Source organism: Bos indicus x Bos taurus, chromosome 17 (genome assembly GCF_003369695.1).
Source record: "Bos indicus x Bos taurus breed Angus x Brahman F1 hybrid chromosome 17, Bos_hybrid_MaternalHap_v2.0, whole genome shotgun sequence".
NCBI classification, from domain to species: domain Eukaryota; kingdom Metazoa; phylum Chordata; class Mammalia; order Artiodactyla; family Bovidae; genus Bos; species Bos indicus x Bos taurus.
Window position 1 is genome coordinate 1,440,553 of NC_040092.1, and position 138,659 is coordinate 1,579,211.

At 56.3% G+C, this 138,659-nt stretch overlaps 3 protein-coding genes across 8 annotated transcripts; 2 read left to right on the plus strand and 1 right to left on the minus strand.

Annotated features, from left to right (window-relative positions):
- The first annotated feature begins 209 nt into the window (after window positions 1-209).
- SPECC1L (sperm antigen with calponin homology and coiled-coil domains 1 like) lies at window positions 210-86,790 on the plus strand. Of its 6 annotated transcripts, XM_027566150.1 has the most exons (17): window positions 221-369; window positions 23,231-23,420; window positions 27,179-27,332; window positions 30,729-30,764; window positions 30,846-32,365; window positions 33,323-33,530; window positions 44,438-44,511; window positions 45,691-45,866; window positions 48,456-48,619; window positions 49,827-49,918; window positions 51,363-51,453; window positions 58,142-58,225; window positions 60,313-60,469; window positions 62,739-62,841; window positions 82,045-82,161; window positions 84,072-84,131; window positions 85,177-86,790. In XM_027566150.1, the coding sequence occupies exons 2-17, from the start codon at window positions 23,268-23,270 to the stop codon at window positions 85,264-85,266; spliced, it is 3,279 nt and encodes a 1,092-aa protein (XP_027421951.1). In that variant the 5' UTR covers window positions 221-369; window positions 23,231-23,267; the 3' UTR covers window positions 85,267-86,790. The 6 variants fall into 6 exon arrangements, 5 of the variants coding, with proteins under 5 accessions (XP_027421947.1, XP_027421951.1, XP_027421948.1 ...); XM_027566146.1 differs by having other exon boundaries at window positions 210-369; window positions 30,729-32,365; XM_027566147.1 differs by lacking the exon at window positions 221-369 and adding an exon at window positions 766-1,413 and having other exon boundaries at window positions 30,729-32,365.
- Window positions 86,791-90,703: 3,913 nt separating this feature from the next.
- LOC113875150 (translation initiation factor IF-2-like) lies at window positions 90,704-95,630 on the minus strand. The gene is made up of 8 exons (XM_027513551.1): window positions 95,519-95,630; window positions 94,766-94,929; window positions 94,076-94,114; window positions 93,633-93,725; window positions 93,218-93,395; window positions 91,613-91,885; window positions 91,182-91,394; window positions 90,704-91,107 (listed from the first exon to the last, which is right to left on the minus strand). Exons 1-8 carry the CDS (start codon window positions 95,628-95,630, stop codon window positions 90,704-90,706), a joined length of 1,476 nt encoding a protein of 491 aa, XP_027369352.1.
- Window positions 90,962-106,141, plus strand: ADORA2A (adenosine A2a receptor). The gene is given in 6 exon segments (XM_027566152.1): window positions 90,962-91,160; window positions 91,533-91,718; window positions 91,822-91,990; window positions 98,043-98,268; window positions 98,270-98,610; window positions 104,553-106,141. Coding segments are annotated over 3 exon segments (1,269 nt in total). The 5' UTR covers window positions 90,962-91,160; window positions 91,533-91,718; window positions 91,822-91,990; window positions 98,043-98,220; the 3' UTR covers window positions 105,433-106,141.
- Window positions 106,142-138,659: the final 32,518 nt, after the last annotated feature.

Sequence of the window (138,659 nt, forward strand, 5' to 3'; positions counted from 1 at the left end):
CGGGAAGCCTTACGCATGCGCACTGCTGCCCGAGGCCAGTCGGACGGTACGGCGCCTGCGCGATTCCGGGCCGGGGGGCGGGGGGGACGCGAACTGGGCCGCGCGGCCGGCGCCTGCGCAGCGGTGCTTATGGGCGGGACTTGCGCTGCGCCTGCGCAGTCCTCGGCGGCCGTGGGGGGACGGACAAGAGGCGGGCCCGGGGGCGGGGGCGCCGTGAGGGAGGCTGGGCCGGGCCGGGCGGACGGCGCCGCGGGGTTGGCTGCCGCCCTGAGGCCGGACTCAACGGATTCGGGCCGCGCCACCGGGCGAGCTCGCCGCCCGGCCCCAGCCCGCGGAGCCAGCGAGCGAGCGAGGCGGCGGCGGCGCGCGGTAAGAGCCTGCTCCGGGCCCCCTCGGCGCGAGCGACGGCCAGCGCGCCTCTTCTCCGCGCCGCCCGCGCGGCCCGGCCCCGGCGGCCCCGCGGACCCCGGCGGCCCGCGCCTGCGCCGTCCCCTCCCGGGCCCCCCGGCCCGGCGCGCGCCTGCGCCGGCCGCTCCCCGGCCCCCGAGCCGCCCGCGAGGCCGCCGCGGCCGGCAGCCTCGCCCCCCGACCCCGGCCGCCCGGGGCCAGGCCGGCTCCGCGCGCGCGCCCGCCGCCGCCCTCCCCTCGCGCCCCAGGAGCGGCCGGGGCCACCGCTCCACAGCCCGCGGCCAGCAGTGCTCTGGCCCCCCAGCCCCCGGCTGGCTCCCTGGCCCGGGCCTCTTGCGGGCTCCGTTTCCGTCGGCCGCGCGCCTCCCCACCTGCGCCCCGCTCTGTGCTGGCAGGGTCAGCCGGGCGGGCGGAGGGTCCTTAATTCTCCAAACCCGGTTCATTGCCTCCGGTTGAACGTGAATACTCTTGTTGCCGAGGACATCTTTGCATTTCCCGCAATCCGGTCATTGTATGGCTTCAGTGGTTAACGCTTAAGGCATCGGAGTTGGTCTCTGGGCAGCTCCCCTGGAGATAGATGACTTGGGAAAAAGAAATCAGTGACCACATAGTTTCGGCCTGCTTAACAAAACCGAGGAAGAATCCCTGTGATCAGTCAAACGCAAGAGAATCTGGGTTTACTGATGCCCTTGGTAATTCTCCGGCAAGCACGCGAGGACCCGAGGGAAATGACCATAAATTCGTCCTCCTGTATCGATTATGAGGGAAATGTCTTTTTTTTTTTTTTTAAGGCATCTCCAGACATTGACAATGTTTCGTAAATTTGCAAGAGATGCAAGAAACTACAGATAATGTTTTGCTATCACCCCGGAGCTGCATCTTGAGATGAAATCAGAGCCTGGGGGCTTGGTAGATACAGCAGACATCAGTACCTATGGATAGCTTATCAAATAAAGACATCGGTGAAGGGTGTAGGCTGTGAGGAGAAGTGGGGTATTGGCCTGGGTAAGATTTTTTTTCCTATAAAGAGATAGCTGGTCCGCTAATTTTTTTTCCTCTCCTTTTCTCCTTTGATGGCACTCCAAGCAGTCTTTAAAGACTCAACTTGAGACAGCTGGAGGATGCTCTTTGCTCAATTGCCTGTGCGCATTCTTGGTATGTAGGGATTTTCTTGACGTTCATTTTTAGTAAGACAGTGAACATTGTGCCGTGGTAAAGCCTTACGCCGCGCACCTAGGCAGCAGTCCAGATACCTGAGTGTCCAGTTCAGCATCGTAGTGAGTGGAAGGTGATTACAGTAGTTGTGGCTGAGGTGAGGCCTGTATCAGAATTTCTGTTTTAAACAGCTTCTGGGGGTGCGTATCTGCCTTGCGTCGTCTTGAGACGGGGTTTCTGTGAGGCACAGGCTCTCTATAGCTGACTCGACCCAGCGCATCTTGTATTTCAGATCACGTGTGCGCGCTCAGTCACGGCTGACTCTTCACGACCCAGTGGACTGTAGCCCGCCAGGCTCCTCTGTCCGTGGAATTTTCCGGGCAAGAATACTGGCACGGGTTGCCATTTCCTACTCCAGGGGATCTTCCCGACCCAGGGATAGAACCCCTGTCGCCTACATAGGCAAGAGGATTCTTGACCACGAGCGCCGCCTGGGAAGCCCGTATTTCAGATGACTCAGGTGGTAATACTGCTTTGGTTCAAAGTAATTATCAGGGTTGGGTTTCGTAATGCATTCAGACTTGGTGTATAACCATACACATTCAAATCACATGGCTCACTTATGCGTGGTTATTATGCAGTAGAGGAAAAGCAGCAAGGCGTTAGGCGAGGTAAACGCTCTTTGTGGCTTCGGGCAAGTCAGCTTTCTGGGCGCCATTTCCCCACGTGTAAAGGTGGCATTTGGAAATGGAGATGGAAGGGCTCTGCTTGAGGAGTCGGCTTTAATGTTCAGTGGCTCCTTGGCTACTTAGTCCTCTCCAGCCAGAGGTAGAACTGGGCCTTCTCACCAGTTCCATGACACTGTGGTCCTTAAAGGTTGGAGAGGTGGGGTTGGAAAGCTGTGGTGAACAGACCGTGGTCAGGCCATGAAACGAAGTGTTGAGTGGGCTTCAGTGTGTTAAAGAACAAGGACAGTATAGAGAGTTCTTTGTAAAACTAAATTTATTCAGTTAAAAGGCTGTTCTTTCTAAAAATGCCATTTTCTGGATGTTAAAGCATCTTTTATGGCATGATGGGGATAGTAAATGGTGGTGTATGGGATTGTAAATGGCAACTACCAGGTTCGTTTCCTTATCACAATAAGATTTTTTTAGAAAAAAAGAGAACCTAGAATCTATTGTTTTGCTATTGCAGTAAGGGAGTTTAGGAAAAAGTTCCTGGGGCTTTTGCTGCTAAGAAGATTACTTTTGAAGAGTAAATGTGAGTTTACTTTGTGGTTTGTCACAATCCACAGGCAGGTAAGAAGGCTCTGTTACGTATTAACGATACTTCTATTCTGATCACCCTTTCTACCAGATATAAAATGTCAGGATATTCGTGGGTGTGTGTGTGTGAGCCCAGGCAGGGGAATTCCTCTCGGTGGTTGGAATTGTTCTATTGAGTAGACTGGCTGCTGAGGTAAAGAACCCCTGTGGGGATTCGCAGTCAGCTGGGAAGTCTTTCAGTACGGTGGCCCGTCTTTGGCTGTGAAGCACCGTGACCATCAAGAAGTCAGGCTGTGCTGCCGGGAGACATGGCCGGCGCCATCCGTTTTAGAGTGCGTGTGTAACTGATGGCCTTTGTGTCCAAGAAATCTTAAGCATTTTTAAAGATTTAAAACTCTTAACAGATTTAGAGTTATCGTAAATTTTTTTTGTACATATAAAACTGCAATGTATAATGTGTATCAGACATGCATTTTTAAGGTGTCTCAAAATATTATAATCTCTAATTCCTGAAATACTCATTTTCTCCTTGGAGGACGGACTGCTCTCACTTACCTCTGAGTGCTCCAGTTTCGGAGGAGAACGCGGTAACTCTGTAACGGACATTTGTCCACAGAAAAGAGGGCAGATGTGTTTTTCCTGACCTTTCCTCACGTCCTCATTGTCCTGGCTTTATTTTTTTGGTTAAATCCTGAGGTTTGCTCCTGCCTGTCTTTCTAAAATGTTAATCTGCTGAGTTACTGCCCCGCCCCAGCACAATTTAAAACCCTTCAATGCCGCCCGCCCCGCCCGTACTCACACATCTCCTGCTGGAACGCTCTTCTTTCACCTCGTCCTGCAAACTGTCTCCCGCAGGCCCGTCCAGCCCCCTCGCCGTAGGGTTTGGCCCCTGGTGCCTGACGCAGAGCAGGGTGCAGAGACCCTCGGGCCCGGCCCCTCCAGAGGTCCACTGGCCTTGCCAGCCCTGCGACACCTCCCAGCCACGCACGCCAACTTGCGGAGTCCATTTAATTGTGTCTTAGCGTCTCCTTCAAATCTGGCTTCTTGGTAGAGGAGACTCGGTAATGTCTGTTTTATCAATAGAAATGAGGCGGGCATCATCTTTACTTGTTGCATATTGTCTCTTTTCCCCTCCTTGCGAACCTTCTGCCTTGTGATTTTTAAAAATCTGATGTTACTGAATGGTAAAATTTTAAGAAATGAAGATGTCAAATTCCAAGTTTGTCTTTTGTGCATATAGCCCAGGGAAAACAGGAATGTTAAAGGGGAAAAAGTACTTTGTCTCTTAAAACAAAACCAAAACCCATATTGCACTACTTTTCAAAAGAACTGAGTTTATACCAAAGAAGAGAGAGATCCTGATTAAGTTTAGAAAACAGGCAGAGAAACTGGCAACAGGGTTAAAATTTGTCAAGAAATACTTGTTAAAAGTGAAAGTTGTCCCTTTCTTCCTCTCTCCCTTCTCATGTTCTTGGAGAAAGTCCCAACTCAGCCATTTTCCCGGGACACCTTGTCCCCCAGGAAGTCTTGAGGCAGTTTGTTAAAGCTGCTTTTTCCACAGCAGTCACAACTGGACTCCTTTCTCCCATGAGGGACCCTTTTCCTGCCACGTAGGAGACACCAGTGTCCCGAGTCCCACTCCTTTCTTTCCCTTGAAGCGTCTCCCGGTCACAGCTGTTGTGCTCACCAGGCCCAAGAGTTCTTGAGCAGGAGGATACAGAGTTTTCTCCTTGCATACTTTTTTGGAAAACGGAAAACAAAACCTTGATGGGTTTGTCTCAGTCTTTCCCTGGCCTCACAGCTCGCCAGATCTTAGTTCCCCAACCACAGATTAAACCTGGGCCCCCAGCAATAAAAGCACCAAGCCCCAGCCACTGGACGCTGGGCAGTCCCGTGGTTCAGGTCAGTCTTCAATCTTCCGTCCCGGCTTCTAGTGCTTCTCTCTTCCTGGGGTCGGCGTTTTCTGCAGACCCCATCACGCCATTGCACTTGCTCAGCTGTGCTTCACCTCTCCTGTTACACATTATCTGCTGGGTTTTTCAAGCCTGGTTCCTTCATTTATATTGTTTTTTTTGGCCGTGCTGCGAGGTTTGCAGGCTTAGGTCCCCAGCCGAGGGTGGAACCTGCACCCCCTGGATTGGAAGCTCAGAGTCATAACCGCTGGACCACCAGGGCAGTGCCTGGTTTATTCCGCTTTTGGCTGTTACGGATGATGCTGCTGTGAACCTCCATGTACAGGGTTCTGTGTGGACAGATGTATTCTCTTGTCTCAGATGTGTGCCTAGGAGTGGGATCGCTGGGTCACATCGCAGCAACGTTAAGCCTTTAGCGTCATCACCAACTGTTCTCCACAGCTGCTCCATTTTACAGCCCCTCCAGGCCATGTCACGTTCTGAGTTCTCCACTTCCTAATCATTGTATGGGTATTCAGGGGGTACTTTTAAAAACATGGGACCTTTTTGGTCCTTCTGCTTTTTGTTTTTCTCACTCACTTGATACTTCTGGAAATTCTATTAAATTAGCTCGTACCAGTCTGACTCATTATGATGAATAGCTTCATAGTCTTGATAATATTCCATAGTGTAAATATACTGTGTATTCATTCAGTTCAGCAGATAGTAAGAGACTGCTATGTATCAGGCACCGATTTAGACTCGGAGGCGATGAAACATGATGCTCTGTGCTCTTAGAGTTTACTTTCTAGTAGGGGTGGGGGTGAGACCTCAAGAAATAAACAGGTAGCATAGCCTAGGGTTTCACCAGGGCAGTCTGAGTCTGTGGCAGCTTTCTGAGGAGCACCTATGAGCTACCAAGGCTAAACGGCCCTAAATGTTGTTGCAGGTTACTTTAAGGAGAAGGTAGAAACATTTTAGTAAAATAAAAAATAGGAGAAAATAAATAAAAGATCTAACTGGTTAATGTGGCTGAAGAGTTCTGGGCGATCCACTGATCTGTGGTCGGGTGGTCAGGGCAGGAGTCCTTGGTGAGCAAGTTAGCACGTTTATGAATTGCATCCAAGTCCTCGTACTCCAGTGCTTTGGCCGCCTGATGTGAAGAGCTGACTCACTGGAAAAGACCCTGATGCGGCAAAGATTGAAGGCAGGAGAAGGGGACGACAGAGGATGAGATGGCTGGATGGCATCACTGACTCGATGGACGTGAGTCTGAGTGAACTCCGGGAGTTGGTGATGGACAGGGAGGCCTGGCGGGCTGCAGTCCATGGGGTTGCAAAGAGTCGGACACGACTGAGTGACTGGACTGAGCCTCTTACCCTGGTGCCGAGTAATAGACGCCCCTCCGCGGGGGCCAGGTGAAGGGCGTGGGGGTGCTTTCTGAAGGGCGCCGCTGAGAGGACTTCGGGGGACGTGGCAGAATTTCGCACCCCAGTCTTGTTTTCTTCCTGAACTTTCTGTACTTACTATGTGGCCCTTTGAATTATTGAGGTTGTCCCTCCAGTAAAGCCTAAATTACTCGTGGTGAAGCCTAGGGAAAACAGTTTGGATCATCTGAAATGGTTAGGCCTGGAGGGCATTCCCTCCAGCGAGGGCAGCTTTGTATTGATATGCAGCCTAGCTGGGCCTGCGCTGATCTTTCTGTGTTGGCCCTGGGGGTCAGGCAGGTAAAATAAATGTTTGGTTCTGATTTTGGTTTTTTATTTGACTTTGAAATGAAGTTAGAAATGCACACCTTCGTGTTACCCATCCAGGTGACAGGCCAGCTCCATCATCAGGGGATGCTGGTCATCATGAATAATCAGAATGTCACTCTAATGAGTAAAATATTATCCTGCAGAAGTTTTGGGGGGCAGTTCGGTTACTAATGAGCCTCGTATTTTGAAAAAGCAACAAAACAAAACACGCCTGCAGGCTTGTGTTGCAGTAATGTTCCCGAAGGTCTGGTGTAATGTCATATAATGTACTATATATAAATGCCAGCCTGGTGCTGCCTCGCTGCGCAGGGTCTCCCTCTCCTCCTCCCCTGGTTCTGCTTCTGGCCCTCCTTCCCACCCCCAGCACACATGTGCTTACTGGGGTTGGGTTCTAGCACTTTATTTACAAAACTAGTTTAATTCATAAGATTTATGAGGTTTAGGTTATTAGTAGGTGGAATCTAGTGAGCCTCCATGGCAGCGTGGTTGAAAACCACACATCCCACCTGTACCGTTTGTTATAGGGTCCTCTCACAACACGTTGTAAAGTAGTTAGCACGACTGTTACTTTCCTTATTTTGTAAATGAGGAGACGAGGTTAAGAATGCAGAGTTCACCAGGGGCCACGCTCGGCTTTGAGCCCAGGTTTCCCGTGTTCTTTCCACTGTGATCTGCTTTTCAGCTGGAATGCTCTGCCCTGCGGTTGAAGGAGCCGCAGCGCCCTCCCGCCTGGAGCACAGAAGGTGGGGCTGGGCATTGTTCCTCTTGAGGTTGAACTGTTTGAAGAGCCTTCACGTGGAAAGAGCACTGGATTGATTTTGTGCTGCTTTGGCAGGTCCCCTAGTAAATGGCAGTCACTGTCGCACTGACGTTCGGCTCCACATGTGAGAACCTGCCGGAGAACTGAAGGGGCCCCTGGTGACGAAGGCTGGCGGGCGGGGCTGGCCGCGGTGCCCCCGGCCTCGCAGGCCCACCCTGCTTCCCCTCCTCTCCCGAGTCTCGCCTCTCCTCCCTGCAGCCCCTCAGAGCCAAGCTCTGCGTACGGGACTGTCATCTGACAGTTACTGGTGACTTTGGTTCATTTTTCTCACGTATGCAGTCCGTCTTCACTCCTTCCATGTTTTAAATACAGTGACAGATATTAATTTGGAATTTGTCATTTTTTTCTCCAATGCTGTTTCTGTAGGGATTTTTTTTTTTAAGCTGGAAATAAAAATTGAAGGCGGGGGATTTATTGCATGAGAGTCTCTGCTGAACGGCTAACAAAGGGTTTCCTTTCTCCCCCAGGGTTTATTATCCTCAGAGCTAACCCCTCAAGGCCGCTGTGCTGTTCCAGTCCTCGCCGCACGTGGCTGCCCATTGCGTGGGCGCTCTGTCTGTCCGGCCAAGGCGTCCCGCAGGTGTGGAGAGGGTGGTCAGCCGCGGCCGCGTCTGCATCGAGGCCACAGTGTGGCTTCAGAGAAGGGCTCCCCGTCCCTGAACTGCCTTGCAGATGAAGCTTCAGAGTGTGGTGAGGTCAGGGAGAGGCCTGCCCCCCTCTAGCCGCTGGTTGCTTTGTGCACAGCAGTTACTGTTTCGTCTGCCGTGCTGTCGGGAGCCTGGAGCTTAGACGTGTTCGCCCTGCTGCGTCTCAGGAGGGAACCGGGGCGTTCCAGGTGACTGGGGCTGGAAGGGGTGACGGGCAACTGCCCTGAAAAGGAGATTCCCTCAGGAAACAGGCCAGTGGGAAAGTGAGGCCGGCAGACTCCCCTGCGAAAAGTTCCCTGCGATGCTCGTGAAAGCCGGTGACGTTCCCCCACTGTTCCTGGGGCCCCGAGAGCTGCATCGCGGTGCCTGTCCGAGGGTCTTGCCGACCCAGCCTAGTGCGGGAAGCCCCCGTTCACCTGGTGTCTGCTGCTGACCTCCCGGCCCGGCCCCGCGCGAGTGGGAGCCTTTGCTGAGTGGAGGGCCCGGCCGTGCGGTTGGCGTAGGGGCCTCGCTGATTGTTAGCTGCCTCGGAATCTGTTGCTGGGTAACTTTCACTCACTACTGCTCTTCCTGCTTTCCTGGACCTTGTGAAGTTTGGAAACGGCTGTTTGGAAAGAGGAAGTAAGAAGTCAGGATGAGGGAATTCGCCTCTGTGGGGCAGGGAGGAAGTGTGTGCAGCTCACCCTGTGGTGGGACTCCGGGCCTCCACCCAGAGGTGTGAGAACTGACTCCTGGACGTGAGTAGCGTGTCCAGAGTCGTGCGGCTACTGTGTGGTGGAGCTGGCACTTGGACCCAGGTTCCGCCTGAATGACCCACGTCCTCTCCTCTAGTGCACGGTCTCCCTTGTGTTTTGGAGTCCTTAGGAGGGATGATTGTTTTTTAAAGCTGAAATAGTTAAATTACTCATTTACAGTAAATCAGGTTAGATAGGCAAGGTTCTCAGAGATAGGATTTGGTCCTTGGGGGAAATGTTTTGAATTTAAGAAATAGTTTTGGAGGGATAGAATCCGAAGACCCTCCCACCAACTTGATTTTGGGGTGAGCTGCTGTGCCCTTTGTAGGGATGTCTCTTGTCCCTGATATCTGTTACTAGTAGCCCAGAGTCTGCTAAGTCAGGTAATGTTGTTTTCAAGTTTTACTTGTTAAGAATTAGAATGAAGTACTAGGAAGAAAGATTGATCTCACGTGTTCTGTTTTCTTGACACACAATTGGTTGTGTCGTACTGAATTTCTGATGCGTGATTGAGTTTGGAGTTCGGGTGTGAGATTGTTACTCACGCAGTAAAGACAAATGGTGTGACCCTCAGTTGGCAGCAGCGGCCGGTGTGCTTGGGTACACGGTGCGGCTCAGCGTCTCACACGGAAGCATGCGCCGTGACATTTGGATCTCAGAAGGAAGTGCTTGCCTCGGCCTTCCTCTGTCCCTCCTGCATCCTCATCCTGCCGCTGATAAGCGCCCAGCAGAGTCCTTTACTTGGTTGCAGGACGTGGTGAGGGGCCGTGCCCTGTGTCACAGGGGTCTGGAGAGCGCTTCCAGGATTTCCCCTGACACGCAGGTCCCTCCAGCGGCGGATTGGGCCCCTCCGGTCCTGGCTTCGATTCCGCCTCTCGGATATTTGGCTCCCCCTCTCTGTGTGGTCCTTAGAAGATGCGCATGGCACTGGCCCTGCCTCCTCGCCCCGGGTGTGGGGCCCGGAGAGGCCTGCCCGTGCCGCCCTCGTGTTCACCGTGCGGGAAGGCGCGCCTTCCTGCCGTCCGCCTTCCTGCCGTCCGGGGCCTCTGAGCCACGCCTGTCCTGAGACTGCTTCCAAGGTGGGGGGCTCTCACCCGGCAGACCCTGGACTTGGGGATGATGGGCCAGCGGGGAGCGCTGTGTGAAGCGGGCGCCGGGCGCAGCGCTGGGCCAGCTTTCGAGGCTTGGAGGGGCCCCGGCGCACGGCCTCGGACTCTGGGTCCGGAGCTCTGTGGAGGACTGGCTGACTGCGCCTGCCTCCCTGCTGCCGAGCCTGTGCCCAGCTCCGGTTGCCAGGTGAGCTCCTGGACGCCAGCTGCACTTACGTTGCGGGTGAAGAGCGAATACTTTCAGGTCCAGGTGCGTTGCAAAGGTTGCGGGGCAGCGTACAGTGAGGCCTGCTGTGGTCCCAGTGCCGGGGGACGGGGCTGGGCAGGGGCGCAGCGTGGCCGAGGCGGGCTCCGGCCTGAGGTGTGCAGGGGAGTGGGCACGCCCTGAGGGGCTGTCCCGCCTGAGAGGCGGGTGGTGTGGAGTGCTGGGGCGGAGACAGGGGCTCCAGGCTGTGCTGCCCTCCTGGCGTAGACGCCGGAAGAGGGCTGCAGAAGGGGTGGGCACGGAGACAAGGGTTGTGTTGGCTACCGCCTGCCTTGGGGGCTGGTACTCGTCTCCACTGGGGTTCAGCGTCTCACCACGGCCGCGCCTGAGACTGAGGAGGGCGGCCCGTCGTGGGGAGCCTGGTCGACACTGCTCATGCCCTGCCCTCGGCGGCCATCCGCGGGAGGCTCAGGTCTGCTCGCCTCCGATGAGAGTAAGGAGGTGACCTGCTGTGCGTGGAATCCTGGGCAAAGCACCCCGCAGGCAGTGGACCCTCAGGGTTTAGTCCCCCGCCTTCCCTCTCACCGGTGTGCTGTCGGGGCACCGGACCGTAGTGGCTTTTCACCGTCCGTCTGGGGCCGTGGGTCTGCCCGGCAGCCAGCGAGGAGACCGCAGGAGGCACAGGTCAGCGCGAGCCCCTGTGAGCCCCTGCAGCTCCGAGCCGCCTCCGAGCCGTTGTCCTTTCCCAGAAAACGTGGTTGGAAATCAGGGGTGTAACTGGCCCGTGTCATAACTATTCCCTGTTCTTCCAGCCAGTTCTGTTGGGTTGGCTTTCTCAGCTCAACAGGATGTCTGTGTAGACGAGGCCCTATCTATGGTCTGCTGCACAGAGACGAGCATCTTCCTTCCCTCCTGGGTTTAAACCAGGCTTTTCGTGCCAAAGTCAGCCTTGACGCTGTTGATTTTTGGAGTGAGGAGTGTCCTTGAATTGTAGGATGTTCAGCAGCACCCCAGCTGTGACACCAACAATGTCTCCTGACAGTGCCGAGTGTCCCCTGGAGGCCGGAACCGCCCACGTGGTGACCACTGCCTGATCCTCCATGGACAGAGGAAAAAGTGATCCTTTCGGTTTTTCATGAGTTTTCATTTTATCTAATCAGCAAAACACTACTGAAAAAAGATTTCATTTTTATTAAACTGAACTCAAGTTCTAATCTATTTTAATTTGGAAAGACTTTCTTTGTGCTATTGGTAAAACATTTCTCAAATCTGAAATTTTTAGCTTTTATTTTTTTAAGGGATTTATTATATTGTTGCTGCCCCTGCTGCTAAGTCACTTCAGTTGTGTCCAACTCTGTGCGACCTGGTAGATGGCAGCCCACCAGGCTCCCCCATCCCTGGGATTCCCCAGGCAAGAACACTGGAGTGGGCTGCCATTTCCTTCTCCAATGCATGAAAGTGAAAAGTGAAAGTGAAGTTGCTGAGTCGTGTCCGACTCTTTGCGACCCCATGAACTGCAGCCCATCAGGTCCTCCATCCACGGGATTTTCCAGGCAAGAGTACTATTGTTACATTTGAATAATTAGCGAATTACAAAAAATGTTTCTTTCTGTATTTCAGAGTTAAAAATGTTCAAATATATCGAATTGGTATTTTTAATTAAAAGTATGGCCGACAGTTAATTTTGTGAATACAGTATTGTGTAGTTTTGTAACTGCCTGCCAAAAATCTGAGCATAAAGCCATGGTTTGAAAGGGTCATGAATAAACATTTTCTTTTTGTAAATATTCAAAAACCTTGGCTGAGCAGGGAAAGGAGGCTCAAATTTTCTTGCATTCTGAGAGTTTGAACTTTGGGAACTGATTTGTTTTGGACTGAATCTGGAGAAGTCATTTGTGTACTACAGCCAGAAACTCTTCTGGGCTGTCTTTTTCCAGCCTTGTCACTTATCTGGAATGTTAAGCATTGGCAGTAGTTAAGCGGTCTTTTAGCAGCTTATATTAAAAAGAAGGCCTCCAGGATGGATCTGAAGCGGGCTTTGTGTAAGATTAGGGTTTGTTTGTTTGTTGATTTTGTTGTTCTTTGCAAAGCAGTAAGAAGACTTACAGTTCTCCGTTTGAAAAGATGCAGGGAGCTTCTAGTTGTTTCCACGTGTTCCCTTGTGTTAAGCCCTGCAGAACAACAGAAGCGCCGAGTGCGTGTAAGTGGCTTTTTCTGTGACCAGAGCGGAGAGAGGCGGACTCGCACTTGTTGTGGTTTTTGTTGCTGGTGGTTGGTGCCTTTCTCCTAGTGTCTGGTCAGGAGTTGGAGTTTAGTGGCGAGCCCAGACTCAGGGCAGGCTGCTTACGTGCCGCTCCGGCCTCAGTCTCCTCTTCTCCAGGCACGTAGGGTGGCTCTAACCAACTGTGCTGGTCTGGGCAGCACAGCCCTCCCCCGGCAGCCTGCTCTGGGCTTAAACAGCAACACCAGGAAAGTGTCTCAGCCGCCTCATTACTGTCTGCCTCTCTGCCCCTCACAAAGCTGCATTTTTGAAATGTTCTTCATCCTTGTCTCCTACCCAACCTTTTATTCCATCCCAGTGACATCTGACTTCTCTCCAGCCGTCCCCGCGGAGCGCTGTTGGCCCTGCTTGCCATTGCCCCCTTCTGGTCGACTTCAGCGTCCACTCGGGCACGTGGTCCTGTGGATTTGCCCCCCAGACCCCTCGCCGCCAGCGTGGCCAGGCAGAGAGGAGGTGGCTCTGAGGGGCTGGAAGCGGGAGAGGGGCTGCTTTTTCCTTTCCCTTCCTCTGTGGCCAGGAGAGCGTTTGAAGGGGAGCGCACACTTGGGGTTAGTGGTGGAGGTGGAGGAGAGGCCCGCCGGAAGGCCGCCTTTCCGCGGGGCCGGAGTCTGCGTCACTGGTTTCTGGAAGCAGGGAGAACGCCTCCTAAATGTGCGCATTAGTCGATGGGCCACACCCTAATTTTAGGCAGGCAGTAACATCTGTGTTAACATGAGAGAATTTCATTTTCTCTACCCTTCCCCTTCCCTCTGCCCACTGCCACTCATGGTTTGTTCTCTGTGAGTCTTTTAAATGTTTATTTTTATTATAACATGGGGTTGCAAAGAGTCCGACACGACTGAAGCGACTGAGCAGCAGCAATATTACCTTTAAAACTGTGGATCGTGATACTAGACATCTGTGGTTTGTGTCATGTTCGAGCTAAATCGCTTCAGTCGTGTCCCACTCTTTGTGACCCCATGGACTGTAGCCTGCCAGGCTCCTCTGTCCATGGGATTCTCCAGGCAAGAATACTGGAGTGGGTTGCCATTTCCTTCTCCAGAGGATCTTCCTGACCCAGGGATCAAACCCACCTCTCTTAGGTCTCCTGCGTTGGCAGGCGGGTGCTTTACGACCGGCGCCAACTGGGAAGCCACGCTTACGTAACAGTAAGTGGCGGCTTTTGCTCCTGTTAGAAATGGACTTGAAGGAACTTCCCTGGTGGCTCAGTGGATCAAAACACACCCACCAGGGCAGGGCACATGGGTCTGATCCCTGGTCTGAGGAGATGCCACGTGCCGTGGGACAGCTAAGCCTGTACGACATGCCTGCCCTTTAAAGCCTGAGCTGCAGCACTGCGGAGCCTGTGACTCTGACTCCCGAAGCCTTGCAGTCGCACCCACTGCCTACCAGGGAAGGCCTTCCGAGTCTGTCTGTTTTTTTTTTAATGTACGTCTTTAAATGTACTTTCTGGTTGTGTGTTAGAATTCACAGAAAGATTTAAAAAATGTGTATGTTGAGGAATTCAGAATAGAAAGTCTGTTGCATTATGATTTACTTAATCAAAACATTTCTAATTGAAGTTCTTTTCAACATTTTGTTTGATTTTGTAGTACTCATGATTTTATCAATTGGTTATTTGTTTTGATATATTTAGCAACATTTGCTCACAGGCTTCAATTTAGTTTGCTAAATTTCCATTTTCCCTTCACAGTGATTCCTTCTTAGTGTTTTAACTCTCTTTTCTTTAATTTAAAATTTTAATATTCTTAAATTTTGAATGTGGAGTTTGTGAAGAGAGAGAGAGAGAGATTTAGATTGCTTGGATTGAAACCTTTTTTGAATTTTAGTGGAGTGTTATCAATATATAACATAAAAACACCGTAGCTAATACCAAACACCATAATTTAAACACCAAAGCAGTTTCCTTTTTTTTTTTAATGGTTCTGATCCTGGTTCTGAGGGTATGAATTATGAGATAGAACGTTTGAATTTCTTTGCTCCTAATCCGTCCTCCTGGCCTTCCCAACAAGGCCAGCAGAGTCAGCGTGACTTCTGCGGGCTGTGCGGGCGGGCCTGGGGCCCCAGTGCGTCTCCTGCTCACCCTTCCAGGGAGCCCCCACCACGCACCGGCAGTGCCTCTGGTGTGTGGTTTTCAGTGGGAAGGAACCGGAGGCAAGTGCTGTGTGTTGACATCTCCGTGCCGCAGTGTATAATTTAATGCAGTAGTGAGTAAAAATACTCGTTAGTCATTCCTGATGAAGGGTTTCTCTGACAGAGCGTCCTTTGAGTTGCTGCTTTTGTTTTAACAAGGCATTAGTCATACTTGGGGCATGCAGTGTGTTGTTATAAATCATGCCAGCTCACACTTGTGCCATCCTTGCTGTGGGCCACCCTGCTGAGCACCGGGGCTTCATTATTTCATTTAATCCTCCCCAAATCCTTATCAGGTGGGTAGTATTATTACCATCCCATTTTATAGATGAGGAAACAGATTTCAGAGAGCCTGACTTACCTGCTTCAGGATACAGATTTGATCAGATACCGCAGGTGGGGCAGTCTCCCAGTGGTGGTGGCTTGGTCACTAAGGCATGTCCGACTCTTGCGAGCCCATGGACTGTAGCCCTCCAGGCAGGAATACTGGAGTGCGTTGCCATTTCCTTCTCCAAGGGGTCTTCCCGACCCAGGGATCGAACCCACATCTCCTGTGTCCTGTATTGCAGGCAGATTCTTTACCAACTGCACCATTAGGAAAATCTCCCAATACTGTTTTTTTTTAATAACACAGTGGATTTAATTAATGATCTTTTTTAGGGACTCCCTGGTGGTTCAGTGGTCAGGACTCCATGCTCCTGCTGCTGGGAGCGTGGGTTCTATCCCTGGTCGGGGAACTAGGAAGCTGCGAGCCTCGAAGTGTGTCCTAAATAAATAAATCAATAGAAACTATCAATTAAGTAACAAATCCATTTTTCTTTACTGAGCCGTGCGGCATGTGAGATCTTAGTTCGCCCAACCAAGGACCAGCCAGGCCCCCTGCAGTGAAAGTACAGGGTCTTAACCACTGGACCACAGGGAGGGCCCCACGGGTCCATTTAAATAGTTGTAAATACCAGTGCCCTGAGTGTAACGGGAGAGTGGTTCTATTCGGAGGGGCCTAGGCGGAGCACAGAGGCCTTCAAAGGAAGAAGTGGTGAGGGGTCGGGATCCTGGTGCGGCTCCCCGCGGGAGGCCGGCTGGCCCTGTGGTCACCACGCGGGCTCCGTGGGCGCCGTGCCGGGCCTGGCGGAGCTTCTCGCCAGGGATGGCCTCAGAGCTCCCTCGTGGTTCCCAGGACAGTCCTCTCAGGGAGGAGCCTTCCTGGTGCAGGGAAACGACGGCTAAGGTGAATCTTCCGGTCCTTTCGGCATTATTTCTGAAACATGGTTAGTGTGTTTTCTATGGGTGGATGGTTGGGGAGGGTGGAGTTTCTGAATCACTGAGAAAAATTGCCGTCCCCAATCCTGGGTTCTTGCTACACTTTTCTGACCTTTGAGCCCTGGTGAATAACTTCCTGAACAAGGATGGTGGGATTTTTGTTCTCTTCCTTGGTCTGCACATGTTGTTTTGTATAGTAACTCTGTAAATTGGGTTTTATCAACTCTCCTTTCTGGGAAAGGAAGCAGCCCGAGTGGGAGCCCCGCCAGCGCTGTCTGCTGTCCTGAGGCCAGAGGTGGGGGTGTAAGATCTGCGATTCAGCCCGAGCCCTCATCACTGTTTTGTTCTCTACCTGTGACATTGTCATCAGGTGCGAGAATTGCATTAAATTAGAAGGATTTTGGAGTCAGGAGGTAACCGTCGAGATTCCTTAAAATTCAGCCTCCTTTTATTTTAGGTGAGGATCCTGATTGGACAAATTACTTAGATTGAAAACAGCACTTTTTACAGGGAGAGCTAGTGGGTTTCAAGTCAAAGTCAGAATTTCAGAACGTCCCAAAGGCTGGACCTGCAGCTGAATTTGACCAAATGATAGTTTTGACAGATACAAGTGTAGGGCTTTCTCAGAATGTGAATGGCGCAGCGGTGAAAGGAGAGTGGTGGAGTGTTTGCTGTCCGGTTTCTTCAGCGTGTCTGTGTGTTTGGAGAGATTCATACTAAAGTGTTATCATTGGGGAGAAAGGAAAGCAACTCAGCAGGACTGTGTGTGAGAGGACCTTGTAGTGTTGGTGAGGGCGAGGGCCCGCGTCTGGAAAGGGGAGGTGGAAGCAGGCGGGCTCTGCTTGCAGACTGGGTCCTCCAGCGTCTGGGAGGCGGGGTTGCGGCCCTCAGGTCCGGGTGAGCCTGGGCCTAGGGCGCTTCTGAGCGTGGATCTCGCTCTGGGGGCAGCGAGGCCCTTCCAGCCCCTCTCCCCGAGCGCCTCGGTGCGGCCTTCGGCCTGCCCTGCGCGGCCCCAGGTTTCTCTGTGGGAAGGACCCCAGTCAGGGCGGCGCCGCCTTCAGCCCTCTTCTCTGTTCGGAGCAGACGCAGGTCTGCGGGGGCCTGTGCGGGCGCCGCCTCTGCCCTGCGCCTCCGTCCCTGCTCCCGCCTCAGCCTGCACATGTACAGACCTCGGGTTTCAGTGGGATTTGTAAAGGGTGGCACCTGTTCACTTAGGCACCTCATTCTTCCTCCGGACTGTGAGCCCCTGAAAATTAGGTGCAAGTGAAGTCGTGTCCGCCTCTTTGCGACCTCATGGGCTGTAGCCCGCCAGGCTCCTCCGTCCGTGGGATTTCCCAGGCCAGAATACTGGAGTGAGTTGCCATTTCTTTCTCCAGGAGATCTTCCTGACCCAGGGATTGAACCCGGGTCTCCCACATTGTAGACAGACGCTTTACTGCCCGAGCCACCAGGGAAAAGTAGGTATTTGTGTCGTAATCGGCTTAGGGCGTCCATGCATTTATTTGTGCCTTGCTGCACTTGCTTCCTCTGGTGACCCAAGGCGAGAGCAGATGAGTCCAGGAGGGCCTGGGAATGAGGAGCAGAAGCCCAGGCTCTGACTGTCCTCCCCTCCCCCACGGTGTGACTGGTGACGGAACAGCATCACCTGTCTCCCCTCCTGCCCCCCAGGGAGACGGCGTCTGCCCTGCTTGTCCAGTCATCAAATGACCGCAAGACCCCTGTCCCACTCCCTGTGCCCTGGGTGTAAAAGTCAACTAAGGACCCCTGTTCAGTCGGTTCTCCCTTGAGCTGGCCCGCTGTTTTAACAGCATCTCCCTCTCTAATAAACTTTATTCCCTCTCATTGTGTCTCATATCTGGAAATTCTTTTCCAAACTGCACCTGGACCACGACACTTAGCAGAGAACTGGTGTTTGGCTCGTCTTGGAACAAAATACATGTTCAGTGCCTGTTGAGGAAGCAGTGCCTTGCCTCCTGACTTAGTGGTCAGCACCCTCCGCTTCCTGGCGGCGGGGGTGGGGGGGGGGAGGTGGGGGGGGGACATGCTGCTTGTGGGTTTCCTGTAAGTGGCCTCCAGGATACTCTGCATTTTTAAGAGCCGTGGTTTGACTTGTAAGCAGTGTTTGGTCTGCCGCTTGTGGGAGGTGGGGTGGCCCTTTGTTTTCCTTCGGGGATTCCTGGTACCTGAAGAGGGCACGCCCACTTCCTGTGTGTCTGGGGATGTGTAATTAGCTTTAGGCCGGACTCCTGGAGCGGTCAGTCCTGTCTGGGGACATCCTGGTGAGAGGTCTGGCCACCCAGGCTGAGCGCGGGCGCTCCTATAAATGGGAGCAGTTGTATCTCTGCCCTTGGCCTAGCAAAGAGTTCTTTTAAATGAAACAGTCGCAGGCCTCTGCACACGAGCAGGATCGTGGCACAGGTGTTCACATTCACAGCTGTAACATAACACATACTGATTTGGACCTGGTGCTAAGTTTTCTACGATCTCTCCGAAAGGTAGCTTTTATATTAAATAACGTAGTAATTAATCACACCTTCAAAATGAAAAAGATGGGTCAAGAGTACCAGTACTGACCCCTGGGACAAGTAGAAAAGTCTAGAAGGGGAGACTGAGGATGTAGTTTCAGGTTGTTGAAGTGAAGTCGCTCAGTCGTGTCCGACTCTCTGGGACCCCGTGGACTGTAGCCCACCAGGCTCCTCCGTCCATAGGATTTTCCAGGCAAGAGTACTGGAGTGGGGTGCCATTTCCTTCTCCAGGGGATCTTCTCAACCCAGGGATCGACTGCCAACCACTGTAGGCAGACACTTAACCATCTGAGCCACCAGGGGATCCTTGCCCTTAATAGGGGTCATTTTAGAAAATTGTAGCCGTTTTTTTTTTTTTTTTTTACTGACCTGTCTCAGCAGTTGGTGGACACTGTTGACATTTTACGGGTGGGGGCCCTGGAATTCTAGATGCAATGAGGTGACAGTTCCGGGTATAAAAAGTCTTCCTGAAACCTGAGAAACTCGGGAATATCTTGCTAAATTATTTATGTGGATAGAAACAAACTTATGACTGAGTCTAGAATCTTATTGCACCAAGAAAGTTTTTTTAAAGTATATTTTTTTGATATACGTGGAATTTTCCAAGATTGCAATTACTGTAGACACTGAGGGGAAATTGTTCTGTTCTCAGCTTTTTGAAGTATGTTAGGGTTCTCCGGAGAGAGAGATGGAGAAGGAAATGGCAACCCACTCCAACATTTTTGCTTGGAGAATCCCATGGACTGTAGCCTGTCAGGCTCCTCCGTCCATGCGGTCGCAAGAGCTGGACACAACTTGGCGACTAAAGCACCACCACCACTGGAGAGAGAGCCGGTGGGGCAGAAGCAGGCTTGGTAAAAGGGCTTGGCTTCCGCAGCGATGGGGGCTGAGTCGTCCCGAGGCCTGCAGTTGGCAGGCCGGGCCCCCCTGCCCAGAGAGTTGGTAGCAGAAAACACCAACGTCCCACCTCAAGCCAGCGAGGAAGAGTTCCATCAGACTGCAGCCTTTTTCTATGCACGTCTTCACTACGTTGGGTCAGGCCCACCGACACTAAGGAGAACAGCAAGCTTCACCCACCCAGTGAATTCAATTATTGATCTCACTCAGAAATGCCCTTACACGCAGAATACTGCTCGACAGAATGTCTGGGTGCCCCGCGGCCTAGGTGGACAGATGAGCCCAATCCCACGAGTGTGGCTTCCCCTCTCGGAGCTGACACTCGAGCGCGTGCGCGGGGACAGCGTGCGCGCGAGCCGCGGGACCCCGGGGGCGAGGCGGGGCCTTGGCGCCCGCGTGGGGTTCCGCTCAGAGCCGTGGGTGGCCGACTGTTGAGTTCCTAGTTGCTCTTGCCGGAGCAGCTTCGTGTCGAGACTCACGTGCGCGTCACTGTGAATCATCCTCACGTTGTCGGCGCGTCGTGTGGACGTTTTTAGGAAGAACGTGTGTGATGAATAGGCTGTCTCTGGATTTCGTCTCAGCAGTAACGGTGTGCTTACGTATCTGTTGGAGAGGGGACCCGGGTCCGGCGGTGAGAGCCGCTGGCCCGAGAGCGTGCCCGGACCCCACGTGGCCCGCGCCCGGGCGGTCTGTCTGCGCCTCGGCTCCGAGGGCCGCTGCCGTGCTCTTCTCTCAGGCGCCTGCGCACCGCAGTCCCCCCTTTACCTTGCCGGGCTCTGCACAGCACTGGGGCCTGCCTTCCAGAGGTTCTGGTTTGCGGCCGTCGGTTTCCCTGAAGAGAAGCACTATTCAGAAGCAATTCACGTGCCACACAGCTCACCCACTAAAATGTAAGATGTGGGAATTATCTGGCGATTCAGCGTTTAGAGCTGCATGCTTTCACTGCCGAGGCCGAGGTCAAACCCTGAGCTGGGGAACTGAGATCCCGGAAGCCTCACAGTGCGGTCAAAAACAAGATGTAAATTCAGTGGTTTTTAGTATATTCACAGGGTTACCACCGTCACAAGGCGAGTTTAGAATGTTTCATCCCGAAGAGAAACCTATAACCCATGAGCGGTTAGTGCTCTTGTCTCCTTCCCCTAGGCAGCCTCTGTGCAGCTTTCTGCCTCTGGGTTGGATTTTTCTGGAAAATTTGTGTAAGTGGGGGTCACAGAGCACATGTTCATTTGGATCTGGTCTTTTATCCGGTACAGTGTTCAAGGCTCATCGTGTTGTGCCAGTTATGAAAGAGAGAGAGAGAGTGTGTGTGTGTGTGTGCGTGTGCTCGCGCGCTCAGTCGCATGGGACTCTGCGGCCCCGTGGGCCGAGGCCCACCTGGCTCCTCTGTCCATGGCATTCCTCAGGCAAGAGGACTAGAGTGGGTTGCTGTTTCCTACTCCAGGGGATCTTCCTGACCCAGGGATCAAACCCACCTCTCCAGGTGGATTCTTTACCACTGAGCCGCCTGGGAAGCCCTTACATTCTGTTGCTGCTGCTGCTAAGTCGCTTCAGTCGTGTCCGACTCTGTGCAACCCCATAGACAGCAGCTCACCAGGCTCCCCTGTCCCTGGGATTCTGCAGACAAGAATACTGGAGTGGGTTGCCATTGCCTTCTCCAATGTGTGAAAGTGAAGTCGCTCAGTGGTGTCCGCCTCTTGGTGACCCCGTGGACTGGAGCCCACCAGGCTCCTCCGTCCATGGGGTTTCCAGGCAACAGTACTGGAGTGGGGTGCCACTGCCCAATTAATGGACATTTCAAATTGAAACAAAAAGTTATTTCGTATGTAGAAAGCATGTAAACACAGAACTAGATGATAATGTATATTCCGTAAGTAACAAATACATGCTAATAAGTAGAAACTTATTTAAATGCTAGCAAAGAATTCTGTCGTGGTTTAATTGGTCATTTTTGAGGGTTTTAAAAACCTTTTTTTTTTTTTTTTACCATCATGCATACTATTCCCATGGACATTTGTACATAAGTTTTTTGTGTGGACACATGTTTTCATTTCTCTTGGGTATGTATACGTATTTGAACCCAGGACTGTGCTGGATAATTTGGAAAGCGTGATCCCCGTGGAGACCCAGCAGTAGAATTGCTGGGCCTGTGTTTACCACTTGAGGAACTGCCAGGCAGTGCGTCTCTGCCAGCAGCCTGTGAGGGCTCCGGTCACGCCACGGCCTCGCCAGCGTTTGTCAGCGGCTGTCTGCTCGCTCGTAGCCACCCTCGGAGTGGGGAGCGGCTGCTCACTTGGCTGTACCTCTGGGCAGAGGCAGTGACAGTCGCACTGGGCGGATTTCAGGTGCCCAGGAGCCACCCGTGGGCAGCACAGGTGGGCACAGGGCAGCTTCATTGTTGCAGTAAGTTCCCTTGGGTTGTGCAGACCAAGGAAAAGTTTAGGGACTGGGAGTGGGGCTGAGTGGTGTGGGAAGGAGGGCTGCCCTGGAATTTGGAGCAGAGACACTTCGGGGAACCATTGACAAGACAAGAGACTTAGAAAAGAGAAGGGGATACAAAAGAAAGGTGACAGGCTGAAGGAAAGGTTCTTAGGATCTTGATTTTTATACACAATCGACTTAGTGACAGGTCCAACCCAGCTCTCTGCTGGTACAGGTAGGAGTCGCTGGTCGGCAGGGTCAGCATAGCCGTGTTGTGTGTGTCCTGGGAGGCGTCTGTGTCCTGGGAGGCGTCTGTCTGGGTTACTTTCAGTGCCCTCCGGGGGCCTGGAGGGAGCCTGGAGCGAGCAGCTGCTGGGTCTGAAGTCTAGGGAGCGTCGGCCTTGGGCCGAGTGCTCATGGGGTGCGGAAGAAGAAGGCCTCAAGCTTGGGAGCAGGCAGACGGTGATCTGATCACCGAATACGGCGTTTTCTGGAAGGAATAACTGAGAAGTCGGGGGGAGGCCAGAGAGGAGCCTGAGGTCTCGCTGTGCTTCCCTTGTGGGGTGTGGTGGCGATCACAGCGTTCTCTTTGCTCTGAGGCCTTACCGCGGAGAGGTGGAGCGGAGCCCCTCTTCTGTCTCACTGTTCCTGCCACCAGACCAGTTGGTACAGTTTGTGTCAGGTCGGGCAAGATGACTCTGGAGCATTTGAGCATAGTCTGGGGGAAGTGGTCGTTGAGGCTGTTGGAAGGGAGCTTTTCTCTTCCAAAAGGTCATTCTGTAACTTTCCTTTATTTCTAAGTGTGTAGAAACCTTCCTGAAACAGACCAGCCTCTTTTTTGTGCTCGACGGCACCGAGTGTAGAGGCCCTTCTGTTCACAGCAGACTTGCACTTCTGTTACCTGTGTGACTCTTTTCCCAGGCCCGGCCAGCGTGTCTCCCCAGACACGATCTTGCTACAGAGACTGCGTTCCAGCTCTGCTGATAGAGGTGTGCTGGGCGGCTGTCTGGCCACGGCTCTGCTGCTCTCTGTTCCTCCAGGTCCTCTGAGCTGTGAAACCCAGTCTGTTCCAATCAGGTGGGAGGTTTCCTGTCACGGTTCTCACAGGTGTACAGAACGCCTTACTTTCTGAACGAAGCGTCAAGTCTTACGTTCTGATGGGGCATTTTGGAGCTTCCTCTTGATAAAAGAGAGATGCTGGGAAACACTTAGGTCCTGATGCTGGAGTTTCTGGGCTGATGCTGGGAAACATTTAGGTCCTGGCGCTGCAGTTTCTGGGCTGATGCTGGGAAACACTTAGATCCTGGCGCTGGAGTTTCTGGGCTGTTCTGCTGGTCTCTGTGCAATGTCATGACACGTATTTGAACCCAGGACTGTGCTGGATAATTTGGAAAGCGTGATCCCCGTGGAGACCTGTAAAGCGGCTCGTGCTCACTGCCAGGACGGTTACTGCTTCTCTGCGCGTGCGTTGTGTTGGCCGCTTCCGTTAGAGGTCTGGGGTCGTCTTTGTACTGAGAGAACCGGAATGCAAAGAGTAACTTCCAATCAGTAGTGTTCAAGAAGGAAGTGCATTCTGATTAACCAGTCTACGAATTTTTCCTCATTTTCTGTAACGACATCTAGCTTTCAGACATTTTTATTTCATGGTAAGATCCTTCGAAAACAAATTTCTAAAGCGCTTTCTTGCAGTTTTGTTCTCGGGATAATGCCGTTTCTCTCCACAGATTTGCCTGTAAATGCATCGCGAAGAGGCAGCCCAGAATGAAGAAAGCAAGCAGGAGTGTCGGCTCAGCGCCTAAGGTGTCGGGGACAAGCAGAGTGCAGGCAGCGGACAAAGCCAGGCCCGAGAGCAGCTCCTCAGCCTCTGCGGGCAGCAGGCCCGTGAAGCCTGGGGCCGCAGCAGCGTTGTCGAAGGTATTCGTGTGACGTGTTTGCGCGCACGGCGGGTGTAGGAGGAGCGTGTCTCCCTGTGTTGGGCCCGTCTACCAGCAATGCGGGGTGGCAGCTCACTTGTGAGCAGAGCGCTGTGCCTCCGGGGCAGGGCCCCTTCCGGGAGCCCCTGGAGCGTGGCGTGGAGGCGAGTCATTTGCAGGAAGAGCTCAAGTACTGAGAAACAGTCGGCTGTCTGGGAGAGCAGGAGCGTGGACTGCGCCCTTTCCAGCAGGGAGACGCTGCTGCTGCCTGAGGAGGCTGATGGGGCGCGCACGCGTGCAAGGTCTGGCCGGACGGCCAGTGCGACGTTCCCAAACCTCCGCACGGGTTCTTCTTCCCACCCCACCCTTTATTACACTGCCCCGAAGACTGTGCTGATTAGTATTAATCCCTCATAGAACTGGGTGGTATTGGGGTAGTTAGAGCGTGACTCGTGTTCTCTTTACACCCCTTTGTTTGGAGGCTGGTTTGCTCCCTGTCGGTCACGGGAAGTGAGGTGTTCGAGCCCCGGCTTTGGGGACAGGCCTGCCAGGCTGGCTGTGTGTGCCCTCGGGCTGCAGTCAGATTGCAGCGGCGCGCAGGGCCGGGCCTTTGTGAGCAATGGCAGCAGGGCTTCTACGGCTCATGCCAGGAAGCGTCCTCGGCCCGCGGTTCATCCTGACAGTGCCGGCCTCCCCACGGTGCTCTCGGTGTCTGTGGGAGGCTGCTCCGGGCCTTTTTCTGCTGGTCCGGTGTTTGGTTCGGTGGGCAGAGGGCCCCACGGTCTTCCTCCAGACTTTCTCAGGCCAGAATTCATCCTGCCTGTTCTCTGCTTGCTTGTTTTGGGGTGGAGACTTTGCCTCTGCGGAGAACTTGGAGCACGTTGCTGCTTGTCTGATGGGGAGAAGCCAAGCAGTGCCTGAAACACAGGCTGTCCAGAAGCCTCTGTCCACTCAGGGCTTCACGGACTGTGACCTAACTATTTTAAGGAGTGCCTCGCAGGGCGCCTCGCGGGAACAGCTGATGAGGGACTTCCTCGTATGCGTGGAAAGATCTAGCAGGATCTAGATCTAGTTTTTCTACCCCAAGGTTGTCGAACCTGAAGACAGACTTATTCCAGGGGCTGGGAGATGCCCCCGGGTTTCTCCTCGCTGGGGCCCTGCTGAGTGGCTGGGTGTCACCCTGTGACCCTGGGGTGATACCCGGAGTTGACCTCTGCCCTGCTTCCTCAGTCTGAATCAGCACACTGAGCCATTTCCTCTGCGACAGAGCTGCCTCTCCTATAGGAGAACCGGGGTTTTCTGCCGGCCGCTCAGTTGCTGGGCTGTCTTTTCAGCGGAGCGCCTGTGTAGCCGGGGCTGGAGGAGCAGGTTGAAGCTTTGGCTTGGGACGTGCACACGGCCAGCCGGGTTGCCTCTTCCTCGCTGGCAGGCAGCGTCTGTGCGGTTCATTCTGGAGTGCGCCCTGAGCGTGTCAGGTCTCGAGAGGCATGGGCCCCGTGGATAGCGCCTGGTCTTGAGCAGTGAGTCCTTCTCCACCGTCGGGCGGAGAGAGCCGTGTTCTCGCTGTGTGCCTGTGTCTGTGGCCTGGGCTCCGCTCAGCTGGCTGACTTCTGAGTGGCTTTGTGTGTGTGCGCCCTGGGGAGGGGCATGCAAGAGGCGATGCTGTTTGGGTACGCGTTCCCTTTACTGCAGCAAGTGCTTTCACTTAAGAAGAAAAAAGGGTTGTTGAATAGAAGTTGGGGTGAAAAGGTAAGAAGGAAAGAAGAAAGTAGTGAAAATGGAAAAATTGGAAAAAGCAGAAGGGCTTGGAGAGCCCACAGCCCTAAGCGTTTCTTTGTCTTTCTTCCACGTGTCCCTGTGCTGCTTCAGTAGGTGCCCACTTCCCACGACCCGGATTCATTCCTGTCACTGATGAGCTTAGATGATTAACCCCAAGAATGAGGTGTTCGACTTGTAATCACTTAGGTGCTGTGTGCACACACCCGCTCCCGTGGACACCCACGGGATGTGTCGCTGCCCAGCACTCGTGACCCATGTGCCACTGTTCCTGCAGTCGTGGGCTGTGGAGATGTGCCTTTTTCTTCCTTAAGAAATAACGTCTTACGTTTTTCCGCCCTGGGCCTTCACTGCTGTGTCCAGGCTTGCACTAGCTGCAGTGGTGGGCGCCCTCTCGAGTTGCGGTGCGCAGGCTTCTCTCTGGGAGTGTGGGCTCTGGGCCCCCAGGCTCCAGCGGCCGCAGCGCGGCTTCCGCAGGCTCGGGCTGCAGGCTCCCAAGGGCACGGCCTGCAGAGGTTGCGACACGAGGGCTCCAGCTCCTTCGTGGCCGGGGCTCTTCCCAGACCAGAGATGGAGCCCGTGCCCCCGCGTTGGCAGGCAGACCCTCGTCCACTGCAGTACCAGGGAAGTCCCGTTTCTTCCTTTTGTTTTTTGGCTGCAAACAAGGATTGAACGCAGCTCCAGCATGGGAAGTGCCGGTTCCTAACCACTGGGCCGCCAGGAAGCCCCTGAGTGTACGCGTCTCTGCTTCTTATTTCAGTGTTGTTTGTGGCTAGGCCTAGTAAGATGCGGGGGAGGGCCACTTCACCTTAGTGGGCAAAACTTTTGGATCTTTATTTATTCAAAAAATGATTTCAGTTATTTTTGGCTATGGTGGATCTTCGATACGGTTTGGGCTCTCTGGTTGCGGTGCGTGAGCCTCCTGCTGTGGTGGCTCCTCTTGTTGCAGAGCGTGGGCTCCAGCACCGGGCTTCAGAAGCTGTGGCACGTGGGCTCAGCAGTGTGGGTCCCGGGCTCCAGAGCACGGACTTAGTTACTCCAAGCCATGTGAGATCTTCCCAGATCAGGGATCAAAGCCCCATTTCCTACGTTGGCAGGTGGATTCTTTACCACTGAGCCACCGGGGAAGCCCTGGTCCTTTGATTTAAAAGCACGTTTTTGTGTTTTTTCCTCCCATAGATCTTTAACTCCTCTGTGTTCTCTCTCATTTCTAGGAGAAGTAAAATCAGATTTCTTCACTTTTTTTTCTTAAGTAATAATTTTATGCCCAACCCAGTTATCTAGAGTACTTGTTTCCTTTTTAAAAAGCTCACATGTTTTTCAGTCATCTTCATAAAGCATAAGTAAATCAAATGGTCTTTCTCAAGTAGAATGATCATTTAACCCTCAGTGTGACCATAAAGTCTCTAGTTTTTTATTTGTATGTTATGTGGGCTTTTTAAAAAATCGCCTTCTTTCAATTTTGGCTTAGGCTACCAAAAAAAAAGGTAGATAAACGTTAAAAAAATAAACTTCAGAGAAACTTCTATTAGATGTTGGCTCCATCACTGGATCACTTCAGAGCAGTGGGGGTTCTTCCTCACTCTTAATGCTGCTTCTCGAGAAGCTGCCAGCTGGCGCGCGTGCTGGCTCCGCTGCTCCTGCTTGGTGAGTCACAGCCGAGATGAGGGGTAGCAAGTAGGGTGTCCTCACTTCTTCTCACCCCTCACTGAATCTGGCACGTGGGGGCATACGGTGGGCTCCCATGACATCTTTGAGTCCATTGTGATCTTCATATTTTTAGAAAGAAGTTGCCGCTGTCTGTGAGCCAGCGAGGAGGTTCCGTTTCTGCAGCACCAAGGCATGCGCTGCCTGGTAGCTGCCGGGAGGTCTTTGCAGAGGCCCTGGACTCAGCCTGAAAGTCAAGGACTCTGGTTAGGGTCAGAATGTTATTTAATCTCGCTTTATCTAACCAGCTTGTTTTTAATCTTTTGTTGCTTCTAGACCAAGAGCAGTGATGACCTTTTAGCTGGGATGGCTGGAGGGGTGACCGTGACCAATGGTGTCAAAGGCAAGAAGAACGCCTGCTCCTCGGCCGCGCCAGCCGCGCCCGCGCCTGCCGTGAGCGCCACGGAGAACAGGCCCAGGACCGGCACAGGTGTGCGCGCGGCGGGCCCTGCGGGCGGGGCGGCGGGGTGCCGGGGTGCCATTCGGTCCTGGGGAGTGTCTGGCCTGGGCACGGCTGTCTGGTACTTCATCTCCACATGCTCATCACCCTGTCACTTGAGGGCCGCTCTCGGCACCCTGATGCCCACCCTCAGCTCCAGGCGTCACCCACACACACCTGATCGTCTCTGAAGGATAGCTGCGTGTTTAAAAATATATTCACAATGCCATTACCAGGCCTTGAAATAATCACTTCTCGTATCATTATTCAGTAAATATTTAAATTTCCAGCTGTCTTATAAGTGTTACATACATACACTTACTTATTTGTCTGGCTTAGGATTTACCAGGATTCACTTAAGGTCCACATACAGTAATTGCTGGTGTCTCTTAAGTCTTCGTTTTTAAATCTGTGAGCTCACCCCGCCCCTTTTTCCCTCGCAATTTAGCGTTTGTAGAAACTGGTTGTTTGACCTGTAGAGTTTCTGGATTTTATTTCCTCCTTTTTGGCCATGTCATGCGGCTTGCAAGATCCTAGTTCGCTCACGAGGGATTGCACCCAGGCCCCAGCGTGAAGGCACGGAGTCCTGACCACGGGGCCTCCAGCGAGCTCCCTCTAGCGAGCTGGATTTTGGTATCGCGCTCCTGTGATGCCCGTGGCCGTGTTCCTGCGTTCTCTCTGCTCACTGTCAGTGCCCCTGGATTTAGAGCCTTGATGGGGCAGATTTAGGGTCCTCCCCTCCTCTCGCCCGCTCCTTCATGCAGGACTGCCATCTGTCCATCTGCCCATGGTGTCTGGCTGTCTCCCGCTGCCTGACGTCAGCAGCCTCTGATAGTCAGTGCCTAGATCCATTCATTCCAGTCCTGCCTTTCTTTCTTCCTTCATTAGCAGCAGTTGTTTTTTTTTTAAGGTCTCGTTCTGTAATCCAGAGAGTAACGCTTTCATATGTGGCTTCTTACACCGAAAGAAAAAAACTTGGAAACTTCCAGTAGTCTTAAGATACTGTGCTTGTAGTAAGTGTGTGAAAGAAGATCGGCAGAAACTAGAGCAGGCCCTCCCTTGCTCTCGTCATTCAGGTTCTTGTCCCCTCTTTGTGTACTGGACTTCCTCCTCGGCTGGCGTGCCAGCTGTGCCCCCGCCTTGACCCCGTGTGGCCTCTTCCTTCCGCCCAGACCCCGGCCCACGCCGACTGCAGCGCCGCGGTCAGCAGGAGGGAGCGTGGACGTCCTTGGCTCAGTGACAGGTGTCACTCCATCTTCTCCTCACCGCAGCCCTGGAGGTCAAGGCCACCCTCAGAGGTGTCATTTAGAGGCTCTCAGCTCAGCGTTGTGAGAGCCCCACGCAGAAGCTGCAGTGCCCCGCCCAGGCCGTGCACCCATTTGCTCAGCGAATGCTTCCTGGGCGCCCGTTCTGTGCCAGGCCTCAGAGCTGGTGATGGAGCACCCTGGACTGTAGGTCTCTGCCCTGGAGCCCGGGTCGTCACCACATCTAACTCTCTGGCTTGTAGGAGGTCGAGTACTCTGAGCCCTCGTACCCCTCCCTCCCTGGCCTTCAGGGTTTCCCTGTGTGCAGACGCCCGCTTCCCTGCTGGCCTGCCTCCCGCCCTCGCGGGCTGCCTTCGGTGGTCACCTCCCCAGGCCTTTTGCCCTGTCTTTCCCCTTCCCAGCCTCCGTTTGCAGTCACTCCTCTGCCTTTGAAATCTAGTGCAGATTCGTAATCCCGTCTCTGTTCTTGCAGAGAGCGGGCTCTTGTCCGAGAGTGTAGCCTCCCTCCGCTTCACTGCTCTGTCTGCCCACGCTCCTCCTGCTGCTCTTCGTCCTCCTCCTGCTTCACGAGGCGCCCTCTAGCTTACTCTCCGCCACAGTGCTCCCCTGGGTTTCTTTCCTGCTCGGGAAGATTCACTGAACATTGCCTCTGTGACTCCCTGGATTTGCTGGCGCTCAGGGCCTGTGGAAGCCTCCTTCTCCTGCCCCATCTGCCACGTGGCCTTCCTTTTCCTTCCTGCGTGTGACGCCACGTCTAGCACCTCGTCCCTGTCTGCCGAGGCCTCCAGCACCCCCTGCCTGCGCTCCCCGAGCCGCGGCAGAAGCAGGGGCTTCCCACAGCGTCCCCCGTCAGGCAGAGCTTTCGCCCTCCACCCCCTGGTTAGCCTGGTGCTGACACGTGAAGAACCAGTTGGCTCGTTAAGAATAGTTATTGATCAGGTCTAGAACTTATTTTTCAAAGTAAAAACGAGTCTGATGATTTCTTTAAGTGTTTGTGGATGAGCACGGTCTTCTTACGTTAATTAAACACGTCATGTCAGTTGTTCGCACAGGTTTGCCTTTAGCAGTTGGTGACACTGGCTTGTTGCATGAAAGTGTCGCCAGGCCTTAGCGGCGATGCTGCGTCATTTTCTAACACCGATAAAGGCCGAGCGGGTCCTGGTAAGTTGCAGGTTCTGCCGCACGGCCTGCCTGCGTTTGAGTCTTGGCTCATCCATGTATTACCTGTGGGACACTGGCAGATGGCGTATCATCTCTTCTTGGGTTTCTTCATCTGTAGAACAGGATGACGGTAATGAAGCCGGTGTAAATTACCGTGTGTGAGCTGCTAATGCGTGTGTGTAGTGAGGATACGTGCACGCTGCCTGTTTGAATAATTCCTGTTACTGGTGCTGTTGGCGCGACACTTCCAAGTGGTGCAGCGGCAAAGAAGCTGTCTGCCAGAAACGCAGCTTCCAGCCCTGGGTCGGGAAGACCCCCCGAAGAAGGGGAAGTGGCGGCCCCTCCAGTGTGCCTGCCTGGACAGTTCCGCGGGCAGCGGAGCCGGCTGGCCTGCCACCCGTAGGGTCACCGGGGCCGGCCGTGACCGAGCGACGGCTCGCGCACGTGACGCTCCGTGACGTGAGCGTGTCTGCGCTTTTTGTGATCACAGCTCTTGTGTTTGTTGCGGGCAGCTTAGGGTTTTGTTTGTCCAGAGGCTGCCCCTCCCTCTGGTTGCCCGTGGTCTTCCTCCCTTCCTGCTTCTGCAGGTGGTGTGCTGTGTGGCTGGCTGTCCCTCAGAGCACCTTCCTGCAGCCTTCCCGGACGCTGGGCTCCGGCCGCCTGTGGAAACCCACGGCTTGGGATTCAAGTCCACGTGTACTGAGATGCGACTCACAGCCCTTAAAACTGTCCCTTCACAGCATGAAGCCCGGTGTGAAACGTCTTTTTTCATTGATAAATAAAGGGTGATTGATCTTCCTGTTTGGAGGGAGCTGAACTTGACAGTAACCAGACTCTCAGGCAGGGCCAGCGTGACAGTCCCTGTGCAAATCCTTAGATCATTCCTCGTCCCCTTGGGGCATAGCTCTGTGCCTGTCTCTTGCTAATGTTCTGCCTTAAACTCTCTGTCTTAATCATGTAGGCACGAGTTCTTCAACCAAGCGGAGCACTTGCACAGGTAATAAAGAGCCCAGTTCTACTAGAGAAAGATTGCGTGAGCGCACCCGACTAAACCAGAGCAAAAAACTACCTTCTGCAGGTCAGGGGGCTAATGACGTGGCGTCGGCCAAACGCTCCCGCAGTCGCACGGCTGCGGAATGCGACGTCCGCATGAGCAAGTCCAAGTCGGACAATCAGATCAGTGACAAAGCTGCTCTGGAGGCCAGAGTGAAGGATCTTCTCACCTTGGCCAAAACCAAGGACGTGGAGATTTTACATCTGCGGAGCGAGCTCCGGGACATGCGTGCTCAGCTGGGTATCAGCGAGGACCCCCTCACCGAGGGCGCCGAGACGTCCGAGGAGAAGGAAGCCAGCACCGTGCACCAGCCAACCGACGTGGAGTCCACCTTGCTGCAGCTGCAGGAGCAGAACGCCGCCATCCGCGAAGAGCTCAACCAGCTGAAGAACGAGAACCGGATGCTGAAGGACCGGCTGAACGCGCTGGGCTTCTCCCTGGAGCAGAGGCTGGACCATTCCGAAAAGCTGTTTGGCTATCAGTCCCTGAGCCCAGAGATCACCCCTGGTAACCAGAGCGACGGCGGCGGGACGCTGACCTCCTCGGTGGAGGGCTCGGCCCCTGGCTCAGTGGAGGATCTGCTGAGCCAGGATGAAAACACGCTCATGGACCATCAGCACAGCAACTCCCTGGACAACCTGGACAGTGAGTGCAGTGAGGTGTACCAGCCCCTCACGTCCAGCGACGACGCCCTGGACGCGCCCTCGTCCTCGGAGTCAGAAGGCCTTCCGAGCGTAGAGCGCTCTCGCAAGGGCAGCAGCGGGAATGCCAGCGAAGTGTCTGTCGCGTGCCTGACGGAGCGGATACACCAGATGGAGGAGAACCAGCACAGCACGAGCGAGGAGCTGCAGGCCACTCTGCAGGAGCTGGCTGACCTGCAGCAGATCACCCAGGAGCTGAACAGCGAGAATGAGCGGCTCGGCGACGAGAAGGTGATTCTCATGGAGTCCCTGTGTCAGCAGAGCGACAAGCTGGAGCACTTCAGCCGGCAGATTGAGTATTTCCGCTCCCTCCTGGACGAGCATCACATTTCCTATGTCATCGACGAAGACGTGAAAAGCGGGCGCTACATGGAGCTGGAGCAGCGCTACATGGACCTCGCTGAGAACAGCCGCTTTGAACGGGAGCAGCTCCTTGGCGTCCAGCAGCACCTAAGCAACACCCTGAAGATGGCCGAGCAGGACAACAAGGAGGCCCAGGAGCTGATCGGGGCGCTCAAGGAGCGCAGCCACCACATGGAGCGGGCCGTCGAGTCCGAGCAGAAGGGCAAGGCGGCCTTGGCCGCCACCCTGGAGGAGCTCAGAGCCACCCTGGCCAGTGACCAGATCGAGATGAATCGCCTGAAGGCCCAGCTGGAGAACGAGAAGCAGAAAGTGGCGGAGCTGTACTCTATCCATAACTCTGGAGACAAGTCTGACATTCAGGACCTCCTGGAGAGCGTCAGGCTGGACAAGGAGAAAGCAGAGACTCTGGCCAGTAGCCTGCAGGAAGACCTGGCCCACACCCGGAATGATGCCAACCGGCTGCAGGACGCCATCGCAAAGGTACCGTTTCAGTAGATAGAGGGCTCTGGAGCCGCGTGGAGTGGCTGTGGCACATGGCACGCTTCCCGAGAGCCGGCAGCCGGGTGGCGTGCCACTAGCTCCTCCTAAGGGGATCTTTTTCTGAGCTGCTTGTCTTGGGCAGGAGTGAAAAGTGTTCTTGTAACGACGTCACTTCCACTCTCACTTCTCCACTGTGGTCCTGCCTGTGAAAGGCTAAAGCTGGGGTCACGCCTGACGGAAGTTGTCCCCAGTTCTGGGGGTGCCCGGGGAGCGTGTCACGCAGTGTCACAGCACCCTCGCGGCTGTATTGACACAAGGAAAATGGAGAGCCAGAATTGCGGTCTGTGGGGCCAGCAGCGTCTGCCTCCTCTTCTGTGGTGTGGTTTTTCAAGTAGAGATCTAGGAGTTTGGGTTAAGCTGCTGTGCAATTTGGATGAGAATCTGTTCTTAATATGTAAATCTTAATTTTTTAAGGGATGACTTTCAGAGATACAGTTTAGGAGATATATTTGTTGGCGCGTACATGTTGGGGGCCCCCGTGAACTAATAGTTTGACAGTGTTTGAGGATTTTTGGTTTCTGTTTTTAATTTGATACTGAAACCGTCAGAAAGCAGACATCATTTTTGTGGGAAAGCATGTTAATTGTTGATGAGATGCATGCCTTCAGTCCAAACTTTGGAGAAGGGGAGACTTCCAAAACCTCTTCGTAAGTACTGTAGCGAGATTCAGTACTCGTGCTGTGATGTCATCGTGAGGTCAGTGGTGTGGCAGCGCGCCGTGCTGAGGCGTGTTGTGTGATGTCCGAGGCGCTGGACGCCCACAGTGGTCACACGGCCCTCCTCACTCTCGCAGAGCAGTGCCCACTTCGCGCCCAGCCCAGGCGGCCTGTGCGTCCGTCCTGGGACTTAGCTCAGAACGGCGCTCCCTTCCTGACCTGCACCATCGGTTTCACGCAGGTGGAAGACGAGTACCGAGCCTTCCAAGGGGAAGCTAAGAAGCAGATAGAGGACCTGAACGTGGCCGTAGAGAAGCTACGCTCAGAGCTGGAAGAAAGAGACACAGAGAGGAGTGACATGAAGGAAACGATCTTTGAGCTTGAGGATGAAGTGGAGCAGCACCGGGCAGTGAAGCTGCACGACAACCTCATCATCTCGGACTTGGAGAGTAAGTGACGCCCCCAACCCGTGGGACCGTGCACGCTCGGGACAGATGGGGCGGGTGGCTCTGCCTGGGCAGGGTGCTGGGGCAGCCGCGCTGTGGCCGGGCAGGCACGTGTGGGCTGGGGCCTCATGGCACCGCCCGTCTCCCGGCCGCTGTTTTGCTCCTGAAGGACTGTTACACAGAAGCATCTCTTTAAAACTGCATAACTGTGAAAAGTCATTTCAGTGAGACGTTAGTGGGGCTGTTACCTTTCTAGATCTCAGGAAAAGCCGTTTATCACCAGCGTCTAGTGGTTGCAAGTGTAGGGAGACCAAAGCTACTGATCTTTAGGCCTACAGCACAGGTTTTTGTTTATCTGTTTAATTTTCCTCCTCTCCATGAAGATTTTACGGTCAGGTAGATTTGGAATTCGGATTTTGAGTTGCTCTGTTTGCTTTTTTAAAAGATTTTTTAAAACTATTTTGTAGTTATTTCAGACTTATAAAAAAAGTTGCAAAAATAGTACAAGCATTTCTGTGTGAAAATTTGATGAGGAATGGAAGTTCGCATGATCCTCTCACAGACTGTGTGCTCTGTTGGAAGCGAGGAAAAAGATACACGGTGGAGCACTTGGGCAGCACTGTGACAGGCACGCGGCTGTGCCTGGGCCGCGTTCTGGCTGAGCTGCGACTCATCTAGTCACAGAGACACGTGTAGGCAAAAGGTGAGGAACGTCGTGCTGGCAGGACTGAGTGGTGTTTCCCCGAAGACGCCGGCGTCGTGAAGCGCCGAGGCCGAGCGGGAGTCCCAGGCTGCAGCAGTGGGGAGGGCCAGCCCCTGCCCCCTTGCCTGCCGGCCCCGGGCTGCCCTCAGGCTGTGCGGACGGGCGTCGGCACAAACGCATGAGGTGGACAGCCCGGGGTCTGAGTGCTGGTAGGGACCACACACCGCATCGTGCCGGGGTGAGGGGCGTGGCTCGTGTCCCTAAGGAAGGATGAATGCAGGCGGACGGGCAGGGAGCGGAGGCAGCAGAAGCCGGAACACGGCGCTCTGTTAGGTGGGCAGGGCTGAGTAAGAGGCGCGTGGGAGCCAGGTCCTGGTCCTTGTGTCACATCCTGTGTCTTTTGTAACTTTCAAGCTATTTCCAAATGATAGGTTTTAAAAGTTCTTCTGTACTGTTTACCTGGACTCCTTGAATATCAGCAAATTTTAAGTAGAAATGGCTGCTAAGGATGGCCTGGTGGGGATGCGGAGGATGGAGGTAACCTTTCTGGATGCCTTGGTGGTTTTCCAGTCGCCCATTCGTGTCTGACTCTTTGTGACCCCATGGACTGCAGCATGCCAGGCTTCCTTGCCCTTCACCATCTCCCAGAGTTTGCCAAAACTCATGTCCATTGAGTCCGTGATGCCATCCAACTGTCTCATCCTCTGTCGCCCCCTTCTCCTCCTGCCCTCAAACTTTCCCAGCATCAGGGTCTTTTCCAGTAAGTTGGCTCTTCACATCAGGTGGCCAAAATATTGGCGCTTCAGCTTCAGTCCTGCCAGTGACTATGCAGGGTTGATTTCCTTTAGAATTCACTGGTGTGATCGCCTCGCTGTCCAAGCAACTCTCAAGAGTCTTCTCCAGCACCACAGTTCAAAGCCTTAATTCTTTCGCGTTCAGCCTTCCTCGTGGTCCGACTCTCACATGCATAGACGACTACTGGAAAAGCCACAGCTGTGACTGGATGGGCATTCGTGGGCAAAGCGCCGTCTCTGGTTTTAATGCGCTGTCTGGCTTTTCATCCAAGGAGCAAGCATCTTTTAATTTCATGGCTGCAGTCACCGCCCACAGTAGTTTTGGAGCCCAAGAAAATAAAGTGTCATAAGTCTGTCATGGTTTCATTTTTTTCTCCATCTATTTACCATGACGTGATGGGACCAGATGCTATGATCTTAGTTTTTTTGAATGTTGAGTTCTAAGTCAGCTTTTTCGTTCTCCTCTTTCACCTTCATCAAAAGCCTCTTTAGTCCTTCTTCACTTTCTGCCATAAGGGTGGTGTCATCTGCATGTCTGAATTTATTGGAATTTCTCCCAGCAATCTTGATTCCAGCTTGTGATTCATCCAACCTGGCATTTCACATGATGTATTCTGCGTAGAACTTAAATAAGCAGGGTGACGATACGCAGTCTTCACGACATACTCCTTTCCCAATTTTGAACCGGTCTGTTGTTCCATGTCCGGTTCTAACTGTTGCTTCTTGACCTGCATACAGGTTTCTCAGGAGGCAGGTAAGGTGGTCTGGAATTCCCATCTCTTTAAGAATTTTCCACAGTGTGTTGTGATCCACAGTCAAAAGCTTTAGTGTAGTCAAGGAAGCAGAAGTAGATGTTTATCTGTGATCCAACGGATGTTAGCAGTTTGATCTCTGGTTCCTCTCGTGTGTCTGTACATCTTGTAAATCCAGCTTGTACATCTGAAAGTTCTTGGTTCAAGTACTAATGAAGACTAGCTCGAAGGATTTTGAGCATTACCTTGCTAGCATGTGAAATGAGCTCAACTGTGTGGCAGTTTGAACATTCTTTGGCCTTTCTTTGGGATTGGAATGAAAATGGACCTTTTCCAGCCTTGGCTAGAGCTGTTGAAATGTCGGGTCATGCTTCTTTGCGGACCGACAGGCAGACGCAACGTGGGGCTGGAGCACCTGTGCCCGCGGGTGCGGGGTTGGAGGGGGTTGATCTACTCCCAGGAGAGGGGGGTTGTTTGCATCAGCCCTCAAGGTGTCTGGTGGCGATTCTGAGCTCTGGCTGGTTGACCTGGCATTTGTAGGATGACCTCAGGGCTATTCAGACTATTCCAGAGTGTGAGGGTACTGGAGTGGCTTGTGGGACTGCATTCCTGAGGGACGTAGTGATGCACTTTTTCATCTAAAGTTTTAGAAAACTTTTAGTTTAACATTTATGTCCAGTTTTTTTTTCATTGTCTGAACTGAGAGAGTTAACTGCATTTACTTCCTAAATACAGATGGTTCTAAAGTTTCAGATTAACTTGGGAGTTCAGTGTCTTCTTTTAGTACAGATAATAGCCTTTTGCCTTGCAAACCTTTTGCTTTGAATGTGGAAAGAGTGACACCTTGTGGTAATTGGGGTGATAGCTAGAAAAATGTTAGAGGTTTCCAGGGACAAAATTTTCCATATCAATGCCAAAATAAACATTACATAAACAGGGTATGGATTTTAAGTATAAAATGGCTGAAAATCCTTAATAAAATCTTTTTGGCCATGTAGTTTCTCTCCCCAATTTTAAAATAATTTTTTATTTTGTATTTGGGTATTGCCAATTATGGAAACAGTAACAGGCTTTATTTTCTTGGGCTCCAAAATCACTGCAGATGGTGACTGCAGCCATGAAATTAAAAGACCCTTGCTTCTTGGGAGGAAAGGTATGACCAACGTGGACAGCATATTAAAAAGCAGAGACATTACTTTGCTGACAGAGGTCCATCTAGTCAAGGCTGTGATTTTTTTCCAGTGGTCATTTATGGATGTGAGAGTTGGACCATAAAGAAAGCTGAGTGCTGAAGAATTGATGCTTTTGAACTGTGGTGTTGGAGAGGACTCTTGAGAATCCCTTGGACTGCAAGGAGATCCAACCAGTGAATCCTAAAGGAAATCAACCCTGAATAGTCACTGGAAGGACTGATGCTGAAACTAAAGCTCCAGGACTTTGGCCACCTGATTCGAAGAACTGACTCATTGGAAAAGACCCTGATGCTGAGAAAGATTGAAGGCAGGAGGAGAAGGGGACGACAGAGGATGAGACGGTTGGATGGCATCACTGACTCGATGGGCATGAGTTCGAGCAAGCTCCGGGAGTTGGTAATGGACAGGAAGCCTGGTGTGCTGCAGTCCATGGGGTCGCAAAGAGTGGGTCATGACTAAGCAACTGAAGTGAACTGATAGCTGATTAATGGGCTTCCCTGATGGCTCAGCTGGTAAAGAATCCGCCTTCAATGCAGGAGACACAGGTTCAATCCCTGGGACAGGAAGATCCAGTGGAATAGGGAATGGCAACCTGCTTCAGTATTCTCGCCTGGGAAATCCCACGGGCGGAAGAGCCTGGTGGGCTGCAGTCCACGGTGTCTCAGGGAGGTGAACACGACTGAGTGCGAGCACAGAGACAACGGCTGATCAACAACATTCTGAGGGTCCCAGGCGGACAGCAGGGGACTTGGCCACACGCATGCATGTGTTTCTTCCTGGCCGCGCAGACTGCCACGCTACGTGAGCAGAGCTCCCTGCACCGCACAGGAGGTCCTTGTTGGTTATCCGTTTTAAGTACAGCAGTGTGTACCTGTCCAGTTTTTTGAAGTAAAAGTTGAAATAGGCAGCCGTACCTGGAGAGCTGGGTGTCCGTTGGCAGCTGCTGCCTGGGTGTGGCGGTCAGTGGCATTTCGCAGCGTTTGCCTTCTGAGTGTGTCTTTAGCTGGACCGGTTGGCAGTGAGCTGTGGACACTGACCTCCGGAAGGTGTCAGCACATCTCCTGTAACCACAGTGCAGGGTCACGGTTAGCAAAGCTAGGCGTGAGCTCTTAGCATCATCGAACACCCCACGTGCAGATTTTCCTAGCTGACCCTAGAATTCCTTTATAATTGTTTGATAGGATCCAGGATCCAGACACGTTTCATGTAATTTCTGTTATAGCTACATAATCTGATAGGAGTTAGTTTTTTCCTCAAGAATTCTAGCCTTTAGGATGCATGCTAAGTCAGCACTTGATTTAGGGGCGTCCAGGAAAGGGAATGCTGCTAACTGGGAGATGAGGGGTTTTTCCTGTGGAATGAAAGCATCCCCATGGTCAGTGTTAGAGCCTGTTTAATCACCCCCCTCCAAAGAAATCCTGCACCCATTAGGAGTCGCTGATCATTCACCCCAGCGTGGTTCTGACTTTGGTATTAATAGACAAGATTTCAAAACAGCTTTTGTGAATGTACTCAGGACATGGAGGAAAGCGTACTCGTCATGATGAACAAATAGCAAATCTCCAGAGGTAAAAACTGTTAAAAAGGAACCTAGTAGGTATTCTGGAACTGAAACATTAAGACAGCAAATACAGAAAGTTACTGAGTCATTTAAACTGCAAATCAGAGATGTGGAGGAGCCACTGACCTTGAACGTCAATCTGTAGACATTATCCAGGGTCTGCATGGTCCCCCGGAGAGCTTGGCGCCGGCGCCGTGTAGACCTGGAGGGCGTGCCGGCCTGGCCTGCCTGCGGTGTCCTGGCCGCACTGGGACGTCACATCTGAGCCGGGAAGGTCTGAGTAGCAGCTCTCCCAGTAAATACTCTTTAAGACTTCCAGCTCAGGATGATGGCACCTCTTTTCCCTCCCACAGTCCTAGGGACACGGCGGGAGAGACATTATAAAAATACTCTGAACAGTAGAGCAAAGAGAAAACGGGAAGGGTCCTGTTCGTAGGCCAAGAGTTCTAAGCAGTCTCTGGAAGACTTCGTGTATCTATAAAGCCGATGGAGTTGGCCGTGGGCATCAGCGGGAATAGAGAGGTCTGCGGCCTAGAGAGCTTTGCACCTCTCAGTAGTGACGTCCCCACCATGCCCTGGGGCTGAGGGCACCATCCTCCCTGTGGGGTCTGAGGCCGAGGGATCAGGCGCTGGGGGTCCTTACACGCCCTGCTCTGCTGCTGGCCCGACGCTGCCCCTGGGCTCGTCTCTGTCTAAGGAAGGTGGGACTCTGGGCCCGGGGGCCCCCAGCACCACACCCTCCGTACTGTGCCAGGATAACTGCCGGCTGCTGTGTTGTCTTGAAAAGGAGACCACACAGAGGGCAGGGCAGCTCGGCCCCGCAGTGAAATGGGCGCGCGCCTGTCACCTCCGCAGAAACCGCCTTTTCCCTCTTGTTCATCCAGAGTGTGTCCCCCCACCCCCAGCAGAGGCTCCTGTCGTCAGCAGAGCCTTCTTTAGCCAGTGGTCCGTCCAGAAGCGTGCAGGAGTCTCTGATGCGAATCATTCTTTGTAAGTAAGAGAGACCAGCCAGGACTTACTAGACGTTTTAATACCTTCTTGTTGCTTTGTCAAGTCCGACTCTTTGCGACCCCATAGACTGTAGCCCGCCAGGCTCCTCCATCCACGGGATTTCCCAGCAAGAGTGCTCGAGCAGGTTGCCATTTGCTTCTCCAGGGGATCTTCCCGATCCAGGGATCGAACCTCTGTTTCCTGCATTGACAGGCAGATTCTTTACTGCTGAGCCACCAGGAAAGCACCTTTTAGCATCTTAGAAGAGCTTAGAGGAGAATAGCAGAAAGAAACAGCTCAACACAGCCTCCAAAATAAAGCTGCTAACGTGCCGAGCGAAACACAGCTGACTGGTATCAAGAACAGTGGTGCCAGCCAGACCTCAGGTCCAGCTTGGCCGCGACCTCACCTCCCACTCGCTGTCTGCGTCGCCCTGAGCCCTGCACACTTGCAGCTGCGTTCTGCCCTCTGCAGTTCCTGAGGTTCAGGCCAGCCTAGGGCCTGGCATCCTGATACATGGAAGTTGATGACCGTGGTGATCATGGGCGGCTCGAGACGAGAGAACGGGCAGGAGCAAGAGGAGGAAAGCTGTGTCCTGCTGTGATGAGACGACCTGGAAGGCACGGTGCTGGGGAGCCTTCGTGGAGAAGACTCATGTTGACTGTGTATGATTAAAACTTTCAGTGAAGTATCAGAATTATTAATAAATGGCATTGGGAGAAGTATTTGTAACATATATCAAATATGTAGAGAGGTTCAGTAAGACTAGACTAACCCGTTAGCTAAATGATGCGTGTGAATAAGTAAGTCCGAAAAAGATACAGGAAGATGCTTGACTTCTGAAAAAGGCAGTGAAACAAGAAGAGATGGGGGTTTGAGGAATTTAAGAGCTAACATGTAAGGGAGGAGCAAAGGGTCCCTTCTGGAGCACTGATCAGAATTCTTATGAGGATAACAGTGCCACAGCAACCTGCTTGCAGAAACCTGCTCTTCAGAGAACCCTTAAGGCTTGCAGCTGTACACACAGATGTGGATGCTCCCGAGTTGCAGGTCACCAGAGACCAGGAAACGACCTATATTTTCAACAGTCGAGGTCCAGTTAGAAGCCCGTGGGCTCGGTGCGTCCCTGCCTCGCTGCTCTTTCACCAGCCGGGGTGGGCACGCCCGGTTGGCGTGCGCAGGCCAGAGAAGCGTGTGCGTGAAAGAAAGCACGCGCCAGAGGATGAGCCGGGGGTGTTACCTGCGATGAAGACCACGGCGGTTTCACTACAGCTTCACACTCGGACTGTAGCCAGCCGTAGTGGCGTTCCTGAAGAAACACCGATCTCAGTGTATCCCATCCCGCGGAGTCTGTAACTTGGTGACTCCTCAGAAAGAATTCTGTACTCTAGAGCGAGTGGTCGGCCTGTCCCTGCTGAGTTTCAGGTGGTCCTTCAGTGCCTGTCCTCTCTCTGGGGATGAGTCCTCAGGTAACGCCTGAGACCCGGAGGCGCTCGTGGTGCTTATGAGACATGGTGGAGCCGTGCTGACTCTTTGGATGAGTCCTCAGGTAACGCCTGAGACCCGGAGGTGCTCGTGGTGCTTATGAGACATGCTGGAGCCGTGCTGACTCTTTGTTAATGGGAGGTTGCTGAGGCGAATCACAATATTTCCAGTTGATGGAGTATGATTGTGGCCATCAGAACTCTGCTGCGGGTCCATATTTATTGGTAAAAGTGTCCAGTATCTACTGACTAGTGGGAGAGCTTATAAAGCAGTAGAAATAGTATAATTTTTTTTTCTTGTAAACGTGTATTACTTTTAGAATCAAGGGGTAAAAGTTATAGCCACATTTTGGGGGGAGGGATAAAAATGAGTAAAATAAAAAGCAGTAGGGACTTCCCTGGCAGCCCGCTGGATTAAACCTGCACCCTTCAAGGCAGGGGACGCGGGTTCAGCCCCTGGGTGGGGGGTTAGAATCCTACATGCTGTGAGGCGTGGCCACACGTAGAAAACGAAGACAAAAGTAGTGAATGGTTTATTCTAAACTCACGCATATCCTCCTCCTGCATCGGGGCTCTGTTTTGGGGGTACAGCTGTGGCCTGGTGGCTGGCTGCCCGCCGCCCCGCCCACCCTGAGGGGTGCAGCTTTAGCTGACAGGTTCCCAGGTCCTTCCTGCCTCTGAAAACTGCCGGGCCGTTGGCAACACCAGCCAGGTACAGGGCCGGCTGAGCACTGGGCATCTTCTGTCATCGGAGGGCAGGGGAGCTTGCGGGGACTTTGCTCCCTTCACACCACAGGGGTCGTGGGGGGTCCCATAGCGAGGCTGCTGACCACAGCGCCCGCAGGGGGACGGGCCCGTGGCCGGAAGTGGCGCAGAGGCCCAGCTGATGGTTCTGGTTTGTCGTCGACGGTGGGAAGGTTGTGAACCCCACTGTTAGATGGGCAGGCTGGTGCCCGGGATTGCTCAGAGCAAGGTGGGCTCAGTGGCAGCGACAGAAGAGGGACGCGCCGATTCCCAGAGCAGAAGCGGCGCTGCGGTTAACCTTGGAGAGGGAGGGCGGCGCTTCTGCTCTTTGAGAGACGGTGGTGCTGCGTGCGAGATGAGGCAGTAGATGGCAGCGTCTCTCCCACTCAGGCTGTGAGGCGGGAGCTGTGTCAAGGCCCGGGTGACCGAGGCCCACGCTGCCCCGTGTGACAGGCCGCTGCCCAGCCTCCTCACCGCGCGGCTGGGCCGCCGGCGCCCGTGTTTCCAGGGAGGAAAGCTGGTTGTCACTTTTCCTGCTTCTGTGAAGCGTAAATAATAGAGTTCCCTGGAGACTCCTGAAGTCCTTTATTCCGCCTGAATATGTCCACTGGCCGTCAGCGCCCTTCTGTTTAAGTGGGGACGCGACCGCAGCGGACTCGCGGTGCTGAGGGTAAGGGGTGTCCTCTGAGAGCCGCAGTCCCGTGAGTCCTGTGGCCATGAACGTCGAGGCTGCTAGAGGAGAGGGTGAGAGCAGAAGAAGGGCGCCTGGGGTCTTACGGTGAGCCTGAGACGGCCACGCGGCTTACGTGTCGCCTGAGGGTCAGGGCAGTAAGACCGGCAGTCGCGCGCCTCGTGTGTGTCCCCTTACACAACAGGCCGCCTGCCGCCAGCAGGGACGGAAAGCAGTGTTCAGCAGAGGAGAGATACACACTTTTGTTTTGCTTGTTTTAACTGTAAAACATCTTTTGCGCATAAGTGTAGTATAAAGGATAGGTGTGTGACCTCTAGTGTTTTTCACGCTAGACATGTTACAGCGTCTGTCCTTGTTCCTTGCCCGTCTCTGCTGATAACCACCAAGACCCCGATTTCATCCACACGTAGGTCAGACAGAGCCCAGTTCCCTCTGGTTCCAGAGTCATCCTCGCCTGGGTTGCTGGACTTGCCCGCTCGCCTGTGTCCCCCCTTTGCCCTGACCAAACGGGATGGCCCGTGTGGCCCCTAAGTTCCAGGTGAAGTGAGGTCCGAAGCAGCTGTGTAGAGCCAGACTGTTAAAATTTAATCCTTTGCAATGAAAACACCCTCTTTTCTGTCTCTGAAAGGGTAGGAACTGCGCCCATTTTTCCTTTCCTTATATCTCAGGCACCTTGTGCAAAAATTTAACACAAAAGCAGGTACTTATGGGCAGTTTCTTGAATTACTGAGTGAAAGTAATTAACTTTTTATTTTATAAAAAGCTGACTTTTTGGAATAGTAGACAATGATGTCCCTGTGCCTGCCTGGCCCTGGGCCTTGGCGTGCCTGCGTGCTCCTCTGCAGCCCTGCTCTGTCCTCTCTGGGCCGTGGCGTGCCTGCATGCTCCTCTGCAGCCCTGCTCTGTCCCGCGTGGCCCTGGGCCGTGGCATGCCTGCGTGCTCCTCTGTAGCCCTGCTCTGTCCCGCGTGGCCCTGGGCCGTGGCGTGCCTGTGCGCTCCTCTGCAGCCCTGCTCTGTCCTGCCTGGCCCTGGGCCTTGGCGTGCCTGCGTGCTCCTCTGCAGCCCTGCTCTGTCCTCTCTGGGCCGTGGCGTGCCTGCATGCTCCTCTGCGGCCCTGCTCTGTCCTCTCTGGGCCTTGGCGTGCCTGCGCGCTCCTCTGCGGCCCTGCTCTGTCCCACGTGGCCCTGGGCCGTGGCGTGCCTGCATGCTCCTCTGCGGCCCTGCTCTGTCCTCTCTGGGCCTTGGCGTGCCTGCGCGCTCCTCTGCGGCCCTGCTCTGTCCCACGTGGCCCTGGGCCGTGGCGTGCCTGCGTGCTCCTCTGCGGCCCTGCTCTGTCCCGCCTGGCCCTGGGCCGTGGTGCGCCTGCGCGCTCTTCTGCTCTGTCCAGAGCGGCCTTTGCACGTTCGCGGCGCTCGTCAGGTGCTCACGGTGCAGGACGCTGTTTGAGGGAAATTCACGTTATGCAGGAAATAATTTGAGGAGTATTGGTTTACTTAATCCTTTGTGAAAAGACTTTTCTATAGAATTAAATAGCAGGTCCCCAAGTTATTAAATAATTAGGTTTGTAAAAACTTTAGTAAAGTCATGACTTTTCTGGAATTTGTTCCAGTGTGCAGTTAGGTTACAGTTGTGAAAACGGGTTAATAACCCTTTTGATTACAGCCCCCGTTTTAATTGCAGTCAGCGTTGTTTTGATTGGTTCTGAGCCAACAGCGTGTGCGTTTCCAACAATTGATTTAACTTAGCTTTTTGTTTCAGAATTAAGACGCTGCGGAAGGAAGTCATCCAGAAGTCGCAGTTTAAATTTGATTTTTTCCTTACAGAGTCATGCTGGTTTATACTTGGATTGGAATTCCTTTTCAAGTTTTGTACTAAAAATAGAATGTCTTTGGGTAGGATGACTTTTTGAATAGCATATTTAAGTACCCCGTCCCTTTCTATTTTTCCTTTTAAACGTGGTTTAAGAATAAAGAGTTAAACTTTTGTGGTCTTTTCAGATACGGTTAAAAAACTCCAGGACCAAAAACATGACATGGAAAGAGAAATCAAGACCCTGCACAGGCGACTGCGGGTAGGAACGCGCGCACGCCGTCCCGTCAGGAAGCGCGGCGCCCCAAAAGCTGCGCCCGCCACCTGCGCGCAGCCACGGAGGGGCCGTGACCCAGAGCCGCCGGGCTGCGGGCAGGGCGGGGCGCCCCTCAGAGAGGGGCTGGCGCCGGGTTTGACGAGCGGCGCTTGGGGAGCAGGGGTTATATCCCGGGAAGAAACGTCATGAGCCCTTGATGAGGAAGGGTCCCAAGCTAAGCTGCCTTCTGTGGGCTTTCTGTCTTCTGTGGATGTGATCTGTCTGCGGCGGCAGTGACGCTCTGACGCAGAGGGCGGGGGAAGCTGGTCTCGAGGTTTGGGTTGACCCTGCGGTGCGGAAGACCTGGGTTCAATTCCTGGGTCGGGAAGTTCCCCTGGAGAAGGGAATGGCAACCCACTCCAGTGCTCTTGCCTGGAGAAGCCCACGGACAGAGGAGCCTGGCGGGCCACACGAGTCCGACGTGACTTGGTGCCTTCTTTCTTTCTTTCTCTCCGTTGCTCGGGCTGTGAGGGGTGCTGGGCGCTGCCCCTGGGGTTGGCGGCTGTGGCTCCGGGGGCGCCTGCGTCCTCCCCGCCGTGGGAGGCCACCCAGCGGACAGTCCTGAGCTCCTCCTCCTGTGTGTTTTGTCTGCTGAGATTAAATTTAGTGTTTTCCTTCTGCTTCCTCTTCCTTCTGATTTTTTTTTTCCTGTTGGTTTTTGATGTCAGGATGTATATAGATTTTCACTGTAAGATCTTCCAGTGTAGTTTACAGACCATGTATCTACCTGCTTGAGCTCTTCACAGGCATATTTTGGATGATATGTTTATTTTCACAAGACTAACTTTGAAGCTTGCCACAGGGAAGGGCGGCCTGACCTGATCATGCTTACTGAGCAGTCCATGTGCTTGCTCCCTCAGGAAGCAGGTCAGCTGGCCGCTTTTACTCACCAGGAACACCGCTCACTAAAAGTAGTTATGTAACCTGTTAGAAATAGGTAACAGCAGTTCTCTGGGATTTAAAACCTGTTAGAAATAGGTAACAGCAGTTCTCTGGGATTTAAAGGAAATCAGTCATCACTTGAGACGGTGCATTACAGCAGTCTAATCATAAGCACATTTTATTGTTTTAAAGTACGTCTTCATTGCTGTCTTTTGGAAATAAAAACGTAGTTTTTTAACGCAGGAGGAATCAGCAGAATGGCGGCAGTTCCAGGCTGATCTGCAGACCGCGGTGGTCATCGCTAATGACATCAAGTCTGAAGCCCAAGAGGAGATTGGTGACCTGAAGCGCCGCTTACATGAAGCTCAAGAGAAAAACGAGAAGCTCACGAAAGAATTGGAGGAAATAAAGTCACGCAAGTAAGAGTCGGGAAGCCAGCTGTGCCCCTCAGTTTCCACAGGGAGCTCATGAGTCCTGGTTCTGTGATGCGGCTTTTCGGGGAGACTGTGTCCTGAAGCTGCTGTGACTGAGTGTGGCTCCAGTGGCCGTGACCCAAGTCCGGGCTTGTTCCCGGGCTCCCAGGAGCCCGTCAGTCTTTGAGTATCCACGTGAGGTAGCACGGGGTCCATGGCCTTCCCGAGCTGTCGTCAGCGTCCACGGTCCCCGACTCTGGAGGGGCTGGAGTGGCCACCGCACCTGGTCCATTGCGGTTCCCGCCTGTCCTCTGCCCCCGTCCCAGCCCCTCGCTCTTCCCTGGGCTGTCGTCGTCACGGAGGGTGCAGACCCTGGAGACAGACAGACTCGGCCCCGTGCAGCTCTGCTGCTGCTGGTCTTGGGGGTCTCGGTCAGACCTCAGTTTGCCCGTCTCTGCAGTGGACACAGTGCTGCTTCCGTCACAGAGTTGTGGGGCTGAAATGAGATGCCCGGATGCCGCTCACGGCCATGGCCGGTGTCCGTCAGCGGGTGTCTCAGAGACTCGAGTGAAGAACACAGGCCGATTTCTCTCTGCTGCTCACTTGAAGAGTGTCTTGTGCTCATAACCCTGGAGTTTCTCCCATTTAACATAGACATCTTTGGAATCCTGTGAAAAGTCTTAGATGATGCACCCCAAGTTCCTAGGGAGACTGTCTGTGAGGGGAGAGACTGGTTTTTGAGGGTTTTTTTTTTAATTAAGTATAAGTGAAGTGAAGTGAAAGTTGCTGAGTCATTTCCGACTCTTTGCGACCCCATGAACTATACAGTCCTTGGAATTCCCCAAGCCAGAATATTGGAGTGGGTAACCTTTCCCTTTTCCAGGGGGTCTTCCCAACCCAGGAATCCAACTGAGGTCTCCTGCATTGCAGGAGGATTCTTTATCAGCTGATTCACCAGGGAATCCCCAAGTATCTCTCTCTAAGTATCAGAGTTGGAGGTTATTATTAATAATGTGATTGTTCATTACGTTGAACAATTCTTAAATAGCCGTAGGGAAAAAATTTAGATATTTAACAGGCCAACTTGAAAAAGCTGTGGACTTTCATCGTTGCCCAGGTCCAGCGGATGGCCTGGTGGAAAGTCACGGTGAACTGTCTTTCTTTGGCGTCTTTGTTAAGCAGAACATGCAGTGAGTGGGGCGGTCCCTGCTGCTTCACTCGTACACACCCTTCCTCCTCGAGGCTCGGGCTTTGTATAGGAGCGCGGACGCGCGGCGTGCCCCCCGCACTGTGCTGCCTCTTGCCGTCGAGGAGGAGACGGGCGTGAGTGCTGCGGGACCCGGGCCGTGGCTCCCGGCTGTGCTGCGTCCCAGCCACTCGCATCTGCACAGTGCGGTTTCCCTTCCAGTCCTTGGTGCGACAGCGAGTTACCCCATCGCGCGTCTCCGTCCTTGAGGTCCAGGTGCGAGCCGTGTTGCCACGCACCGGTGTTGGGGGGGCTGGCGGAGAGCCCCGCGTGTCTTCATGGCGGGAAAATGCTTACTTGAGAATGACTGACTCGAGCGGTTGGTATTCAGACTCTGGTGCTTGGTGGGTATTTCTTGAAAATGATTAAAGGAGCCGGTCACTTCAAGGAAACAGCTGACAGTGTGTGGCACCAGTGATGAGACGTGGGCTTCTAAGTAAATGTGAGGATTTTGGGAAACTCGTATCTGCCACTGCAAGCTCAGCAGCTCCCCATAACAGGTTTCCCCATGAGATCACTAGTGATACTAACAAGAGACTTTAAAGATAAATCGTTTACTGACAGGCATCAGCGTTTGGGGAATACGTGTAACTCTGTGAGCTGTTATTTCTGTATGACCAGTGCAGTATCACTAAAATACTTTTCCCTTTTCCAACTACGTACCCACGAGGCTGCTTTTTTTTTCTCATATCGCAGTAGACTGAATACAGGAAGAATGAGAGTCCGGCCGTCGTCTCAGCCGAGGCCTTGAGGAGGTGCAGGAATGTGGGGACCCTGCTCTTCTTCTGTTTGTGCTGTTAAGTGATAAGCTGTGTCGGTCTTTGTGACCCGTGGACTGTAGCCCCCAGGCTCCTCAAGTACTGGAATGGTTGCTGTTTCCTCCTCCAAAGGATCTTTCGGACCCGGGGTCTCTTGCATCTCCTGCATTGCATGCAGATTCTTACTCCTGAGCCACCGGGGAAGCCTGAACGGCACATTGGATAGAGCCAGACTTGCCCTCCTGGGGCAGGACAGGCCTTCCCAGCAGCCCAGACGCCAGCCCCCCTGTTCTGAGTGAGGGTCTTCAGCCAGGCCACCTCCCCTCTCACTGCTGATTGATTACCAGCATCCTCACCTACACTTAACACAGATGGGAATGGAAACCGATGGTTACTTAATCTAGTTAGAATAAGCTGATGTAAAAATTTTAATATCAAATCTAATAAGATTATCAGACCAGATGATTTACTCAGCTCAAGTGATACGATTGTTTTTTAGCTTATACTTTCTAATGCTTCTCAGCTGGGAAAGGGAAATGTGTGTTTTCCAGAGCATGTTCAGAAATGCCCTGACTCGGATGTTGTTTTCAGGCAGGAGGAGGAGCGTGGCCGGGTGTATAACTACATGAATGCTGTGGAGAGAGACCTGGCGGCCCTGAGGCAGGGCATGGGGCTGAGCAGAAGGTCCTCCACGTCCTCGGAGCCGACGCCCACCGTGAAGACCCTCATCAAGTCCTTCGACAGCGCATCTCAAGGTAGCTAACGTGCCGTGCCGGCGATGGCACACTCACGCACAGGTGCTCTCTGGGCTGGCTGGCGTGCCGCACCGTCCTGCTCTGAGTCTCATCGCACTCCAGGCAATGTCAGGGCGTCAGCCTTCCTGCAAGGAGAGTTTTAACAGGAGGTTTGGGGTCTGTTCGGCCACAGAGATCTCAGAGTTAGGCTCGGGCTGACCCCACGTGGGGGTCAGCTGTCTCCTCTGAGCCGGGCAGCCTCCAGGTGTGGACTTGGGGCCTGCTCGTCCTCCGAGCCCCTCGGGCGCGTGTGCTCAGGTGCTGCCTGACCCCGACACCCGGCATCTCCAGATGTCGTCTCTCGTCCAGAAGCAGACCTGGCCCCTCAGCTGCCGTCTCTCCCTGTGAAGGCAGCGCCATGCCGCCCAGTTACCAGGCCAGGAGTTTCGGAGCCTCCCCCCTGCTCACCCGGCGTCAGTCCGTCATCAAGCCCTCTTACCCAGCCCCTCGCACACACCTGCTCTGCCCTCTCGTCTCTGGGAGCGCAGTTGGCGGCTAGCTCAGGCCACCATCCACTGCCGTTCGGTGGCCCCTTTTTTTTTGTAATACAGATTTTTTCCTGTTTTTGGCCACACGGCACACAGGATCTTAGTTCCCCAACTAGACACTGAACCTGGGTTCCGGCAGTGGAAGCACAGAGCCCTAGCCGCCGGCCCCAGGGGCTTCCGGAAGCCTCCTTCTGAGCAGTTCATTCCAGAGAGGGAGGTTGACATGCGAGCGGCTATTATACACTGTGCGTCAAATGCACCGCCTGTGGAAATCCACGTGAGGGGACGTGCTGAGCCCCACAGGGGCGGGGAGGAAAGCTGCTTTGAGCCCAGCTCCCCTTCATGTAACATGCCCGGAACGTCCACCACATGCCCCCTCTCACCTGATGCAGCCACAGAGGCTCTGCTGAGGTTTTTCATGTGGAGTCCTCGGTTTGTGGAGTACTCAACCATGTAATTAAACAGCAAGAGTGATGTGACCGGCACAGCCGGGCCTGGAAGTCAGCACCGCTTGTCTAGGGAGCAGACTGTCCCCCTGGCGGCAGGGCTGCTGGGGCTGAGGCGGTGGGGCGGCAGCTGTTCCCGGGGAGCCCTCGTGCTGGCTGGGCGGCGCTCCTGGGGGGTGTTTGAAGCTTCCGCCCCGTCATGGCCTCGCTCACTGTGCGTTTGCTGTCTTCCAGTGCCCAGCCCTGCCGCGGCAGCGATGCCCCGGACGCCTCTGAGCCCAAGCCCTATGAAGACGCCCCCTGCGGCCGCCGTCTCCCCCATGCAGGTGCGTGCCTGTGGCTTTGTGTTTGCGCCTGCGTAGGAAGTGCCACGCTCTCCGTTTGGAAGGAGGGCAGCAGAAGCGCCGTGTTCTATCTGTAGGGAGCTTTTTCTTGCCCTCTATTCATCAGGTTTTTTAAAGGCGTGAAGGTATAAACGAAAGCAAGTAAAGGCACTGAGACGTGATAGGCGTCAAATCCGGTGGGCTTGCTCTAAGTGGCTGTCGGCTGAGGCCTAACGCTCATGATGTCAGCTTGTAAACTTCTGTGAAGATAAGTTAAAAAATCTCATCTCCCCACCTTGGAAAACAAACCAGTAATTATTAATTGAAGCCCCAATCAGTAGCATTTCAGCACTTGTATAATGTCCCAGCACACGCTCCTCAAGCCTGATTGTGCACGAAGGTCGTGTGGAGTTTTACACACGTAGACCCCAGGCCTCCTCCCACTGAACAGGCGTCCGGGAATGGGGCCCGAGATGAGCAGTGGTGGTTCTTCAGGCCTCGCTGAGGCCGTGAGGGGTCCAGGCTGGGTGGCCCTGCGCCGCAGGCAGCTGGGAGGCCGGACCAGGGGTTGGAGGCCGTTCTGTTCTCCAGACGTCGTTGGACAGGTGGCGTGGGGCTGAGATCTGTGGTTGGGACACGGGCTGAGCCCTGCTGCGGGCCAGGCTGCTCTCCGTGGCGACCAGGGAGGAGGCACCCACACGGAGCAGGGAGGCTGCCTCTGGGGAGGCCAGGAGGGAGCACGAGGGCTGGGGTGGGGTCGCCCAGGGCCGAGAGCCGCGTGGACAGGCCGCAGCCCGCAGGGCTCCCCCAGGCCCCGGCCGAGGGCGTCCACACGCGCGGCACAGGGTGGGCCCAGCCGGCCGGGTTGGGGCCGCTCTGCAGGGAAGAGCAGCTCCCGGGGCTCCTCAGGGTTTGCGCGGGGCAGGGTTTGTCTGCCTCTGCTCCTCTGCCCACTGTGGGAAGTCCTCTCTGAATCCTTGGAGTGTTCATTAGGGCCCTCAAGGGCCGCACCATGAAGTGGAGCTAAACAGCCCTGCCCTAAACGACCTTAGAAGCAAAGGGCCAAGGAGATCCCTCAGTCACGGGGCAGCGGGCTCTGAGCTGCCCCGCAATCCTGGCCGCCTCTGCCCCGCTCGCGTGTCGTCTGCCCCTCCCGGGGGGGCTGGGCTCAGTGACTCGCTTCTGATGAGCAGAGTGAGGCAGGGTGATAAGCAGGGAGAGGACCCGGTCCTGTCTGGGGGACTCCTCTCTCTGTCTTCTCCGTGGTCCTGTGGAAATGGATGGTTTCATGCGGTTTGTGTGGAAACTTGAAAGACTTTGAATATCCCAGGCCTCTGGGAGGGGGCTGGTGGGGGAGGAAGCAAGTTTGGGGGGCGTCCCCTCCGTGATGCCAGCACTTGAGTGACCACGACAGGGCCGTCTGACACCCTTTGTCCTGTGGTTTCAGAGACATTCCATCAGTGGACCCATCTCCACGTCCAAACCCCTGACAGCCCTCTCAGATAAGAGACCAAACTACGGGGAGATCCCTGTGCAAGGTACGGCTCGCGCACTGCGCTTCACTTCTGTTGTTGACTTTCATCTGACTCTCTTCATTTGCTCTTGGCGCTGTTTCTGCCACCCTGTTATACGTCTGTGTCACGGGTTTACTAAGAACGTGCCCTGGTTACAGACCGGGGAGTAGTTACTAGCGGACGTTGGAATGCGACGCTCCTGGTGTCACCGTGGGCAGCAGCAGTCCGCTCACTGCCAGGCCCTGTTCTCAGCGCTCCGTGGGGCGTGTGCCGTTAGCCCCTCTCTATAAGTACGGACAATGAGGCTTCAAGCAGCTGAATGTCTCAGGAACACAGGTTCACGTAGCCACTGAGCGGTGGAGCCGGGCAGCCTGGCTCCAGAGCCCGCTCCCCTGGCCCCTATGCTCCAGGGCACTTGTGAGAGAGGGGACTGAGAGCCGGGCCCCGGGCAGTGCCGTCAGCACGGGCTCTTCGTGGCGCCCGCGTCGGGGGTCGGGTCCCTCTCCTCCCCGCTGCCTCCGTCGGGTGGGGCTAAAGTGCTGTGGGGGCGTGCGGGGCGGGGCAGCCGTGGAGACACTTGGCAGGCCCCGCCGGCCCCCGACCTCCTGGGCCCGCACAGCTGTGGGGCGGGGGCAGTGGGGCCCAGGGCAGGCTGCTGCCGCCTCCACTTCACCCACCGGGGGGACCCGGGGTCTCCCCTCCACCTGGAAGGGCCTCCTGCCCAGGGAAGGCACATGGCGGTTTAAAGGGCCCCCTCCTGGCCCTGCGGGGGGGTCCGGGATCGTGCGTGTGCTCACAGGTCCCGGGCTGACTCTTGATGCTGCTTCCTGGTGAGAGTCGGGGTCACGGGCACACCTCACTCAGGGCCTCCTCTTCCCCCAGGCTCACGGACCTGCGGTCAGCCTCGCCCCTCCCCGTCCCTGAGCAGCCGTGCTCCACGTGGCGGTGGCTGCGGGCGCACCCGGTCGTGCTGAGCGCCGCCCCGGACACTGCCTGGTTCCTTCACGCTGATTCCGTGTGTGCCCGGCTCCCCGCTCGGCCCTTCTCCGGGGCCCGTGCGGGGTGCTTAGGGCCCCGCTCCTGTGTGTGGTCACTGTGTAACTGCGTCCTAGGGGCCTTCTCCGGGGCCCGTGCAGGGTGCTTAGGGCCCCTCTCCTGTGTGTGGTCGCTCTGTAACTGCGTCCGAGGGGCCTTCTCCAGGGCCTGTGAGGGGTGCTTAGGGCCCCTCTCCTGTGTGTGGTCACTCTGTAACTGCGTCCGAGGGCCCTTCTCCAGGGCCCGTGCGGGGTGCTTAGGGCCCCTCTCCTGTGTGTGGTCACTCTGTAACTGCGTCCGAGGGGCCTTCTCCAGGGCCTGTGAGGGGTGCTTAGGGCCCCTCTCCTGTGTGTGGTCACTCTGTAACTGCGTCCGAGGGCCCTTCTCCAGGGCCCGTGCGGGGTGCTTAGGGCCCCTCTCCTGTGTGTGGTCACTCTGTAACTGCGTCCGAGGGCCCTTCTCCGGGGCCCGTGCGGGGTGCTTAGGGCCCCTCTCCTGTGTGTGGTCACTCTGTAACTGCGTCCGAGGGCCCTTCTCCAGGGCCTGTGAGGGGTGCTTAGGGCCCCTCTCCTGTGTGTGGTCACTCTGTAACTGCGTCCGAGGGCCCTTCTCCAGGGCCCGTGCGGGGTGCTTAGGGCCCCTCTCCTGTGTGTGGTCACTCTGTAACTGCGTCCGAGGGCCCTTCTCCGGGGCCCGTGCGGGGTGCTTAGGGCCCCTCTCCTGTGTGTGGTCACTCTGTAACTGCGTCCGAGGGGCCTTCTCCAGGGCCTGTGAGGGGTGCTTAGGGCCCCGCTCCTGTGTGTGGTCGTTCTGTAAGTGCGTCCGAGGGGCCTGTCCCCTTCAAGGCTGCTATACCGACTCACCTTGATCGGCTCACAGCAGCACGAGGTTTCTGGGGAAGCCGTGCTGGCACCAGCAGTGTTTATCAAACCTACCTGTTGATGCACTTTACCCGAATCCCTCGATAGAATGTGGACCCCTGGGCCTCACGTCAGGTGTGTGGCGTGGAAAGGGAAGGGGCATGGACACTCTTCACGAGCACCGCCAGTGGCTCTTAGGAACGGACCAGCTTGGGGAACTGGGCAGAGATTGCCGTTGAGTGTCCCTGTGACCCTGGTTCTGTTGGTGGAAAATGGGAGTATCAGGTCTGTGGGCTATTGAGACACAGACTAGTGTGGTGAGTGTCTCGGGGCTTTTTCTGGCCGCCTCTGTTTGTCTCCTGGTAACGGTCGGGTGATGATGCCACCGCGCACGGGGGTCTGCGGTCCCGCTGCGAGAGCCGCCTCACCCTCCACGTCTGCCTGCTCTGACGCCTTTACTGGGCTTGCTTGAAACTGCAAATACAGAGAGCAGGAAACGCCTCTGGGTGACTTCTTACCGGAGAATTTGTTGATAGTGTAGCCTTTTATCTTAAACACTCGGTAGGGAAAGCAACCACTTACAAAACCAAGAGCCAGCAGCTGAGTCTCGGTCCTCAGAAGCCATCGTGGCCCTCCAGGCCGCCTGAGCGGGAGGCCCGAGCGCCGCTGCGCCGCGTCCCCTGTCCCGGCGTGGCCCAGGCGGCACAGTCTGCACTTACAGGGTGAAGAGCCCAGAAACTCGGAGGCGCTGCCTCCGTCTCCTGCGCGATAGTGGGTAGTTTGCTGGTTTCTCCAGTGAGTGTGTTATAAAAGATGTAGCTTTTTTGGTCTTTTCTTCGTCATGCTTGTATGTCAGACACAGGAAGGTGTTTCAGACCAGAGACCTTGGTGTAAGTAGACTTCTGTTGGTACGGTTGGCAGTTGAATTCGGTGGTCTGGGTCGTAACAGCTGGGCCTTCGTAGACCGCGTGTGAGCTCGTGTTTGTAGCCTGAGCAGGCACGTGGGTCCAGGTAATTGGGAGGGTCTTTACTGCCCCCTCGCACAGTGATCTTTAAGGCCCATGGTCAGGCGGAGACCTTGGTTGGTCCTGCAGATGGTGGGGGAGCTTGGGTTGCCCAGGGTCAGCGTGGCCTGAGGGTCGTGTTGGTGTCATCAGATCAGACGTCCAAGAAAGCGGACCGGTCCACAGATAGTCACCTTCTGCAAGGAGACGTGCTGTGATCGTCCCACTGAGTTGTGTTATTTGTGGACAGAGATGTAAACCTTTTAAAAAATTCAGTATTTTGGAAAAACTGATTTATGATAAAGGGTACGTGTGACAAGTGTCATATGAAGTTCAGAGGTTTCTCTAGAAAGAAAGCCAAGTCTCTTAAGTCAGAAGGAAGAGAACCTTTTATTGAAAAGTTTCCCAGCAGTTTGCCTTCTTCAGAGGGTGGACCCAAGCCCGATTCTGGGGCGAGCGGGGAGCTTCCCAGGAGAGGCTGAGAGAGAAACCGTGCCCTGCTGTGTTTGCAGCCTAGCGTGCGTCCGTTCACTTCTGAAGGTGCTTCTTGCTGTCCGTCTTGATAAACCAGGCTGTCCAGGTGCTCATGTTTTCTCCAGCGTATTGTCAGAAAAGTGGAAAGAAGTCACGTATTTCTGTTTTGTCACGGGTGTTTCTTTTCTTTCGGCCCTGCCCTGCGGCATGCAGGATCTTAGTTCCTGGGTCAGGAATCTAATGGGTGTTCTTGGGGGAAGCACAGAGTCCTGCCCTTGGACCTCCAGGGAAGCCCTCGGCTCCCTGCTGCCTGTAAGTTTGATGAGGGAAGCAGGGACAGCTGCCAGTCTCAGGCGGGAGGACTGAGGAGGGGGCCCGTGTGCCTGTGCGTCGAGGGTGGGCGGGGGTCTCTGTGCGGCTTTCTCCCTCCGCCTGGGCCCCAGCTCACCCCTCGGGCGTCACTAGAGCGCTCCTGCGGCTGCTGCGTGGCCGGCCCCACGGTTCCTGCCGCCTCTTCACCTCGCACATGCACCGCTTCCCGGCTCCACCCTCCTCAGCACGCTTGCACCTCTCCCTGTCCCCAGCGTCTGCAGTGGCTCCGACCCCGGCCACCGTGGCCTCCTGCCACCAGGTCGTCCCCCTCTCGTCCGCTGGGTGCTGACAGAGCTGGGTGTGTTCACCGCTGTCCCCAGAACGCGCTGACTGCCGGCTCCGGCGGCCTTGGGCATCTCCCCAGCTTTCAGTGCGGCGTGTGCCCCTCGCTTCCCTCCCACAGCCCTCTTCCTCGCGCATCTGCGCACGGGGACCCTCCTCTCTCTCACCTGCTTGTCCACGTGGTCAGCAGTGTGCGAGTCTGCTCCTGAGGAGCCTTGAGCCCGTTTATGTCTCCCCTGACACGGCCCGCGTCCAGGCAGCCTGCTGTCTGCCCTATAGTCCGCTCACACCCGCCCCCCACACCCCACCCTCCGGGACGGAAGGGTGTCCGCCTGGGACAGTCCCCGGCGCCCCGCCCCAGGGGTGGGGCTGCGCTCCTCAGCCCTGCCCTCCCAGCACTGCCGGTCCTGGCGTTTCCTGGGCATTTCCTGGCGTCTGCTGAGCACTGAGGAAGCCCCTCTCCTTTGCCTGCGTAAAGGCTGTCAGTCACTCTCGTGCTCGCTGCAGCGTCTCTCCCCGGGGAGGCCTCTCCAGACCCTTCGGGCAGCTCTCGGCCCGGGGCTGCTGCTTCCCTGTGTCCCTCACGTGGGTTAAAGACAAGAGGGTTTCTGAGAACAGACCTGGTCACCGCAGTGTCTGCTGTCTCCTGCCTGCCGCCTCTGCCGTGACGTGCTGGCTTGCCTTTCAAAGGGGCGTGCTAGCAGTTCACGTGTGGCTCTGACCCACACGGCAGAGCGGAGGGTGTGTGCGTGTCGGGGGTGCAGCCGCCCCCCTGGCCCTCGGGAAGGTGCCTCCTCAGAAGGGAGGTGTCAGCCTGCGCTGAGCTGAGACGACGTGGGTCCTTGGACGTGCGTGAGCCGGCTGCGGCGGGCGGGTGGGCTTCAGTGCGCTGCGCTGTCGCGTGCCCGGTGGCCCTCGCCCTGCACCCGTGTGTTTCTGTCACCTGGTCTCACTGTCGTCTCCCGGGCCATGAAGCCTCTGGGACAGGACCCGTCTTGTGTCTGTGAAGTGGGCACTTGGGCTCCGTCTAAAATGTCGACTCCGGTTTCCTGCGGCTTCCGCGTTCCCCCAGCTCTGCTGAGTCCGTCTGCGTGCACGATGGGTGCTTCTGTGAGGGCACGCGCAGCCGCTCGGGGCTCAGGGTGCGTCGGTTCAGCACGAGGAAGGGGTGGTGGCTCTGGGCTGGGTGGACCTGTCTTCACGGGGCGTGAGTCCAGCTGCCCTGCCTCCCCTCCAGGGCGCTGTGTGGGCGTGGCCTCACGTACGTGCCTTACACACTCGGGAAGTACGTGTCAGAGTGAGAGACGCGCTGTCCTGGAGAGACAGCTGACATCCTCCTGATGGCTGAGAGCGAGTGTGTTTTAAGCGGGCAGTGCGCACGGGGCTGTCTGTGTCGGTCGCTCTCTCCTTTCCCATCCGAGGGTGTTGCTCTCAGAAGAGGTGAGCAGTCTTCGCTGGCCCCACCTGACACGTGTCCTGGGCACATGCAGCACGTCCGGCCCTCCTGTGCCAGTCCTCCCGGCCTGACTGCAGTGGCGCCGGGCACAGAGGCGAGCTGGCCTGGGTCTGGGGCGCCCACTGTGGGAAACAGGTGCCAGGGAGGGGGTGTTGGAGCTAGGCCCCAGGGTGGTGAGATGGCTGGGCCAGGGGGCAGGGGAGCTGCTGCCCCAGGGCTGGGGACTCCAGAGTCCCGCGACCTGGCCTGGTGTGGCAGAGCGGGGGACAGGCGGCGGTGGGGGGACTGCTTCTCTCCTCCCTGGGGGTCCTTGCTGCCCCCAGACTGAAGTTCACACAGTGGCCAGGGAGGCTGTCGTCCGTCCCCCACGGCCGTCTCTGCTCTCCACCAGCCCCGAGGTTCGGCGGCTGGGACTGTGGCCCCGACCTTTGCGGTGTGTCCTGGGCTGAGTGCTGCTCCCCAGCCTGTTCTCCAGCAGCACAACCGGCCGGACAGGGTCTCGTCAGGACGCTGCTGAAGGCTTCCGGTCGCCCCACGTTGTGGTGGGTGGGCTCTCCCTCTGGCTGATGACCCTGAATCGTTCTGTACTCCCGTGTCTGTCCTGACCCGCCTCTGGCTGCGGGCTGTGTGCCCCCGACATGCAGACACGCGCTGTGGGCTCCCAGAAGGTGTGGGCTTAGCGCCTCCAGGCCCTGGTGCGGCAGAGCGTCCTGACTCCTGGATGAATTGCACCAGACGGAAGTAGCTCCCGGTGGTTTGGAAGCGTTCGCACTTATGTCTCATCCCTGGACATACAAGTGAATGAAGTGGCCCTTGTCGGCTGGAGGTGTTTGTGTCAGGCAGTTTGTTTGGGAGCCGTCGAGGGGCCTGGGCCGGGAGGAGGGACCAGCCTCTGGGGCGAGAGGAAAGCGTCCTGCTCCCTGTGCCCCTGAAGTCCGGGGTCAGGGGCGAGAGGAAAGCGTCCTTCTCTCTGTGCCCCTGAAGTCCGGGGTCAGGGGCGAGAGGAAAGCGTCCTGCTCCCTGTGCCCCTGAAGTCCGGGGTCAGGGGCGAGAGGAAAGCGTCCTGCTCCCTGTGCCCCTGAAGTCCGGGGTCAGGGGCGAGAGGAAAGCGTCCTTCTCCCTGTGCCCCTGAAGTCCGGGGTCAGGGGCGAGAGGAAAGCGTCCTGCTCCCTGTGCCCCTGAAGTCCGGGGTCAGGTCTCCTCACTGTGGCACTTCCCACCCTGTGCAGAGCATCTGCTGAGAACGTCTTCGACCAGCCGACCTGCTTCTCTGCCGAGAGTGCCTGCCATGGAGAGCGCAAAGACCCTCTCAGGTACTGCCCTTCATCTGAGCCGGCCTTTAGAGGTGCGTCTGGAAGGTCCGCTGATGGAGCTGAGTTCCTTCTCTTTAGGCTCCTTTAACCTTACCTGCCTCTCTGCCTCTTTAATTGATCATTTTTCACTCTGAATTTCCCCATTGTATCTTAGAGATTTCATAGAAATCATATTTCATGGCCCTGATTTCAAAAATAAAAAGAGCTAGATAGTTCCATTCACATAACAAATGTGGGATCTTCCCAAGCCAGTGATCAAACCCAGGTCTCCCGCATTGCAGGCAGATTCTTTACCAGCTGAGCCACCAGGGAAGCCCAAGAATACTGGCATGGGGAGCCTATTCCTACTCCGGAGGATCTTCCCCCCCCAGGGAATGAACCGGGGTCTCCTGCATTGCAGGCAGATTCTTCACCAGCTGAGCTGTCAGAGAAGCCTGTAGTCACGGACAGTCGGGATATTTACCGCAGGATGTGTTGTGACTGTTCTGGAGGTTGTTTCTGAGCACAGCAGAAATGCCCTGCAGCCGGAGCCTGCAGTGTGGCGGGCCGGGTTACCGTGGTGTGTCTGGTGGGCACACGCTGGTTTCCTTGAGCTGACATTCCAGTTTGTGAGCATCCTTGTTAATTTCCCTTTGTGGCTTTTTTAATCCTCAGTATCTCAATGAGAAGTTGGACCAGCAAAGGAGAGGTTTTTTAACCTGCCTCCTGTGGGCACCGTCCCACTTGGATGTGAGTTTCAGTTGGTACAGTTTTTGGACACCTTAGCTGAGTGGAAAGTGCAAGCAAAACCTCTCCTGCAAAGCCAGGGTCCAGAGCGTTTTCCTGTAACAGATTCTTCCCATTCTTCCTTAGTCTACATCTTGTGATTTATATAAAATTACGAAGGCTTCTCATCTAGTCCTAGCACAGCGCTTGAAAGAAACTGCAGGTTTATACAGAGATTTGACAGTGGAAGAAAAAGGCAGAATGATTATAAAACTGTGTTGGACGCGCAAGCGCTTCCTTCTCCTAAGACCTTGTCATCAGAGAAAGCGTGTCTCCTCAGGCCTTGGAGCACGTGACTGTGCGGATGCAGAGCTGCAGGCCCTCCACCGCCAGGAGGTGCCAGCCGGCCGGCTGGGGAGGTGACTGGTGCCCGCAGGGCTGGCACCGCCGCGCTCCCACTCCAGCGCCTCTGAGGAGGCCCGTCTGGGACCAGGGCCTGGCCTCGTGCCTCGCGGCTCTCGTGCTCAGCCCAGCGCTGTGAGCACCCGCTGGTCCCCTGCGCCTCGTGGACAGAAAGCTGCCTCCCCTGTGGCCCCACTGTCGGGCTGCTCCACCTCCGGTTCTCAGGGCTTTGTGAGTCCAACCCGGCGCGCGCCTGGCTCTGTCGGACTCTTCAAGTAGGACTTTCCTGACACTTCTCAGTAGTTGACATCTTTTGCTTTTCAGTCTCATTGATTCCTGTTTTTGTAAAATTTGGCTTGACCGCAAATCACGCGTGGCCCCTGTCTTTCCTTTCTGTCTCCTCAGCTTTTGGCCAAGTTCAGGAGGGTTTTGTTGATTGCAGTTGAGAGCAAGTGTTACTTTGGTCTTGGTCGTGTTTGTGATTGAACCAGGTTTGGTGGGACTCACTCTGGGCCAGGTGTGTGCTAGAGTGTGGGCTGGGCTTCTGTGCATACTTCAACAGCTGTACCTTTTTTACAGTGTTTTTCAAGTGAAAAAATAAGATCCATTCACGTTATCAATCAGATAAAGACCCTTTCCCGTTATCAGTCAGATAGAGACAACATCGGTTCTTCTCCTGTGTGGGAGTGTCTGGCCTCCCCTTGTGGCTCAGAAGGTAAAGACTCAGCCTGCAATGTGGGTGAGACCCGATCTGGTCCTGGATCAGGAACATCCCCTGGAGAAGGGAATGGCAGCCTGCTCCAGTATTCTTGCCTGGAGAATGCCATGGACAGAGGAGCCTGGCGGGCTGCAGTCCCTGGGGTCACAGCAGGACACGACTGAGCGAGGAACACACACAGGGTGGTCTCTGCTCTGTGGAGGACCTGCTGAACGAGATGTCTCAAGAGCTCAGTTTAAACTGCTTCTGCTCTAACCTGTAGTGTCCAGACGAAGCAGCGAGGAGATGAAGCGCGACGTGTCTGCTCCCGAGGGCACGTCGCCCGCCGCGCTCATGGCCATGGGGGCCACCTCGCCGCAGCTGTCGCTCTCCTCCTCGCCCACGGCCTCCGTGACCCCCACCGCCCGGAGCCGCATCAGGTAGAGGGTGCTTCCTGCGGGGGCACTGCCCTCGGGCCATCCCGGGCCTTTTGAGAGTGAATGATCGGGTTGTGAAAGTTTCGAGCCCTGGTGTGTGTTCTCTCTTTGTGAGTTAAGTGTTTTCTGATCCACTCTGCTATGCCCAGAGTGGAGAAAGATGATAAAAAGTACAAAAATAAAACAAAGTTATAGAGATAATTATTTCCCCCAAGCAGCGGGTGTTTTTATTCTTGTTTTTGTGGGGTTTTCTCTTTTTTCCCAGTTTTGCTTTTTTAAAGTAGCAAACAGCTGAGTACAAAAGTGACTTTGGTGACACTGGAACTCCAGCTGTGTGTGGAGCGCAGGGTGGGGAGGAGGGCGGGCGCTGGCAGGCCCCGAGCCTCAGTGAGCGCGCGGGCCGGACTCCTCCTGGTTGTTGACCTACAGGTCTGAATAAGAGTGGACTCTTTGGGCTCTCAAACTCAGATTATGCTCTCAGGTTTAACGCCCTTCCTCTCGGCGACCAACCTCTTAGAAGAGCGGCCCCGGGCGCAGTGAGCAGCGGGGGCACCCGCCTCTCTGGCCGAGCGAGGGGAGCACTGTCCACGTGGGCTGTGTCTCGTGCCCCAGGCGGGGGCGCCCACTCTCCCGGCCCCTCTGCGAGAAGCCGTGCGCCTGCCCAGGACCGCTCCTGGCCTCAGCTTCCTTTCCTGACAGTAAAGTTACAGGAGACGACCCCTCCCCCTCGGAGGCTCCCTCCTGCAGCTTCTCGCCGTGCCCGTGGGCTGCACTGGGCTTGGTGCTGTTCTAGGCTGTCTCTGGCAGGATGGCTGTGTGAGTAGAGTAAACCTTTCACGGTGATTGTGACAGTTGCTTTTGTTTTTCTCTTGGCGTGCTCTTTTGTTTTGTTCACTTCTCACCTTTATCTTCATTCTCATTTCCTGTGTTCGGTGCTGTTGTGACAAACCTCTTTGAGCCCTTTAGCTAGAACAGGAACACGGTGAGCCAGCACACGCATAACAGTGTCGTTCTTCGAGACAGGGGTCTGACTGCAGGTTGGAATATTTTTGTATTTTACTTTTGGTTCTAAAGTAAAAATCGGTGCTATTTCAACGCACCTCTGCACTGGAAAAGCTTCGTTCCTCACGCGAGCTCTGGTGTCCTGTCATCCTTTGTAGGGTGAATGCAGACGGAAGGGTACTGTGCCGCCTGTGACGTCTAGGACACGGGCTGGACGTTGTGAGGCTGGAATCTGCTTTACTTGCAGTCATGGCTGGAAATCAAACCAGCTGTGCAGAGGGCTCTGCTGGTCAGGGATGGCTTGTTCTGCAGAGCTCGCTGTCCACAGGCCCCTGTGTTCTGTCCTGCCCCTGGAGTGGTCCCTGGAGGGAAACATTGGTGCTGGAGGGGTTGGGTTCGGGTCTGCCTTGCTCCATTGACACGCTGGCCACAGGCTCTTTAGACTCGGTGTCCGGTCTGGGGCAGGATGTTCTTCTGCACCCACGCAGCGGACAGTGCCCTGAAGTGCCCATGTGGAATCTTCGGGGCTGACCCGTGTGGCTCTTGGCTCCTCCTGAGCTTCAGTGAGCTGTCCGCCCCGTGTGCATGGGGATGTTCCCTGAGGGCAGGCCCCGTGTCGCCGCCGCCCGGTCGAGCCTCGCAAGGAGGTGCCGAGTGAGTGAGTGTACAGAAAACTCAATTTTTTATGCAAGGGAAAATGCTAATTACTTGCAGTCAATAAAGAGTGTGCAGCTTAGCAGTAAAGACTTGGAGACATGCTGCGGGTGGTGTCCTGCTTGCTGCTCTTTTGTCGTATCTGCCTCCCCAGTTGTGTGCTCTCTGAAGGCAGCAGTGATCCTTCACCTGGGTTAGCTCCATCCTTTGTGATTATAGTCAGTGCTTTAAAAAGAAGGTGAAGTGACCAAGGACATAGACGTTGCGTGAGATGAAACGTAGCCACAAGGAAGGCCGAAGCCCAAGGGGAAGGAGCCGTGGCGGCTCTTGCACGCTGCCGGCGCGGCCACTGCACCCCGAGTGTCCCGGGCCGCGTTGCGCTGGCCCTGCACACGGCTTCCCTGTGGGTGGTGACAGGGCCTCCCTTCAGGCGGCTGAGCCCCCGACAGCAGGGGGTCTGTGGGACCCATAAAAGTTGACAGAGGAATCAGACCCGTGCAGATGCCTCTGGCTGTTGTCCGCCTCCGAGGGTGCATGTGTTCTGTTGGATTTCTGGCTTGGAAGGGTGCTCTGATAAGGAACACGAGTTGAAATGTTTCTTCTCTCCACTTCCCAGGGAAGAAAGGAAGGATCCTCTGTCGGCCTTGGCGAGAGAATATGGGGGTTCCAAGAGGAACGCCTTGCTGAAGTGGTGTCAGAAGAAAACCGAGGGCTACCAGGTAACTGCGTCCTTCCGTCCAGGGGAGCCGCTGCTGGCACAGCCTGCTGAGCAGCACGAGCCCCAGACGTGGGGGGCGTCCCGGGAGAAACAGTGCCTTCCCGTCCAGAGCAGCGGACCGTCACTCTGCTCCTGTTGAGCTGCTGTAGCATTTCTCGTCTAAGTCCTGGTTGAGTGCTCTGTGAGGCCTCACTGGACTAAGAGTGAAAATCTATCTTTCTTTAAATGAAGATGTCACTCATCATGTTTAAAGTTTTCGTTCCGCTGAGTTCTATCTCAGCGTTTCCGCTTCCCCTGTGCAGGCTGTGCCCGTGTCGCCTCTCAGCCGGGCTCTTCTGTAGCCTGCGCTCCTGGCCCTCTGTCAGCCTCTCTCTCCCTCTTTTGGTATTATTAGCCTGTCTGTAGAAATTGAAGTATGACTGGTTTGTAATTTGTTAGTTGCAGGTGGACAGCAGAGTGATCCAGTGATCCGTGCGACCCTTCTCCATCGCAGGCCCCTGCTCGGCCCGCGCGTGGCTCCCCTTGCTGTGCAGCAAGGCCTTACTGTCCGCCTGGCTTACGCACAGTAGCTCGTGCCTGCTAACCCCGCTCCTGGTTTACCCCCTCCACCACTGTCCTCTGCTGACCACAAGTGTGTTCTGTCTGCTTGTGTCTCGTGAGTGAGTTCCCCCATATCGTTTTTGTGGATTGCACGTAAGTGATGGCACGTGTGTGTCTCTCTCTGGCTTTCTCCACTTAGTACGACAATCTCTGTGTCCGTCCCCGTTGCAGATAGCATCATTTCACTCTTTTTTGTGGCTGAGTAGTACTCCGTCGTGTATTTATACCCTGCGTCTTCATCCATGCATCTGTCAGTGGGTGTTGAGGTTTCTTCCGAGACATTATGCTGAACTCAGAAGTACAAATCTTAGGTGATTCCACTTATATGAAGTCCCTGAAATAGATTCATGGTGACTGAGAGTAGAATGGCGGCTGCCAGGGGCCTGTGTCACGGGCAGTCATTGTGTAAAGAGTAGAGTTGCCGTCATGCATGAAGAAAGTTCTAGAAATGGATGCTGGTGATGGTTGTGCAACAGTGTGAATGAATATACTTGATGCCACTGAACTGTCCACTTATAAAACCACCGTTCAGCAGAATAAGCAGAGCAGTAAATGATTGGGATACAGCCTAATAGAAACACCTAGCCGAGGACACAAGCCCCAAACCGTAGACAGTATTCATAAACTGCTAATCAGACCTGTGCGTCTCTCACAGGCTGTCCATCAGTAGCAGAATACACGTTCTTCGCAGGCACCCCTGGAACAAATGTCGATAAATTGTAAAACGTTGAGACTATACAAAGTATCTTTTCTGATCACAGTGGAAGGAAGTTAGAAAGTAATAGCGAAAGAAATACTCACAGCATGACATAAGGAGACTGGGGAGATGCTGGAAAGGAGCTCCCAGGGAACAGCTAGCTGCGAGCACCGGCCTTTAGAAAGGAGAAAAATCCCAGATCAGTGACCTAACCATCTACCTGACGAGAGTAGAAAAGGAAGAACAAACTCAGCCCAGAGCAGTCAGAGGAAGGAAATAATAAAGATCAGACCAGAAATAACAGATACAGAATCAGCAGAGGAGATAACTGACACCAGCAGTTGGTTCTTTGACAAGATGAGCACATGTACAGACCTTTGCCTAGATTGACAAAAAAGAAAAAGAGGAGGCTGAAATTACTAGAATCTGGAGTAAAAGCAAAGACTTTACTAAATGACCTTATAGAAACGGAAAGGATTAAAGGGAATACTGTGAACAGTACACCAACGAATTACTTAACCTCGACGATTTTGATTCCTTGCAATATACAAGCTATAAAAAACTGACTCAAGAAGAAAGAAATTCTGAATAGACCTATTGCAACTAAAGGAACAGAATTAGTAATCAAAACAATTTCAACAAAGAAAAGCCCAGGGCCAGATGGCTTCCCTGGTAAATTTTACCAAACGTTTACAAAGAATTAACAGCCGACTTTCTCAGACTCTTCCAAAAATAGAACAGAGAACATGTCCTCGTTCATTCTGTGAGGCCAGTATTACTCTGATTAACAAAGCCAGAAAAAGACATCACAAGAAGAGAAAACTACAGACCGATATTCCTTATGCAGAAATCCTTAATGAAGTACTTGACAGAATCCAGCAGCAAATAACAGGACTTGTGCACCATGACCGAGCCTGGCTTGTCCCAGGAATGCAAAGCTGGTCCAACGAACGGAAAGGAAAAGCAACACACCCTGCCACGGAGTAAAAGGGAAAACCCGTTCACGATGGAAACGCTCAGCAAACCAGCTGCCCGCGGGCTGGGAACCCGGCGCTGCCGTCTCACTCATGATGAAACACTCACCGAACCAGCTGCCCACGGGTGTCTGGAAACCCAGCGCTGCCGTCACGCTCACTGGTGAGCATGAGCAGGAAGGACGGCTCGTCACCATCTACTCGACCTTTACTGCACGTTCCCCCTGGGGCGGCGGTGTGTGAGGAAGGGAGAAAAAGGCGTTGGAAAGGAAGAGGCAAAACTGTGTGTGTGCCGAGGACCTGAATGCCACCTGGCAAACCGCTAGGATTCACAGGAAAACCGGTGGAGCTAGTGAACAAATCCCGCAGTTACAGGATACACTTCAGTGCAGTTGCTCAGTCGTGTCCGACTCTCTCTGGCCCCATGGACTGCAGCATGCCAGGCCTCCCGGTCCATCACCAACTCCTGGAGTTCACTCAAACTCATGTCCGTTGAGTCGGTGATGCCATCCAGCCATCTCATCCTCTTTCGTCCCCTTCTCCTCCCGCCTTCAATCTTTCCCAGCGTCTGGGTCTTTTCAAATGAGTCAGTTCTTCACATCAGGTGGCCAAAGTATTGGAGTTTCAGCTTCAGCATCAGTCCTTCCAGTGAGTGTTGAAGACTGATTTCCTTTAGGAATGACTGGTTTGACAACCTTGCGGTCCTATAAAAATTACCTGCGTTTCTCTATACTAGCAATGAAAACTGAAAATGAACCTCAGAATTTCCATTTATAGTAGCGTCATAGAGCATAATATATCTGGGGGACTTCCCTAGGGGTCCAGTGGTTGACTCCGCACTTCCACTGCAGGGGACACAGGTTTGATCACTGTCCAGGGAACCAAGATCCCACATGCCTCTGGAGAAAAACACGGTTCAGCAGGACACACATACCCCGGTGTTCACTGCAACGCTGTGAATAATCGCTCAGACACGGAGGCCACCTAGATGTCCATCAACAGATGAGTGGGTGAAGAAGATGTAGCATGTGTATACAACGGAGTGTTACTCAGCCATTAAAACCAATGAAATAATGCCATTTGCAGCAACTTGGATGGGCCTGGAGATTATCATACTTAGCAAGTCAGAAAAAGACAGATACGGTGTCGCTTATATGCAGAATCTAAAAAAAAACACAAGCGAACTTACTACAAAACAGAAATGGACTCACAGACTTAGAGAAGGAGCTGATGGTCCCCAGGGGGGCGGGGAGGATGGGGGTCAGGCGTTTGGAGCGGTGCCCACTGCAGTGCTCACGGTGGATGAGCAGCGGAGACCTTCCTAGGTAGCAGAGACTCCGCTCCATGCTCTGTGCTCTAACGGAAGAGAATCTGAAAAAGAACACGTGCGCCCGCATGTGTAATTGGATCACTGTGCTGTACACCTGAAATTAACACAACATAGATGAAATAAAAATTTTTAAAAAACAGTAAAATATTATAAGTAAATTTAACCAAGGGGGCACAAGGCTTGTCTGCTGGAAACTACAGAACATTGTGAAGGAAATTGAAACCTAAGTAAACGGAAAGATCCTTTTTTCGATGGATTGCACGATCCACGATACAACAGGGATGAATCCTGGAAACGTGCTGAGTGAAAGCGATGTCAGTCCTGCACCCTGACAGTGGCCGAGCCGCGAGAACACCAGCGCCGAGACCTGGAGCGTAAGTCCATACTGCCCGGCCTCTTACGTTTTTCCTTTACGTCGTTTTTACTGGGCTGTATTCACATGAGCGCCCAGCACCCACTTACAGGCGTACCTTGTGGTGTGTTCCTAGAGGTGTGCGGCCCTCACCACGGTCGGTCTCACAGGGTTTTCATCAATCTGAAGGGAGGCCTCGAGCCCGCCAGCAGCCGCTCCCCGTTTGACGTGGGCCCCGTGGGTCTGCTTGCTGCCTCTGTCGCGAGCCTGTTCCGGGCGGGTCACGGCGCGTGGGCCTCTGACTGCTGCTCTCATCCAGGGCCGTGCTTGCTTGGCTCGCCCGTGGCGTGTGAGCCTCCGTGGGTCGCTCCCGTGGCTGCGCTGAGCCCTGCCCTGTTACCCCCTGTGGTCGTCCCGTCTCCTGCTGACGGTGTTCGGTTGTTGTGGGCCTTACATGTGACGCTGAGGCTTTGCGTGGACATAAGTCATTTTCTCATCCTCCTGTCCAGCTTCTTGGCTGCTGGAACAGTTTGAAATTGCCATCTGGTTATTTCTCTGTCAGCTACTTCCCCTCTGCCATTTGGTTAAAGCCCCAAATCCTTGGTGTGGAGAGCAAGGCCTCTGCTGGTTGACCTGGCCTCTGTGTAGTCTGGTCGGCTCCTCCACCGCCTCACCTCGGCCCCTGAACCCCCCACCCTCTCACTGCGCTCCCTCCGTCCAGGGAGCATCCGCCCCTGCAGCTTCAAAGGCAGCATCTGTGCGACCTGCTTCTGCCGTGCCCCGCCCCACGAGGGGTCATCCCTCAGGGCCCTCCCGCACCCTTGGAGTTCATGCTTCCTGGCCTCGTTCATCCCGAACCCCAGTCCAGAATGGGTGCTTTTCTGCATTTCAGGGCATGTGTGGGGGGCTCTCTGTATCTGCAGTTCATTTTCCCATGTCACAGAGCCCTGCCTGCCAGTCCTGAGGGTACTGACGTGCCAGCGTGTGTGTCTCCTTGTCCAGACTGTGAGCGCCTGAGAAGGGCCTATCTGTGCCTCCCAGCACCCCGCAGAAGGCCCTGCACACGGCAGAGCTCAGTGGCTGTCTGAACTTGTATATCAAATATCATGGGACACGTTGGAGGTTCGTGTTCAGAACAGCAGTTCTCAAGCTTGTCTGTACAACCCTGTGAAGACTGTGGGGAAGGCGCAGATGCCTGAGAACCAAGCCTCAACATTTACACCTCGAGAGGTGCTTAGTGAGACTGAAATCTGCGTTTCTGTAGGCATCGAGCTTGATCCGTGGACCACGTTGTGAGAGCCGCACGTAGAGCAGTGATTAAGACCTTGGACTTGAGGGTCCATAAGGCCTGCGCGTTAGCTCTGCCTGTTTCTGTGGGACCGTTAGCAAATCACTTAGTCTCTCTGGGCCTCCCTTTTCCTCCTAAACTCCATTCCTGTAAAATGAAGGCTTAAGTGAGGAAGTCGTACACATTCTAGCATTTGCTGCATGTTTAATAGATTTAAACTATTATTTTTCTGTTACTTTGTGTCATCTTGTAACATGAGCTTTAAATTTTTCTAGACCATTACATAAATTGACTAATTTGAGATAATTAGAAAGTACTTCCCCCTAGATTATGGAACTTTGCCATATATCAAGTTGTTTAAAAATTTAAGTAACCAAGTTGATTGAGATCATTCAAACATTAAATCAATGAGTTAACTAATGTCTCTTGCTTCCTTCCCACTTAAATTCTCTGATTCTGTGATTTTAAGGTACATTGCCTTAGGTTAAAAAAAAAGCGCAAATCAATTCTTTAAAATCCTCCATTAATAATTTAAATTTTTTTTTCATTTCCTGCGTACTTAAAATGAAGAGGAAATACAATGCACAGCAAAACGGGCCGCTGTACATAAAGAAAGGCTCTTCTCTACACTGGAGAGTCTGCTGCAGGCACGCTTCGCCTTGCTCCTTGTGCGGACGTCTGCAGTGGTGTCTACAGAGGGCTTTTCTCTTTGTCTGGCTTTCATTTCCTGTGAAACTAACATCTGTTTTGCTGTTTAAAAGTCAGGTAGGATGCTGGCTGTTGTATTTTCAAGGTCTGTGAGTTAAAATTGGATATAATTTTATATGCATAATCTTTTTAAGCTGAGAGATGGATCTGATAGAGCTCCTAATTCGTCGAGAGCTGTGTCGGACGTGCCAGAGCCCTTTCCTCATCTGGCCTTAGGTACTGATGAGCGTCCCCTCCCTGAAGCCCGCCGTGTGGGACCCACCCTGCAGTGGCGGTCCCGCAGCCGGCAGGAGCGGGGCTGATACGTGACCAGCAGCACGCCGCCCCCTCAGGTCCCGACCACCCTGTGAGCGGGCCTGCTGCCCGTCGTGGGCGCGGCCAGTGAGCGGGGGCAGCCTCCCCAGCCGACACCTGGCTCGCCTTCCGCTCAGCCTCCTGAGAGGCGCCCTGCCGCGGCCGTGCTCGCCGCTGTAATCTGAGCAACTGTCCATTACACTGCACGGCCTTGTGAGCTTCCTTTTATCTAACACGTTTTCCTCCCTTAAATCGCACCCCGCCAGCAGCTGTTCACTGAAGTTTTAAATACGGGAATATCCCCATCGGAGGGGGCTTGCTGTCAGGCTTGCAGACGCGGGCCTGAGCCCCCCACCCCCAACCCCAGGGATTGGGACAGATGACTCCCTGAAGGCCGTGTGGTGCTTCTGAACATTGCTTTACAGATCGAGGCTTTTCTTTTTCTGTTCTAATCAGCACCTCAGCTTGTAGACAGTCGTGTTTTAAAGCCAATTTAAGTACACGGTTAATTCCTTAGAGCTCACGGAGAGAGGTGGTGACCCACCGCCCTCCGCCGTCGCCCGTGCACGCTGCTGCTGGAGTCGCTGGAGTCGCCGGGCCCAGGTCTCTGACTGCCCCTCCAGGGCCTGGCAGTGTGAGCTGACCGCAGCAGAGGGACGGGCAGCGGGGTAGCTCACCCTCTCAGCGTGCTTTCCTTCGGTTCTAAGTTTCATATTTAACGGCTTTTGTTGTACCATTGTTTTCTTGTTCTTGGAAAACCTAATTGAATACAGTCAAGGAGCCGCTAAAGGTAAATTTAAGAGCTTTCCTTTGAAATCTCATTGTTCTCTGATAAAATGCCAGGCCTGGAGATGGATTAGTTAATCCAAAGATGATGAAAACACTTAATCTACTACAGAATGGTTTTAATAAATGAGCAGAAGCTTTTAGTACTGCCCGAGGTGACTTAATCTCAAGCAGTAAGAATACAGTTTTATTGAAGGATTTGCTCATTAGCGCATGGACCGAAGAAGGAAAGACGCTGCGTTTCTGAGTGGAGGTGAGCGGAATCAGAATCAACGGACACGAATGGTTTCACAGGGATGTGTGCTGTGCTCTCCTTGCCTTCTAGCGATATTTCCCAATATAAAATTAGGTTATCACATACACACTAAGCCCTGTGCCAAGTCGTGTGCTGGGCATTGAAACAGGAGTCTAGAAAGAGAAAGGCGGTCCTATCTCAGGAAGCTCGTGAGCTACAAGTCAGTAATTAAAGTTCTGGGTGGACTTGTGTGTGACTGACAGATTCTCAGATCAGACTCTGCTAAGAACTTCGATTTTGTGTACAAGACAAGTGTCATTTAAATATACATTCAATACAAATGTGTGCCAGTTCGTTTCCAAGCACTTAAGGATTTTCCAGAGAGCTTTCTGTTATTGATTTCTAACTTAATTGCATTGTGGTCAGAGAACGCACTCTCTGTAACCTGAGTCGCTCTCAGATTTTTCGAGACTCGTTCTGTGGCCCAGGACATGGTGTGTAGTTTTTAAAGGCTGTTCTGCTGCTGTGGGAGGTCGGTCAGAGCCGTGGGTTGCCTGCCGTCCACATCCTCTGGCTCTGTCGGCTGCTGAGTGAGGGGCGGGTTCTCCGTGTCTCCGTGCGGGGCTGAGGGTGTTTGCTTTGTGTGTGTTGCAGCTGTTACTTGGTACATAAATGTCGAGGATGGAGGAACTGCCCTCCATCCTGAAATGGCCTTCATCCGTGCTACTTCTCTCTGCTCTGCAGTGCCCTCTGGCCGACACCCCACCCCGGCTCTCTGTGGATTGCATTCAGCACGGAGTGTATCTTTCCAATGTTTCTGGTGGGTGGGTAGCGTAGAGCCAGTATTGCCATATCACTATTTTAAGTCATTTTCCTAACAGTTGCTCTAGAGATTACAGAACGCACCTTGCCACCGTTTCCCTGAGGTTTTTCTGACTCAGCTTGGTAAATTTCTGCAGGCTTGCTGCATGCGGCCCCTGTCCCCGCTCTGTCCTGCCGATGTCCTGGGTGTTGGATTTGTGTTGTCAGCCCAGCCGTGTGGCGTTGCAATTAACTCCTGTATACAGTAGTGCTGTTTTAAAAAGCCTGAGAGGAGAGAGTAATGAGTGTGACTTCCGGCGGGGTGGCTGCCTGCTTTCTGTTGTTCCCTGACATTTTAGTCCCTTTTCCTGAATAATTGCCTTAATTTATTTCCTGGAGATCAGTCAGCTCTCCAGAGCCCTGACGCGGTTGTTTTTGACCAGCTTGTCCAGTCCCGTGATGTTTTTTAGGAGAGGCTTTTTCGGCACCTGCCCCACCACAGGGAAAGTCTCCCAGCGTGCTTCCTTCTGGGTTCTTCTTTTATTCCCAACTGTTTTTCACTAAGAAGCAGCAGATTCTCCCAGAATTGTATGTCCCTGTGGATTGAGGAGAGTCTGCAGAGTGAGAACGAATGGACAGATAAAAATAGCCAGGCCTTCCTGGCTTCCTTTGAAGCAGGGTACAGTCAGTAGGCAAAGTAGGAAAAGGAAGTTCCCTTCGCAGCTGCGTGTGTTCACGGAGCGAGCTGGCGTCAGCCCACATGGCCCCTGGGCCCTGCATGGAGCTGCCCCCAGCCTCTGCTGTGCCCCCCACCCCGGCCCTGTTCATGCCCCCTGATTCTGCACAGAGACCCCCCCCCAGGCTCTGCTCCACACCTGGGAGCTGCAAAGACAGCTTTCCTGCCCAACAGGCTGGCCCCAGAGGCCCAGGTTCCCTGTGGTGCCTGATGGTCACCCCATGCAGGGGGGCGGGGGGTGTGATGGGGGAGGGGCGGGGGCGGGCGGGGAGGGAGAGCTGCGCCCCTTCCCACGCCTGTCCTCCTTCCGTAGGAGGCCCTGGGTCCCTGGGAGGCGCTGCGAGCATCCCTGCGCCATCCTCTCCCCTCCCTCCTACCCTCATTTTCAGTGACTCAGGGCGAGAGGCTGGGAAGGCTGGGGCTCCTGCAGTCGAGGCTCCTGAGCCAGGCTCAGCGTTGCTTCAGTTTCCTCTGCTATATCTGGAGGCTTATGTCACAGGAATGGCTTCCCAGAGGTGAAAATCCAACAGGTGCAGGCAGCAGATAAGGGTTTGATCTGAATCAAATCGAGGTTGGAAGTCTGAACTTTTTTATTGTACATTGTCAGTTTGCATGGAAACTGAGTTCCCATACAGAAAGCTCTCATTGTTTGTAAATATCACCGTGTCCCAGGGTTTAAAATACTTGAACAAAGGGAAACGAGTGGCCAGATTTGTGGTCCCACCCGGTCTTTATGTGGACTCACACACTCACAAGTTCCCGCCAGTGAAGCGATGGAAACTGCTGGTCTGACCGTCCTGACCTGGTGACAACGCCGTCTTCGTCCGGAGCGGCGGCTGGGCCTGGGGCTCACACGTCCGCCGGGTGCCAGCGGGCTCTGCGGCCCGGGCTCAGCTCCGCGTGGTGGCCACAGTGGGTGCGTGGGCTGCCTCCTGTGTTCAGGGGCCCTCTGCATGCCGAGCACAGCAGCTGGAGACCAAGTTTTCCCTGAACCACGATGTACTTCTGGTGCTCTGTGGTTTAACCATGCTTTGACAGCAGCTGCTAACATGCGTTTCCAGAAATGTCAGGGCTCTAATTTTTAAATTAATTGCTTAGTTAGCATTTCGATAAATTAGCTTGATCATCGTTTTAGTGTGAGGTAGGACAAGGCAATGGCACTCCACTCCAGCACTCTTGCCTGGAAAATCCCATGGACGGAGGCGCCTGGTAGGCTACAGTCCGTGCGGTCGCAGAGTTGGACTCAACTGAGCGACTTGGCTTTCCCTTTCAGGTGACACTGCCCAGCCAGACTCCCCATGACGCACTCAGGGTTTCCCACACCGCTGAGCGGGTCGGAGAGCCCCAGCAGCCCCGGTTGAGCCCCAGTTCCCGCTTTCCTAACCGGGCATGTTCTCCAGGGCCCGTGCACTCGGGAAGGCGCTCAGGAGGGGTGGCTGCCCCCGGCCAGGCAGAGCCTCTCAGACGCGCCTGCTGAGGCTCCTCCGGCAGGAGGGGTCCATGGGGTCGTCAACTCCAGGACTCAGGGTCCCGCCCCTCGGCCTTCCTCCTCTCTTCCCATGAACTCTGCAAAAACAGAGCAGCCGCTGGGTGTGGCTGACAGCCTGGCCACCAGCGCTCGGTCAGCTCAACGTCTCAGGAATGCGTGTGTTCATCGGAAGCCGCACCTCGAAGGTCACCCCTGAGACGGCCCTGGGAATCGTGATGCAGGGCTCCCGCTCCGCCAGCCAGAGGTGCTTGCGGCCCCTGCGCTTGCCCTGGGGTCTCTCAACACCCAGACCCAGGCTCTTCCCGCCAGACAGTGCCCTGGGCTCCAGGAGGTTTCCAGTAAGCAGGCCTTTTTATTCTATGAGGAATGCTGAGAAATAAGAGAGAAATCAGATAAGCAATGTTTTCAAGAGCTGTGTAATTTTTTTTGCTAAAAGCAGAACCATTAAATTGTCTGGGTCACATAATCTCTATGTATCATCTCCAGCAGCTCGCACAGTCCTCAGTTCCTTCCATCGTGAGAAGCCTTTATCCTCTTGTGCTTCAGTGACTTTGCACGGGAGGCCAGCCGAACTGTGTGAAGGCCACAGAGGAGTCGAGGTCTGACAGGTTAATTTCATCGCACGCGTGAGTTTAGCCTGAGGTCCGTCGGGAAGTTTGGGGTGAGCGCCCCGTTGGTGGAAGCTGGTTATGTGTGGAGGTGCTTCACGGCCGTGGGAAGGGTGGCTGACCTCCAGGCGCCGTTGGGAGGGGAGCTGGGTCTCTCACCAGCGGGCTCTTCAGTGCAGGACACAGCAGGCTGGCTGCCACCCAGCCAAGAGGGGGCAACACAGGCTCGCCGGCACTGACGTGGGTCACGCGTGCCCGTCGGTAGCGCGCAGGAGGCACGGTTCTCTGCTCCGTCGGAGGCTCCTGCCAACACATGTCTGGGTGGACCCTGACCAGGGCTATCAGTGGACACCTCCCTGTGGCCAGGGCTTCCTCACAGCATGCTGGCCACGGCCCCAGGGCGGGCATCCTGAGAGGAGGACGGGTAATGGCCCCTTGCTTCTCATGACCTGGCACAGGGGAGGGACATGGAGCCCACGCTGATGGGCAGCAAGGCTCTGAGGGGGACTCAGGGCAGAAATACCACCAGGCCACTTCTCAGGAGTCCAGGCTGTCTCTTAAGGAAATGGAGACACTACTCATGCAACGCAGACCCCAGGTGAGAGGGGCCTGGGCAGAGCCTGGGTCAGGGAAGAGGGGAGGGGCTCTTGCCACGCACGCAGGGTGCCTGCAGGCTCCCTGGGGACCCCGCCCCCGAGCAGCCAGCAGGCGGCACCCCTGTCAGCCCACAGGCCGGGGCTGGCTCTGCTGTAGTTTAACTGTGCTGTGTTCAGTCACAAAATGCAAGACACTGGGGATGAGCTGCAAAGGTGGGAAGCTGCAAGAGCTCGTGTAGAGCCTGGATCTGACTGTGAGTGTGGTCTGGGCTCCCCTCGTGTCCTTTAAGCAGATGTGGTGAGGTGGGGTTGACCGCGGCACAGATAAACGTCAGGTGTGGGGCGTGATGGTCCGACTACACACACACGGAGTGTGACCACAGGAAGCTGAGCGAGCCTCGTCTCACATATGTGCGGAGCAGAAAGGTGTTCCGTGATGAGAGCTGTGAGGGCCTCTCCACGTTCACGCGTGACACAGTGGTGTTAGGTCCCCGCCGCTGCTCAGCCGTGCCCGACTCCGTGCCACCCAGGGACGGCAGCCCACCAGGCTCCCCGTCCCTGGGACTCTCCAGGCAAGAGCACTGGAGCGGGGTGCCATCGCCTTCACCAGTTACATCCCCAGGACCTGTTTATCTCCAAACCGCAGGTCTCTGCCCTCCGGTTCCCCTCCCCCAACCCACCTCTGGTGACCACAGATCTGATCTTTTTCTCCAAGTCTGTTTGTTTTTGACATATAGCAGCCCCACCACAGCGAGAGGCGTAGCTCAGTGGCTCGGTGTTACTGTGCAGTAGTGGCCGCCGCTGCTGCCCGGGCGTAGGTTTTACAGCTTGCTGACTTTGGGTCCACGTACACGCCCGGGGAATTGTCCACACGTGGACGGACGTCTCTGTCTCCTGAGGAGCGTCTGCCCCTGGCCTGCTCTCGCCGCAGGGCTCGCACCTTCATGGTTTTGTGCAAACGGAACCACGTGTGCAGCTTGGGGAGGGTCTGGCTTCTCTCATCGGGCGTGACTGTTCTGGCATGGGTTTGTGTTGTTGGGTGTCAGCAATTCACCTCCTTTCCCGGAGACTCGGCGTTTACGGCTGTGTCCCCATTCGTTACCCATTCGGCTGTCGGTGGACATGGGCTGTTTCCCGCCGTCGCTTGCTGTGAGGAGAGGCCCCCTGGACTGTCTGTGTGGGCGTGTGTGGAGGCCTACGAAAGTGGTGGTCAGAGGGCCGGGGCCCGTCCTCCCTGGCCAGGGCTGGGCACGGGCAGCCGCAGTCCTGTCCTGCGTGTGTGGTTTGGCTTCAGTTCTGCAGGCGCCTCTGAGCCCGTGATGTTGGGTGTCTTTGCACATGCTCCCTCGTGACACGTCCTGGACCCTTCTCGGTGAAGTGTCCATCGCAAGGTCACTCACCCCAGGGGAGATGTCATGCCGTCTGGAGAGTGAGCCCTGCCCTCAAGGAACTTCCAACATTTGTTTTGAAACAGTATTTCCAGGCCTGTTACAGCGGTGCCTTTTCCTGGGCGGTAGGCCCCCTTGGGATGACTGAGACTTGTGGGCCTGGCGTTCAGACTCCTGCACACACCACCTCCTCCTCGCGGCCCTCAGCCTCTCTGGCTGCGTCCTGAGCCCTGTTACCTCAGAAACCAACCTGTGTGCAAACTGAAACCAGGGTGGGGGCGGGGGGCCGGAGCCCCGGGAGGGCGCAGGCGTGGCAGGCTGCCCCGCCCCGCCGAGGGTCCCGGGAGCCACGCCCCTCTGGACGGGTGCCCTTGGTCGGTGTGTGGAACGAACCTGTGGAACGAACCGCCGACAGCCGGGAAAGGGCAGCGGTTGCTGCTGGAGGCCGTGAAGTGGGCTCCTGACCAGGTGCGTGTGCTGAGCGGTTGTGTCCCCGCGTCGCCGCTTCCCTTGGGGCCCTGAGGGCGGCCTGGTCAGACAGAGAAGACCCCCTTCCAGGCCCCCTCCTCCTCGCACGGTTCTGAGCATGGGCTGGCCTCCCAGCCGGGCCCAGGGCTGTGGTCGGAGCCTCTGCTCTTCTCTGGCGGCTGAGCCCTGGGCCACCACCTTGCGCGGACTGTTTCTCAGACGTAAGGTGTTTGAATGAGCCCAGGTGTCCATTCTCTGTCTTTGTAAAGTGAAAGTGAAAGGGAAGTCGCTCATTCGTGTCCGACTCTTAGCAACCCCATGGACTACAGCCCATCAGGCTCCTCCATCCATGGGATTTTCCAGGCAAGAGTACTGGAGTGGGTGCCATCGCCTTCTCCAAATTAACCTAAGAGTTCATCAACAGATTGTTGGCTATAGAAATTAGGAATTATCTGGGTAGTGATATTTTATAGGGCCATTTGAAATATAACATTAATCTGTGTATCACCATGAAAATAACTACAATATAGTAATTCAAGGATACTTAACAATATAACTTCTTCTGAGTAAAAATACCCATCAAAGTATCAGTGATGGCTACCTCGAGAAAGTGAGGTTTTTTAACTTCCTTCACTTCCCTACTACTTGTCCTTGTAAAGTGGTGTCTTATTTCCACCAGCCTTCATGTTCAGAAGCTGAAACTTGTGTTGTAAAGCCCATTCGGTGCTGAAGCCTCTGGATCCTCTGGCCTTTTCCCCTGGATTCTCCCTCCTTCCCTTCAGGGTGCTCCTAAGCCAGCCCTGGAGCAGCCTCTGCAGAGCCTGGCCCAGGGTCTGGGTCGGGCATGGCGTTTCCAGGCGCCTCCAGCTTGCCCTGCGTACCCTTCCCCCACCCTGTGGGCGTGCCCGTCACGTGTCCGTGTCCGTGTTCCGCTCGGAAGACGTTTGTGTTGCTTCCACTTCCGGCTCCCGTGCTGCTGTGAACGCTCCCGTGGGGACTCGTGTCCGTGCTGTCGGGGGGTGGCCTTCCCCGGGCCCGTGGTGACGCTCTGTGTAGGTGGCCAGGGGTCATCTCCCTGCCCCGCAGCAGCCAGAACGGGGCTCTGGCTTCTCCTCGCTGTCCCCAGTTTCTGGGGTTCCAGCTCTCGGGGTGCTGTGCAGCCAGGCACAGCCCGGGAGGCGGTGGTGTGGGACAGTTCCGGCCTGCAGTTCCCTGGTTACCAGCGGCATCCAGCTTCTTGTGCTGCTGGTCATCTGTCGGCCTTGGAGACATGTCGGTTCAGGGCCTCTGCCCCTTTCCGTATTTGCACCATTGGGTTGTTTGCTGCTGAGTTGTAGGTTTGTTTCTCAAGGAAATTTTCAGATATGATGCGCTAAAGCAGTGGGAACAGTAAAAATGACCCTCGGGGACACACCCCAGGCCCAGGTGTCCTGGTTACTCCCCCACCCCCGGGATTCCATGTAACGTCACCACTCATTTGAACACCATCCCTGGTGGCTCAAGTGTAAAGAATCCGCCCACAGTGCGGGAGACCTGGATTCCATCCCTGGGTTGGGAAGATCCCCTGGAGAAGGGTACGGCAACCCACTCCAGTATTTGTGCCTGGAGAATCCCATACACAGAGGAGCCTGGTGGGCCACAAGAGCTGGACACAACTGAGCGACTAAACGCACGCACACACGCATGCGCTCACACGTCTGGACAGAGTTCAGAGTTCCCAGCTGAATCCCGGTCAGCCTTTCAGTTGATTTGCTTGAATTAAGATCCACACAAGGTTCGCAGGTCGCCTTTTTTCCTTTCAGTGTCTGTCTGGAAGGAACTGGACAGAGTGTCTGGTGGAGCGTCTGTGTTTGGGCTTGGGGAGGCTAGCCCTGCAACGCTGTCCGGGGGTGAATTGGCCGGGTCTGCCCCTGGCTCAGGTGTTGGACAGAAGCCCCTGAGCTGTGGGGTTGAGTCCGTCCGTCCGTCCAGGCGGCGGGGTGGGGCCGGCGTGGAGCATGGTCGCCAGATGGAGCCACTCCAGCCGCCTGGCCCGGGGAGCCCTCTTCCCAGATGGGCTCCTTGATGGCCTTCTGTCCCACGCTCGACCCTGGCCTGGCTCCCCGGCGGGCGGCGTCCCGGGTGGGGTCCGGCGGCCGACGCCCTCGTGCTGTGGCGTCCCGCTGCTCGTGCCTGCAGCCACTCTGGTCTCCGGGGCAGTGGGCCTGCCTCCGGGCCGCACACTGGGGCCTCCAGATCTTGGAGAGCTGTGCCCGACTGACGACCGGCTCCCTGGGGGAGGGCAGGCTGGGGGCACCTGGACGGGCCTGGCCGGCCGTGCTGAGGCTCGGTGAGGGGCCTGGGGCCTGGCTGCCCTGCCCCCACAGGGCGCAGGAGGCTGTTCATCCTCGGGCCAGCGCCTGCCCCGCGTCTCCTTCCCGCCTCCGCTTCATGCACAAGTCCCGACGTGGACGGCGTGACGAGCAGGCCTCCCTCCCTCCCTCCCTCCCCTGACCCGGAGCAGAGCCTGGCCAAGGGCCCGGGCAGACGTGCACGCAGCACCACGGGCTGCTCCTCCAGGGCCAGCGGGGCCTCTGCTGACCATCACTCAGGGGTCACTCGTCACTTGGGGGTCACTGGGGAGCCACAGAAACCGCCTTCTGCCGGCTCCCCCTCTTTGGGCCCTGCCTCCCCCCCGTCCGCACCCAGGCTCTAACATCCCCAAACGCTGCCCCTGGCCTGGGCTGAGTCCTGGAGGCCCCTGGGCAGGGGCTTGTCTGTGGCTCTGTCCTGCCTCTTGTCACCAGGCAGTGTGGTTGGCGGGAGAGCCCGCCGTGATGGCTGAGCTGATGGAGGAGGCTGTGTGCTGCAGAGGCCAACCCCGCGCTCAGGCCCTTTGCCTACTGCCTTAAACATGAAAGTGTGTGTCGCCAAGGCGTGTCCAGCTCTCTGCAACCCCCTGGACGGTATGCAGCCTGCCAGGTGCTGGAGTGGTTGCCATGCCCTTTTCTGGGGGGTCTTCCCGACCCAGCGGTCAAGCCCGTGTCTTCTGCACGCGGAGTGCATACCGTCTGCGCCACCGCGACGAGGTATCTGGGGTGCGTTTTGTGGCCCTTAATTAAAAGTCAGACAAGTGACGACATGTTACGATGTTCCTGACACACTGCTGGTGCAGCTTGTTGACCCTCAGAACCCCCCCCCACCCCCCCCCAGCGTCAGTGCACGGAGGTGGGTCCCGCCCGCTGCAGGGGGACGGGCTGCGTCTGAGGTCAGGAGGGCCGCGGGCAGGGCGGCACCACGGGTGAGTCTGCGGGAGCTGAGACGGCAGCGGGGGCCCGGGCACAGGCAGGCTGGCTGCCCGCGGGGCCCGGCAACGCTCCCGGGGTGGGCAGAGCGCCCTGTGTGAGTCTGTGCTCGGGGCTCTGTGAGCTTTCCCTCCGGCTCATCCAGTGACCCCTCGTGCTTGTCCAGACTTAGACTCATCTCACACGGCGGGAAAGCCTTGAAGAGAGCCCCGCAGGGTCTGCAGTCGTTCGTTACAGCTTGTGATTACGTGTGAGTCTGTCTTAGGAGAGAACTGTTCCCTCTCGGAGGGCAGACTAGTGAGCAGGCAGAGCTGCTCCATCGCGGCGGGCTCCCCTCAGAAGGCGTGGCTTCGGGCTGCGGTGTTCCTGGGGGGGTCAGCTGCGGTGGGGGGTCAGGACCCGCTGGGAGGAGGAGCCGGGCTGTGCAGGTGGCCCTCCTCTGCCCTGGACGAACCGCTTCCTGAGACGACGAGTCCCCGTCAGACGGCTTGAGGACGTCGGTGCAGGCCGCGTGGCCGCGCAGGTGCTGCCCCAGTCCTGCTGCGTCGGGGGTCCCTGTCTGCTGCCCCACGCCCTCTCCCTTGGGCTCCTGGTTTGTCCGCCCATGGGCCCTTCCCCGTGTCCACTCAGGGAAGGTCCACGCGGCCCGTACGCCCAGGAGCCCCGAGCCCCGGAGACAGGGGCCGGCGTGCCCCACCTGTTCCTCAGCTTTGGGGACAGTGTCATCTCCCTGCTGTCCGTGCTCTGTCAGTCCATGTACTGTGACTTTTCCACCCAAATGTGAAGAGGCGGACGGTGAGACGGAGCACAGGTGTGGCCTCCCGCCCCGTCTCAGGGCCGGGCTGCCTCCCCAGGGTTGCTGGTTGGGCCTCCGGCTCGTAGGGGCCGCAGTGGGGGTCTGGGCTTCGGTCGTTTCGATATGGAAGTTGGTGGTGGGCGCCCTGGGACCTGTGTGTCCGTGGGCTTTGAAGGCTCTGGTGGGCCTCATACCCGGTGCTGCCTGACCGCGGGCCCAGCCACTTCCTGCGGAGCTGGGGTCTGCCGCGCCGCTGAGGCCAGGCACGTAGGCGGCTCTGCTAGGCCGGCCGGTCGCTGGGCAGGAAGTGGGGCGTGCTTCCTCCAGGCCTGCATGAGTGGCCGGGGCGTGGCCTCGCCCATGCGGAGCTGGACACGTCGTCAGGTGCTCCGTCTCTGCTGCCCACAGGCCACCCGTGTCCTGGCTCCTGGTCGGGGCGCCGCACCCCCAGGACTGGGCGGAGGGGTCCTGTGGGGGTCCTGTGACCCGGGCCTCTGTGGGGAGCGTGCGTCGGTGTGTGGGAGTGCGGGGACCCTGCTGTGGGGGCCCTGCCCCCCAGGGGCCGTGGACAGGTAGCCTCCTTCCCATCCTGGTTTCTCCCACTGGCTGCGTCCTGAGATCCCCGGGAGGTCACAGGGGCAGGTTGGCCGTGGTGGTAACTGTGGGCGTTGCAGAGCAGAGGCCGTGAGGCGGCCAGCCCGCCAGGACTGTTGCGTGGTCATGGTGGGGACCAGGGACACGGGGCTCCCGGGCCTCAGCGTGGGGCCTGGCTCTGCCCTCCGCTGGCCGTGGCAGGCCCACCACAGGCTACCGCACTTGCCCAGGAGCTCTCGGCAGGGCTGTGCCCCCGTGGCGCCTCGACCTGGTCCCTTCCGTCAGCACAGTCTAGGCCTCGAACAAGGCCTCCAGGCTGGATTGGCAGCCGCTGGGGGAGTGACCTCCGGCTCGTCACTCCAGCGGGCAGTTTCCGGTGCCTGTGGTCAGGGCCCAGGCGTTCGTTTTGGCAACAGAGCTGGTGTCTACGCCCTGCGGCTTGTCAGGAGCCCCGCCCTGGGCCCCGGCCCCGTGTGGGGTCAGGAGCTAACCGTCTGCACAGGGGTCGGTGGGCAGCCTTGGTGGAGCTCCCTGCAGACACAGGACAAGCTCCGTGATCACTGCTCTGGGAGACGGGCGCGGTGCCCCAGGCGGCCCCTAGGAGGGCGGCCCTGAGACAGCACCCAGGACATGCCAGGCTGGGGGCACTCTCTCTTTAGTTCATGGCATTCTCATAAAGCGTGTGAATTTCTAAATGTAATCGTGAGTTTCTGCTTCAAAAGCATTCTTGCCAATAAGGGTAAAGGCTACTTTCTGGCTGACCTGCTCTGTCATGTGATAAGATATTCTGAGGGACGTGTTGCGTCTGTAGTTGGAAACAGTGCAACCTGGAGATGGAGTTGGGTACTTGTCGGAGCCAAGCTGACCCTTGGACACGCGCTGCGGGGGCCTGCCGCCCATGTCGTCGGCTCTGGGTGTCCCCACTGCAGACTGGCGTCCACGCCCTCACTTTGAGGTGGGGCATCCTGTGAGTCGTGGGGTGAGGGGCAGCTGGACACAGCTCTTCCTAACACAGAGCTGCTGCTCCCATGGCCCCTGACACCAGCTGGCCCGGGCCCAGGCCCCCAGCCCACAGCAGGGGCTCGGCTTGCCGGGACTTGAGGGCCTCCACCCCCTCCACCATGACCTGAGGAGCCCGGGGGGGCGGTGTCACTTACGTGCTTTCTTTCTTTTCCTGCAGAACATTGACATCACCAACTTCAGCAGCAGCTGGAACGATGGGCTGGCCTTCTGCGCCCTCCTGCACACCTACCTCCCCGCACACATCCCCTACCAGGAGCTCAACAGCCAGGACAAGGTGCCGGCACGCGGCCGAGCAGGGCAGCGCTTCTGGGGGTGCGGGGGGCGGGCTGCCGGCTCACCCTATGGCTGACGACGCAGGCTCAGGGCTTGGCGAGGAGAGTGGTCTGGGCAGCACGACCCACGCCTGGCCAGGCTCCTCCCCATCCGGCCGGTGCCAGCTCAGTGCAGTTCAGTTCACTCACTCAGTCATGTCCAACTGTATGACCCCATGGACTGCAGCACGCCAGGCCTCCCTGTCCATCACCAACTCATGGAGTTTACTCACACTCATGCCCATCGAGTCAGTGATGCCATCCAGCCATCTCATGCTCTGTCGTCCCCTTCTCCTCCCGCCTTCAATCTTTCCCAGCATCAGGGCCTTTTCCAGTGAGTCAGTTCTTCACATCAGGTGGCCAAAGTATTGGAGTTTCAGCTTCAGCATCAGTCCTTCCAGTGAATATTCAGGACTAATTTCCCCTAGGAAGGACTGGTTGGATCTCCTTGCAGTCCAAGGGACTCTCAAGAGTCTTCTCCAACACCACAGTTCAAAAGCATCAATTCTTCGGCGCTCAGCCTTGTTCACAGTCCAACTCTCACATCCATACATGACCACTGGAAAAACCATAGCCTTGACTAGCGGACCTTTGTTGGCAAAGTAATGTCTCTGCTTTTTAATATGCTGTCTAGGTTGGTCATAACTTTCCTTCCAAGAAGTAAGCATCTTTTAATTTCACGGCTGCAGTCACCATCTGCAGTGATTTTGGAGCCCAGAAAAATAAAGTCAGCCACTGTTTCCACTGTTTCCCATCTATTTGCCATGAAGTGATGGGACTGGATGCCGTGATCTTCGTTTTCTAAATGTTGAGCTTTAAGCCAACTTTTTCACTCTCCTTTTTCACTTTCATCAAGAGGTTTTTTAGTTCTTCTTCACTTTCTGCCATAAGGGTGGTGTCATCTGCATATCTGAGGTTATTGATGTTTCTCCCGGCAATCTTGATTCCAGCTTGTGTTTCATCCATCCCAGCATTTCTCATGATGTCCTCTGCACGTAAGTTAAATAAGCAGAGTGACGATATAACCTTGACGTACTTCTTTCCCAATTTGGAACCAGTCTGTTGTTCCATGTCCGGTTCTAACTGTTCTTCTTGACCTGCATATAGGTTTCTCAGGAGGTAGGTCAGGTGGTCTGGTATTCCCATCTCTTTCAGAATTTTCCACAGTTTATTGTGATCCACACAGTCAAAGGCTTTGGCATAGTCAATAAAGCAGAAATAGATGTTTTTCTGGAACTCTCTTGCTTTTTTGAAGATCCAGCAGATGTTGGCAATTTGATCTCTGGCTCCTCTGCCTTTTCTAAATCCAGCTTGAACATCTGGAAGTTCACGGTTCATGTACTGCTGAAGCCTGACTGACTTGGAGAATTTTGAGCATTACCTTACTAGCGTGTGAGATGAGTGCAATTGTGCGGTAGTTTGAAGGTTATTTGGGATTGCCTTTCTTTGGGATTGGAATGGAAACTGACCTTTTCCACTCCTGTGGAAAGGGATTCGATCTGATAGAGCACCTGAAGAACTGTGGATGGAGGTTCATGACATTGTACAGGAGGCAGGGATCAAGACCACCCCCCAGAAAAGAACGGGCTCAGTGCAGCTGAAGCCTTCTGCTGCCCCCAGTGCCCCGCCTCAGGGCCCCTCCTGACCTTCAGATGACTTTGAAGACCCCAAAAGGGGAAAACTATAAGCGTTTCTTACTAGCTTTGGGGGTGTCCAGGCAGCTCAGGCCGACCCTTGTTTGGGGGTCACTGCACAGCTATGAGGGCAGGAGAAGGGCGGGAGGGCCCGGGGTGGCGGTCAGCACAGCAGGTGTGGGCGGGCTGGTGGCCCTGCCTGGCCCGCTCACGCAACCGTCCCATGGCTTCTCTTCCAGCGGAGGAACTTCACGCTGGCCTTCCAGGCGGCCGAAAGCGTCGGCATCAAGTCCACACTGGTGAGCCCTCACCCTGAGGGGGTGGCTGCCGGGCAGGGCCCTGCGCGAGCTGCAGGGACTCCCTCCGGAGGGTGCGGATGCCCCCCCCGCGCTGTGCACCCTCTGCCTCACACTGAGCACCCGAGGACGGGCCCTGAGCTGGGTGGTCAGGGTCACCATCGGAGGCGCAGCCCAGCAGCCCGGCCTGTGCCACAGTGGAGGACGGAGGCCCAGAGCGCAGGGCGCCCGGGGGAGAGGTCAGGGCGGGGCGGGGCTGCCCTGCTCAGGGCAGACTGTTCCTGTGGGGGCTGCTGCCTCGTCGGCAAGTCTGACTTCAAGGGAGAAAACGCTGCATCCGAGTACAAAGCCCGCCCCCCCCCCGCACCCAGACACACACAGCTTAGCGTGTCCGCAGAGTGAGGGACCCCCCCGGGGCCAGGTCAGGAGCCCGCAGGGCTGCCTCCCAGTCCGAGGGTGCCTGCCACCTGCCTGGTAGCAACCGGTGGCTTTGAGCGAGTGTTTGCGCTCGTGATTACCCTGCGGGAGTGCCTGCGCAGAGTCCGTAAACGTCTTGCGAGCTCACAGAAGCACGTAGCTGTGAGTGGCTTCTGTTCGATTGTAAACGTAGAGACAGGAGTTGTGGTTATGCAGGGGTTCCCTTATCTGGAAGGTTCACGCCATGTGTAAAGTTCTGATGTCTAAGAAGCACACAGTCCCTCACCCTGACAGCTTCCCGTTGCGGCTCTTCCACTGAGCTCACGCGTGCTCCTTCTCCCCGTCCGGCTGACCTGCACTCCCCGGTGGGGGCCTCCCGGGGCCAGCTCACAGCCCAGGTCCCCGCCCGCTTCCTGGCAGCATCGCCCTCACCTGCAGGCCCCGGGGCCTCCGGACCACGGCTGGGGGCTGTGGGGTGCACATGCGTGGGGATGAGCCCCATTGGGCCTGGGCGGCCCCAGGCACCCGGCGGGGATAGAGCCGCATCCTGCCCTCTGGCGTGTGTGACAGGCGGGGTGGGGCCCAGAGCCTGCGGGCCAACCAGGCTCTAACAGCGTGTCCTTCCCGTCAGGACATCAACGAGATGGTGCGGACCGAGCGGCCCGACTGGCAGAACGTGATGCTCTACGTGACCGCCATCTACAAATACTTCGAGACCTGAGCGCCCGTGGCCCATCACCGGGGCCAGCGCCCGCCGCTCCGTGCCCGGCGAGCTTCCTGCACCCGGCCGCCCGCCCCGTGGGGACTCGGCCCGGGGCACGCAGCTTCCTGCGCCCGCAGCTCCGGGGAGCATCTCAGCCGCCCACCTGAGACCTGGGGTCGGGAGCCTGCCAGGACCCGCCCGCCTCCCGCCCCCAGGCTCCCACTCGCAGACATGTCGGCTGCCCTCCAGCTCCAGGGGCCTGGAAACGCGGTGCCGGCTTCAGGGTCCTGACAGAGGAGTCCTCCACAAGCAGTTCTTGAGTTAAAAAGTGTTTTTCTTATGAGCAATATTGGGGGGAAGAGCACCTGTTCTCTCAGTACCAAAGTTAATTCGTTTTACTAAGCATAGCGATGAAACAGCGTCCGGACGTGAGGTGGTGAAAGCCAGGACCAGCGTCACGAGAAACAGGAGGAAAAGCTGAGCGAGCCGAGGCCCAGACACTGCGACTTCAGCCCCTGCGGCGCTCGGACATGGCCTGCCTCCGGTGGGCGGACGGAAGTGCCTTAGCTCTGCGGGCCGGGCCGGTGACCAGCTTCAGCCCGTCCTGGGGCCCGGGAGCCGCTGGGGTGACCCACGTCCAGAACCCAGACTGACACGGGCCCGCATCCCAGGGGCTCAGAGTGAGGAAGCAGCCGGGTGGCGCACGCTGCGGCTCCATGAGGCAGGAGGCTCTGGACCAGGGCACGGACGGGCCGCCAGCCAGGCAGACGTGGCCAGGATGGGCCGCTGGCCCCGCTCGGCAGCTCCGCCTGGGGAGGCTTTGGGTGAAGCGCCACTGTCAGTCGTGAGCAGCGCCCGGCCAGAGCCCAGGGGCCCCCGAGGACGCTTTGCCGGCCGCCCTGCCAGGCCTGCCCTTGCGTCTGCTCTGCGGGCGCCGCTGGGCCCGCCCGTGGCCGTCGGGGAGAAGGGCCGCCCTGCACGTCTCTCCCCTCGGCTCCTCTCTCCCACGCTCACGGCGGCCTGCGTGCCTGGCCTGTGGCTGCGATGGAGCCTCTTAAGTGGGGACCGCTTTCCTGTCCAGTGGAGACCTCCCGGGGTCTGCAGGCCGCTTGCTTGCTGTCCCTGGTGGCGCCCGCTGCAGGGCCTGGGGTGGGGGCCCCGTGTCCCCTAGGGGAGGGCCCGGCTTCGGCCCAGGGCTGGTGGGGCTACAAGGGGTCTCCCGGGGGCCCTGCTGCCTCTGACGACAGCCCATGTAGCCAGGCCCTCGGTCCGCACGGGGGTCCCATGAGGAGACTGCAGGAGGCCCGTTGGGACTGCGGGCTCTAAGGGGCGGTCTGGATGGCCTGGTCCCGGATGTGCCGCCAGGCCCAGCCTGCCTGCAGCCAGGGTGCCAGGGGCCGCCTGCCTCCTCCCACCAAGCACAAGCTTCCTGCAAAAGGACCCGTGGGCTTTCTCTTGACAACAGGATTCTGCTGACTGATGATACCCTAAATTTTGTTGTATTAAATACTCTTGAATGTATTAAAAGTGTTGTAACACATCGGCTTGGGCTTTTCTGGGTCTCCTTGAACAGGACAGGACGCTCACTGCTTCCAGGGTCTGGCTGTGCCAGGAGGACAGGTGACCCGGAGCCCATGGGCGAGGAGGTGTCCCGGGGCCCGTGGGGGGCCCGGCCGTCTGCCTGTGTGGCGGGGGGCACGGCCTGGGCAGGCGCTGCTCCGCTGGGCGAGGGCGCCTTGAGGCTTGCTGGGTGTTTTCAGAAGTGTATCTTCTTGGGGATATCTTGAGAATGTATAAAATTATAAAGAAACAAAGCCAGCTCTACCATCACAGTGCCCAAGCAGTCAGCCTTTCTCATGTGGAGGAGCTGAGCCCACGGCACAGCCACACCACGCCTGTTGGTGTGGGGCAACGTGGGCGTCCCTCCCGGGCCCGCGGCCCCTTCCCCACGTCAGAGGCTCATCCAGGGAGGCCCGGAGCCCCCTCTGCTGCTGTCCTGCCGGGGACCATCCCACAGCAGCCAGAGACTGCACTGCAGGCCCTGCTTGAGGCAGCAGGAGGGGAGGCACCACCCTGGGCCCCGGGCGGCGTGGGGCAGACACCCTTCCTGCTGCTGTGCCAGCCTCCTCCACGGGGCTGGGAGGTGTGGGCGCCCCGGGCTCAGGGAGACCTGGCTGTCGCGGGGCTTTGGGGTGCGGGCGCCCCGGGCTCGGGGAGGCCTGGCTGTCCGAGGTGGCCCCTCGGTGTGGGCTCCGAGCCTGCAGGCCCCGGATTCTGTCGGGGGCGAGGAAGGTGAGCAGGGTTCTCACCGGGGCCCAGGTCTCTAGGAAAGCACCGATAGGTCAGGACGGAGCTCTGGGCTTCCTGGTTCTGAGACCTGCCCCGTGGTTGGGAGCCCTTGGTGTCTGGAGGAAGGGCCAGGAACTAGGGGACTGTGGGGGAGGTGTGGGGGCTCTGCCTGCAGGCTGTGCCAGGCCCAGGGCACTGGGGCCCCCAGATGGCGGCGTCTGCGTCCTGTGTGTGTCCAGGGTGGTCAGGGTTTCAAGGAGGGAGCCACCATGAGGTCTGGAGCGTCAGCTGGCAGACCAGGAGGGCCGGGGAGGGGCCTGGAGCCACAGGTCACCAGCACCCATCAAGCAGGACGCAGGGACGCCCGGTCGCCCCCAGGTCTGCCTCCAACTCCCGGGAGGGACCGCCTCTGCAGCAGGGTAAGCCCAGGAAAGGCCCCCGTGCACCCTGCTCCCCGTGAAGCGCAGTGGGGAGCTGCCTGCTGGGGTGGGGCAGCTTCGATAACCTGGCTGCTGCTGCGGGCAGTGCCGGGGCTGCCGTTGTTCAGGACAAGGCCCCGCTTCCACCTGAGCCTCAGGTTCCCCACCCACAGGGACGCGCCCAGATCCATCAGAGGCATGGGGTTCCTGGAGCGCTCACCTCCTGGGCCTGGCCGGAGCCGGGGTCTACAGTCACCTCCCATGTCTGCTCTCCAGGGCCCACGAGGCCCCCGCCTCCACAGTTCCAGAGCCTCCCCCTCGCAGAGGAGGGCTTGGTGGGCACTCGCGACGGCCTGGCAGCTCTCAGGGACCCTGGCCCTAGCACCCTCGGGGTGCTTCACCCCACGTCTGGCCCAGAGCCGGCCCAGCTGGGGGCCAGAGGCCACACAGGTGCATCGTGGACAGAAACACACAGCCCATGGGAGTGGGCTGGGGGACAGCCCAGCTGGCCCCCCGCCTGGCCCGAGCAGGTGGGCCCGGACGGAAGAGTGGGTGCCCACAGCTTACACAGGCTAGTGTGGGGCTGGGCAGGAACGCCACGGCCCATGAGGGGCCTGCGGGGCACCCTGCCCCCATCACCTTGGTGCGGCCACGGGCTTGCAGGGCTCCCCGGGCTCCCCTGGCCCGGCCCGGCCCTGGAGGAGCGCGCTCAAGGCCTCCAGGTGGCGGGCAGCAGAGGATCGCCGCGGGGGACACAAGACCTGCTGAAGGGCCCCTCTCTGTGCCTGCATCCTGTCGTCCACTCTGGGCAGAGGCTCGTGGCAAATAACACGGGACCACAGGAGCAGACCCCCCCACCCCCGCCCCCGCCTCTGCCGGAAGGCTGCCGACCCTGCTGTTTGCAGGGCAGGTGGGTTCCGGTGCCTGGGGAGCTGGCTCTAGGGCTGGAGTCCCACCTGGCCCAGCCGACCACCCCCGTCTTGAGGACACAGCTACCCCAGGCCTGGGGAACCCACGCAGAGGAGGGGCTTCCCACTGGGCCCCGCGGGTGAAATCCGAGGGCTTTGGCCCTCTGGCCCACGCCGGCTTCAGCCCCTGGGCGCTGGCTGGTGCCAGGCCACACCTGTGGAGGTCGGCAGGAAGGCCACTGGGCCCTGGAAGGGAACTGGGGACCCACGCTGGGGGGCTCGGGGGCGAGCGTGACCTGGGGTCGGCTGAGTGTTCGTCCCGCCTTATGAACCCCCGCCAACCCGTCTGGGCCCCAGGTGACTCTCAGGCAACTCCCTGGGTGTCTGTTGAGTGAGGACTTGAGTGAATGTGGGCCGATGGGTGTGGCCAGGAGGGTTTTGTCCCGCTGTAGGAGTTTGTCCCACCGGAGGGCCTAGAAGCCAGGGAGGGAAGCCGAGCGCCTCCTCCGTGGTCTGAGTGGCACAGCTCCGTGGGCGGCAGGACAGAAAGACAACAGCTGTACTCTACAGGGGAGGCAAGGGGCCCCCCGGGGCCGGCGGGAAAGCCACAGCACCGGGGTCCATGGTGAGTGCCGGGGAGGGGGAGACAGAGCCAGCTGGGCGGGACCAGGGCCCGGGCTGGGGGGTGGGCAAGGGGGCTGAGCCGGGGGTCATGGGGACATGCTCCCGCGCCTCTCCCCTGAGGCCTCAGGGTTCCATCCTGGTTCCCCCAGCCCTCCTCCTCTGCCTCCCTGTGCCTGGGGAGGGGGCCCCTGGACATCAGCGGAGACAGGGAGCAGGGGTCCCCTCTGGCTGAATGGGGCGGGGGACGAACTGGGGAGGCTGCACTCCCAGACGGAGGAGCTCCCGCTTCATCCCGCGCTTCCCCCAGCCCATGGGCTTGCTGCAGAGACAGCTGCCCGCCCCCAACCCAGCCTCCACCCCAGGGGCCAGCAAACAGCGCCCCCACCCCGGGGTTCCTGCAAACCCTTGGCAGTGACACCCTAGCCTCAGAGGACTGGGGTGGCCCTGTGTCTGTCCAGACTCAGGGTGGAAGGGGGCTCCCCTTGAGTGGCTGAGCTGGAGACGGATGGACGTGGGGCGTTCCCATTCCGAATCGACAGAACCCTCCTCGAGGCGGGATTCCAGGGGGTCGAGAAGGCCGAAGGTGATTCCTCCTCCTTCTGCTCAGAGAAGTTGGGGAGGGGGAAGGACCTGACCTGGGGAGGGCTCAGAGGGTGGCATCTTGGACCAGCGCGGGGCCGGCGGGACTCAGGGAGGGCGGGCAAGGCTGGGGACCAGCCCCCAGGACCCTGGTTTGAGGCTGAGCTTTCTCCTTCCGGAACGGGCGCCGCGGAAAGGACCGAGGGGCGCCAGGCACAGGGCACTTCCCGTTGGCGACACGGTGACACGGGGCTGGCGCGCCTGGGACTTCGCGGCGGAGGGGAGCGAGTGCGGGCCTGCGGCCCGGGACGAGAGAATCGTCGGAGGGACGGGGCAGGTGGCCTGAGCGGACGCGGGAGCCGGGAGCGTGGAGGGCGCGCGGGGGGCGCGAGCCGCGGCACGGGGCGCCCGGCTCCGCGCGCGGCGGGGCGGGCGGGCGGCGGGGCGGGGCGCGGGCCGCGCGGGGCTGGAAGCCGCCGGCGGGGGGCGCCCGCGGGCGGAGCCGGAGCCCCAGCGACGCCGAGACCGCGGGTGCCGGCGCTCGAGCAGCAGGTCAGTGGGGGCCGCGGGTCTGGGGTCGCAGGCGGGCGGCCAGGGTCGTGGGGCCGGGAGCGCGGGCGGCGCGGACCCCCTCCTTCAGGCGCGCAGCCGCTGTGTCTCTTCCCGCCGCTCCGACAGCCGGTTCGAGGGCTGTGGTCCGCGCCCCGCCGGCGGCGGGCGCGGGGGCAGCTCGGGCGCGCCGCCGGCTCCCCAGCCCGGTCGGGGGGCGCTGCGCGGACCCCTCCGGGCCGCCCCCCGACTGGACCGGAAGGCGCGCGGGGCAGGCGGCGAGGGGAAGGGGCGAGAGCGCGCGGCCCCGGCGCAGGGGCGGGGGCGGCCCCGGTGCGCCCGGGGCCCCGGGCCCTCGTCGAGCCTGCGGGGGCCGCAGAGGCCGGCCGGAGCGGAGCGGGCGGCCCCCGCGGGCCGGGACTTCCACAGGCGGAGCGCGCGAGCGTCCCGACGTCCCGGGTAGGCAGGCTGAGCGGACGGCGTCCGAGCGCCTGGGGCGCGGCGAGGGACGGAGCTGAGCGCTGGCCGAGCGCGGGCGCGTCCGGTGGGCGCTGGTGGCGGGAACCGGCCTCGGGGACCCGCCCCGGGGGAGGCCGGGGTGGGGACAGTCCTGGCGGCCCGCTGGGGCCGCCCTGAGCCAAGGCGGAACTGGCGGGAACGGTGGTGGCCCTCGAGGGGCTTGGCTCCGGGTGCCCAGGGGATGGGGGGGCCCGGGCCAGCGAGCGGAGATGTCTGCGCTGGGGCGCGGCCACCGCGATGTAGACTTCAGTTTCCCCGACTGTACAATGGGAGGAAGGCGGGGGCCAAGGGCTCCGCGGGGGAGAGGAGAGAAGCTGGGAGCGGAGGGCGTGTCCCCACCCCCTTTTCTCTGTACCGCAGCTGACCCCCGGGGGACGGCTCCTTTCCCCCATTTCAGGAGGCCCCGAGCCTGCTTCCACCCGCGGGACCTGTGCCCCTTTTCTGCGGGGATTCCAGACTGCTCCCCCGCCCCTGCACCCGCTGTTAGATCCTCCATGTCACTGCCAAGCCCAGCAGGGCTGCCCCGTGTGTCCGGCCCAGGGCCCGCGATGGACGGTTCTTGGGCGCACAGCGGGCCGGGCAGGTGGGGTGCTGTCGGGGGCTCCTCCTCCTGGGGTGGGCTGGAGAGGCTCTGCCCCTGGGGCCGGGCCCCATCCTGAGGTGTCTGCTCCTCCTCGCTCCGCCAGCGTCTTCTGGAGGTCCCCGGGCTCTCCCAGGTCCCGGATGTCACTTGGGCCGCTGGCCCGTCCCCTTAGAGCAGACCGTGTTCTGGGCTGACACGGCCTCCCTCTCCAGTGCTTCAGGAAAGCGGAGGACTGCCCACACACGGCCGGTGGGAGACAAGACTTTGGCCAGGTGAGTCTGTGTGGGCTTGCGCATTTCCTTTCTCCCGGGGTCCTGGGATGTGCAGGCCCCCAGCCAGCCCCCGCCCCAGTCTGCTCCCTAGGAGCCCACAGCTCGAGAGGGCCGTGGGCGGCTTCAGGAGCAGCCGAGATTGAGAGGCCCGGACATCCAGACATTCTGGTCTGGATCCCTCACTGGGCTTCCTGCCCCGGCCAACCTGCCTTCTCATCCTGTGAAACGTGGGATGGTGCGTGCTGGGTTCATGTTCGGGGCTGTGTATGTTGGGTGGTGCAGGGGGGCAGACTGGGGCCTGTGCTTGAGCTGGGAAACCCCGGAGAGAAGCTGTTAGGCTTGCAGGGCTAGGGGGCCATCACAAGAGACCGCTGTCAGCAGAGGGCCAAGTGACTAGCGCCGGGTGGGGAGCAGGCGCTTGGCTCCCGGGCATCGTACCCTGCAAACTGCGGGGCCCTGGGGCGGCCTTGGGCGGCGTCCACCGTGCAGGGCCGTGGCCCCGGGGGCTCGCAGCACTGATGTGAAAGCTGCGAGAAGCTCTCGTTCCACCTAACCTGCCTGACTCCCAAGCCCCCTGCCTCTGTGAGCTGGGACTGGTCTTGTGGGCTCTGCCTGTCTGCTGAAATCTGTGCACCCGTGAGAGTCCAGGGCAGCAGGGCCAGAGGGCAGGCGAGGGCTTGAAGGCTGGCTTGAAAAGACATTCTGGGCGGTGTGTGTGTCCGGCGGCCCCGAGGAGACCGCGGGCCTCAGGTGCTGAGCTTCTGAAGGATGAGCTCCAGCCCTCAGGCCTGGGGAGTGTGGGCGGCCACAGGAGGGTTTGCCCTGGAAGCGGGAGGGACAGCAGGAGCTTGGAGCTGCAATGCGGGGGGAGACACCCTGCTGGGAGACCCGTGGCCTCCCAGGCGTGGCTGGGAGGAGGCCGGGTCCCCCCATCGCCTCCCACAGTCGTGGGAGGACCCCCCGGGCGTGGAAGCCATGGGATCCTGACAGGGGCGGGAGGGGCTGAGTGGAGGGGGGCTGCCCTTGCTCTAGGGGCAGAGAGGGTGGGGGTCGGGGAGGCAGGGCGCTCCAGCTGTCCAGCCCCCCACCACCCCAACCCTTCCCTGACGCGTCTCTGAGCCTCACACGTCCCCGGAGGGCTCTGCTAGATGGTTCTGGCCCGCACCCGCTCCTGCAGGACAGGCCTGAGTGAGAAGTTGCTGGGCAGGGTCCTTCTGCGGCTCCGACCTCGGTTGCTGCCCTCGTGGGTCCAGCCGTCTGTCCCCTGGAAGAGAGGGTGGGCCTTGGGGTGTGCCAGGCAGAGGCAGGCAAGGGCCACCTGGGTGCCTCCCCTGCTGGCAGGGCGGTGGTTTCTGCCCATCTTCACAGGAGGGTTCGCCTCTGGCTCCTCAGTAGCCTCTGCAAACTGCAGGCGGGGCCGGGGGCCACTGAGGGGTCAGGGAGCCAGCCGCTCTGGCCCACCCACCCCCATCCGCCCCCGGAGCTGTGTCAGCACGTCTCCACGCCTCCAGGCCCAGAGGTGGGTCTGCCTCCCCCACCCCCCATGTGGACACCTCCGCAAGCCCCGGGCACCGCCCCTTGAGCAGGCCAGCCCCCAGCCGGGCCCGCTATGGTCTGTCCCCATTTGGAAAGCACCCCCCACCTTGCCCTCTTTAAGCACAGGAGCCGGTCCTGCCAGTTGAAGATTCGCCTGGGAGGGCTCTGGGAGCCAAGACCCCCCAGGGATGTGCAGAGCCTGGGGGACACCCCTTACTCAGGGTCTCGGAGCATGAGCTGGAGGAACGGGCACCCAGGGCCTTGTGTGAGGAGCGGCCCCTTGGAGGGGGTGGTGGGGAGGTGGCCAGGGGGCGCCATCTAAGGCTGAGGGGCCGGGCCTGCAGCCTGTCCAGCGTAGGCCTGGACCCGAGGGGATGGAGAGGGGCCCTGTGCGTGGCCCCAGGGCCTGCTGTGCGGAAGCCCCGGGGGGTGGGGCCCAGTGCAGGGACTGCCCTCAGCCCTGCCCCTCACCACATCCTGCCCTCAGGCTCCGAGAGCAGCAGCTGCACCCCGGGGGCCCTAGGGGAGGGATCGCCGGCCGGTGCCCACCTGGGGGCTGCCCTTGCCGAGTTCCTCGGGCTGGCAGCCCTGCAGGGCCGGAGGGAGGAGGCCCCCTGGCTCCTCCAGGCAGCGCTGGAGTCACTGCTCTGCCCCCGCTGATGCTTTTGGAGGGGGGCCGGGCGGGTCCCAAGGCCCTGGGGGTTTGGGGGAGGCGCGTGTCCAGACTCGGGGCCCCCCGACGGCCAGCGAGGGGCCCGCGGTTGGAGAGGAGTGCAGCTGCCCACCAAGCCCCCTCCGTGAGACGGAGGTCGGTGTTGCCCAGGCCACCTCAGGCTCTCGCCCTCCTGCTCTGTGAGGCCTGCTTGACGGTCCTCGGCGGTCCTCACGCCCTGACGTTCTCGGCTCGTGTGCGCGTCACACAGCGCACCGTGTGCCTGTCGGTCCCTCTGTGGTTCCCTCCCAGGGTTTTCATTTCTGCCGTGTCTGCATGTTCTTTTCGGTGCTGCCGGGAATTCTCGTTCTTCTTTACGGACGCCTTTCCTTTCCCTCTCTGAAGACCTTAAGTACCTTTGATCGTCGTTTTCAGTTATTGCATTGCCTTCGTCTCTTCTGGAACAAGTCTCTGTATTTTAGCCACTGGTTGCTTATCTGTCTTACGCTTAGTTTTCCTCCCGTGCTTTGAAACTGTGCTTCGCAGGCTCTCGGAGTGGAGCTGAGGTCTTGGAGGTGGAGCATGACCCGCACACCAGCCTGGGCGGCAGCTCTCGGGTCGGCCTCCCGGGACGACAGCGCCTTAAGACCCCGGCCGTGGGCTCGGGCCAGGCAGCGGCTGGCAGCGGGCTCCCTGGGCTCCAGCAGGCAGGGTGCTGCTGGGCACAGGGTCAAGTTCTCAGAAACACTTGCTGAGAAGCTAGTGGAGGGGTCTCAGGCTGGGGCTCTGGAGCCCGGGAAGAGGCCCAGCGTGGCTGTGACAGGCCCAGGCGGTACCCCACCCTTCGCGATACTCAGGAGCAGGTGTGCAGGGAGCTGTGTGCTAGCTGCCAGGCACCTCCGTCCAGCAGGCCCTGGGGGCCCACCCGCTACCTGGCCATGCGCAGCACAGAAAGCCTCGCCAGTGGGACGGACGAGGAGCCAGGAAGCGTGTGCGTTTTGATTACACAGAGGTTTTAATCAGAGCGGCCAGACTGGTGAGGGTGAGGAGGAAGGCGGGACGGAGCCTGTCTGCTGGGGAATCCTGTGGGGCTGCCCTCCCCAGGCTTAGCATGCTGCTTCCCTGGCACGTGACTCTGGCCTGCCATGGGATGGCTTCTGCCCTCTGCCCTGTCCCCGGCCGGCGACAATCACAAGGAAATACTGCATCATTAATACTTAATTGCCCCTCTTGGCTAGCGACAGATGACTCAAGGATTAACGAGGGCCAACAGAAAGGGATAGGAAATTGCCAGATCCGGTCCCAGCCCCAGCCCCAACCCTGGGCCCTGGGCCTCTGACCTTCCTGTGGCTCTGGGACGCCTCCGAAGGCGGGGCGGCAGGGAGGCACCCAGAGGCCCCAGGAAGCCTCCTTGCTGCCGTTTTCCATGGGCATTTCCCCAGCAAGGTTCATGGGGGCTCTTAGGCCCCTGCAGCCTCCTTTCCTGAGCTCCCCAGCAGGCTGCTCGAGCCTGGGCTCTGAGGTGGAGTCCAGGGGGAGCCCTGGGACAGCTCAGGTCTGGGTGGTCAGCGTGGGGCTGGAGCCTGGTTCTCCCCAGCTGTGCGCGTTGATTCCCGGTTCCCGTCAGTGACGTGTGACTGGCTTGAAACAGGCTGTCACAGGAGCATTGATAAGCAGTAAAGTCCGGCAAAGGGCCCAGGCTGACTTGGGTCTGACGGCAGGGACGCTCTGGCCACCTCCAGCCCGCCTGCCCCGGGCGCCCCTCACGCGCTCCGCTCGGCGCTGGAGGGCCGGGTCTGGCCGACGCCCGGGTGGTCTGTGTGGCCAGGGCTGTGCTTGCAGCTGCGGGAGGCAGACGGGGTGCAGGGGCGCGCTGGCTCCTCGAGGGCCGACCTGGGTGGGAGGGCGCCCCCGGCCCCTGGTGGACGGCAGGAGGGTAGCTCCAGTTTAGAGGCCTGGGCACCCTGGGTGCAGAAGGTGATGGGGACGCCCTGAGGATTAGAGGTCCCGGGAGGCGCTCATGGAGGGCTTGGCTTAGGGGCCCCAAGGCCCTTCCGTGCCAAGCATCCTGGCTCTTGTGGGGTCAGCCAACATCTGGGGCATGAGCTGGCGGTATTCCCCCATCACTGGGGCTCCAAACGAGGCCCAGACAGTCCAGCTTCAGCTCCCCAGAAACACGGTACCAATCTGGGTCAGCCGGCCCCGGGGCCCTCGGTCTGGGAGATGGGCTGGGCCCGAGTCAGGCTTCCAGCGTGGGCCGTGCGCCGCCAACGCAGCTTCCCCGGGAGAGGCCAAGGCAGGGCAAGAAGGATGGCAGGGGGTCGGCAGGAGGCCGGCGGCTCACTGGTGGGGGACTGGCGCTGGACCCGAGACGCCCCCCAGAGAGAAGCCTGCCCCTTTGCTCCAGTGGGAGGATGGCGAGACCTGGACGCGGAGCTTCAGCAGCCAGGTGCCCCGGGGGACTGCTGCTTTGGGCTGCCGGCCAGAGGCGCCAAGGGACACCACGTGGCCGGAGGTGGCACTGGGAGGCTCGGTCCGCCCACCTTTGCTGCTGGCCAGCTCTGTAAGCCGCTGGCTGGCACGTGCCCTGTGTTCAACAGGGGCTCGGTGGGACTTGTTTGTAGCAGCTGGCAGGCCTGGGAGAACCCACAGGCTGCAGGGACCCCTCGGTTTGTCAGGGGCTCCGCCTCGTCTCTCCTGCTCCCTGCTGCTGTGTCACGGGGTGCCCACCACCGGCTGCAGCTGCCGGAGGCAGGGGTGGAGCTGTCAGAAGGGAGCTGCGGGGTCCTCTGTCTCAGCACCACAGCACCTCCTGGACTGGTGAGGGGACCCGGCCCTCTGAATGCAGCTAGGGGCCACGAGCAGCCTTCTCCCAAGGTGGCCTGTCCAGCCGATGCCTCGCATCCTGGAGGACAGACGGGCCGGGCAGCCCCCAGCCCTCATGCAGACACCTGTCCCCGCGGCCGGCGGCCACCACTGCCCGTGTGCACCTGGGCCCCCGGCAGGGGGAGCTTGGGGCAGGAGGAGGGTGGACTTGGCACAGGGGACCCTGCCGGGCAGCACGACGGAGTGTGGCAGGGAAGCCAAAGCGGTGGGGAGAGGCCTCTGAGTGTCGGGGGAGCTCAGCGGCCCCTGGGAGGCAGGCTGCTTCTCCAGAGCTGTCGCGGATTCTTGACACCAGGATATTTTGACCGGGTTGGGACGGGGGCAGCTGTTTCACGCGTGCTCATTTCCTGCTCGTAGAATCACGGGTGAGAGCCTAAATGGCCCCCAGAGGCGACAAGGGTCCAGCCTTCCCACTGTGTCAGTGGGGAAACCGAGGCCGGTGCCCGCCGAGGCCGGTGCCCGCCGAGTCCTGGCTGAGCACCCCCGCGGGCGGGCGGAGGAGCGGGCTGGCAGCGGGCGTGGGAGGAGGCAGCGGGCGGGGCTGAGGAGCGCCCCGCCCAGACGCGCCTCCGCGGGCGGGGTCTGCTGGGGGCGGGCCCCCTCCGAGCGCTCCGGCACCCCTGCACTCCCAGTGGGGCGCCCCGCAGGGCGAGCGCGCGGGGCCTCTGGGCAGCTCCCGGCTCTCAGGGACGCTGGGCAAGGAGGGTGGTCCCGGCAGACCCAGGGGTTTCCAGGAGGGGGTGGGGGGGGCTGCCACAGAAGGCTCGGGAAGCGAGCTGAGCCCCGGGGGCGACAGAAGCGATTCACCTCTGCGAGGTTTTGCTCCTCTGGGAGAAAAGCACTCGGGCTGACCCCCGCCTTCCCCGAGGGCCGGGCAGGGTGGGTCGTCCTCCGGCCGGTGCCTGCCTGTGGGGGGCTGCCGGCTATCTCTGGCCGTGCCCGGAGGTCCAGCTCCTCACGAGGCTTCTCCCTTGGCAGGTGTCTCAGGACCTGAAGCAGAGCTGAGATGCCACCGGAGCGCCTGCAGGGCGTCTGCGTTCTGGAGCCGCGCCGTGGGCGGTGAAGCGTGCTGGGGGAGCCCCCGACCGACGGCAGGGTCGCCCCGCTCCTGCAAAGAAGGGGCTCGGGGCCTGGGGGGGCCGGCCGTGCCGCAGCTATGGACGGAGCGCTGGCGCGGCCCGCGTCCTCGCTGAGCCCGCCCGCCGGCCGCCGCGCGCGCCATGTCCGGCTTCTCAGTGTACATCGCGGTGGAGCTGGCCATCGCCGTGCTGGCCATCCTGGGCAACGTGCTGGTGTGCTGGGCGGTGTGGATCAACAGCAACCTGCAGAACGTCACCAACTACTTCGTGGCGTCGCTGGCGGCAGCCGACATCGCCGTGGGGGTGCTCGCCATCCCCTTCGCCGTGACCCTGAGCACCGGCTTCTGCGCGGCTTGCCACAGCTGCCTCTTCTTCGCCTGCTTTGTCCTGGTGCTCACGCAGAGCTCCATCTTCAGCCTGCTGGCCATCGCCATTGACCGCTACATTGCCATCCGAATCCCGCTCCGGTGAGTCCTGCTCCCCGGGGGTGCCTCGTGCCGGGGGCTGCACCCCTGAGGGGCTGTGCCGGGGGTCAGGGTGAACCAGGGATCAGGGTGAACTTGGGGGTCAGGGTGAACTCGGGGGTCACGGTGAACAGGGAGTCAGGGTGAACTCGGGGGTCAGGGTGAACTCGGATCAGGGTGAACCCGGGGGTCAGGGTGAACCTGGGGGTCAGGGTGAACTTGGGGGTCAGGGTGAACCGGGGGTCAGGGTGAACAGGTGTCAGGGTGAACTCGGGGGTCAGGGTGAACTTGGGTCAGGGTGAACCAGAGGTCAGGGTGAACTCAGGTCAGGGTGAACCGGGGGTCAGTGTGAACTTGGGGGTCAGGGTGAACCAGAGGTCAGGGTGAACTCAGGTCAGGGTGAACCGGGGGTCAGGGTGAACCAGAGGTCAGGGTGAACTCGGGGGTCAGGGTGAACCAGAGATCAGGGTGAACTCGGGGGTCAGGGTGAACTGGGGGTCAGGGCTTGGCATGGTGTCATTGTGTTCAGCCGGGGCCGTGGGGCTGCCCAGGGCCTGGCACGGCCGGCAGTCGTGGCATGCTGGCTGATAGCCGCGGGTGTGGGCCAGGCTGGTCCTCCCCAGGGCACCCAGGAGAGTCTGTCGTGCTGCAGCTCTTGGTGAGCCGTGTGTCCAGGCCTGGGGGTGGCTGCGTCTGGGCCTCCGGTCACAAAGCGTGATGCTGGGGTGGGGTGGGCCCCACGGGAAACCACGGGCCTCGGCTAGAAGCCGCCTTCTTCCAGCCCCTCCGGGCCAGCCTGCACTTTGCAGGTTAGGAAAATGACCCTGAGGGGAAGTGACTCGGCCAGATGCCTCGGGTGAGTCATCTGGACCTCTATGCAAATCATGCTTCTCCCTCACGGCCTGGTTGGGGCTGGTGGGGTTTTCCTGGTGAAACTCTTGTGAAATGACTTCAGGCGAGTGTTGTGGAAACAAAGACTCTCCCCGAGGCTGAGTTCACTTAAAAGCAGCCTCCACCTACACCACCACCGACCCAGAGGGGGTCGGGGGGCTTCGGGCCTGCCTCCCTGCCCCTCCGTTCTGGGACTGAGCCCCACAACCTTGATGGTGGCAGGCCCGAGGGAGGTGGTGAATACTAGCAGGTGGCGCCTGCTTACGGAGCAGCCCCACGCTGGGCTGAGGGCGCCTGGCCGGGCCGGGGAAGAGGCTTGATGAGCAAGTGGAAATGTCGAGTGTGGAACCCGAGGGCACGCTCAGAGGTCATTTCTTCCCATCATCTGGGTGGGAAAACAAGACTGAGAAGCACCAGCCTCCAGGGCCGCGCAGCAAGCTGGCAGCACAGCCGGGCTGGGTCTGGGAAGGAGTGCGCCTGCCGCCCCGTGACTGCGGTCCTTTGCGGGATTGCTCACAGGGCGGCCCCAGGCCCCCAGGTCAGGCGGCCGTCACTGCCCCGGGCTCTCGGGGGCCAGCACACGCCCACATCCTGCTGCTCAAACAAAGGAGGACCCGGGCCTGCGTGGCCATCCAGGGATGCCGTGTCCCGGGAGAGCCTAGGACCCTCGTCAGAAGGAAAGGCGACCCCGGCCCTAACCGAGGACCAGCCTGAATGGCGGGCTGAAGTCCAGGCTGGTCCAGGACACAGAGGCTGGTCTGACTGACGTCCCTTTCCAGGCCAGGGCCAGTGTGGGCCTGATGCATGCAAGGGACGGCAGGTCTGGGGGCGATCAGGGTTAGCCGCTGATCACGAGAGAGGCCTGTGGCTTCTTGTCGGTTCTCTGAGAGTCACAAATCCCAGCCTCCTCCCCGGTGCAGGCGGGTGGCCCGTGCTGTGACAGTGGGGGGTCCGCTGCCCCTCTCTGGGCCCGTTTTCCATCTGTCCCAGGGGCCGAGGGTTTGAGGGCCCAGTGAGTGGACTGGAGTGGTGGGGCCCTGCGGGAGGATGGCAGGAGGGTGGATGGGGATTCAGGCCTTTCTGAAGCTGCTGGAGGCTCAGAGCCATGGGCCTGGCCACACCTCCCCAGCCCCACGCCCTTCAAGAGCGGGGCCTAGTCCCACCCCGACCCCGGCCGTCTGAGCTGCGCGAGGCAGGGCTCTGGAGGGGCCGGCCTGGCTGCCGGGTCAGGCGGCCGCAGGCTGGAGGAGGTGATATGCGTCCCTCCGGGCCGGGCGCTAGCGCCGCCAGGATGTGAGCTCACGTCTCCGCTCATCCCGGCCAGCGGCGGCTGTGACCCTCCTGTTGCGCAGGAGGATGCCAGCGGCCGCTCTGAAGGAAAAGTGTCTCCTGACCCTGGGACTCAAGGGCCCTGGGGTGTGAGGGCCGGGGGACAAGGCGTGGAACGGTGTCTGCTGGGGCGCCCGAGGACAGGCCGGGCGTGAGGGGACGAGACAGAGGCAGGCGGGAGCCCGGAGCTCCGGGCAGTTCCGGGGGCTGCCCGGCTCGGGACACCTGTCCCTGCCCCCTCCCGTGGGAAGCCAGCCCGGCCCGTGTGCCATTTCTTGCTCCGCTCAGGAGGCCCACTGGCTGCTCTGAAGTCCAGCCGCTGACGATGCTCTAAGGTGCCCGTCCCCAAGCCCGCACCATTCACCGTTAATTTCTCTTTAAAAACGAAGAATGCAGCTTCAGAAAGATCTCCATATGCCTCCTGAGTGCAGGGCCTGCCCAGGGGTGGGGACAGGCGCTCTCCATATCCCCCACGGACAGACTCCCAGGGGAACTCCAGGGCCGCCTCCCTCCTCTCTCGTTAACCCCCACAGACCCTGGGGAGCAGTCTCCTCGTGGGGCAGCAGAGTCCCGGGCCCGGGTGCTGGATCGCCCCAGAGGTCAGACCCGAGCACCCTGGCTTCTGAGTGGGTGCTGGAGAGGGCGCTCCCTGCAGGGCATGACACCAAGCCTGCGGGGGCGTACCGGTGCTGGGGGGCTGGTGTCACGGGGGGCCCCGCCTGGACGGACGCCCCGGGGAAGGAAGGAGCCTGCGGGCAGGCCCTGGGCAGGGAGAGGGGACAGGTGCACGGGCCCACGGGGCTTGTGCGGCGGCTCAGGCCTGCCCGAGCCTGAGAGGGAGGGTGGGTTCCAGCCGTGAGCCGCAGGCGCCTTTGGGCTACTGGGAAGGCTCTGCTTTCTCCCGACCAAAGGGCAGGTGTGCAGTGAGTCCCACCGAGAACTGGGGGGCATGACTGGATCAGAGGGCAGCCCCCAGTGGGAGAGACGGGGGCCCCCAGCAGGGTCAGCACACAAAGTGTGGGGGGGTGCCAGCGCCCCGCGACGCCTCCGGGCCCCCAGGACCACGCAGCGCTGGCTGGCCTGGGCACACCCCCGTCCAGCAGGCAGGCAGGCTGTCTGAGGCCCCGTGGGGCAGGACGCGACCACCTCAGTCACAGACACAGCCCAGGGGCTGCCGCTGGGCCAGGCTGGGGCGTGGCCGTGGCTCCCCGTTTGAGCCCAAACATTGACCCGGTCCCCTGGGAGCCTAAGAGGCTTTCTTTTGAGTAACAAGATTAATCTGTCTGGGCACTCCTTGAATAAAGAACTGCACGTATTGAAAACATCAAAAGGAAGAGCAGCAAGCACGGTGAGGGGCTGCGCCCCCCCCACCTTCCGGGAAGGCAGGGCCGGGGCTCCTCCAGACATCCTCTGCCCACAGACGGGTGCCATCAGCGTCTGCTCCTGCCCCCAGGAGGGGCTTCCCTTACAGGATGCAGCGGCAGACTTCCTCTCCTGGGTCTCCTCGTCTGCATGGAGACAGCTGGACAGCGTGGGCTTTTTAAACCGTGTCCCCAGCAGCCTTCACGCTGAGCCCCGGCTTCCCCGGCACCCCCCAAGTTCATTTACTCAGGGAATACCAGTCAGCCTCCTCTCCCTCAGCAGCTGCGCGCTGGGACTGCAGCTGAGGTTCACTTCTGCTGATTGCCTCCAGTGGCAGGAGGGCCACCCCTGCCCGAGGCAGCCCATGTCTCCTGTGAACAGCTCCCTTACCCTGAACCACACCCACCTGCCTGTGGTGTCCACCCACTGACCCTCTGTCCTGCCCTCATGGGACAGTGCTCCAGGCCCCGCGGTCTTAGCCCCGTTTTAAGACGAGGAAACTGGGGCTCAGAGTAACAGAACACGGCTAAGCAAGAACGCACCAGCGCTAGGCCCCAGAGAGGGGTATGCTTTGCTTCCGAAAGATGGCAACATTAAAACAGCCTCCTATTCAGTGAGACTATTTAAATCACTGTTTGCGGAGTACTAGAAGCAGTGCCTAGCACACAGCAAGTGCTACCTAAGAATTAAGTGGGAAAAAAATAATAACCTCTGGCCTTACATTTGAAGCTCCAGAACCGGAAATCGGGCAGTGTAGGCTTTCTGTGGCGTGGGCGAACTGGGCAAGCCCGTGACCCTCTTCCTGCCAGAGGCACCGAAGCCCGCGCTGACTGGGGCCGCAGAGCTCGGGAGAGTGGGGTCCCGCTCGGGCACTGTGTGGGCTCAGAACTGACAAACTCACCTTGGCCCGAGCAGCCTCCGGGCTCCTGGCGTGTCCACGGCAAGGCCACGCCTCTCCTGGGGTCTCAGGAGAGGAGAATGAGGGGTTCGATGAGAGATCAGAGGTACCAGCTTTTCTTTTTCCCTTAATGTGAATCAGCTGACAAAATTTAACCCGTGAGCGATTTTACCCAGAACAGTGGGCTCTGGCCCCCGAGATCCTGCAGCGCCGGGCAGGCGTGTGTGGCGGTGAGGGCACGGGGTGGGGGCAGAGCGGTGTCTGGAGCCTCCTGCGCACTCGGTGACGCGCAGCAGCCCGCCGGCCTCGCGCCTGTGTGACCTGCAGGCCCCCGGGTCTGCTCCCCCTTGAGCTAGTTTCTGCAGATACTTCCAATCCTGGAATTAAGGGAAGCGAGCTTCCCCTCGACACCTGTTACAGCTCTCTCAGTGATGGTGATGCAGAGATGGACGCAGGATCCACGGGGCCCCCAGCCTTGGGAGCCCAGCTTGGGTGGGATTCGTTGCACTTGATACTCCTCTGGGAAGACAGCTGACCTGAACTTTAAAGGGATGGGTCGGGTCTACTGGTAGAGGTGTTGGGGAACCAAAACCCTGGAACGCAGCTCATCCCTCGGAACCCTGAGGCCGCCCTCCTCAGTCTGGCAGATGAGTTTTTTCTGCCTGTTCTTTAAAATCTCTGCCGTCTTTTTTTCAAACTGATTTATTTGGCTGCTCCGGGTCTCTTGTGGCACGTGGGATCTAGTTCCCTGACCGGAGATAGAACCCAGGTCCCCTGCATTGGGAGCTTGGTGTCTTACCCATGGGGCCACTAGGGAAGTCCCTGCCATCTCTTTTCGTTGGTGTCACCTTCTGGGCGGGCAGGTCCAGCCTCTCCCCAAGTGTGGAGCCCTCCAGAGTATGGAGTCATTCGGGCCAGATTATTTCTCTCTGGACCTTAGGATCTTGGGCAATGCGTCCTCTTGAATGTGAAGGCTGCTGTGCAAACGTTAAGACATCCAGACCCCTCTCCAGAGGGCTCTGGGCAGATTTGGAAGAGATGAGCATCTCACCTGGCCTGGGACCTCCACCCTTCCCCTCCCCTCCTGTGCTGCCTCTCCCTGGGGGGCTTCTGGGGACCCCAGGTAAAGTAGGAGAGGAAGAGCATGGAGCACAGGACGTGTGAGCCCTGACAGGCTGGATCTGGCTGGTGCTGTCTCCAGCCGGTGACCACCCTCCAGGGCATTCCCACACCGCAAGGAAATGCATTCTCGCAGCGCCCAAGATCAGCATGGAGGTTATAACTTCTCCCCTCCCCCTTCCCAAGTCACATTAGCCCCTTCAAACCAAACCAAGTCAAGCAGTACAGCCATCAGAGGACACTGAGGCCAGGCGGCAGGAACCGCCTGGCCCAAGACCTCGGGGCCAGTGGACGGTCGGGCGGCAGGTGCCCAGGCTCCTCTCTGATGCGGGTCCCCTCTCCCCAGGTACAACGGCTTGGTGACGGGCACGCGTGCCAAGGGCATCATCGCCGTCTGCTGGGTGCTGTCCTTCGCCATCGGCCTGACCCCCATGCTGGGCTGGAACAACTGCAGTCAGCAGGAGAGCCGGAACAGCTCCCAGGTCTGCGGGGAGGGCCAGGTGGCCTGTCTCTTCGAGGACGTGGTGCCCATGGGCTACATGGTCTACTACAACTTCTTCGCCTGCGTGCTGCTGCCGCTGCTGCTCATGCTGGGCGTCTACCTGCGCATCTTCCTGGCGGCGCGGCGGCAGCTGAAGCAGACGGAGAGCCAGCCGCCGCCCCCGGGGGAGCGCCCGCGGTCCACGCTGCAGAAGGAGGTGCACGCCGCCAAGTCGCTGGCCATCATCGTGGGGCTGTTCGCCCTGTGCTGGCTGCCCCTGCACGTCATCAACTGCTTCACCTTCTTCTGCCCCTCGTGCGGCCACGCCCCGCCCTGGCTCATGTACCTGACCATCGTCCTCTCGCACGGCAACTCGGTGGTGAACCCCTTCATCTACGCCTACCGCATCCGCGAGTTCCGCCACACCTTCCGCAGGATCGTGCGCAGCCACGTGCTGCGGCGGCGGCGGCGGCGCGAGCCCTTCAAGGCGGGGGACCCCGGCGCCCGCGCGCTGGCGGCTCACGACCCGGAGCGCGTGGGCCTCCGCCTCAACGGCCACCCGCCCGGGGGCGTCTGGGCCAACGGCAGCGCCCCCCGGCCCGACGGCCCCGCCCTGGCGCTGCCCAGCGCGGGCGGCGCCCGCGGGTCCCAGCGGGACGCGCGCGTCCCGGACGTGCAGCTCCAGGGCCGGCGCCCAGAGTCCCCGGGCCTCGGGGGTCCCCGGGGCAGAGCAGGAGTGTCCTGAGGGCCCGCCGAGCGCGCCCCTTCGGAAGGGAAGGGACGTTCTCCTCCCGCGTGGGAGGACCCGTCGTGCTGGGAGCGGAGTGCATGTGCGGAGACCCCCTTTCTCGCGCTCGGTTCCCACTTTGGACCGAGGAGGGCGCCCCCCAGCGGCCGGAGCGGCGTGAGGCCCGGCAGGGAGGGTCTGGAGTCCGCGGAGGCGGCCCTGCACCAGGCCAGGGCCGGTCCCCAGCCGCTGAAGCACCGCCAAGTGCCGCCGCGTCTCTGCAGAGCAGGCTGGCTGGCCCGAGGCTGGGGAATGGCCTCACAGGGGCCCCTGCACACTCACCCGCTCCTCGGGCTTTCCACGGGTTCAGAGCTGCTGTGCTTGCTGGCGGCGTTGGACTGTTTTGTTTTTCCAGTAGAAAACGAAGGCCTGAGGAGACCCTTTTTATTTTACCTTCCCTCCCTGGCTGCTGGCTCCGTTTCGGTCCTGCTGCTAACCTGGCCGCAGGCGCCCCCACTGCCCTGAGCGGCCGCGCGTCCCCTTCGAGGACGGGGGTTGGAGCCGAGGGGGCCAGGGCCGGCCAGCAGGGGTGAGTCTAGGTGGCTCAGAGCTTCCCGGGCAGAGGCCCTCTCTAACTGCCTTGCCTTCTGAAGGGAATGTTATTTTGTTGTTTTTTTCTGAGACAAAATAAAAGTGAGCCACGTCGTGTTTCAAGCTCGTCCCATGAGAACGGTGTCTGAGTTCCTTTCCCTGCCCACAGTCCAGCCTACCACACACCTGTGGGTCTGTGTTGCAGGTGTGGGATAGACAGCCTGCCTGGGGCCGCGGTGGGTGGGTGGGCTCCGGGGAGCCCCTCTTCCTCCGGAGCGGGCTGTCTGCTTGCAGCGAAATCCACAGGTCCATGTGCAGTCCCAAAGGAAGGAGGCGCCCTCCCGGGTCCCCTCAGCATGGGGAGCAGACTCCCGCCTCCCCGAGGCCACAGAGGAATCTGGAATCGATGGGGGGTTGCAGATAGAGGCCACACTGCCTTCCCCTGGAGTCATTCCCCACCCCTGCTCCCACCAGGGGGGTTTCCTGCTCCGACAACTGTCTCTGGGCCCTGCCCCCTCCACCAAGGAGCAGGTGCCCCCCTTCTGGAGAAGTCTGAAGTGGGGGGTGCCCCAGAGAGAGCCAGGCCTGGTGTCGAGTCGCAGAGGCACACTCGGGGCAGAGATGGAACAGGAGAAGCCACAGGCGGTGCTCATGCAGCCCCAAGAGCTCCCTGTGCAGGAGGCTGAACAGCAGAGGGAGGTTCAGCACCCATCCCCGTCCCCAGCTTGCAAACGGCAGAAGGGAGCTAAAACCCAGGCTTATCTGACCGAAAGTCCAAGGCCTCGAGCTGTCTCAGCCAAACCGAAAACTACGCAATCATGCCGTGTTCCCACCACGCTGCTGAAGACACAAGAGACAGCTGCATGCTCCTCGTGTTTTCACCCTGCTCCCCGGGTTTCGCGGCGTTGCACTGCACACCTTCCTACTCCTACTAAACAGATGTATGTGTGAGGACCCCATGGCCCCATCCATCAGAGGTCCTCCTGGCTGGCTACACAGAGGAGACGCAGGACGACCCCCGAGCCCCTGCCGCAGAGATGTGGTGGATGCAGGCAGTGGCGGTTCCCAGGGGCTCTCACAGACAGCCAGGACCAGAACCGCAGAGACCAATGCGCGGCCCACCCTACCCACGCCGGCCCGTCCACCCCGCACACCCTGGCATGTGCTGGCTGCGGGCAGAGGGCGGAACGGTGGCCAGCTTGGGGCCTGAAGCGGCCAAGAGCGCAAAGGCTCTGAGTCCTCCTGGCCAGCTGGTGGGGAGAGGCCACCGAGAGACCCACAAAGGCCGGGAAAGAGAAAGCCTGTCTCTCCAGCGTTTGCTGAGGCCTCGGGGAACAGAGGTTTGGGCTGGGGAGGAACAGAGCTGGGCCTCAGGAGACGTTTCAGGTGCCACTGAGCCCCGGGCCTTCGCGGGGTCAGTCCCGGGGCGACGGGACCACTCTCCCCCGGGCCCCCAGAGGGCCCCGTGCCCTCTCACCACACGCGACGCGCCTGTGCAGGCTCCCACTGGGAGCCAGGCTTGTGCGTGCGTGTACACAGACACAAACAGATGTGTGTGTCATGCCCTGGCCGTACAAGAACACACACACGTGTGTGCACACAAACGCACATCTGGGCAAAGTCATCCCAACAGCAGCCCCAGCGAGATGTGAGGCCGGCCCAGCCCTGGGGCTGCAGAGGCGTTCCGGCCCTGCGCCGAGCGGCTGGGGGCCACGTCGGGGCTGCTTGAAGCCCTGAGACTCCGGCCCGGGGCCACTCTGGCCTCTCCTGGCCTTTCCCGGGGCCCGGGGGTGGGCAGCAGACTTCTGCAAGCCTGTCCCAGGCACGGGGTTCTATCAGAGACCAGCCCTCTCTGTGGTGTCACCAGGGTTCCCTGGGAAGCCTGTGAGCAGAGGCCCGGCTCAGGCTGGGTCCTGGCTCATCACTTGATCCAAGAGAGGCGGGCCCGCTTTCCCCTTGAAAACCTACCTCTGCGACGCTACCCGTTTTATTAAGGCCCCTTCCTCTTACCTAAAACAGCCGGGTTCCCCAGAGCCTGCTGTGGGGGGTCGAGTGGGCCAGCCCCAGTTCTGCACATACCACCGGGGGGCAAGCTCCAGAGACAGACCCTGGGCTCAGGGATGAGGGCAGCCTGGGAAGTGAGAGGAAGTGCAGCCCGCGATCTACTGGGCTGGGCCGGGGGACCCCAGAGCTGGAAGCGGGCCTTCTTCTCAACTGTGATGGAGAAACAGGGACTCGGGGGGCTCGTGGAAGCCAGTGGCTTGGGCAGGAGGAGCGGCCCAGCATGGCCTGCCTCAATGCCGGTCCCTAAGGGAAGGCGCTCTGGGCCAAGAACAGACTCCTGGCCCTTCTTGCATGCACGCCCCCAGTGTGGCTGGTCCCGTGGGCTGTCGCCATGGTGAGCGCTTTCCCCAAGCCCCCTGCTGGACCCACATGCTGCCTGAGCTCTGGGACAACCTGTGCCCGTGGCGGAGGCTGTGTTAGGGGAACAGGAACTTGGGGAGGCCTGAGATCTGCGGTGAGGCAGGTCGCCCCCTCAGGGCCCCGTGTCCTCTGGAAAGTGGAAAACGTGGTAATCCGGAGGTCGGATTACCACGGCCCCCTCCTCCCTTCACCCACCTCACCCCCGGCCTAAGGCATCCCTCACTGCACCGAAACTCATCAGGAGCAGCAGCTGTCACGGCTGGGACAGCCCCCGTCGGGCTGCAGGGCTGGGAGGGGCGGGAGAACGTCGGATGACTTACAGACTCTGAGGAGAGGGCTGGACACGCAGAGCATGGAGCCTGGGTGTGCAGGCACCTTCTGAGGGGCTCTGGCTACACCCCGTCTTCTGCCAGAGGGGAAAGGGCAAGTTGGCAGAGCTCCCCGACAAGCCTCTGCCCTCCTGTGAGTCGGGCTTGGAGAGAGGCTCCGGGGCAGGGGGGACAGGTGACGGGTATGAGGTATCCGTCTCCTCTGGGGGAAGGATTTTTTTCCCCGCCAGTAGGAAAGGCTGGATGCAGAACCATCCATGCGCCTCTGCCTTGCCCAGGGAAGTGTGTGTGTGTGTTAAGAGCCACACAGAGACTTGCCATCTGGACCGGCGTCTAATGGCCAGGAAGTGTGCAGAGCCGGCTGGGGTGGGAAGGAGCAGGCTCGCCTGGAGCCCCATCTCCTGCCTCTCTTCCTCTCAAGCACTTCCTGGGCACCTGCTGGCGATGCTGGGGAGGGGCAGTCGGGGGTGGGCGGGCAGAGGTGCTGCCAACCGGGGCAGCAGAAGGACACAGGCCCCGGGAGTTTGCTGGGGACACTGGGCACCAGGCCGGCCGACGTGGGTTCATCTTTCCAAGACCCTTGGTCGCGTCCAGGGACGTGCCTTCCGGGTGTTTGTCAAGAGCTGCGGAGGAGGCTGAGCAGACACACGCCTGACTTGCATCTGCCCACGTGGGATTACGCCTCCCGTTTGCAGGCAATTTTCAAGTTAAAATGTTGTCAGAGGCTTGTCACAGTTTTGATCTTTCTTTTCTGCTCTTTCTCAATCCACCCACGCTCTCTAGTTGGGTTGGAAGGGGGAATGAGGGTGACAGAAACTGGTTTAGATTCAGAGATTTTTTTTTTGAAATATCAGGTAAAAATTATAAAGTTTTATAAAATTATAAAAATTATGTAGTTTTCTCTTGGGAAAACTCATGCCCAGAGCCCGTTACAACTGTTGGCAGCTGCAGAATCTTTAGGGGACTGGAGAGACCAGGCCAGGCCTTCTGCGGTCATCCCTAGCCTGCCCGTTGGGGTTTCGGCTTGACTGTCTTTTCTGCCTCATCCAGAGATGCCAAAAAATCCCCCGGTTCACTCCTGGAACCACCACCCTGCCTCACGCAGCTCTGTGTGGGGGTCAGTACCAGGTTCACACAGCCTTGCCGCTGACTTCTTTGACTGCGGGCGAGTCCCCCTTTGACCTGCCATGCCTGCGTTTAGATAAAACATAATAGCTGTGAAAGTGCTTTGGAAGGGATGCTCCACAAATGCCCAACTGTGAGATAAAGAAACGTGGCAAACTTCTCCGGTGGTGCAGTGGGCAGGAATCCGCCCGCCGATGCAGGAGACACAGGTGTGATCCCTGGTCCAGAAGATCCCACGTGCCGCACAGCAGCTAAGCCCGTGCCCCCCAGCTCGTGAGTCAGAACCACCGAGTCCACGTGCTGCGGCTGGAAGCCCGTGCGCCCAGAGCCTGTGCTCTAAACAAGAAAAGTCACTGCAGCGAGAAGCCTGTGCCGCGCAGTAAGGAAGAGCCCCCGCTCTCACGACTAGACACAAGCCTGTGTGCACGAACAGAGACCCGCTGCAAACACAACTCAGGGAGGCGGCAAGCGTGGCTTTAACCCGGGCGCCCGGAAGCCTCTGGTTCCTGTGGGGCTGGGAGCAGACACCGGCTGACCGCCTCGGCGAGGAGCACGAACAGCGGTCATCTGGGCCTGGGCCCCCTCCCGTCCCATCCAGCAAACGTCTCAAGTCCAGGGGAGCCACAGCTTATCACAGAGGGAGCACAGAAGGGATGCTATACGTGTCTGGGCTGCCAAATTGGGGTTCAAAACGACCTCAGGGGCCAGGCAGAGAAAACTGAGCAAAGATCAGTGGAAACGAAGGACAGTCCTGTAGCCAGTCCGAAAAGGCAAGCGTGCAAGGGCGAGTGGGAAGACGGAGCCCAGCCAGCAGCGTCAGTGCCCGCCGTGACGATGGACGTCGCCGCCGCTAAGGTCAGCAGTGGCGAACTCTGTGCAGGGTGCCCCACGAGGAAACGGCTGCAGCCTCCAGCGGCCTCACGTTTCGGCTGACGGGAGCCCCAGGGAGGAGGAGGAGCCCCACGGGGTCTGGGTCCCAGCTCAAGGCAGGAGGGTGGTCCAGTCTCAACATCACAGCCGACCGTCAGCAAACTCAAGTCCCCAGTGAGCACGCGCCCACCTGGAGAAGGGAGTCTCAGCGACACCCGGCGCAATCAACGAGTGACCGCAGGAAGGTGCTCAAGACCTCGGGGGTGGGCGGGCACTTCAAGGACACCCCCGCCTTGCTGGCCTGCAAGGGACACAGACAAGGATCCTCTATTGTCTCCAGCCCCATCCTGTCCCGCACAGTTAAAGGCTGGGGCCGGGGGAGTGAAGGCTTCTCTGAAATGCACTGCCGTCTGCTGAGGTCAGCACATGGACGTCTGGAGAAGCCCGAGGAGCTCGGATGTGGGGTAGGGAAGGCATCACGCAGCGCAGGTTAAGCAGACTTTGCCAGTTTATGACATACTCCACCTAACGTGTGCCCGAGGGTGCAGAGGGGAGGGTCCTCACCCACCCCGCCTCCTCTCTGCCCAGTTCTTCCCACTGCTGGGATCCTTGTCTCCCCAGACCCAGTCTATGGTATCGTGCCAATTCCTCTTTCCAGACGTCTTCTGAATCTGTTCCATCCATCCTACCTCCAGGGATCCCCCCACAGTCATGGCGTTAGCAAGGCCTCATCCTCTCACCCACATAGATGAGCTCCAGACGGACCTCTGTTTTTGCCGGCATACTTGTCCCCCAGCCGCCCCGAATGAGCCAGCTGAACCGCTCTCCCCATCCTAACCCACTCCCTGTCTCTCCCTTTCAGGGAGGCCTCTGCCGGGAACAAACGCGGACCTTCTGAATCCCCCTACTTTCAACACAGCCCATGCTCCACCACGACCTCCTCCAGGAGGCTGGGAGCCTCTTCGCCCTCCCCAGCGTGCACCGGACATCTACTCCCGCTGACATCTCTTCTGCTAAGGTGACTTAGCTCCTGGGAAATGTGCTGGTTTTCCCCGGCGCGTGCTCTCTCAGACCGTAACTTCTCATCCCAACCACAGATTTCCAGACAATGTAGTGGGAATAGTTTCCCCTCCAGCCCAGGGTCGAGCACGGTGAGCGCCTGATACAGCATGGTGCCCGGGTGCCGTAGGGACGAGCACGGCCGTGAACGTGGCGCCTGAGGCCTGCGTGGGGCCCAGTGGGTTCACGTGACTTGAAATTCGGCGGCCAGCTTCCTTCCGCCATGCAGAGTGCCCCTTCCAGTTCTGGGGCTCCCCGAGTCTGTGTGACTGGGGGCTGACCCGGCCCTCAGCCTGGCTGGGAAGGAGCGACAGAGGCTGCAGACCGGCCCTCGGAGGGAGCGAGGGAGTGGGAGGGACGGGAGCTAATGGCTCTGGAGGAAGGAAGGACACGCTGGGCTAATGGGATAATTGGATAATCCTCCGAGCAAGGGGCTGCCGGGCTGGGCCAGCTGTTAGCAGCAGACACAAACAGCACCAGCGAAACCAGGCACCGGTGCAGGAAGCTGGTGCGGAGAGGTCCCGGGGGAGGGGCGGACTGGGGGGCTGGGAGGGAACCTGCAGAGAGGTCCCGGGGGAGGGGCGGCACGGCTCGGGGGCTGGGAGGGAACCTGCCGGCGAGGACAGGCCCTCAGGGACCCGTGCGCTGACTCTGTAACAGAGACCCCATGAGGGATAGCCTGAGACCCCGGACTTACTCTGGCCTTGAGGGTGTCCCTTCACCCGACAACCCTTGGGGACCACGAAGGCCTCACCCCTGCCCGCTGGAGTGGCCGCTCAGACAGACGCTCAGGCGGACGGGCCGCTTGTCTGACGAGCCTGTGAAGACACTGCGGGACTCCTAAACAGCAGTCCTCCTGGATGTGGGTCTCAGGGTTCCCCTCATTGCAGTGGGTCTGTCAGGGGCTTGGGCAGAGAACAAAAGCGACTTGGACGGCGCTCAGGTCTAGGAGTCAGATGCCTGGCTTCCAGTTACACGGTTCACGATGGGGCTTCCCTGGTCCTCAGCCCGACCTTGAATGCAGTGGTTCAGTCGCTCAGTCGTGTCTGACCTTGTGACCCCGTGGACTGTAGCCCGCCAGGTTCCTCTGTCCACAGGATTTCCCAGGCAAGAATACCGGAGTGGGTCAACGTGCCCTCCTCCAGGGGATCTTCCTGACCCAGGGATTGAACCCAGGTCTCCTGCATTGCAGGCGGGTACTTTACTGACCGAGGGGCAATAACCAACACTCTTCCTGCAAGGCTGCTATAAAGGCAGAAGAAGACCATGAATGGGAGAGCAACTGGAAGTTTATAAGTGCTCTGCCAAGTACTTTAGTCCCAACTCTGTTTGTAACTCTATATAATTTTGGAAAGGCATTTCCTTTCTCTGGGTTCCAGTTTTTCCTTCTATAGTGATATGATCAAATGGGATGCTCTTTAAATTCCCTTCCAATTCTAATGGCTCTAATCCTTTTAAAAATAGTTTACACTTCTAAACACTATAAGTATGGAAAAGGAAAACGTGAGACCAATATTATCCACAAATTTAGACACAAAATATTCAGTATTAGCAATGTACAAAAATAAATCATGACCCATTAGAGTTTATCCCAGGAATGCAAGGCTGGCTTAACATTAGATAATCAATCAATATTATTCACATTAGTAAATTAAAGAGACATATCTCAATAGACACAGCAAATTATTATGATGTTAAAAATTCAACATCTATTCATAGTGAAAACTCTTTGTAAACTAGAAATATAAAAGCATTTCTTAGCCCAATAAACAGTAGTTTTTGAAAACCTACGGCAAACATCATATTCAGTGCTGAAATATTAGAAGCCTTCTCTTTCTAGTAAAGACTATTCAATATTGTAATAAAGGTCTGAGAGATCACAGTAAGCACGAAACTGATGCAAGACTGCGAAAGGAAATAAAGTGATACTAGTTGCATTAACTCTCTATATTGAAAAATTCAAAAAGTTTCTTTGGAGATGACTGTACTAACAAGAGTGCGTCAAGGCTGCGGGATAGATGGCCCATATTTAAAAAATACAGCCTTCCTACATACCATCAAAAACTACTATAAAAGGACTTCCCTGGTGGCGCGGTGGATAAGAATCTGCCCGTCAATGCAGGGAAACGGGTTCGATCCCTGGCCCAGAAAGATTCCACGTGCCACAGAGCAACTAAGCCAGCAAGCCACAGCTAACGCGCAGCTGTGCTGCAGCTACCGAAACCCACGGGCCCCAGAGCCAGCGAGCCGCAACCACAGCCCGTGAGCCCGCACGCCTCGAGAGAAGCCGCGCAACGAGGAGCCCGCGCACGGCAACTGGAGAGCAGCTTCCACTTGCCGAACCAGAGAAGGCCCTCGCGCAGCGACGAAGACGAGGTGCAGCCAAAAATGATACTGAAAGAAATAAATTCAAAATAACGATAAAATTAAAAGCCATTCTAAGAAACGATTTACAAATACATCATTTACAATAGCAACAAAAACTAGAGGGTACCTAAGAATAAATCTAACAAATATGCACAGGAAGAGAAGACTAACCGAGGCAGAGACGTGCCGTGCTCGAGAGCGGGAAGAGTCGATATTATAAAACTGGCAATCATTCCCAAATTAATTTGAAATGAAATACAAACCTCTAAAAAAGCCCAAGAGGGTTTTCATGAAATTTGACAATCTGGATTAAAAAAAAAAATCATGTGAGGAAAAAAAAAAGGACCAAAAAGAGCCAACATAACTTCCCTCCTTTTGAAGGTGAAAATGTTCCTTAGCAGATATATAAAGTATAAAGCTCAAGGCAGACATTACAATAGGCAGACAGGCAGACAGACAAAGTGGGTGGGATCTGAAGGTCGGAGACAGAGGTGTCCTGCGTGGGCAGCCGTGACATTACAGATCACAGAAAGAGGACAGGTGCTCATTCAATGGCTCGGAGACAACAGAGCTTCTTAATGGAAAAGTAAGACTGCAAACCAAATAAAGGTGGCTAAAAAAGCTTTAACTCTGAACAAACAAGAAACAAACAAAAAAACAAAGATAACTTTATGATCTCTGGGGAAAGACGGATTTCTTAAAACACAAAAGCTGTAAGAGAAAATACTGCGAAATCTACTTATTTAAAATTTTCAACTTTTTTTTCCACAAGAAACATTCAAAAAGTACGAAGGAAAGCCACAGACTTGGAGAAAGTAATACAGTGCAGGGAGCCAACAATCCGTAAAGGCTGAGGGTCCATAGGACGCAGCTCCTGTGAAAATCACCTGTTAGCTAAGTGGGCGGGGTTACAACCAGACAGCTTAGACGAGGAAGTCCAGCTGATCGATAAGCATGTGAAAACACATTCCATCCCTTTGTACATTATCGGTGATTCCGAATGTAAACTGGCCCAACCTCTATGGAAAACATTATGGAGGCTCCTCAAAAACACAGATTCACCCTGTGGCCCAGCAACCCATTCTTGGGCACACAGTCAAAGGAAACGAAAACAGGATTTCAGCAAGACATCTGCACTCCCACGCTCATCGCAGCGCTAGTCACAACAGCCAAGAGATGGAAACAACTCAAATGCCCATCGATGGGTGAATGGGCACAAAAGACGCAGCAAACAAACCCCGGAACGTGAGGGCACCGTGCCGCTCGAGCGCGGGGCCTTGAGTGAAGGACCCCCATCGCGGACCTTGAGGCAGGTCACACAGAGCAAGAGGAGCAGTACAGACCCCTCGCAGGTGGAACCTAGAAAAGTTAAACTGTGAAAAGCAGAATAGATGACGGTGCTAGGAGATGGGGGCTGTGTGTCTGTGGCAACGCTGCTGGTGTTGAAGAGGACAAACTCGTCTTTAGTGAATAAGTCGTGGAGTTCTAACGCACGGCCTGAAGAACACAGAGATAGTTTGCCTTAACAAATACAACCATGTAACGTGATAAATATCGCTGCATTGGCAACTGTTACAAACCGTAAGTGCATAGGCCGCATGTCAAAGTAAGCCTGGCTCCCCCGCTTCCGCCCACGATTTCCTACCAGCGTGTCCCCGGTGAGGGCAGCGGCCTGGGGTTCCCCTCGGACGGGGCCACCGCTGAGCAGTGCGTTGAAGTTAAGATTGTGCTACCCCTCTTTTCTCGTGTTTAACATGTAGAAATATTTCCAATTCTCCTCCTTCACAGCACTGTCAAGAATGAAATGTGTATTAACTGATGAAGAATTAAAGATTAAACGTGCAAAGAAGGAAGGGCAGAACCAGGGCACCTCCAGAGCCAGGCTGGTCTGCCGGCTTCAGACTTTGGTCTGGCGGCCCGGGACTACTTTCGGTGGCCAGACCAGAGACACGGGGACAAAACACGGAACCTGCCTTCACGAGTGACCTCTTATCGCCACAGGGTTTCTTTCTCTGCCAAACAGACCGAAAGGAAGGAAGGCCAGCAAGACATTAGTCCTTTTTTTAGCTTCTCAATGGCTGACGTTTCAGGAAACCAAAATTCTGAATGGAACCAGAAAGGATTTCAATTCGCAGGGATTCTGCTACCAGGGTGCAAGTCCAGAGGTTCAGGGGAGGCCTTTGTCCAAAAATCTCTCCCGAACTTACGTGCTCATGCTCGGAAGTCCATCAGTAGAGCTTTACTGCTTGGGCACAAGCCACACGTGAGGTTTTGTCTTCTGTACCATCACCCAAATCATACATATAGAATCGTATCAGTCACCTCACTGCGGGTGTTAATTCTGTCCTTTCCTGCCTACAGGCTTGAGTGCAGAAGGGAAGGCCGGGACACTGCAGTGGGAGCCCCTGTGGGAGGCGAGATGGGGGGCGTGCGCAAGAGGAAGGCTGTGGAAGGGCTGGAGCTGGGGAAGCCGTCTCACCTGGACAGCCAGGCGTGGCCGCCAAAGGACCCAGCAAAACCAGTGCAGAAAAAGCCGGACAGAAAGACAGACCGCACTCTGTGATTCCATTTATACCGAGCAAATGCAGACTAACCCACAGTGACAGAAAGCAGGCCCCCGGCTGCCTGGGCAGGCCGCGGGAGGCGGAGGCGGGGGTGACAGCGGGGATGGGGGCTCTGAGGGGTGATCGGTATTTCGACTGATGATGGTTTCCTAAGTATGTGCGTATATATGTGTGTGGGCCATACGTGTGTGGGTCAAATTGATCAAAGCACACACTTTAAATATGTGCAGTTTATTTATTATATGTCAATTACAAATCAGTAACACTTTTTGGGAAAGAGTAAACATTTAGTGTCCGATTCTTTGCGACCCCGTGGACTGCAGCCCGCCAGGCTCCTCCATCCATGGGATTCTCCAGGCAAAAGTACTGGAGTGGGTTGCCATGCCCGCCTCCAGGGGATCTTCCCGACCCAGGAATCAAACTCACATCTCTTGTGTCCCCTGCATTGGTAGGTGGCTTCTTTACCACTAGAGCCTCCTGGGAAGCCCAAACAAACGAGGTACGGAGTATAGTGAAATCATTCCTCTCACCCGCCCTGGTGAGTTCTGGCGGAAACAAGTGTTTTCCAAGAGGACCCTTCCCGTCTCGGAGACCTGGGTGTTCTCTCTATCAGGGATGGGGATGAACCGGACGACCCCAAGGTTCTGTACAGACACCACATTCCAGGCTGTGAGGGCAAATACATTAACTAGTGGGACACCTTTGTAAATGCCTAATGGACTTGATACAAACAGAAGGTAGGAATTGTTGGAGAACCAATGGTTTAGAGACACTGGGTAAAAATAGAGGGCTAACCACACGCATCAAATCTCACTATATCGAAAACTCCACTGAAAACAGTTTTTTGTTTTTTTTTTTAGGGAAAAGTCTCTAAGCTCTTGGAAAGGAAAAAAAAAGACATCAGAAATTTAAAAATGTAATAGAAGCATTAGAAGATAAATTAAGGACATTTACCAGAGAGTAGGATAAAAAAGACAAGGAAAAAAGGGAAGAACAGATGAGAAATTCATCCCAACAGCTGAATCACAGGAGTTTTAGAACGACAATGAAGGATATAAAATAACTCAAGAGAATACTCCAGAATCATAGAACGTGAGCTTTCACACTGAAAGGGCCACCAAGTGGCCAACACGACAGGTGTGACCTGGTGACATTCTTGATGCTGAAGACAAAGAATTCCTACCAGGTCACATGCAAAGAAGGCGTGGCCTCCACCGCAGCCCTGAAAGCTAGAAGACAATGGAGCCATGCTGTCGAAGTTTTGAGGCAAAAATGACTTCTTATCTAGGATCCCACACTTAATCAAGCAGGAGTTGGACGTTTCAGACATGCATGGTTCAAAAAAATTTCCCTTTCATGCACTCTCAGAAGTCTCCGAAAATATAAGTCATCAAAAAGAGGGAAGGAAGCAAAAAAATGAGAAGACATGAGATCCAGAAACAGGTGATCCAAGACAAGAAAGAGGCAAGGGAATTTCGGGCTGACGGTAAGGGGTGGGGGTTCCTGAGACGGCAGCCACGCACCCCTGCCCCCAGAGCGGGAGGGAAGGAAGCCTCCCAGGGCACGCTGAGAGATCTGGACACCTGGCAGGGTTGAGAGGTAATTAGTGCTACATCTTAGAAACCTAAATGTACGAAAAAAACAAGAATCAAACCGGAGAGAGACGCTGGAAAGGAAAAGCCATCCTAGCTGACCCCAGGGCTTAGCTCTGACGTAAGGGCAAGAACACAGCTATGGGTCTACCCGAAACTACACTCCGCCTGTGGTGGGAGCAAGGGAGCGTGGGGAGCGCACACGCACGTAGGGGAGAAGAGGGGGCCGAGTCCTCACGTCCTGGCGGGGCGTCAACAGATAACCCCTGAACTGAAAAGCCAGGAAGCAGCAGTACAAACCTGCTGCTGATACGTACAGACAGGTGTTAGTAAAAGAACGAGCCAGAAGTTGAAAATGGTCCCTCTAGGGAAGGCAAAGTGGGGATGGGGTGCGTGCAGGGAGGCCAAGGAGCACTCTCAGTCTTAACAAACCTTGTAGGGCTGTAGAAGTTGCCTTTTTAAATCACATGCCGGTTTGCTTTTGATCAAATACAATTTTAAAATGAGCGTGGTGACGTTCACCTAATTGAGGGCCGACAGTGCAAACAGCTGTTTGTGTACACGTAGGCACCAGGCTGCTGTTTCTATGAAGATGCACGGATGAGGGTGCTCCCACATGGAAAGGAGCACGGATCTCATCCCACGCCGCAGCTGACTGTCTCCTCGGTGGCCTAAATCTCGGAATGTCTCCTCGAGAGACCAGACACAAGCAGTGGGGAACGTTTTTTCAGCAAATGACTGTGGGATGCAGAGTGAGCAGAGCCTAGATCTACAGGCCACTACCTCCGGTCCTAATTTGGAGAAAAGCAGGCAGCAGAGGAAATGGCAACCCACTCCAGTGTTCTTGCCTGGAGAATCCCAGGGACGGTGGGGCCTGGTGGGCTGCCGTCTATGGGGTCGCACAGAGTCGGACACGACTGAAGCGACTTAGCAGCAGGGGGCAGAAGTGTAGTGAGGGGGACAGAAAAGCGTGCCGTTTCCTAGAGAGGGCTAACTGACTGTGGCCCCAGCAGCATGGAAAGGGCCAGAAGGAAGCCCTGCTTGTGAGCGGGCTCACCCCCGGGCATCAGGCTTTGTTCCTTACACTCTTGTGTCTTAAGTTTCAGTGGCGACTGGACATCTGCATGTTGACACGGTGACCCATGAGGCCTGTCACAGCAGCACAGGCCAGATCTCGGCAGGAACACCCAGCAGAAAGGCCGCAGGCTCAGCAGCAGGCGAGAAGGGAGAGCTCACAATGCCAGGCACAGTGAGGGAGAAAAGCACCCCAAACTCCGGACGGAAAGACCCAGCTTCCCAGGCCCCCTCTTTGCCACGTCTTACTCCAGGCCCTTTCTTTGCTTCCTCAGTCATTCATCTGCATGTCTGAGCTTTTCTCTAAAAGCACCCAACCAGATGCTTTCCAGGGGCAATCCTGGCAGGTAAGAGAGGGCAGGGTCCCTGCAGGGCTTGACCTGCTGTCCAGGCCTATGCATTCCCGTGGTGGGGCGCCAGTGCGAGAACCTGCAGAGGAAGCTTTTCTTCTTTTTCATTCTTGGGTTTTCTCTTCTGTTGCTATTGTTTTCTGTTGGTAAGAAAGTCAAAGGTCCAAGTTTACTTTAAAAAGAAATGAGAAAAGGGGGGGAAAGTGCATAGCACAGGGCCTGATGCATAGCAGATACTCAATAACTGTTTACAGGATGGACGAAACAGAGGATAGAGACAATCGGTTTGTTAAGACTCTTAAAGCTGGAAAAGGACCCTCGTCGATGAAATTAATCCCAGATGAAGAAACAAAGGCCTAGTGAGGAGGGAACACGTGTTTGCGGTCACCTCAGCTAAGCAGGGCCGGAGCAGAGTCTCAAGTCCCAGCGCTGTGGGAGCTCGACAGGGCGGTCAGGAAGGAATGCACAGGGAGGCGTGCGGGCCACAGGCTGGGATGTTTAGAGGAGAGCATCCGTGCCCAGAACACTGTTCTGAGCTGTCTAGTGGACTTTGGAGGTGCAGGAGGACGGAGGAAAGAGAGCACCAGTGTTTGGTTCAAGGCCAGCCTCTGCACCTCACCTGAGTGATTCGGGGCTAATTTCCCATCTCTGAGTCTAAGCAGCGTGGATAATAGTAGCATCCACTGCAGAGAACCCCTGTGGGCGTGAAAGCAAGTTAGACACGGATATGAAGAAAGTGTTTCACAAGCTATAAAGTATCGCAGGTTGTTACCCGTGGCTAGGATCCCCCCTGGGGAATCTTGCACCAACGAGTCAACATGGATTATTAATGACAGTTTTCTTCAGCCAGCTACTTGTCGCTTTGATAATCAAATGGAAGGATTTGAAGGGGGGCGTATGTTCCGACGGAGTGGGCAGGAGGAAGAAGCGGGCAGTCAGAATCCAGGTCAGGGTGCTAAGGGGCTGGTCCCGAGTGGTCAAGGGCAGATTACAGCAAGGCGGGGGACAGAGAGAGGCCCAGGATCCGGAAACCAGAGTCCAGACACTTTGTAACTGGGCGGGAACCCGGGAACCCTCCCGGTTTGGCTTCCCCTTCTGTAGACGAGAGATAACATCATCTCTGCTAACCGGGAGATTCCTGTAACGTCATGGGGGATGGTGGCTGTGAAGCGTCTTTAACAGCCATGGATCAGGACTTCCCTGATGGTGCAGTGAATAAGAATCCGCCTGCCAAGGCAGGGGACCCAGGTTCGATTCCTGATCCAGGAAGATCCCGATGCCACAGAGCAACTGAGCCCGTGGGTCACAACTCTCGAGCCCGCGAGTCGCAATACTGAGCCCACTCAGCGCACCACCGGGGCCCGCGCCCGAGAGCCTGTGTTCAGCAGCAAGCGGAGCCAGCACAGGGAGAAGCCGGCACGCCACAAACCAGGGGGTGGCCCTCGCCCACCACGGTTAGAGAAAGCCCGTGCACGACGACACAGACCCAGCACAGCCAAAGACACACATTTAAAAATAAATAAAAGGAAAGCCTTGGAAAACAAGAAGGATAATCGATCACCATCTCTGCCAACGGGAGGTTATCATTCCCTTAGAAGAACCCAGATGACAGGACCTAAGGCACATGCGCAATAAACTTTGGTCCCCGTTATGGAACGACCTGGGCCCCTCCCCCTCGCATGAGGAAGCCCTAACCCCAGTGTGACTGGGTGTGGAGACAAGCCTCTAACAAGGCTCTTATGGTTAAAGGAGGTTATGAATGTGGGGCCCTGATCCAGCAGGACTGGTGACCTTGTAAGATGAGGAAAAGACACAGGGGTGTGGGCAGAGAAGAAAGGCCTCCAGACGGGAGGACACCATCATGAGGCACGGAGGAGGGCCTCAGGAGAGACCCGCCTGCCGACACGCGACCCTGGACTTGAAGCCGCCAGAACTGGAGAAAGGAGTTGCTACCGGTTAAGTTCCCAGACCGGGGCGGCCCCAGACACACCTGCCACCTGACAGTTTTATTCCTCTACTCCTTCCCCAGAATAGGCTCTCCCTCCCTTCACACCAAAGGGCAATGAAGACAGCAGCTCGGAGAGGCGCTCCGGCCGGCCACGGGAGCAGGCGGCGCGGCAAGCGGTCAGCACCCGAGTGAGGAGCCTGCCCAGCCCGGCTGCGCTGGTCCGGCCCAGCTCCTGCGCTGCTGAGGGAGACCAGCTCTGTCTGCCTTAGACACCAAGCTGGTCCTCTCTTGCCAAGGCACCAAGATTCTGAGGCTCAACAGAATGATGAGATGATGAAAGAGCTTTTGCTGATTGGTCGCTGAGCTGTGTCCAACTCTTTGCAACCGCACGGACTGTGGTCCAAAGCCCAACCCCCCTCTGGGTTGTGTGCTATGAATTTCCGTAGCGGTGCCTCAGAAATAAGGGACACTGTTTAAATCTTGATCAGGAGCTCCACAAGTAATTCCATTGAATCCTTAAAGGAGGAAGGCGTCTGGCACTGCGCGTTCTCCTGACACCTGACTTCACAGGGTTATTCCTTACGTCTCCCTGATCACCTCTGCTGTAGATCGCAGAGACGTACTGAGCGTGAAGCAGAAGTGGTTCCCAGACTTAGAGCTCGCCGTGGAGTGGGGCGGCGGAGACAAGAGCCTAAGGGCAGAAGTAAAACTCTGCAGCGCGGTATGTTGTTTAAACCCAGTTCAATCTGGGCCCAGACAACTTCTCCAGTTACTGCCCACACTCCTGCTTAAGTGCTTTGCTCCAACCAAGTCGCCGCACTCAAACCTCTGAGGCCTCTGTGCTTTCGCTCTCATTTCCACCTGAAACGCTGTCTGCGCCTTCATTAAATCCTGCCCATCCGGCAAGGTTGGGGGGGCAGCCCCCTACACGGCACCCACGGCCTCTGCCTCTCGGTGGGCCGAGCCTCGTGCTGCTTCCAGTGAAGCGTCAGCGGAAGTGACGGGGAGCGCGTCTAAGATCAGGTTACCAAGGGTGTGGTGCGCCTCTCAGGTCTCTCTTGCTGTCCACCCGGGGGGAGCCAGCTCCAAGGCGGAAGCCGTCGTGTAGAGAAGCCTGTGTCACAGGGGATGGGCCTGCCAATGACCAGTTCGGTGAGCCTGAGACTGGGTTCCCCTCTACGTCCCGGTGAGCTTTTAGGCCAGGAGCTTGACCGCAGCCTCCCAGAACACCTTGAGCCAGGGTCATCCTGCTAAGCTGGATCCGATCCTTCACCCACAGAAGCTGTGAGATAATAAATACTTGTGCTCTTAGCTCCTAAGGTTTGAGGTCATTTGTTACACAGCGACAGACAGCCAACACGCCAGCCCTGGTTCAAACTGCCCGCCCGCGACTTCTCTCACCTAGGCCAGCACAGAGCGGCTTCTGCCTCCTCTGAACTTCAGCACTGATCGCCTTCTATCCTCTGGGTTTCTGGTCCTTTCCAAGTAACCCAAAGTCAGTAGCTGCTTGAATTTCTTGTGTGTCCCTGTCCAGAGCAAGCATTTGGCAAAGTAGAGAAGGGGGTTTTGAGAACTTGTGCAGAGAGGGGCTCTCAGTTCACACCTGATGGCTGACATAAATGACGCGGCAGCGGGAAGCCGATGTGGAAGTTACAGAAGGGGCTCTGGCTTCGCAAGAGCTCGTGTTCAGTCTTCATCAAAGCGAGGCAGCAGTGGCCAATGCTAACAGTCAGCCCTCTCTGTAAATGCCTTCTGGCCATTTCCTCCTCATTGTGTGAGGAGTTCAGCCTTGCGTTGACCATTGTGAGAGGCAGCAGGGAGGGCAGCTCTGGGGTCACTTCAGAGGAGCGAAGCTAATTGTTTTCTCAGGGCCCCTCTCAGATTTATTCTTTTCAGGGCCCCTGTGGCAGGACGGTGCCAAAGCCCACTTCCTCCACGTAGCACCCCTTATAAAACCCGCTCCACATATACACAAAAAAACAAGTGCAGAGGAAAAGGGGGGGAAAGCTGCTGCAGACCAAAGTCACTGAAAGTTCAGGCTAAGAATAGACGAGGAGCTCTGAGAGCCGCTCGGCTATGTGACCTCCCACAGGGGCTTGGCAATCAGCCCGATCCAGCTTTGTTTTCTCTGCGCCTTTACAAGGAAAGAGCACTGGCTTGGGAGTCAAGAGCTTTCGGCTCTAGGCCTGGCTCTGTCGTGGTCTTCCGTGACTGTGGGCGAGTCCTTCCCCTCTCTGGGCCTCAGTTTCCCTTCTGGAAACAAGCAGGCCGGACTAGACCACAACACTGACCGAACGCAAAGGAGGGCGGAGGGTCGCAGACCCGCCTGAGGCCCAGGAGGCCTGACTGCTGGTCCCAGCTTTGTCACCGAGAAGCCCGACCTCCCTGGGCCTCTGCTTCTTCGTCTATAAAACAAGTTGATCTATTCCTTCATCCACTCCTTCAGCAAGTGCTTTCTGAGCACCGGCTGTTCACCAGGCTTGGTGCTGACAGGTGGTGAGGCAGCAGAGAGAGGAGAGAGAAGATGAACTGTAAGCAGCCACGTGAACGAGGGTGTCACTGACACCAGGTACGCACCGCAGAGCAGGAGTCATGCGTGGTTCTCGGTGACAGGGGGCAGTCACAACCTCTGTCGGGTCCAGTGTCCTGAGACCCAACAGGCGTCTCTGCTGGGCAGCACAGAGAAGCTCTGTGAGGAACTCACATCTCACACCATAGCTTTTTTTTTTTTTTCTCCAGAACAGCACAGCTCAATTAACCCAATCAGCCATGACCCACCGATTGGGCACATACTACAGTGAGCCACCCACCAGCTCCCGCCTCCCTGGAGCTTGCGCTCGGGGGCAGAAGGAACTCAGAAACTGCGCAGCTACTGCATGTTCCTCACCATTCTCTGACTGCTAATTACATGCTTTAAGTAACGATGTTTCCAAGAGTTAAGAATCAAGTGGGGATTTGGATGGGCCCTGAAGAGCTCCGGGAGTTGGTGATGGACAGGGAGGCCTGGCGTGCTGCGATTCATGGGGTCGCAGAGTCAGACGCGACTGAGCGACTGAACCGAACTGAAGGCTTGCTGCACAGTTTGAGATAAACAGACACACGGTACCAGGGTGCGGAGGCCCCGTTCCCCACACTAGACAGACGGCTACCTGGGGCACACAAGAGAGACTCCCGTGGGAGACTCCTAAACCCCTTTGGGCCAGGAGAGACACAAGCCCCACTTCTTGTCAGGGAGCAAGAGTCCTCTTGTGTGACCTTCCCTGAACACTGTCCCTTGGACTGGGAGGACTGCTACCGAGGAGCCTCCTGACTTGGGGCCGCCACCTTAGCTCTGTGAGTCTGTTCTCTCATCCGTAAAATGAAGGGGTTAGATGGCATCCAACATCCCTTACCCAGAAAGATGGCTAAAATTTGATTCTTGTGTATACGATTAAATTCACTGTGTTGATGTTTTATTGAGGGTTTTGCATCTATGTTCATCAGAGATTTTGGCCTGTGATTTTCCTTTTTTGTATTGTCTTTCTCTGGTTTTAGTAATGGAGAGCTTGTAGAATGAATTTGGCAGTATTCTAGCCTCTCCAATTTTTTGGAACAGTTTGAGAAGAATAGATATTAACTCTTCTTTACATGTTTGGTAGAATTCCCCTGGTAAAGCCATACAGTCCTGCACTTTTGTTTGCTAGGATTTTTTTTGGTTTTTAATAACAAAGTAAATTTCACTGCTAGTGAGAGAAAAAAAGAACAAACTGGAGGTATCACAGCCCCGACTTCAGATTATACTACCAAGCTACAGTCATCAAAGCAGACACGAAGATCAACAGAGCAGAATCGCAAGCCCAGAGACAAACCCACACAGCTACGGCCAATCAGCCTACAGCAGAGGGGGCGGAAACATACAACAAGGAAAAGACAGTCTCTTAGTAAGTGCTGCTTGGAAGACGGGACAGCTACATGTAACAAAATGAGGTTGGAACATTTCCTTAGATCATTCACAAATATAAACTCAAAATGGATTAAAGACCTAAATGTAAGATCTGAACCATAAAACTCCTAAAGGAGCACAGGCAGAGCACTCTGACATAAATCATAGCAACATTTCTTTGGACCTGCCCCCTAAGGCAAAAGAAATAAAATTGAAAATAAATAAATGACACCTAGTTAAACTTAAGAACTTTTACACAACACAGGAGAGCTCTGACAAATGAAAAGAGGGCTTACTAAACGTGAGAGAATGTTTGCAAGTTATAATTATATGACCAAGTGCGGTTAATAGCCGAAACACACGAACACTTCATACAGTATTAAAAAACAAATCAAAACAAACACCAGGGACTTCCCTGTGGGTCCAACTGCTTAGACTCCCTGCTCCCAATACAGGGGACTCAGGTTTGACCGTTTGTCAGGGAACTAGAGCCCACATGCACAGTTAAGACCCAATGCAACCAAATAAATAAATATTGCTTTTAAAAAACAAACAACACTATTAAGAAATGGGCAGAAGACCTGAACAGACAGTGTTCCAAAGAGGCCATACAGATGGTCAACGGGAAAAGATGCTCAGCACCGCTGACTGCCGGGGACCAGCCCTGGCTGATCCAGGGTATTCGAAGGAGAGACGGCGTAGGCGAAGATCAGGAAACAACTGCTTAATTAAATGTTAATTAAGGATATAAAGAGTAATAGGATGAGGATAGCTCAGTGAGGAAATTCAGTGGAGAAAAGAGGCTGAGTGGCTTGGTTTACGCGGGAGACCAATAAAACTTCAAGACAAGAAGTTTGCACCACTTACGTAGGCCACAGGCGTCCTTCCGTTCTCCCGAAGGAGAGGAGACACTGAGGCCTCCCCGGTCGGATCTTAGAAGCCCAGGCATAATTAGTAAGCATGGTGGGTTCCGCGCTCCAGATGGAGACTCAGCCAGAGTGAAAGAGAGAGCGACATGGGGAGACCAGTATTTCGAGAAACTGATCCCCATTCTTTATTTTCCGTGGTCTACTTTTATACACTGAGATGTTATGCAAAAGTCACGCGGGGTCAGCAGTCCTGACTTTTATCAAAGTCAGGTGCTTCATACAAATGTATACAGAGGTCTTAGGGGTGTTACCTCATCTTCTGGCCAGGGGGGCCTGCTGACAATTTACGACCCTCTCCTTGTGACAGCGGTCAGTCAACCAGGACACTTATTTCTCCAGGGGTGATTATTCTCAAAACAGACGCCACCCAAATAAAGTTACATTTCTACAGGGTGAGGGTGTAGTGGGTTTTAGTTAAGGAAAGAATTTACTTAGCCTAAGGTCTAACGTGATTAATATCAAAGGTTAATACTTATTCCTTCTATATATTCATTAATGTGTGTAAGGGCAGGGGATGTGGAGACGTAGCAACAAACATTGGCTCAACAAATGAAAAACCCTTCACCAACACAATTTCTAATCAATCTTTTGACTGCTCAAAGGAATCTGTATTTAGACAGTTTAGAACATCTCCTGCCTCTCACAGTTGGGAGCCTCTGAACAGTCACACGTGGCCAGAAAAACCTATTCAGGCAGGCTAGAGGATTTCCAAAGGAGTTTGTAGGTTGAAACACTGTCACACCCAAGAATTATTAACTGGAGCTGTAAGCTAACTCTTTTTTCAGAGAGGTAGTGGGGGACAGCCCCCCGTAAAGTCAGAGGTGTAGGTGAAAGCACAAAGCAGAAAGTAGGCAGACTCTGGTTTTGGGGGTAGATTGCTCGAGAATTTCCAGGGAGACTCCTGAGGCTTGATCCCGCCTTTGCGTATGCCAAGCCTCCTTCCTCATGACCTTTGTCATGGGCGGAGTTCCTCACTGGCTCCCAGCAGTGATAGAATTCTAGTTGAGCTATTCCAGATCCTGAAAGATGATGCTGTGGAAAGTGCTGCACTCAATATGCAATATGCACTCAATATGCAATATGCCGGCTCCCGGCAGCTGACCATCAGAGACACGCAGATCACAGTCATAGTGGCCAACGTGAAAAGATGCTGAGCACTGCTGACCGTCAGGGACACGCAGATCACAGTCATAGTGAAGCATCACCTCACACCCGTCAGGATGGCTGTCGTCAAAGACAACAGCATCAAAAACAACAAACGCTGGTAAGCACGCAGAGAAATGGGAGCCCTGGGACACTGCTGCTGGTCATGCAGCTCGGTGTAGCCACTGTGGAAAACAGTATGGAGATCCCTCAGAACGCTAAAAGCAGAACTACCCTACGATCCAGCAACGCCACTCCTGGCTCGTCCACGAAGAGGATGAAAACGCTAATTCAAAAATACACATACACCCCAGTGTTTATAGCAGCGTTATTTACAACAGAAAAGATACGGAAGCAACGTGGTGTCTATCAACAGACGAACGGATAAAGAAGGCGTGGTGCGTGTGTGTGTGTATAAAATAGTACATTACTCAGCCATAAAAAGAATGAAACTCTGCCATCTGCGACAGTGTGTCTGGACCTAGAGAGTATTATGCTTAGTGAAATGGCTCAGGCAGAAAAAGGCAACTAGGCTATGTTGTCACTTACAGGTAAAGTCTAAAAAACAAAGAAATGTATATAATGAACCAGAAGCAGACTCCCAGGTGTGGAGAACAAGCTGTGGCTACCAACGGGAGGAGGGAAGGGGAGCGGGGGAGACAGGGTCTCGAACTAAGAGACGCAGAGTACTACGCTACGCATACAACGTGAGGAACAAAGGCGTGCCGTACAGCACCAAGAAACACATTCGTTATCTTGTAATAACTGTAAACGGAGGGTGATGTACAAGAATACTGAATCACCATGTCGTATACCTGAAAGTGAAGTCGCTCAGTCGTGTCTGACTCTTCGCAACCCCATGGACTGCAGCCTACCAGGCTCCTCTGCCCGTGGGATTTTCCAGGCAAGAGCACTGGAGTGGGGTGCCACTGCCTTCTCCAAAACTAACATTATAAATCAACCACACTGCAATTTAAAAAAGTCAAATACTACAAACGACTGTACCAGGACCCTTACAGAGTTTCTGTTTGAGGCTAACAGAGCTTCAGAAAGAGACAGCGGGGACGCTGCACAGCGCTGGGAATGTACTCAGTGCCACTCAACTGGATAGCTTAAGATGGTTAAGATGGCAACTTTTATGTCATATATGCTTACCACAATTATTAAAAATTACGAATGTCATACTGCAAAACTCACCGAATTATACACTTTAAATGGATGGATCTATGATAAGTGAATTGTATTTCAATGAAACTGCTTAAAAACTTTAAAAAGGAGTATACTCTAAGAATGTGAATTCTAATGGCTTCCCTGGTGGCCCAGTGGTTAAGGAATCTGCCTTGCAACACAAGGGACAATCCCTGGTCGGGGAAGATCCCCCATGCCATGGAGCCACTGCGCCCGCGCGCCCCTGCTGCTGATGCCATCGTGCCCTTCGAGCCGGTGCTCCTCGACAAGAGAAGCCACCGCAGGAGAAGCCCGCACACCGCAACGAGGAGCAGCCCCCACCTGCCACCGCTAGGCACGGCCAGAGAAAGCCTGCTGACAGCAACGGAGACTCACCGCAGCCGAGAAACAAATAGATCTTAAAAGAGAAAAGTATTCAATCCAACTGATTGGGGCAACTATTTCTCCCCAGGGGCAGCTATTTTGTGTTTCTCCTTCTAGAAACAGTCCAGACATAAACAAGTATATTTTTAAATCATGTCTTTTTCTTTTTAATGCAAATTAAAAGAAAGTGACACTCTGTTCAGGACTCTGCTTTCTTTCACTTACTGACATATCTCAGATTGCTGCGTATCAGCACACACAGATCTACTTCATTCTCTTCCACTTCTTCATAGAACTCCCACTGCAGAGGATTATCACGATTTGTTTAACGAGTTCCCTCCATGTTCACAGTTTGACGGTTTCTAGCCTTTTCCTATGGCAAACAGTTGCAGGAAGCATCCTTGCACTTACAGCTTTAGATACAGGCATGAATATGTCATCAACAGGATAAATTCCTAGCTCTGGTATTACAGGTTCAAAAGGTTAATGCATGTTAAATATTAACATTGCTAAATCGATTTTTCTATGGAGTCTACCAATTTATACTGCTACCAAGAATTCGTTCATTCATTTTTTTCCATTCAACCAGTATTTGAGTGGCTACTGTGTGCCAGGCATTTTTTTAGGCTCTGGGAACATAGCAATGCGTGACAACAATAACAAAACAAAATCCATTCCCTAAGAGAGCTTGCAGAGGCAGAGGGAAAACCAAAAAGTAAAATATATCATATTTCAGGTGGTAGGAAATGCTGTGGCTAAAGTAAGGCAGAGAAAGGAGTGCTGGTCAGGGTTCAGCTCAGTTCAGTCACTCAGTCGTGTCCGACTCTTTGTGACCCCATGGACTGCAGCCCGCCAGGCCTCCCTGTCCATCACCCACTCCCGGAGTCCACCCAAACACATGTCCATTGAGTTGGTGATGCCATCCAGCCATCTCATCCTCTGTCACCCACTTCTCCTGCTTTCGATCTTTCCCAGCATCAGGGTCTTTTCAAATGAGTCAGCTCTTCACATCAGGTGGCCAAAGTATAGGAGTTTCAGCTTCAGCATCAGTCCTTCCAATGAATATTCAGAACCGATTTCCTTTAGGATTGACTGTTTGGATCTCCTTGTAGTCCAAGGGACTCTCAAGAGTTTTCTCCCACACCACAGTTCAAAAGCATCGATTTTTCGGCCAGGGTGTGTGGGTGTGGATTAGTCGCTTAGTCGTGTCCAACTCTTTGTGACCCCATGAACTGTAGCCAGTCAGGCTCCTCTATCTGTGGGATTCCCCAGGCAAGAATACTGGAGTGGACTGTCAGTCCCTTCTCCAGAGGATCTTCCTGACCCAGGGATCGAACCCAGGTATCCTTCATTGCAGGCAGATTCTTTACCATCTGAGCTACAGGGAAGACCTTGGCCAGGGTAGGGGTTGGCAATTGAAATAAGATGGTCAGGGTAGGAGAATTCCAAGCCTCAGTTTCCTATCTGTAACAGGGACAATAACAGTACTTATGAGATTAAGTCTGGTAGATAACAGTGACCATTTCACAAACAGAGATAATGTTACTATAAACAACGTTTCAGGTGAGAAAACCTAAGGTCCCAAGGAAAATGGGTGGCTCAGTCAGAACCAGAACCCAGTCTCCTGACCTTCCGTGCAGCCAACTTCTAAATATACCCAAGGGCCAACAGAACTAAGAAGCAATCCAGCTGGGGTTGCTCCCGGCACCATAGTTCAAACGGAAGAGTTCTCTGAGAACGTGATTTTCTGCATCAGCGTGAAGGGAGGGAAGATGTGAGAGCACATGAGGTCCTTCTTCAAGGAGAAGCAGGACAGCTTCACTGGGGCTCGAGGCTGAGCCTGCTGGGGTTTACTCACAAGACGTTCAGATCCAGGATGGTGCTCTCGGCCAAAGGCAACAAGCTTTCTGGCTGCTGCTGGCCCATCTGCTCTGATGAGACTCCTCCAAACCCTCATCTCCCATTGGTTTCATTCCAAGGAATCTCCTAGAGGAGAGATAAGCAGCACTTAAATCACAGCTGTGGAAATAATAAGATCCGGATGGGCAGCTGTATCTGTTTGGCCGGGTGAGCGTTCCCAAGCCGGCCAAGAGCGCTGCGGTGGTCTCCCAGCTCACTCTGCGTGCGTGCTCGCCCGGGGGCCCCCTGCTCCACCCGCAGTCGGGCACTCACTGCTTCCCCGGGCCTTCTGCCTACACAGTGCCCGACCCCTGCCTGGGTTCCAACCTCCTTCAGCCCTGTCCTTTCTTCACGAAGGTCTCCTTCCCTCCACTCAGCTTAACCTCTCCTTTAAAAGAAGATGCTTGCTAGTCAACACCATCAGTATGGTGCAGGATCTAGAAAAGTCAGCACTCTGGGCTTGACCCCTGTGGAGAAGTGCTTATATGAACCTGGACAAGTCATTACCTTTTCTGGGCCTCCATTTTAAAAAGTAATTTTGCTTATTGACTTATTGGCTGTGCTGGGTCTCTGCTCCAGTGTGGGCTTTTCTCTAGTTGCAGAGAGCGGGGGCTACTCTCGTGACGTGGGGCCCAGGCTCAGCGGTTGCGGGTCTGGGCTCTGTGGACAGGCTCAGTGGTTGTGGCCCACGGGCTTAGCTGCTCCGCGGTATGCGGGATCTTTCCGGATCACGGATCAAACCCATGTCTCCTGCATTGGCAGGCGGATTCCTTACCACTGAGCCACTAGGGAAGCCTCTGGGCCTCATTTTCTTTATGTAAAAATGCTGTATATTATATGGCATTTCAAGTACCACGAAGTTAATTATTCTGCAAAGGGCAGGGAGGGACCCCAGTGATCTACTTAAAGCAAAAGAATACACAGACAGGTAATGAGGCCAAAGGCAGAATTTTTCAGCTTGGAGGCACCAGAACCGCTAAATCCTGTCAAGAGGTGTGATGACAACCAATGTCAGCGTGTGAATGGCATCCGGTATCAAGTCTGGGGTTAGCCATAAAGGGAGTTCATACCTAAACAAGAGGCCTCGGTTTCAAATTTTATTCGTATACAGAGTAAGCTTCAATGTGCGGGAATATCCAGGCCAGATCTGGACCTACGCTGGCTGCTCTTGGAAAGGGAACCATGAGAAAGAAAGTGAGCACTGGCCCAGATCAGCAGCTTTTACTTTAACATCATGGTGATCAAGAAACTAGTTTCCTCTGCAAGGCTAAGAACAGGAAGCTTGAGAAACACTCAGTCCGTTAGAGAGACACTGAATTCAAATTTGGGAAAGTGATCTAGAAAGATTTCAAAAGATGTCAGGACTAAAAGCAAATGTATAGATGTTTCCATTTCTGTTTAAACTACGGCCAGTCACAAACGGGTGAAGGCTCTGCTGGGGTAATTTGAGAAAACATGAAAATCTTCGTGACTGTCAGTAATGTACGCCATCTTCTGAGGTCACATCCATAATCTCAAGTCTACGCACAGAGAGGGGCAGAGAAGAGCGTGCACAACGGAGAGGCGAGATTCTGAATTCCAAAGTAACCTGAGTTACTACGTCACTGCTCCTGCCTAGAAAAATAATCTGGGCCCTGACTTCTCTTCTATACGCCCTACCTCTGGGTTGACAACAAACTCACAGTCTGCAGTCTGCAGCGCGGCGGACACTCAGGGCTGTGGACGCCGAGCCCAGCAGGCTGCTCAGATCTTGCCCCTACTGGATACCAGCAGACTCAGACTCCAAGGTCAGCGGTGCCTCCTAGCAGAGAAACAGGAGGCGGCGGCACGGCTTTCCGGAAGCCTTCAGTGACTTTCCACTGAGCTGTGGGAAAATTCTGACAGCCGACTGTGGCCGGATCATAACCCAGAGGTCCTGACAACTCAAATCTTTGAAGATTCCTTTCATTCCTTTCCCAAAGGGGAATCTGGCAAACTCCGATTGGTTAATTCCGTTTGCCTTCTTCTCCTCAAGATGTAGGTGCAAAGTGGTGTGTGCTCTCTGCTGGCAAAAGGGTACCAGGGTAACAGCATCTGCGGTTGCACCAACTTATGTTTATCTAGTACTTCCTGCTGTCAGGCTCTGTGTATAGACTGTTTTCACTGAATCTTCACAACGACCCAGTGGGGGTGTTACTAGGAATATTCCTCTTTTACAAATGAGAAAACCGAGGCCCAGGGCGGCTGATACCTCGCCTCCGGTCCCACAGCCTGGGCGTGAGGCAGGGAGATTTTAACGTAAGCACTGTCCCGAGCCTGTGCTCCTCACCATCGTGCCAGACTGTGTCCAGCGCCAGTACATACTCTCCGAGCTCAAAGGCACTTTAGACATCGCAGACCGACCCGCAGCTTTTGCAGCTGAGAAAACAGGCCTGATGAGGGGATGGGGCATGCCTGGTCACAGAGCCGGGCGCTGAGGCAGGGCTCTCCACTCCAAGGTCCAATGCCCTCTCTCTGCTGTATCAGAGGCCGTGGGTTCTCTGATTCATCTTAAGGGTCTGGAGCTCATTCACATCTTACTCTGTATTCTTTAGGGATTGGAGCTTTATATAAACATAAAAATACTTTCCTAGGCTTTCTTCATAATACACTGGCCTCTCAATTCTTCCCGCCCTTTTAAAGGGACTTCTTTTTTCTAGTATTAACTTGCCTCTCTTCTGCCTTCTCCTTGAAATCCCAAGAAAGTGAAAGCAACTTCCGACAGGTGTTTTTGTAAGAATCTTTGATATCGTTTAACTAAGTTTACCTTTTTTTTAACCAAAGTACCTTAAACACAGCTGAAAGTGAAAGTGAAGTCACTCAGTCTTGTCCGACTCTTTGCAACCCCATGGATTACAGCCTAAGAGGCTCCTCTGTCCATGGGATTTCCAGGCGAGAAAACTGGAATGGGTTGCCATTTATAATTTCTAATTGTCAATCGTCCAGCATGTGTTTCTGACCTCAGTGTCCTTCCCTGCCCCTCCCTCTCAAGAGGAGACCACCAAGGCTCGCCGTGTCGCTCAGCTTCTGCAGGTCGTGCTCAGGCCTCGCCCTGCCTCCTGTCATGGAGACGGTGTCCCCACTGCTCGCAGGTCATCGTGACACAATGACCGTGGCCCCATTCCTTCCCACTCCCTTCTTCGCCCAGACCAACAGATTATACCGAGGGCAGTGAGCGTGTGGAAGGAGCAACACGTGCTGCTGGAGTCTGGTCTTTGCAGTCAGACAAACCTTCACCCCTCTGGTCAAGTTCGTTGACTGAGCCGAGCCTCACACATCATGTGGATGGGGGCCCCACTTCAAGGTGACATGAGAATGGGTGGAAGGAGTGTGTAAAGGGCCCCCCAGCACACAACGGATGGGCCTGCCAGGTGGCGCTCGTGGTCAAGAACCCCGTCAACGCAGGAGACCTAAGAACCGTGGGTTCAACCCCGGGGTGGGGAAGAGCTTTTAGAGAAGGAAAGGCAACCCAGTCCAGTATTCTTGCTGGAACCGCATGGACAGAGGAGCCCGGCAGGCTAGTCCGGGGGGTTGCAAAAGAGTCGGACACGACTGAAGCAACCTAGCAGCCGCACACAGCTGCCACTGTCCCCTCCCTCCCAGGTCCCTTTCCTCCCTTCACAAAAGATGTTCAAAACACCTTCATTAAAAAAAAGCCGTGTCTCACCCTCAAACAATAACCTGTTCTCTCTCCTTCCTGTCGCTCCAAGCAGATTCACACTTTATCCTCACTTTGGGCCCTTCTGTTCCCCTACTCAATTCACTTTGGCCACTATGCACTGAACTCCTACCAGGGACCAGCTCAGCCCATTTTAATACTTTCCCCAGTTCGATACACGCTTGAGAGCTGACGCCACTGCACCATTAACCACCGCCCAGCACTCTGACCTCGGATGACCTGCTCCTTTCTGCATCTCCTCCAATTCCCCTGAACTTTCTCTCACCGCTCTCCACCTCTCATCTCCCTGCGCCCTGTCTCTGGGTGGTCTCTTCTATGCCCATGGATTCAGCAATCACTACATGCTTATTAGACCTCCGACTCTCACTCTCTCTAGTCCCAGTTCTAAAGGGTAGGCCCCAGACCCAAGTTTCCAACTGTTCACAGGGATCTGTCTTTGGAAGACCCATGAGCATCTAAATTTCCAAATTTGCTTTTTCACTCATGGCTCCTGGTTCCTAAATGGTGTCATCATTAAGCCAAGGCTCAAGAAAGCAGCCTACTCATCTCGAATGTCCCTATCTTCCATACGCCATTTGAGTGAACACAAATCTCTTTGATTTTTATTTCCACAGTATCTTCTGAATTTAACCTCCCCACCTCCTTAGATCAGGGTCTGGCCATGTCTCAGCTTATGCTGCAGACTGGAAGCCTTTACTTCTAGTTATTCACCCTGCTCACCCTCTGCACAGATCCATGGTTTATCTAATTAATAGATCTGAGCATATTAATCATCTTTTCTTAAAACTTCCATAGCAGTGACCAAGGGACATCCTGAATATTTATATTCCTAGCTCCCTATTAGAATGAAGGCACCTCGTTTTCAATTACCGTATCTTGCTGCAAATACATATACTTTCTAAAGTACATTAGTAATATGCACCCAAAAATATGCATCAAGAAAGGTTATCATGTGGAAGATGGCAAAGGAGAAAGACGTGTGCTCATCTCCTGCTGCAAGAGTTGCTGAACTAGCTGTCAAAACCATCGACAGGAGGATGCTGGAACCCCCCAAAAAAGAGACCCCACGTCCAAACAAGAAGCTGTGGTGAGATGGTGGGAGGGGAGAGTCATGATAAAAATCACACCCCACACCCACTGAATGGGCGACCACAGACTGGAAAACAATAATTCTAAAGAAGTTCTCCCACTGCTGCGACAGCTCTGAACCCCACAGCAGGCTTCCCAGCCCGGGGATCCAACAAGGGGACTGGGGACCCCCAGGGAACCCGACCCTGAAGGCCAGCGGGATTTGACTGCAGGACGTCCACAGGACGGGGGGAAACAGACTCCAGTCTTGGAGGGCACAAACAAATCCTGCCCACACGGAGCCCCGGCAGAAAGGAGCGGCGACCCCACTGGAGGCTGAGCCAAACGACCTGCTGGCGTTGGAGGGCCTCCTGTGCAGGCGCAGGCCAACAGGAGCTCACCCGGCGGACAGGGCCCTGGCCGCAGCAGCCTGGGAAGGTCCCCTCTTGGCATAAGCCCTCTTGGAGTCGCCATTAACCTTACCATAGAGCCCTGCAGACCCCAGGGCTGGGTCTCTCAGGCCAAACAATGACCAGGGAGGGAGCACATTAGCAGATAATTGGATTAAAGCTTTACCGAGCAAGGCCCTGCCCACCAGAGCAAGACCCAGTTTTTCCCATTGCCAGTCCCTCCCATCAGGAAGCTTACAGAAGCCTCTTAGCCTCCTCCATCAGAGGGCAGACAGAAGAAGCAAGAAAAACCACAGTCCCACAGTGGCTAAAACAAAAACCCCAGTATAGAAAATTAATCAGGATGAAAAAGCAGAAAGTTATGTCCCAGATGAAGGAACAAGATAAAACTCCAGAAAAACAACTAAATGAAATGGAGATAGGCAACCTTCCAGAAAAGAATTCAGAATAATGATTGTGAAGATGATCCAGGATCTCGGGAAAACAATGGAGAAGATGCAGGAAACGTTTACCAAAGACCGAGAAGAGCTAAAGAACAAACACAGATGAACAATACTCTAGAAGGAATCAACAGCAGAATAACAGGCAGAAAAGGGATAAGTGACCAGGAAGACAGAATGGTGGACGTTACCACCACAGAGCAGAATACAGAAAAGAATGAAAACAAACGAAGACGGCCTAAGAGACCTCTGGGACAGCACTAAACGCGCCAACATTTGCACTACGGGGATCCCAGAAGGAGAACAGAAAGGCCCTGAAAAATATCTGAAGAGATAACAGCGGAAAAACTTTCCTAACACGGGAAAGGAAATGGTCAACCGAGTCCAGGAAGCACAGAGAGGCCCAGGCAGGGTGAGCCCAAGGAGGAGCACACTGAGACAGTCAGTAATCAAACCGACGAAGATTAAAGATGGGGATAAAAAGCTTTAAAAGAAACAAAGGGGAAATGGCAGATGACATACAAGGGAACTCCCATCAGGCCATCCGCGGGTTTCTCAGCAGAAGCTCTGCAAGTCAAAAGCGAATGGCACAACATATTTAAAGTGATGAAAGGGAAGAACCTACAACCAAGAATACTCTATCCAGCAGGACTCTCCTTCAGATTTGATGGAGACGTCAAAAGCTTTCCAGACGAGCAAAAGCTGAGAGAATTCAGCACGACCAAACCAGCTTACAACAAATACTAAAGGAACTTCTCTAGCCAGGAAACAACCTACAGAAAATAAACCCAAAACAATTATGAAACAGTAATGAGATCACATATATCCATAATCACCTTAAACACAAACGGGTTAAACACACCAACAAAAAGACACAGACTGGCTGGGTGAATGCAACGTGTGCACGCATACACTTTCACTTACACATCACCCTGCTTGACACCCCCCCAGTTCAGTTCAGTTCAGTCGCTCAGTCGTGTCCGAATCTTTGCGACCCCATGAATCGCAGCACGCCAAGCCTCCCTGTCCATCACCAACTCCCGGAGTTCACCCAGACTCACGTCCATCGAGTCAGTGATGCCATCCAGCCATCTCATCCTCTGTCGTCCCCTTCTCCTCCTGCCCCCAATCCCTCCCAGCATCAGAGTCTTTTCCCATGAGTCAACTCTTCGCATGAGGTGGCCAAAGTACTGGAGTTTCAGCTTTAGCATCATTCCTTCCAAAGAAATCCCAGGGCTGAGCTCCTTCAGAATGGACTGGTTGGACGTCCTTGCAGTCCAAGGGACTCTCAAGAGTCTTCTCCAACACCACAGTTCAAAAGCATCAATTCTTTGGCACTCAGCTTTCTTCACAGTCCAACTCTCACATCCATACATGACCACTGGAAAAACCATAGCCTTGACTAGACAGACTTTTGTTGGCAAAGTAATGTCTCTACTTTTCAACATGCTATCTAGGTTGGTCATAACTTTCCTTCCAAGGAGTAAGCATCTTTTAATTTCATGGCTGCAGTCACCATCTGCAGTGATTTTGGAGCCCAAAAAAATAAAGTCTGACACTGTTTCCACTGTTTCCCCATCTATTTCCCACGAAGTGATGGGACCAGATGCCATGATCTTCGTTTTCTGAATGTTGAGCTTTAAGCCAACTTTTTCATTCTCCTCTTTCACCTTCATCAAGAGGCTTTTTAGTTCCTCTTCACTTTCTGACTTGTATGTCAAACTTATATGTAATTATTTTATATTGTTAGGTTAATCACGTTTCCATTATGGCTTGCAACTGTAGTTATTTTTTGTGTGACTGTTGGTTATGAAAACTGATAAACATCTTTTACTATTGTGATTATGCAACTGTTACATAATACTATTGTATCATGATTGGTCAACAGAAAAA

Excerpts from the sequence above, each read along its gene's own strand:
- SPECC1L (XM_027566146.1), top strand. The coding sequence starts at position 23,268 with ATGAAGAAAGCAAGCAGGAGTGTCGGCTCAGCGCCTAAGGTGTCGGGG. Across the intron at positions 32,366-33,322 it reads TGCAGGACGCCATCGCAAAG|GTGGAAGACGAGTACCGAGC; the intron begins GTACCGTTTCAG and ends GGTTTCACGCAG. Across the intron at positions 58,226-60,312 it reads GAGCGCAAAGACCCTCTCAG|TGTCCAGACGAAGCAGCGAG; the intron begins GTACTGCCCTTC and ends TCTAACCTGTAG.
- LOC113875150 (XM_027513551.1), bottom strand. The coding sequence starts at position 95,630 with ATGAACCTTGCTGGGGAAATGCCCATGGAAAACGGCAGCAAGGAGGCT. Across the intron at positions 94,115-94,765 it reads CCGCCCAGGCTGGTGTGCGG|GGCTGCCAGCCCGAGGAACT; the intron begins GTCATGCTCCAC and ends CCGGCCCTGCAG. Across the intron at positions 91,886-93,217 it reads CCACGAGGGCAGCAACCGAG|GGGACGGGCCAGCGGCCCAA; the intron begins GTCGGAGCCGCA and ends GTCTGCTCTAAG.